Here is a 144,179-nt window from a genome sequence, read left to right on the forward strand (position 1 = left end):
AGACTCAGAGCCATCCTAACTCTGCTGCTACTGCCTGACCAAGCCATTGGTCAACGAAAGTCACATGACTGGACACTAAGTCAAGGGGAAAGAAATACCTTCTGCCCACAGTGAAGCTATTGTCAAGAGTGGGAGGCAGGGAAGTGGGAAGGGTGGCACCAATCATTTAATCTACCACAAGAGTTTAATGTGAGAAACAATTCTCAGAAGATAGTGAGAGACAGGACTACCTGGATTTCCTGGCCGACTAAGAATTCCTAAGCCTAGCTGTGGAAGGTGACCACACCCACTTTTAAACACAGGGCTTGTAACTCAGCTCACACCCGACCCATCAGGTAGTAAAGAGGGCTCACTAAAATACCAATTAGGCTAAAAGCAGGAGGTAAAGAAATAGTCAAATCATCTATCACCTGAGAGCGGGGGGGGGGGGGGGGGGGGGGGGGGGGGGCGGGGGGGGCGGGGGGGGAGGGATGATGATCTGGATACAAACCCAGGAATTCCAGCAGGAAGAGGCAACCAACCCCCTTTGGGTCCCCTCCCGTTGTATGGGAGCTCTGTTTTCACTCTATTAAATCTTGCAACTGCGCACTCTTCTGATCTGTGTTTGTTCCAGCTCCAGCTGAGCTTTCGCTCGCCATCCACCACTGCTGATCGCCATCGTCGCAGACCCACCACTGACTTTTACCCCTCTGGATCTGGCAGGGTGTCCAGTGCGTTTCTGATCCAGTGAGGCACCCATTGCCCCTCCCAACTGGGCTAGTCTTGCCATTGCTCCTGCGCAGCTAAGTGCCCAGGTTCGTCCTAATGGAGCTGAACACTAGTGGCTGGAATCCCATGGTTCTCTTCCATGACCCACAGCTTCTAATAGAGCTGTTAACACTCACCGCGTGGCTCAAGGTTCCATTCCTTAGAATCCATGAGGCCAAGAACCCCAGGTCAGAGAACAAAAGGCTTGCCGCCATCTTGGGAGTGGCCCACCCGATCTTGGGAGCTGTAAGAACAAAGACCCACCGGTAACAATAGGATGTTGGGTAAACAAAGCAATAGGTATCCAATGTACTATTATTACATTTTATACCGAGACATTCAGTTTCCAGGGGCAGGCAGGAGACAGTGGCCTTCCTCTATCTCAACTGCAAGAGGCTTTTCTCTTTTACTAATCCATCTCAGCACAGACTCTTTATGGGTGTCGGGCTGGGGGACGGTCAAGTTTTTCTCATCCCACGAAGCCATATTTCAAACTATCACATGGGGAGAAACCTTGGAAAATACCTGCCTTTCCAAGGCAGAGGTCCCCGTGGCTTTTCGCAGTGCATTGTGCTCCTGGTTTATTGAGACTAGAGAATAGCAGTGACTGTTATCAAGCATACTGTTTGTAAACATTTTGTTAATAAGGCACGTCCTGCACAGCCCTAGATCCCTTAAACCTTGATTCCATACAACACATGCTCTTGTGAGCTCAAAGTTGGGGCAAAGTGGCTGGGGCAAAGGTACAAATTAACAACATCTTAGGGCAAAGCAATTGTTCAGGGTACAGGTCAAAATGAAATTTCTTATGTCTTCCCTTTCTACATAGACACAGTAACAGTCTGATCTCTCTTCTCCCTTCAGAGATGGAGCAAATTTGGGAAGGAATATAAATTAACATGTAGACATGATGAATTTGCAGTGCCTGTGGGACTCCCAGTGGAGATGTTTGGTAGCAATCACAAAATGAAACTGGAGTTTCAGAGATAGATCAGAGTGAGAAACATTAATCCAGGAATTATCAATAAGTAGGTGATAACTTAAATTTTGGATATGGGTGAGATTACATAGGAAAAGAGAATAGGTTGTGGGAAGATGGAAATCTGAAGGGAGAACCCTGGAGAATACCAGCATTTAAGAAGCTAGAAGAAGAAAAGAGCCCACATAGTTACAACCAAATCAGTTGGGGGAAATCAAAGGAATTACAGGAGGACTTTGACAGAATATCAATCATTCTAGAATTAATGAAAATTTATCAATATTTAATTTTACATTTAGTTCAAGATAATAATGGTATTTGACATTAACTTTCAATTAAATTTCGTTTATAGGGTTTTAAAATAAATCATTTTAACTAGCTTAAGAAGACATGTGACTATAGTAGAAGAAGTGAATACAGAAGAATGGTTATAGTTATCAGCATTAATAATCCTTTTTGTCAACATTTGAATTAGGAAAACAGCTCTTCTCTTTAAAAATTTGTTTTTTAAAAAGGATCTTCCTGTTTCTATAAGGAATGCCAATATAAAAGAGACAAATCAGGCCCAGTAGCAGTGAAAAGTAAAGAGATAGACAAAGTAAGAAAGTGGTTTAGGCATTAATTCAAGCGCTTCACTGCTCTGTAGTAATGATTTCGTGAATCTAGAATAGGTGTCAAGAAGGGCAGGATTTGAAGGAGAAGCGACGTGTTGAAAGAATCGTTCTGAAAACCCACAATATAGTAACAGTAGCTTCACCATCAACTGGAAAAGGGCACATTTGGGGAAAGTTGTTTTGCAGCTATTGTCAATATTTGTCATCATATCAAGTAATTATTATTTTTTATTGATTGATTTTTTAGTTTCAAACACCTAAACTTTGGTATGCTGCCATCAAGTGGTAGGAGGGTCTATAACAGTAAGAGAACATAGTTTTCTCTGCATTTTACTCTTTTTGAAACTACTTATGAAATTGCATTTTATTCTACTCAAGCTGCACACACATACACACACAAACACGCATTTACTTATTATTGATCCCTGTGGCATATTCTGCTGATATCCTGCCTAGATTCCCTCAGTCCATTCTCAAGGTCACCTACAGCTTCGCAGAAAATTTTTTTTATACGCAGTGGCATCTTACTTCAAGCCCCTGTGTCTCTCCACCTAAGGACGGTTTCAGGTCTCAGGAGTGTGCTCAGCTACTTGTAGGGCAGGCTGGAAGTGCCAGAGACATAATGTCCCAGAAACAACCATCAATTCATGGTAGATGGGATTTGGTGAACAAAAACACTCCAGCCTCCTCACCCATTGAAAGGGTAATTCTGCACCGTGTTCTACATCAGTTCCGTCAACTCTTAGATGCTACTCAGAGAAATTGAGCCCCGGTCTCCCACAGCAGTGACCCACTGATTAATGCATTGACATTTCATCTTTCCTTGCTTCACTTCATCACACTTTCTGGGATCACCTCCCAGATAAATCCTTATACTAAAAATCCTTGTTTTTGCTTGGTCTGCTTTTGAAAGAGCCAAAAATAAGACAATATTACCCTTTATAATGATATTTATATATTCATTATCATTTCACCTCTAATTTTACTTTTAAAGCAAAAATCCTCCCCAGCACTATATTAAAAGCCATGCTACTCATTTTCAAACAGTCTAAAGATTGTTTTTCTCTTAGCCACTTGTAAAATATATCTTGAGTCACAGACAGGATATTTACCCTAAGTTTTCTTTGGGGAGCACATGCATAGCCTTTGATTTTGTTATGCTGTGAGACAAAGTGGAAAGATCCTGGGCTTTGAAATGAAAAAGAATTAACCTCTTACTATCTAAGAAAGTTGTCAAGTTATTTAATCTCTCTGAGAATCAGTGGTCTTATTTATGAAATGGGCATAGTTATACCTACCTCTTAAAGCTATGGGGAAGATTAAGTAAGGCTATACTCTGAACACAAGGTTCAATTAAAAGTGGTTTATGCTGTAATGAAATTATGTAGACCAGGCCAGATGCAGTGGCTCATGCCTATAATCCCAGCACTTTGGGAGGCCAAGGCGGGTGGATCACCTGACGTCAGAAGTTCGAGACCAGCCTGGCCAATATGGTGAAACCTTGTCTCTATTAAAAATACAAAAAAATTAGCCGGGCGTGCTGGCATACACCCGTGGTCCCAGCTACTCGTGAGGCTGAGGCAGGACAATCGCTTGAACACAGGAGGTGGATCTGAGATCACATCATTGCACTCCAACCTGGGCAACAAGAGTGAAACTCTGTCCCAAAACATAAAAAATAAATACATTTTAAACAGTTATTTCTGTGTTGCTGTATTTATAAAATACCTGTGAGAGCAGGTCAATGGGAGAGGCTTCAGCTCTGCATAACACAAAAGTGTCTCTGCTATTCCTTTAGGTAAAAGTGCCACAAAACTGGAATAAAGAGTAGAGAAGCATTTAAAATGGGATGGCCACAGAATTTTCTTTAATCCACTCTGAGTTTTTCTATTTTCCATTGGTTTATCTTTTACTTTTAAACTCACTAAATTATTGTTTTAGTCTTTAGCTTTATACAATTTGTAAAAATGTTATTTTTAATTTTAAAAAATTAAATTTTTTATCTTTTACTTTTTTGAGACAGGATCTCACTTGGAACAGGAATTAAAAGAAATTTTAAAATGTTTAAGCAAAAACTCAGCTGTATGTAAGAAAAACCAATTTCCCATGAGGAAGAGAAAGAGCTGAAGTCCTTTAAAAATTGACTGCCTGTTTTTCTGTGGCTAGTGAGCCTTATCTCTCCCTTTCCCAGACATTGTGAGGACTGTTCTTCTAGCTGTGCAGCTGCAAGGTCACTAAACAGATAATCTCAAGTCATAAAACATGTTGTTCCTTAAAAAGTAAGAAATAATGTAATGCATGTCTTAATCGAATAACTGTCTTTGTTTCTCACTTCTGTAATATGCTTCCCACTGCACAAATCTCCCCCTGCCCCACAAAATGCTTAAAAGGTGGCTTAACTCTTTGTTCGGGGCTCAGTCGTTTGGATGTTAATCCGACTGGGTCTGTGCACCTAAATAATTAAATAATTCCTCCTCAACCCCTCGATCTCTCTGATTCCTTAATTATCCTGCTGCACACTCTGTCATCTAGGCTGATGTGCAGTGGCGTGATCTCGGCTCACTGCAGCCTCAACCTCTGGGGCTCAAGGGATCCTTCTACCTTAGCCTCCTGAATAGCTGGACTACAGATATGCATCACTACACCCAGGTAATTTTTTTTATTTTTATTTTTAGTAGAGATGGGGTCTTGCTGTGTTGCCCAGGCTGGTCTTGATCTCCTGGCCTCAAATGATCCTACCACCTCGGCTTACCAAAGTGCCGGGATTATAGTCATGAGTCCTGGAATTGACTTGTAAAAACTTTTTTGAGCACCCAATGGAAAGAAATTTCAAAAAAAAATTTTTTTTTTAAGAGGCTTTTGACTTTTCCAGTTTCGCAAGAAGAAAAAAGTCTTTTGGCCATGTTAAAGTGTTTTGATAACTTGTTGGCTGCAAAAATAATACATTAATAGTTTCTACTATGAATTAGTCTGTGCATTAAGAAAATACAAAAGTATACAAAGTAGAAAAATATTTCCAAGATATAACTTTACCACCTTAAGATAACTCTCTTTTGAGGATGCTTAATTACAGATCTTTTTCTTTCAACAGAGACTCATACTTTGTCTTAAAAGAATCATTCTGTAGATGAAGCTTTCTAATCTTATAATTTTTTCAATTAACACATTATCATACACATTTTCCTATGTTATGTATTTCTTCATACTACTTGTAATAGCTGTATCATATATATCATCCTATGGCTAGATAAAAATTTTGACAAGAAAATCTAAAAATAGTAATTCAGATCATAGGCTTTGGAAAAAAATATCACTGGGTTTAAATTCTGAATCTGCCATTTAGTAGATTTATGATCTTGATCAGAATATTTAATATCTCTAAATTCATTTTTTAATTGATAAAATGAAGAATAAATGAGACAATGTATGTGAAAATGCAGTAATTGACACATAATAAACCCAATAAGTGAGAATTCAATACATAGATGATAGATATTATTATCCCACTTTAAAATCTTTTATCATTATAAAAAATATTAAATAAAATCATCGTTACAACTTTTTGTGCATTTCTATGATTAATTTCTAAATATTAATTTTTGGAAGTGAAATTGTTGAGTCAAAGATTAAAACATTTTTGAAGGTTTTTATACAAATTGTAAATTCCCATCCTGACAACGTACAGTTCAACCAGTACAGCATAGATGTGCATCTTTCTCTGTTCCTTTCCCCAGCTTGCCAAGATGATAAAAAAGATTATATTTTATTGGCTTAATGCACATGACTTCGACTATGCCATTGAACATCAAAGATATAATTAACGATCATTTGTAGGTATTCTTTTGTAAAGTGACTATACTCAACATACATTCTTTTTCATTATGGTGTTTGTCCTTAGTGATTTGTAAAATTTTAAGATATTCTTGGTTTATACACATTTCCGAGTTTAACCTATTTTACATTTTTAATGACTTGTTTTGACATACAGAAATTTTAAATATTTATGAAGTCAGATCTAACAATCTTTTACTTTAAATATTTTGCTTTTGCATGTATAGTAAGTGAAGCCTTGCAAGATGCTATCTTAGTCCATTTTCTGTTGCTTGTAGCAGAAAATTTGAATATGGGGAATTTATAAAGACAAGGAATGATTTCTCACAGTTATGGAGGCTGAGAAGTGCAAGGCTGAGGGGACACTTCTGGTGAGGGCCTTCTTGCTGCTGGGAGGTCTCTGCAGAGTCCCACGGTGGCACAGGGCATCACATGGTAAGGGCGTTATGCTTGCTCGCTTAGGTGTCTCTTCGTTTTCTTATAAAACCACCAATCCCACTCTCATGATAATCCATTAATCCGTTAACACATAATTCATTAATCCATTCATAAGGGCTCTGCCCTTATGACCCAAGAACTTTTTAAAGGCCCCACCAAGCTGGGTACAGTGGGTCTTGCCTGTAGGACAGCTACTGGAGAGGCCGAGGTAGAGGATCCCTTGAGTCCGGGAGTTTGAAACTAGCCTGGACAACATAGCAAGACTTTATCTTTATTTAAAAAAAAATAAATTAAGGCCTCACCTCTCAATACTGCCACATTGGGGATTAAAGTTCAACATGAGTTTTGAAGGGGACAAATATTCAAACTATAGCAGATGCTATACAAATGAATATGTTTACAGTTGTGATCTTTAAAAACATAAATAAATATTAAGTTGTGGTCTTTAATAGAAGAAAAAGACTTACGGGGAAAAACCTAGGACTGAAGAAGTCAAATTTTTGTGAATATGAGTTTTCTTAGAACTTATAATCAAGTTCAGGTAGCAGTTTCTGAGCTATGTTGTGTGGCTGTGTGGTGACAGGGAGAGTGCTGGAGGCATAGAAACGTAATGAACGTTCATGTACCTGCTTTTTGCTAGGCACTGTGCTTGGCCTAGCAAAAGTAAATGATTGGTAAATCATTTACTTCTCAGACCAGCCCTCTGAGATAGTTATTCTATCCATTTTATGGTTTCCACTCATTTGACAAATATTTGTTGAGCACATTATCAGTCTCTAGGCTTCTATAGAATATTAAATCAGACTGGTTTATACACAAAGAGAACTTATTGGATCATGTTAGCTGAAGAGGTCTAGAAGTAGCTCTAGGTTCAGTGATAGCTTGATCCTGGGCTCAAATGATACTGCCCAGGTCCAGCTCTCAGTTTGCTTCTCCTGGGGGGACTCCACTCTCAGGCTCTTCATAGTGGCTCCCACAGCATAAGACTCAAATTGTCATAACAGGCAGACTGGAAGAGGAAGTCATCTTCCCTGAAGGCTCAAAGTCCCGGAATCAAATTTTCTGGACCCTAACCGGCCTCCCATTAGTCACCTGCCTCTCCCTGAGCCAGTCACTGTGGTCAGGGTGTTGTGATCTCGTTGGCCTAAAATAGATAACTTTCTCCATCCTTAGAACCAGGGGGCTGCAGAAGTTCTGAAGTCCCTGTGCTGAGGGAATGGCATGAAAAGACACAGATATAAAAAGCCCAAAACTTTGTGAAAGTTCCCATTAGGTTACAAGGTAGTCACTTTCTGTACCATGGGTTGGCTGAGATAAAGCTGGAAAGACAATCAGAACTCAGTTCAACATAGAATGGGCTCAGATGGTAGAAGTTCTAATATTCTATGCTGCACGGTTTTGACTGAATTCTGAAGGGAATGTCAAGCCTATGAAGGAAACAAAGGGAGAAGAAAAAACCCAAAAAACAAACAAGAAAGAATCCCAGGGGACAATGATTATTTACAGCAGGCAGGGGAAGAAAAGTAGGAGAGAGTTGTGTAATTGAAGCCAAAGGAAGGGAATGTTTCAAAGAGCCAGAAGTAAAACATGTCCAATTCAGAAGAGATGTCAAGTAACATAGGACCTGAAAGATATCCATTGGATTCACAAATAGGAAACAGAAGGTCATTAAGTGACCAACGAGCATATTATCTAGAATAAGAGAGGTAATGGGCAAATGGGATAAAATGTAGTGATCAGAGAGGACCTGCTAGAGCTTAATATTTCAGAGTTAGGGGATAATGAAGTAAAGATAGCTTTAATCTGGAAAGGTAAAGAGTTTTGAGGCAGAACTATTGGCTTAACGGATTTAATATGGAAAAGAACATTGAGAAAGTCCCCAAATCTGTAAAAGTGAGAAGTGCCTGGGAATTTGTTAGTAAATACATATGGAGAGATAGTTGTCATGAACCTCAGAAGAGGCAGCTTTTCCTAAGGAAGAAGAAACATAAAGGTGTGGAAGGAACATCAGGAACAGTGAAGAACACTGACACTTCTCCCAGGCTTCATGGTTTGTGTAGGGCAGGGGAAAAAAAATGCTCTTTTCTCAAGAGAGGACAGAAAGCAGGGGTGGGAAATCACAGGATTTTCATATTTGGGATGATTAATCACAAATTTTGATTCTTTCTAAACCTAGTAGTTGTGTAGTAAAGAATTTATAGGAAAGACTCTCTTGCCCAAAGAAAAGAAAATCTGGCCTTTGCCCTTGCCTTCTGAGACATAACCTTTGGGCCCTAGGAATGTTATGCCTGATAGGAAGATCTTTGTTTGCCTGAAGATCTTGAGTCATATTGGATAGTCTAACAATCTGATTTAGGATGGGGAGGTGGCCACACCTGCATAGTCTTAGGGTGGGGACTCCAGAGAGATCAACAGTGTGACTTAGAGCAAGAGCTTTGGGTCACGTGGTATCTGCCAGCTTGGAGATAGAGATTAACCATGTGGGCAATCGACCAATTATGCCTGTCTGATGAAGCCCCACTACAAACTGAACACGACGCTTGGGTGAGCTTCCCTGGGTAGCAAATCTCTATGTGTGCATTGCCATTCAACAATGCTGGGGAGTAACCTGTCCTGACTCCACAGGAAGAGGACAATAAAAGCTCCACATTTGGTATTTCTGGACTGACTCTGCCCTGTGAACTTCTTTCCTTGGCTACTTGTAATCTGTAACCTTTCCCTGTAGTAAACTATAACCCCAAATACAATAGCTTTCAGTGAGGTCTGTGAGTCTTTCTAGCAAATTATCGACCCTGAGGGTTCTATTCAGGGTTTTGACGGCCCCCTGAACTTAGTGTCAGAGTAAGGGCAGTTTTGGGGAACGTGCCTTCTAACTTTGTAGTTGGCCTACTTCAAAGGAAGTAGCAAAAAGTCTGCAGATTTTACTTTCTTTGCTTTCTTACAGAAAACAGTTTATATTTTAAGAAATCTGTATACTTTTAAAATAAAACATTCATTAGGCTCCTTTACCCCATATTTATCTATAATAGGTTCATGAACTCATTCAGTAAATACTGAATTTAACTGAGAGCAATTAAAGTAGTTAGGAAAAAATCCACTTGAATTCTTTTTTGTGTACATTTACGGAGCATTTGTTATTAAAGAGAAAATACTTTGTACTTTGTCTTATATTAATATTTATACTTACTAATTATATGATGTTGGGCAAATCACATAATTTCTTTGAGTTTCAGTCAGGTCTTTTCTAAAATCAAAGATAATACCTTTTTCATAGATACTGATTAAGTTTTAAGAATGCAAAGTAAAGGATGAAATTAGAACCATTTTAAAATTGTAGCCTAGTACCTGGCATACAGAACATGTTCCATAAATATTAGCTGAGATAATGATAATATTCTAAGAATTTCATAAGATTTGTGCTTTATAAATTTTATTGACTGAAGATTAATGAGTAGCTAACATTTCTGAACTCAATTCTTTACTTAAGAAGCTAATTTTCACCTCTGTGCAAATTTTTGAGCTGAAGGTACTATAACAATCCTAGACAAATCACCACTATCAACTAGATTCCAGTTATCAATTCCATACAAATCATTGTTCTTGAATGTATATGGCTTAAAATAATAAAATAGAATCAAACTACCTTGGCCAGCCACAGTGACTACCCACATCTGTAAATTCCAGCACTCTGGGAAAACAAGGCAAGAGGATAACTTGAGCCCAGAAGTTCAAGACCAGCCTGGGCAACAGAGTGAGGCCCCTGTCTCTACAAAAAATAGAAATAAAAAAATTAGCTAGGCATAGTGGCATGCATCTGTAGTCCTGGCTACTAGGGAGGCTGAGGTGGGAGGATCACTTGAGCCCAGGAGGTTGAGGTTGCAGTGGGCTATGATCATGCCACTGTGCTCCAGTCTGTGCAACAGAGCAAGACTTTGCCTTAAAAAGAAAAAAAAAAGAAAAGAATCAAACTACCTTCTACTTTTAATTATTGTATTGTTTGTTTTTCAAATATTTGAAATACATTGATTCCAGTGTTTTCATGCCTTGACTATTAATATCAATTTCTAGCCAAATTTGGATTGCTACATAACTATACTTTTTTTTTTTTTTTTTTTTTTGCAGTTTTACCATTGCCACTAGCACGGACTTGTGATGACTAATGCAGGTGTTTTTTTTCCTCTTCTTTTCACAGATGTTGAAATGCTGTTTTTTAAAGCTTTTTTCCTCCTATTTTGATGCATCAGATAAGGTATATTTTTGGAATGATGACCAACCCCTGACTTAAAATTTAACCAATGTTGTGAAATTCCCCATCATTTTTAATTAAATACAAGCTGTTTTCAAGTCAGTCGTTCTTAGATTATGACTCTAAAAGTAAATGATTCCCATGGCCTTAGTGCAGTTTCTGCTCACACAAGTGAGCATTAAGGACAAATGTTTCCTTAGGATACAGTAAATACAGCAGAATGTATGTCAGAGTGTATCACCATTATGTCTCATAAAAACGCTACATGGTATGTGTGTGCAGCCAAGTTTGCTATACAACTTGAGTAATACAGGGGTGATTTTACTAAGCACATGGGAGGTTTCTTGGTCTTGGAAATAAAATGGTTTTTTGTTTTTATTGTTGTTTTTAAATACCATAAGCCATGAAAGCAATCTGCCATCAAATATTCAAATATAAACTGTTGACTTCCATTCAGATCCGCAAGCTGCATGGTGGACTTTGTAAGCTTCTTTTTGAAATTTGATGTTTCCAGGATAGCACAAAAGGAGAAAGGAGGTACAGTAAGAGGAAACAAAGTCACTGTTCTCCAGTTCTTTTTACTTGATCCTCTTCCTTTACTTGACTCTCCTTCCACTCCTTCAGCATAATCGGTATTAATATCCGTAAGCATCTGGGGAGTCTGGGCTTTTAGTGACAAAAGTCTGTGAGCGAAGCCCCTCTGAGAAGAGAACTCTGCTCTCTAGGCCTTTCGGAAGTGGGCAGAGATCGGAAACCGGTTTCTACGGACGGAGGACGCGTTGCTAAGGTACTGAAGGGTGGGGGCGGGGCGCGTAGCCCTCGGAGCCAGAAGAGGGAGGAAAGGAAGACGAGGTTTGTTTCAGGGTGCGGAAGCGTTGGAAAAGCGGAAAATCAAAATTTGTACGAGGGTGGGGGCGAAATAGGAAAAATATCGTTTTACATAAACGGCTTTTCTGTCCCTGTAGTTGGTGGGACGTTCTCTAGCGGGGCCTCGACAGGGAGAGTGTGGGTCAGGTCAGGCGAGTGTGGGACCGCGGCGGGAGGCGGGCCCGGGGGCCTCTTCCAGGTTCGCTGAAGAACCTTTCCGTCTTCTAAACTAAATATTAATGAGCGTCCTCAATATTGCCCTTAATTTTGCTCTCCCGTGAAACGACCATAGGCATAGAGCGTTTGAGTCGGGTTCCCTACGTTTCCAGCGAGAAGGAGGCGCCTGGGGGAAGGTGACGAGGGGCGCCGGGGCCACTTAATTGATACACTTCCAAATTGACGACTCCCAACCTCCTGGAATGGCTGGTGGGAGCTGATCACCCCTGCGGTAATTGTGCTGCGATTTCGAGCTGGTTAATCAATTCTTCCAATTATTATCAGATTAGTTGCCCACAATAATACTCCACAATACACGTACATCATAGTTTTTAAATTCCTTAATAGTTTTTCTTAGAAACTTCCTTTCCAGGCCGGGCGTGGTGGCTCACGCCTGTAATCCCAGCACTTTGGGAGGCTGAGGCACGCAGATCACTTGAGGTTAGGAGTTCGAAACCAACCTGGCCAAAATGGCGAAACCCCGTCTGTACTAAAAATACAAAACCTAGATGGGCATGGTGGTGTGTGCCTTGTAGTCCCAGCTACTCGGGAGGCTGAGGCAGGAGAATCACTTGAACCTGGGAGGCGGAGGCTGCAGTGAGCTGAACGCAGCCACTGCACTCCAGCCTGGGTGACAGAGTGAGTGAGACCCTGCCTCAAAAATAAGAATAAATAAATAAGGAGCAAGAAAATTCATAATGTAGCGCTAAGCACATGAGTCGGGTTTTTAAATTAGTTCTCAGTGCCTGGGCTGTACTAGCTTGTGGGGACTGCCATGACAAAACATCACAGACGGAGTGGCTAAACAACAGAAATTTGTTTTCTCACAGTTCTAGAGACTGAAAGTTGGAAATGAAGGGGTGGGCAGGGTTGTTTTCTTCAGAGGCCTCACTCCTTGCCTTGGGGTGCTGCCCTGCCTTCTCACTGAATCTTCACAAGGACTTTCCTCTGTGTATCCTGGGTCCTAATCTCCTCTTCTTATAGGACACCAGTCATACTGGCCAGGGGCCTGCCCTAACAACCGCATTTTAACTTTACTCTTTAAAGGATGTACGTTCAAACATAAGCACATTCTGAGATCCTGGGGCCTAGGACGTCAACATATGCATTTGGGGACAACATAATTCAGCCTATAATATGGGCCATTTATCAACATTTTGGATTTAAAGAAAAAAGATTCCCCTAAGTCTGTCCTTGGAATGTGAGGTGAGATGGAGATAACTCAGCCAGTTGCCTACTTATTGAGTCAACATTAATCATTTAACAGATGAAATGAGTCCTTACTGTGGTCTCAATAGTGGGCTATGTCAGATAAAAGTGTAAGAAGTGGCCTTGGGCCGGGCGCGGTGGCTCAAGCCTGTAATCCCAGCACTTTGGGAGGCCGAGACGGGCGGATCACGAGGTCAGGAGATCGAGACCATCCTGGCTAACACGGTGAAACGCCGTCTCTACTAAAAAATACAAAAAACTAGCCGGGCGCAGTGGTGGGCGCCTGTAGTCCCAACTACTCGGGAGGCTGAGGCAGGAGAATGGCGTGAACCCGGGAGGCGGAGCTTGCAGTGAGCTGAGATCCGGCCACTGCACTCCAGCCTGGGCGGCAGAGCGAGACTCCGTCTCAAAAAAAAAAAAAAAAAGAAGTGGCCTTGTCCTCAAGGAGTAAGCGTTTGAACTGATAAAGCCACATAATGGAAGTGAATTTTAATTTAAGCCTCCATTTTCTAGATAATTTCTCAGGCCTTTAGTTTGTGACTTTAGAGATTCTTAGTTTTCCTGAGTTGTTTAAAACTTGCTGAAGAACCTTTCTCAGCTGAGCCTATTATATTGATGACCCTGGGTTTTGTTATTTTTGTTTGTTTTTAGTCCCAAAGGTGCTGTTAAAACAAAATTGTTCTCTTAAAATATTTAAGACATTTTTATTTTAGATATGACTGAGTCTCTGATATGCTAATAATATTGACCTACAATTTTTGTTGTGAACAAGCCTTTGCAGTGAGGCCTGTAGATGATTCACTGTGAGAGTAATTGGGAATTCATTCTGCCCCAATTGGTATGGCCTCTATTTCATTGTGTTCTTTAAAAACAAACAACAACAACAAAAACTGTCACTACTGAGCTAGAAATTAAGAACATAAATCCAAGTTTCCTTTCAAAACACTTTTACCAAGTTTAGATTGGCAAGAACCCCATTTTATAATAATTCACTCAACTTTTTATTTCATATTCCAGTAAATCATTATGAAGTAACATCATTTATTACAGATAAATTAGGATTACTCTTCCTAAAAAGTTATGTTCAGAGACATCTGCAAATTAAATTGTAATTTTCAAATCCCTGTCAGATGTAAAACGCTTTGCCTGAGGCTGAGATTCAGAGGTAAGTAAGTCAATTCTTGCTTTAAATGAGTTTTCAACCTAGTGAAGAAGAGATTTGTCAAAGAGTAAACCTCTTTTTTTTTTTTTTTGAGATGGAGACTCACTCTGTCACCCAGGCTGGAGTGCAGTGCCACAATCACGGCTCACTGCAACCTCTACCACCTAGGTTCAGGTTATTCTCCTGCCTCAGCCTCCAAAGTAGCTGGGATTACAGGCGTGCACTACCATGCCCAGCTAACTTTTTTTGTATTTTTAGTAGACACAGGGTTTCACCATGTTGGCCAGGCTGGTCTTGAACTCCTGACTTCAAGTGATCCGCCTGCCTCAGCTTCCCGAAGTGCTGGGATTACAGATGTGAGCCACCACACCCAGCGAGTAAACCTCTTAAAACCTGGTGTGGTGGTTCTTGCCTGTAATCTCAGCTACTCAGGAGGCTGAGAGGCTGGAGGATTGCTTGAGGCCAGGAGCACACAACAAATAGACTGTCACCCAGACAAGGAATGAGATAATGCCAAGGAAAGTTTCATAGAAGAGGTAGTCTTGGCTGGGCGCTGTGGCTCACGCCTGTAATCCCAGCACTTTGGGAGGCCGAGGCGGGTGGATCACAAGATCAGAAGTTTGAGACCAGCCTGGCCAATATGGTGAAACCCTGTCTCTATTAAAAATACAAAAATTAGCTGGGCATGGTGTCGGGCACCTGTAATCCCAGCTACTCAGGAGGCTGAGGCAGGAGAATCACTTGAACCCAGGAGGCGGAGTTTGCAGTGAGCTGAGATTGCAGCCACTACTCCAGCCTAGACTGCGAGACTCCATCTCAAAAAGAAGAAAAAAAAGAAGAGGTAGTCTTTATATCATATTTGATAAAGAGTAGGCTTTTGACTGGAAGACATGTGGGAGAACATTCTGAGTAGAAGGAAACGCATGAGTAAAGGGTGTGCTTGGGAAAAGGGCAGGACGTGTCCAGGAAGTAAGAATGGTAGAAAATGGTGGAACACAAAGGGGTAGGATGAATAAACTAGAAAGGTGGGCTGAGCCAGATCCTGGACTGTCTTTTCTTCAGTGGTCTCGTGTGTCCTCGGAAGAGTTTGGGCGTTCTTCAGGTTATGAGAGCAAGCCAAGGTTTGTGGGCTGGAGCTGGTCCTGATCAGTGTCCTGTTTAAGAAAGACAGCTCTGATGGCATTTTGTTTGTTTTTGAGAAGGAGTCTCACTGTGTCACTAGGCTGGAGTTCAGTAGTGTGATCTTAGCTCACTGCAACCTCTGCCTCCCGGGTTCATGTGATTCTCCTGCCTCAGCCTCCAGACTAGCTAGGATTACAAACATGCACCACCATGCCCGGCGTATTTTTCTTTTTTTAATAGAGACGGGGTTTCATCATGTTGGCCAGGCTAGTCTCGAACTCCTGACCTCAAGTGATCCGCCTGCCTTGGCCTCCCAAAGTGCTGGGATTACAGGTGTGAGCCACCATGCCCAGCCTGATGGCATTTCAAAGAATCAATATTTGAGGAATGAGGAGGAAGGTTTGGGGCAGGCAAATTAGGGGGGTGTATAGTTTGATAACCCAAAGGAGGGAAAGTAACAACCTGAAGGTTTGAAGAAGGACAATGGCAATGAAAATCAAAGCAAGCTTAAGAAAGGTCTGTCTTCTTGATGTTAATGTTGCCCCACTGTTCAAAGAATTCTGTGAGAGGCCACTGATCCATTCCACCCCTGAGATTCTATGAGTTAGGCTTCTGTGACCACATCAGAACCCTATATTCTAGATGAGAGCACTTCCCTCAACTCTAAGTAGAATGCTTCAGAAGACGAGAGAGATGATAACTAGCAGGGTCCGGAGAAGACATTTTTTTCTGTTTTGCAAATAAATTTGAGCATGCTAAGAGGAATAAATTTGTGAAGGAAATAGATAAAAGTTGCAGGAGAAAGGGGATAACTAATAGAGATAATTCTTTCAGGAGACTGGAGGCAATGGAGTCTAGAGTACATCAGGAGGGTTTAGCTTTGGGTGGGAGAGCCAACGCCTCTGTTAAAATTGAAGTGCAGAAGGGTTGGGAATGAATAATACTTTGGTATGAGAGGTAGGAGCTGAAGAAGCTCTTGCTTGATGGTGCCTGTTTTCTTAGTGAAATAGGAGAGAGCATCTCCCTTGCCTAGGAAGATGGAGATCACAAGGGAAAATGTTTACCAGGTGCCAACTTCCTCAGTAAATTTGATAGAATACCTAGTACAATGTCTGCATGTAATACATTTAGGTAGCCAGTGACCAAATGAACAAATAAATGCTTATCATCAAATAACAATATATGTTCATAGAAAAAGAAGTATAAAGTAGGAACACCAAAGTATATATTAAAATTAAAAAGATATAATAAAGGACATAAACATAGATCACACTGAGGAACACTTTATATATATATTTATAGATATGATATATAAATATATGTGTATATATATGACAGAGTCTTGCTCTGTCACCCAGGCTGGAGTGCAGTGGCGTGATCTCAGCTCCCTGCCACCTCCACCTCCCAAGTTCAAGCAATTCTCCCACCTCAGACTCCTGAGTAGCTGGGACCACAGGCGCTCGCCACCTAGCCTGGCTAACTTTTTGTATTTTTAGTAGAGACAGGGTTTCACCATGTTGGCCAGGCTGATCTCAAACTCCTGACCTCAAGTGATCCACCTGCCTTGGCCTCCCAAAGTGCTGAGATTACAGGTGTGAGCCACTGCACCCTGTCCATTTAATATCATCTTGATTCATCTTGCATTAAAAGATTAGTGGTTAGTTTATGCAAAGTAGTTGGGGAACACCATCATATTAGTACTGATGTTCCTTTGCTCTCAGCATTTATTTGAGGAGACACAAAATAGGCCCTTGATGAGCTTATGAAATATAATGATGAAAACAAGCAAGTTCATGTATAGTGTTTCCTCACTTCCACTTTTTCCCAGGGCCATTTAGCCATTAGGCACCATTGGCACATTGCCAAAGACCAATGGGAGAGAAGAATTTGCAAACTGAAAAAATTGTATTGGTTTCAAGCTATGAAATTAATACTACAAAACTAACATTCAGTCGATTTCATTAACTGTCAAATTTAGTATTCATAAAACTGTTGTTGACCTTTGAAAATAATTGGTTTTTCTCACTTCAAAAAAATTCATGATCTGCACAATGATTTTCCAGAAATCATTCACAGCCAAATAATTTACTCTTAGCAAAATATTTTTAAAGCAAAAACATAAAAATTATTTCATGCTATGGTTAACTGTATATAGAAAAATACAGCTGTGTGTGCATGTGCGTGCGTGTGTGTGTGTGTGTGTGTGTGTACAATGGGATGACCTTTTGCCTCTTAAAATGTCCTATGTGGTGTTGAAGATGGGGTGATTAAAAGTGAGAGGTGTAGGACACCTTACTCTAAAAAGATCTGCTTTCTGTTCTTTCTCACAAGTAAGCAGCATTGTTTCAGCTGGCCCTCATGTAGTTTATACCTTCCCCAAACTGGGAAACTCATTCACTTCAATACATTGATTCTTCCAGTTATTTACCTGTGTCTTGCTGAAAAACAGAAATCTTTGTCTCCAGTAAAATAAACTTAGGTGGGGAATATGAGCACCTTCTCCATCCCCTTGAACTCATATTATGTTTAAGGGAAACAGAAAAGCTAAAACTCCTCGGAGAGTTTTAGTTTAGTTTAGTTTTACAAGAGGAATGGTTCTTGGGTCTGAAAAGAAAATATGTCCACATAATCATAATCTATATTCTCTTTCAAAATCTGTCCCCTATTGTTCTGTAAGAAACCCAGAAAGTCATAAGCATTCACATTGTGCTAATGCCTTTACCCTGTCAATGTCAAATAAAATATAGAGACTAATCTCTAAAATCAAAATGTTTATTTGGGAGGAAATAATTGCAATTAGGGTATACACACAGAGCAGTAGTCTTCAGTATATTCTGAAGAACAAAGAATAGGTTAGAGGTTTTATAAAACCAGGGAATGTTACAAATTGGCACTAGTGAGGTTTTGAGGCACTGACAAGATTGATAAGTGAAGGTTGTGGGCAAAATTGGCTTAGAGTTGCCACAGGTCTTTTCAGTAGCTATTAGATACAACTGGTTTAGGTTCCAGCAGTCAATTTCAGCTGCCAGACTTGCAGATGGACTGCATTTTTGGAGCAATGTTCTGTGCCCTGAGTGTTTTCTCTTACCCTGACTTCTCACTGTGTTTTAGTTAGGAACCACAAGAGTGACCCATTTTGTATGATCAGCTTTCACATTCCTGGATCTCCCCAGCGTGCAACCTGAGGTTGTGTGGTTTGTCACAAGGCATGCTATCTGCTTGTACCCTTATGGCCCAGAATTTCCTCTGTGTCACATTTTTTTAAAGAAATGGGGTCTTGCTCTGTTTGTCACCAAAGCAGGAGTACAGTAGCATGATCATAGGTCACTGCAGCCTGGAACTGCTGGACTCAAATGATCCTTTTGATCCTCCCACCTCAGCCTCCCCAGCAGCTGGGACTATAGATGCGTGCTACTGTGCCCGGCTACTTTTTTTTTTCTCTTTTTGAGATGAGGTCTTGCTATGTTGCCCAGAGTGGTCTCAAATTCCTAGGGTCAAGCAATCCTCTTGCATCAGCCTCCCAAGTAGCTGGGATTATAGGCACGCACCACCACACCCAGGCCGTCTGTGTAATTTCTTTGTCACACTGGACTACATCATGTGATGGAGGGAAAATCTGGATGTAGTGACATGATAGAGGGCATGCTGGAATGGGATGTCACTATCAGTGCATGAAGAATTCATACTCAGGGCAACGTATGGTGAAGGAAAAAAGAGTAAAAAAAAAAAAAAAAGCTGAAAGAAACCAATTACAAAATAATGTAAACTTTTGGCATAGTATCCTGAATCTTTCTCCTTTGATGAACTGTTGTCTCCATGTGGCACTGCTGGAATAATATACAATATAGGAGAAATATCAGATTTTTTTTGAGCTGGAAAGAACCTTAGTATTAACATTAATATTCATTGAAAACATTGATGATTCTGTACTTTCTGTGAACCATATAACTTTTACACTTAAATGCCCCTGGAGCCCATTTAATTCAGTGAGCAAAAATATACTGACTGCATGGTCATCTACACTATCTTTTTTTTTCTTTTTGAGACAGAGTCATACTCTGTCAGCCAGGCTGGAGCACAGTGGCACGCCATCTCGGCTCACTGCAACCTCTGCCTCCTGGGTTCAAGTGATCCTCCTCCTCAGCCTCCCAAGTTGCTGGGATTACAAGCATGTGCCAACATGCCTGGCTAATTTTTGTATTTTTAGTAGAGACAGGGTTTCACTATGTTGGCCAGGCTGGTCTTGACCTCCTGACCTCAAGTGATCTGCCTGCCTCAGCCTCCCAAAGTGCTGGGATTACAGGCATGAGCCACTGTGCCTGGCCCATCTACACAGATTTTTTAAATAAATAAATAAAGGGAGTTTTGGGTTGATATTCCTGGATTCTTGCCTCTACTCTGCCCTAGCTATTTCTACTACACTAATAGGGTACTTTGTGGCCTTCAGTTTTCTCATCTGAAGATGTAATAAATTAGACCAGGTTCTGATGTCTTATACAGCTCCCTAAGCCTAATATGGACTGCTTGACCTCAGATGAGACTGTTAGCAATATTAATTAACTAGGAAATATGAACTATTATGGCAATGGAACCTATCCAGCTTAGTTGTTGCTACTTATGTGTGACTAATTACCTGCTACATGCTGTTAACAGTCTTGGATCACTGACCAATTTAATTTGAAGCAATTAATTATAGAAATATGAGTTCCTTGCATTTACTTTGATTAAAATTATATCACGACAGAAAGAAAATAGATATGTCCAAAGTCCTACTCCTGGCCGGGTACGGTGGCTCACATCTGTAATCCCAGCACTTTGGGAGGCTGAGACAGGCGGATCACTTGAGGTCAGGAGTTTGAGACCAGCCTGGCCAACATGGTGAAACCCTGTCTCTACTAAAAATACAAAAATTAGCTGGGTGTGGTGGTGCACGCCTGTAATCCCAGCTATTCAGGAGACTTACGCAGGAAAATCGCTTGAACCCAGGAGGCGGAGGTTGCAGTGAGCCAAGATCATGCCACTGCACTCCAGCCTGGGTGACAGAGCAAGACTCTGTCTCAACACCACCACCACCACCACCACCAAAATTAAGTCCTACTCCTAGCTTGATATGTTTTTAACTTAAAAAGAAAAAAAAAAAGGAAATAGATATAATTCAAGCCACATGGTCTTGCTTCAAGTATAAGTCACATATGGTTCTCATGGTAATCATGAACTTTCTCCCCCTCACCTTTATCATAAATTTAAAAATTCATGGGGCCTGTACACATCTGGGAGTTCTGATCATATGGCCTTCAACTGAAAAAACTTGGGTACATTTACAATTCTATGATTTACTGTATGATTTAAACAATTCCATTATTTACCTAAAACAGTAATGTAAAAGTGGGTCTTTTGAAAACTTATGCCTAGTTATATGTTTAAATTCGAATTGATTTGTTCTTCTTCCTCCTTATTTTAAAATAGGAATTTAGTGATTGACAATGGCAGAAAAAATCTTAGAGAACTTAGATGTCCTTGATAAGCAAGCAGAGAGAATCTTGGCCAGAAGAACAAAGGTTTGTTAAGTATAAGCTACAATTCAATTTAATCATTAACAGGTTAACATTTCAAATGTGAATAATTTTACTTTTTAACTAATGATACATTAATATGATATAAACTAATTTGTAAAAAGCAACTATCCTGGCTGAAAAGGTAATGTATAAAAATATAAAAATTTTATTGCTGAGTAGTATTCCATTATATAGATGTACAAAGTTTCAAGCAATCATCCAATGAAGGGCTTTTAGATTGTTTTCATGGTTTGACTAGTAAAAATAAAGTTGCTTAAAAAATCAAATAAAGCTGCTATGGACATTTGCATCCAGGTTTTTGTGTGAACATGAGTTTCCATTTCTCTGAAGTAAATGCCTGAGAGTGTGATTGCTGGTGCAAACTTTCTCTTAACTTTAGCAAGCTCAAAGCCACAAGATTTGGTTTGAGTTCCCCCAATACAATGAGTTTCTCCTCCCTGCACCTCAGCTCCGAAACCACCTCCGGGAAGTAAGCTGGGCTATTGGAGGGTGGACCTCAGTTGTTTCCCTTCTCTCAGCGATCTGTCCTACTCTGTTTTCTAATAGCTGAGGGTAGTTGTTTTCATACATTTTGCCTGAGCTCCTAGTTGTTGAAAGCAGGCGATTAATTCCATAGTGCTTCATCTATTGGCAGAAGCAGAAGTCTCCCATATCCTTTGACTTTGCTTTCAGGGCTTTCATCTCTTTATTCCTTTGTGCTATGCTCTGAGAGAATTTTTTAGAGAAAACGTTCGGCTCCTTTATCCACCTTTTAGCTAGATCCTTTTTCTCTTTCAGTCCATTTGTATAAGGATTTTAACAAAGTCCTCTTTTGATTGCTTTCTTCACTCTATTTCTGGCTCCCACGACTAGAGGAAGATCGGTGTGATTCACCGTGTGCATGGCTACAGGAAGAGGAGCTGGCTGGAGAGACATGCCTACTATGGTTCCAAGAACTCTCTGCATCTAAATATCTAGGTCTTTCCTTACATTCTGTATTTTAGAATTAGGAGGGAGCCTTAATAATCCTCTAGTCCTACCCCCACATTTTACAGATGGGAAAAGAATGGCTCAGGTCACACAGCAAAGGCATAAAAACAGTTGGTGCACTAGACCCCCAATTTTCAATCTGTACTATTTTTCCATTATTGCCTGGCACCTAAATTCTCTCTCTCTCTCTCTCTCTCTCTGTGTGTGTGTGTGTGTTTGTGCACGTAAAGTGAGATTATTTTTTTTCTCTCCACCTAAGATTTTCCCCATATAAAAAGTACTCATCTTTTTTTTTTCCACTTTGGCTTTGCTGCAGATAAACAGGCTTCAGAGTGAAGGAAGAAAAACAACTATGGCTCTACCCCTGACATTTGATTTTCAGTTGGAATTTGAAGAGGCTATTGCTACATCTGCATCTAAGGCAATATCAAAGATCAAAGAAGACAAGTCATGCAGCATTACAAAATCAAAAATGTAACTATCATAACCACCTTAAATTTTCAGTTCAGAATTTGTTTCTTTGTTTGTTTTTGAAACAGGGACTCACTTCATTGCCTAGGCTAGAGTGCAGTGGTGCAAACATGGCTCACTGCAGCCTCAACTTCCCACCTTGGCCTCCCGAATAGCTGGGACTACAGTCGTGCACCACCATGCCTGGCTAATTTTTTATATTTTTAATAGAGATGGGGTTTTCCCATGTTGCCCAGGCTGGTCTTAAACTTCTGACCTCAAGAGATCCACCCACTTGGGCTTCCCAAAGTACTGGTATTACAGGCATGAGCCACCACACCTGGCCCAGTTCAGAGTTTTAAAACATTACTTTATATTTGTCTTAGATTATGCAATGTATATTAAATGAAAGTTGTATGGCATATTTTATAAGGGTTATGAGTTAAAATATACTAGATTAGCTTTCTGAATATTCCTAGTTTATAAAATATTTATTATGTATAATATTTTACTAGTGTAGATGGTAATTACAATTCTGAATTTTCTTGAGCTCAATTATGTTGCCCCAAATTAATGTCAGGATTTAATGCAAACTTTAACTGATATGCTTAAGAAAAAGTCTGCCTAGAAAGCCAAGTAAGGCAATTTCTCTGCGCACTTAGAAGGGATAGCCTAAATATGTCATACTTGGTCTTTCACTGGCATTTAGTGCATGCATAATGCTATAAAATTTTTCCAAATACATCAGAATTGTAAAGGAGAGTTCAGAAAAAAGAAATACTAAGATGTGGAATCAATAGAACTACAAATTAATTGGACATTGGTGGTAGCGTGGATACTGTCCTTATCTCATTTATTCTGGGTAACAAGTTTTCCTCACTTGTTCTCTGCCTAAGTACAAAGCACTACAGTGCACCCAGTCACCAAGCCCAAAAGCTCACAGTCATCCTATTGAATGGGGTACAGTAGTGATGAAGAGCACAGGCCCTGAAATCAGACTGCTAAGGTTTAAATCCAGCCTTGCCATTTGTTAGCTATGTGACCTTGATTTTCACACATAGTTTAGTTAGGCAGCAGCTATGACACTATACACTAAGCAGCCTACATGAGCACTGTGACATTTGTGGGCTGGGCACGGTGGCTAACGCCTGTAATCCTAACACATTGGGAGGCCGAGGTGGGTGGATAGCCTGAGATCAGGAGTTTGAGACCAGCCTGGGCAACATGGTGAAACCCCATCCCTACTAAAACACATTTTTAAAAAATTAGCTGGGCTTGGTGGTACATGCCTGTAGTCCCAGCTACTTGGGAGGCTGAGGCACGAGAATTGCTTGAACTCGGGAGGCAGAGGTTGCTGTGAGCTGAGATCACGCCACTGCACTCCAGCTTGGGCAATAGAGCAAGACTATCTCAAAAAACGAATAAACAGACCATGACATTTGCATCTAAGACTACTCCTACTTACTTATATTTTCATGTAAGTGTTCTGATTAAGACCTACCACCTGATTGTCTCCAAGTAGCTTTCCTCATGCAGCAGTTTTGTATTATTGCTCAGAGTGAAACAAACTTTTTTAGCCCGATGTTTTAGTGCAGTTTTACAGATGAAAAAACTAAGTCTGGGTGAGCTTAAACAATTTGCTCAAGGTCACACAGCTAACAAGTTGCAAGGCTGGATTTGAACCTTAGAAGTCTGATTTCAGAGCCTGCGTTCTTCATCACTACTGTACCCCATTCAATAGGATGACTGCAAGCTTTGGGGCTTGATAACTAGGTGCATTGTAGTGCTTTGTACTTAGGCAGAGACCAAGTGAGGAAAAGGAGATTGGGGTGGACAAGAGGATCAAAGTGAGAAGGGCTGGGATTTATTTTGTAGATGTTAAGTTTTAGATGCCCATGGGAAATTCAGGTAGAGATATCTGGAAGAAAGTTGGACAAGCAAGTCTGAATCTAAAGTAAAAAAAACATTATTTGTGTAGCTAATATCTGTCATTTTCATAATCAGAATCAAGTATTCTGATTATGGCACAAAATACAGCTCACTCAGATTTTTGTTATTCTTGATTTACCAGGATATCAGAACATGTTTCCATGTAGAACTCTAAGATAAGACAAAGAAGTTTGTTTCTAGCACAAGTAAATACATATCGGTAGTTTATATAATTCAGCTTTATCACAAACTTCTTACATTACTACTTTATTTTTTATGTAGACACAGCCAATAATTCTGCTCCCAAATAATTTATAGAACTATCCATAGTGAAATGGAATATTTTAGAAATACACAGAAAAACATTGCATAAAATGGAAGCTGAGAATGTGGAGAAGGGAAAATGTATGTCATGATTTTTGCATTTTATATTTACATATTACATATATGCCTTTGTGTAGCAGTATAGTATATGGCTAATGACTCATTAGGCACATTTAAAGGTAACATGCAATGTTTTATGGCAGTATTTCCCAGGATGATATTGTTGCTATCCCTTTCCTGCCTGATAAGATTATTTTCTAAATAGCTTATACAGGCATCATTGATCTTGTGTTAGTGACAATATAACCCATCAATAACTGAGCAACGCTCCTTTTAAGTGTAACCTGGATGACTGGGATGTTTGGGGCTAGCAGCAAAGCCAGAGTCTTAAGTATAAAAAGCAAAGAGGCACATATTTCTAAGATCCAAAGACCAAGTAAATTCGGTTTGATCAATATCCGTATGTCTAACACAAGCAAAAACCATGTGTCCAACACCAGCAAAAAAAAAAAAAAAAAAACAAAAAACATAAAACTTTCAAGAATTTACACAAGAATTAGGATATAACTCTAGGCCGGGCACGGTGGCTCAAGCCTGTAATCCCAGCACTTTGGGAGGCCGAGATGGGCGGATCACGAGGTCAGGAGATCGAGACCATCCTGGCTAACACGGTGAAACCCTGTCTCAATACAAAAAACTAGCCGGGCGTGGTGGCGGACGCCTGTAGTCCCAGCTACTCGGGAGGCTGAGGCAGGAGAATGGCGTGAACCCGGGAGGCGGAGCTTGCAGTGAGCTGAGATCCGGCCACTGCACTCCAGCCTGGGTGACAGAGCAAGACTCCGTCTCAAAAAAAATAAATAAATAAAATAAAATAAAAAAATAAAAATAAATAGGATATAACTCTAGCCAAAGAAAATAAAATTTGTTTGAAATAATTGAGATGATGATCTTGAATATGTATCTAAGTCCAAGCAGCAGCCTATCTGAACTATGGCATCTGCATCTAAGACCACTCCTATCTACTACCTTCCTGTCTCTCAGTAGCTTTCCTTATGCAGCAGTTTTGTACTATTCCTCAGACTGAAACAAACTTCCTTAGATATTGGTGAATTCAACCAAAAGATACAGTTCCTAGTAACACTCATAGTTTTAACACTCCCTGTATAATTTTTGTTTAATAAAATAGAACACTTGGCTGGGCGGCTGTGGCTCATGCCTGTAATCCCAGCACTTTGGGAGGATGAGATGGGAGGATTGCTTGAGCCCAGGAGTTTGAGACAAACTTGGCCAACACAGTAAGATCCTGTCTCTACTGAAAACAATTTTTTTTTAAAAATTAGCCAGACGTGGTGGTGCACACTTATAGTTCCAGCTACTTGTGAGACTAAGGCAGGAGGATTGCTTGAGCCCACGAGTTTGAGGCTACAGAGAGCTATGATCACACCACTGCACTCTAGCCTGGGCAACACAGCAAGACTCTATCTAAAAAAAACAAAAAAACCCCAAATACAACTCTTTAAAATAGCAAAACATATTAATTCCTTGCTATATTTAAAAATATAAGAACTCAATTAATTTATGCAAAAATGAAGAAATATAACAGATGTTGTAAATTGCCGTTTAATTCTCTGGACATACCAAGCATTGCTATTTTATGTAGTCCCCTGTGGGTCTCTGTCTGTTACCTTTTTTTGTTGTTGTTTAGAAGCTTATTGTATTATCTCCTCACATGCCTGGTTATTTTTTATCGAGAATGGGACAATGCCATTGTAAAAGTATAGATATTTGAAGCTCTAGATGGTTTCTTCTCCAGAGAAAATTTGTCCTGGTTTTTGGCAAATGACTAGGCTAGGGGCATTTGCAATCCTAGATTGGGTAGAGATCATTCAACACTAGACTTCTGTTCTTTTGAGGGCTTGTCTATTTATTGCTCTCCATTAAATAGGTTACGAACTATAAAGCTTTGGGGTCCCAACCCAAGTCCGAAGGGTATTCTGGGGCCTTTCTTCTGTGGGTCCTGAATTTCAGTTTTGTTTCCATAGCCCTATAAGTTTGCTAAAAGCAACACAGGGCTTTTTGAACTCTCCTGCTGATTTGGAATTGACAAACATGCAAGTCCAAATGCCATTCTTACCTGAGCTTCACTCTTCTTACAGCTCTTGGCCCCCTAAATCCTTACTGCTTTGGGAGCTCTCAGGTATACTCAAATATTTTGATATTTTGTCCAGCTTTTCTAGTTGTTCTTAGAGGGATAACTAGTCCAAACCACCAGCTTCTATTTCCAGAAGTGAACCCAAATTGCTATTTAATGTAATATAGTTGACCTTTGAACAACACGGGTTTGAACTACTTGGTTCCGTTTATATGTGGGTTTTTTCAATAAATGCATTCAGGCCTCCGTATCGGTAGGTTCTGCATCTACAACCAAACACAGATTAAAAATACAGTATTTGCAGGATAAGAAACCACGTATATGTGGAGGGCCAAATTTTTGTATTCAGGGGTTCCACAGGGCTGACTATAGGATGAGTATGCTGAATTTTGGTCTGGGTGCAGACGTTTTTCCAAAGCACTCCATGTGATTCTGACACACAGCTAGCAGTTTAAGAAGCACTACTACAGGCCTCTTTATTTCACACTCCCTCAATCGAGAGATCCCAATAGGACAGCCTATTTGCCACTCATTCATTACAAATGGATCGTCTCTGTCACTGTCTGATATTACCTGAGACCGAAATAGCCTGAGCTTCTGAGGTGTGGAAGGAACCTACACTTGCCATGAAGAGTAGTCAAAGAGAAATCACGGATCATTGAAAGGGACTCTTACTTGAAGGAGGGAGATGAAGCCAAACAATTAGAACGTGTGGCTCCTAATGAGTCTAACTTAATGGAAAGAACAGAAGAAAACTTTAGACAATATGTCTCTTAAGGATAGAAATAATCAGGGGGAAAAAGACATTAAAAATAAGCATTTCTGAACCAACAGCTACAAAGAAAAATTAAAAATAGAATACAAGCTGAGTCTGGTGGCTCACACCTGTAATCCCAGCTACTCAGGAGGCTGAGTCAGGAGGACTGCTTGAGACCAGCATTTAAAGGCTGCAGTGAGCTATGACTACACCACTGCACCCCAGCCTGGGTGACAGGGTAAGACCCTGTCTCAAAAAAAAAAAAAAAAAAAAAACCCTTAAAAAAAATAGAATATTGGTGAAAACTGGGTCAATAATAGAGGCACAATCTAGCAAATATAAAAAAAAAAATGGAAGTCATATTGACAAGAAACATTTAGTATGGTTTGGGATACTCAATATGTAAATATGTGCTTAATACATAAATTAGAAGAGAGAGACAGATGTTTAGGAAATAATCAAAGTAATATTAGAAAAAAAATGCCCATGGTTTGAAGATAGACTTGAAGTTTCAGATCAAAAAGGTCACCAAGTGCTCAACTTACGGTAAAATTACTTAATTCAAAAGGCAGAAAAAACAAGTTAATTACAAAGGAAAGGAAACAAAATCAGTTTTATAGATCTCTCTGCATCTCTGAGGCTAGAAAACAGTAAATTATTTCCAACTTTTGAACAGCATGGCAATTGAGGAATCCTCTATTTATATGAAACATCATTTATGTATGAGAACAAAAGAGTTTTTTTTGGAAATGAAAGGTTTTAGAAAGTAATCTACCTATGTATTTTTTTTTCTGTGAAAATTACAGGGAAGAGTATTTTCCCAAATTAAAATTAAATATGAATAAAATAAAGATCCCAAGCTGGGTATCTTATTACAGAAAAAATATTTTAAAAATTATTCTGTGATGCCACAATGTTCTGGGATTCTTTCTCAAAGCTGCCTTCCTATAAAAACATAAAACATTCCAAAGAATTTCCATAAGCAATTTCCAGTTGGGAAGGGGGAGCTTTCAGAGCAACCCCATGCTTCCATCTGAGCTTTACCCTTCCCATGGGTTTCTTTCCTTTTCATGAAAGTACCATTTCAATGACCTGTCCCAGTGATAAGCAGTCACCTTCCTATAATTCTAGCCTATGCAACTCAAAATCAAGGCCTTAATCTGTACTTCCCTTAGTTCAACTAAGACAGGGTATAATTTCACAGGACTTTTTTTAAATGTAAGAGCAAAAACAGGCAGAGGGAAGAGGGGATCAATTTTTTTAATGCAAAAGGACAAACCGATAAAATTTACAAAAAACAGATTTATGATCTTGTACTGGTGAGCCCACCACATTTATAATTCCAAATTCTACTTCTCATTTTCTATGAGAACCTAGAGCTAGGAACATTTTTTTTTCATAGGTTATTGGGGTACAGGTGGCATTTGGTTACAAGAGTAAGTTCTTCAGTGGTTGTTTCTGAGATTTTGGTGCACCCATCACCAGAGCAGTGTACACTGCACCCTATTTGTAGTCTTTTATCCGTCATCCCCCTCCCACCCTTTCCTACAAGTCCCCAAAGTCCATTGCATCATTCTTATGCCTTTGCATCCTCATAGCTTAGCTTCCACATATCAGTGAGAACATATGATGTTTGGTTTTAGGAACACAATTTTTATTCCTAGCTCAGAGAACTGGTGCAGAAGATGATAATCTGGCTACTCCTTTTTTTCTTTTCTTTTTTTTTTTTTTTTTTTTTTTTTTTTGAGACAGAGTCTTGCTCTTTCGCCCAGGCTGGAGTGCAGTGGCACAATCTCGGCTCACTGCAACCTCCCTCTCCTGGGTTCAAGAGATTATCCTGCTTCAACCTCCCGAGTAGCTGGGATTACAGGTGTGTACCCCTGCACCTGGATAATTTTTTGTATTTTTCGTAGGTACGGGGTTTCGCCATGTTGGCCAGGCTGATCTTGAACTCCTGTCCTTAAGTGGTACACTCTCCTTAGCCTCCCAAAGTGCTGGGATTATAGGCATGAGCCACCATGCCTGGTCAATATGGACACTCTTATTGTTGAGTAATCAATCATCCTTTGTCTCTGATCCAAGAGTCTCATATCTTCTGCCAGCATTGATGAAACTGCCAGGTGAACTTGTTAGCTGGTAAGTAGGGTCAATCCCAGACTCAGTGGTTTTTAACACCTACTTCTAGGGAAGCATAGGAGTAGAATAACTCATACTTGGATCCTCCTTAAAAACTGGTAAAAGTAATTGTAGCTCAGTCCTCAGTGAGGGTGTTATAGAACACCCTTATCCAGGTCTCTGTCAGCCTAGAAGAAAACTATATATCCATTTTATCTATCCTACAATTCTATCTGCTTCTAGATAGCAGAATTTATAATTTAGTTACACCTCAGCCAAATCAAAAAACTTAATCTATGTAATAAAATGGAAACTTTAAAAAATATGACAAGAGACTATATAAACCAGAAAAGAAAGTCAAGATCAGTTGAGGACAGGATTTATAAATAATTAATCTTATAAATCAAATGTATAACACTTAGTTTTTAATTCAATACATTTATTATAAACCATGTTAAGTATACATTTGTTGGAGGACTAAAAAAAAGAAAAGCTGTCAGTCTCCCAGTACATTCACCAAACTTTGGCTTTCCCCTCCTAAGCACACTGAACTTTTTTTTGAGACAGAGTCTTGCTCTGTTGCCGCCCAGGCTGGAGTGCAGTGGCATAATCTCGGCTCACTGTAACCTCCCTCTCCCAGGTTCAAGCGATTCTCCTGCTTCAGCCTCCCGAGTAGCTGGGATTACAGCCATGAGCCCCGACACCCAGCTAATTTTTTGTATTTTTAGTAGAGACAAGGTTTCACCATGTTGGCCAGGCTGGTCTCGAACTCCTGACCTTAGGTGATCCACCCACCTTGGCCTCCCAAAGTGCTAGAATTACAGACATGAGCCACTGCACCCGGCCTAGCACACTGAACTTTTAAGAGTACTTGGGAAACTTAGTATGTTTAACATCTCCAAAAAAAATGTTAAAATGACCACAGTTTGGAAAATTGAAGAGAAAACAATGGCAACATAAAGGCACAATATTGGTAATGAAGAAGAAGTTATAGCCATGGATATGGAAGACATTAAAATAATTATAATGAACGCTTTGTGTAACTACATTGCTTGACACATGTGTGTAATAATGGATGAACTTTTGGGAAAATATGAAAGGGAAAAATCTCAACAAAAAAGAAAACATAAATAGATCAATAACTGTAGAAAAATTTGAGGAAGCAGTCAAAGAATTCTTTTACAAAAGTACCACTTTGAAGCTGTGTCAAGGGTGAGTTTCTTTGTAGTTTCAAAGAACTATTTAAATAGTTTTGGAACACAGACAAAGGTGAAACAGTTCTCAGTTCTTTTTTGCAAAGGTAGATTTGATCCTTAAGTCTGACCACAAGAATAGAAAGCAAATATAGATTTTTTTTTTTTTTTTTTTTTTTTTGAGACGGAGTCTCGCTCTGCCGCCCAGGCTGGAGTGCAGTGGCGGGATCTCAGCTCACTGCAAGCTCCGCCTCCCGGGTTCACGCCATTCTCCTGCCTCAGCCTCCCGAGTACCTGGGACTACAGGCGCCCGCCACTGCGCCCGGCTAGTTTTTTGTATTTTTTAGTAGAGACGGGGTTTCACCGTGTTAGCCAGGATGGTCTCGATCTCCTGACCTCGTGATCCGCCCGTCTCGGCCTCCCAAAGCAAATATAGATTTTTAAAGAAACATAAAATAAAATATTAGTTTTAACTATTTCATTGCTTATTCTTGATTCAGTGACATAAAAACATAAAGCAGGGCATAGTGGCTCACACTTGTAATCACAGCACTTTGGGAGGCCAAGGTGGCCTGATCACCTGAGGTCAGGAGTTCAAGACCAGCCTGGCCAACATGGTAAAACCCCGTCTCTATTAAAAAGACAAAAATTAGCTGGGCGTGGTGGCGCATACCTGTAATCCCAGCTACTCAGGAGGCTGAGACAGGAGAATAGCTTAAACCCTGGAGGTGGAAGTTGCAGTGAGCTGAGATCGCGCCATTGCACTCCAGCTTGGGCACCAAGAGTGAAACTCCATCCCAAAAATAATAATAATAACAAAGCAGTTTTATATTTCTCTAATTTCGCCCTGATCACTTTGGTTATTAAAAGTCTGTCCAACTTAGTATTTTAATCTTACCCCTCGTCATGGCTTTCCCTTCCCTATACAAGCCAGTCTAGTGACACTGGAGGAGCTGAAATGGAGAGGGGTATGGTCAGTAATTTGATTCTTCTTGTTCCCTCATCTGAAAGTAGCAGGCTGATATGGTCCTCTTGCAGCACACCTCCTCACTCTTCTAATTTCTTTTTCCTCTGATATGGGTACAGTGGTGTGCTAAAGCCAACTCCTACCAACTTATTAGAGCTGCTGGTTGAATTTTCAGCAATTTTGTGAGATGTTTATTAAACACTTACCATTAAAAATTAAATTATATAAACTTAAAATTCAATGGCATACTAAAAATAAAGATAATACTCAGAACTCATCACTTCCTAATTATTGTACATTTTACTATTATCCATGGTTTTGAAGTTATTTACATCTATTATATCCATATGGTAGAAATTTGTATAAAAGTATGCTACTACACATCTCTTCCAAATTTCACATTTAATTATATCACCTTGGTAGAAATTGACAATGGGAGTATTTACACCACAGCAACTGGCAAACACTACAAATCAAGGCTTGAGTTGTTGTCTGTCTAGATTTAAGAAAGTGAGGAAGAAAATGTTAATGATGAAGATTAAACTTAAAAGTAAGTGTTGCCAAAAAAAGTATGCCTTACCTATAGCCATTATGCTTTGAATAGCACAAAAAAATAAGGAAATGCTCAAAAACTATTATTTGGTTCAACAAAGAGGTAGCTTACGCTATTGATGAATGAGTAAAATTCCACATTAGAACTACACCCAAACTCAAGGTTATTAAAAATTTACCAGCACACCCCCTGTATGGGAGTAAAGGAGGAGGGTGAGAGAAGACAAAATTTCTTATTAACTTTTCCAACTTTTTCCTTAGTCATCAATCATTTTCTGGCCAACTTTAGTCATAAAGAGCACATGTGAGAGATCCTCAGAGGAACCCATTCTCCAACCAAGGAGAGCTTCCTTCAGCTACAACTCTTCAAATTCTTCATCAACTCATATACTCTCCAATATATGCCACAATTTCTTCTGCAAAGGATCCCCAAGCTTGCAGTCAGCAATCTGGGTGGAGTATCAGCAAAATGACCCAAACACAGTTACTATCTCAGTATCCATTTGACCTCCTATATTAGTCAGTTCAAGCTGCTATAAAGAATACCTTACTCTGCGTGGTTTAAATAACAGAAATTTATTTGTCATAGTTCTAAAGGCTAGGAAGTCCAAGATCAGTGTCTGGTGAGGACACTCTTCCTGCTTTGCAGACAGCTGTCTTCTTATTGTATCTTCATATGGCAGCAAGAAAGAGAGGGAGAGAGAGCACCTCTCTCATGTCTTGTAAGGGCACTAATCCCATTCATGAGGCTACACCCTCATGACCTAATTACCTCTTAAAGGCCGCACCTCCCAAAAACCATAACTTTGGGGATTTAGACTTTAATATATGAATTTGAAGGGGATACAGATATTCAGTCTGTAGAATTCCACCCCTGTCCCCTCCAAATTTATATCTTTCTCACAAGAAAAATACATTCATCCCATCCCAATAGACCCAAAAGTCTTAACTGGTTCACCATCAACTCTTAAGTCCAAACTCTCATCTAAGTATCATCTAAATCAGATATGGATGAGACCTGAGGTAACAGTATCCTGAGGCAAAATTTCTCTTCAATTGTGAACCTGTGAAAGCAAACAAGTTGGATGTTTCCAAGCTACATTGATGGGATGGGTGTAGGATAGACATTCTCATTCCAAAAGGGAGAGATAAGAAAGAAGGGAGAAATGACAGGTTCCAAGTAATTCTAAAACCATGCAAGGCAAACTCTATGAGATCCTAAGGTTTGAGAATAATCCTCTTTGGCTTAAAGCTCTGCCTTCTAGATTCAGTAGACTAGTAGTGCTGCCTCCAGAACCCACTCAGGCAGTGGTCTCGCCTCTGAAGCTCTGTTTGGTGGGAGTTGCACACCCATGGCCCCACTGGGCAGGGATCTTACCCTTTGAAACAGAAATGGAGGCAGCCCTGTCCCCTGAGTGCATGCCCTCTGGGCCTGTTGTGGGAGTGGCAACCCTGATCATCTTTGAATTGCTTTTGAGGTCCTTCTTCCCTTGTCTTGAAAAACAGTGTACATTTATAGCTGAACAGCTGCATACAATAGCTGTATGGTCTGGTCCTGTAGAATCTTAAGAAGTGCAACAGTCTTCTTTCATTTTGTCCCACTTTCTCTGTTTCCCTTAGTCCCAGCTGGCAGTGTTTCTGCTGGTATAATCCTATCTCTATTCCTGGCTTCTGTTGAGATGGCTGATTTGGTCCCTGGTACACATCCACACTGACCTACCTAGCAAATGGTCAACTTACCATACCTTTAGTGTTCTCTCCCAAGCATACTTTTTCATTTTTTGTAATATGGGCAGACTGAAAATTTTTCAAATCTTTAATTTCTGGTTCCTTTTTCCTTAACAATTTCATCTTCAATTAATTTCTCTCCTCTTGCATTTTACTATAAATATCAGTAGGAACCAAGTCACTCCTCAACACTTTGCTTAGAACTAACCTCAGCTAACTATCCAATTTCATTGCCTGCAATTTCTACATTCTGCAAAATACTAAAACACAAACACAAGCCAAGTTATTTGCCATTTTATAACAAGGACCACCTTTCCTCAAGTTTCCAATAACATGTTCTTTACTTCCGTCTGAGATCTCATCAGAATGGCCCTTACCATCCATATTTCTACCAACATTTTATTCATAATTACTTATGTATTCTCTAAGAAAATGGAAGTTTTTCTCTTTTCTTTTTGAGCCCTCACCAAAGTCACCTTTAATATCTCCTTCTTGGCAATGTCAGCATTTTCTAGCATGTACTTCCAAACTCTTCCAGCCTCTACCCATTAACCAATTCCAAAGCCACTGCCACGTTTTCAAGTATTTGTTACAACAGCACCCCACTGCTCATTACTAATTTCTGTCTTAGTATGGGCTGCTACAATAGCACACCATAGCCTGGGTGGCTTAAACAACAGAAATTTATTTCTCACAGTTCTTGAGACCAGGAAGTCCAGATCAAAGTTCCAGCAGATTGGGTGTCTGGTGAGGGTATTCTTCCTGGTTTGCAGACGGCTGTTTCTTTGTATGTTCACGTCATGAGGAGATAGACAGAAAGGCAGATAGAGAGAGAGAGGGAGAAGGAGTTAGACCAACTCTTCTTAGAAGAACACAAATCCTTTTCATGAGGCTATACTCTCATAACCTAATTATCTCCCAAAGCTCCCACTTCCAAATACCATAACATTAGAGATTTAAGCTTCAGCATTTGAATTTGAGGGGGACACAAACATTCAGTCCATAGCATTTCCTCAGAAACTCAAATATCCTGGCCATGCCAAACAGTGTAGTGCAGGGTGCCTGCTTTACCTGCTTGATTTCACCTGCTCCAAATTTGACCTGGGGCAAATCAGCAAGTGTGGTGTCTAACAGATGTGCAGAGAAAAGAGGAAAAAGCCACAGCAGACCCTAACAGGTCAATGACTTACAATTCTGATATTTTTCTTTTTTCCCTCACCAGTTTTCTTTTATTTGAAGGCCTAAAAGAATCTCTTGCTCCAAGTATTCGTGGATCTTTGTAGAATATAGAGTATGTATTGCTCCTTTTTACTCAGCTATGGAGTAAAAAGTCACCTGGTCACCAATTCTAAGGCAACGGAATAATTGCCACTCAACAACTTATTTTAACAACATGAAATCCAAAACTATGTTAAATAAATATTACTCCACTATGACTAAGTGGAGTAAATTTCAGGAATAAGAATCAGTATCCTCATTTATCTCTATGACATTTTGTTGATCACTTTCTAAACTTTATTTTACATAATTCTTACAACAATCCCTTGAGGTAACTATTAGCCTTATTTGACATATGAAGGACTGAGATTCATAGTATTCAATATTCTATGGAAGTTCACATAGAGTCAAGATGCAAAGTAAGGTCTAACTTCAAAGCCTATGCTCTTTGGTTTACCACAAGGAAATTCATATGTGAATATCTTTATATACTTTGCAAATGAGTTTGAAAAAAATACTTTAGCAACATAAGTATTTTAAGATAAAGATAAAATATTACCTCCTTAACAAGACTGTATAGCCAGCATCATCCTTAGAAACCCTTGACTCATTCTCATTCAAGTTAGAAACAGAACAATGCCCATTCTCACTAGTATACTACCCTCTTCTAGAAGTCCTCCCCAATGATATTAAATAAGAACATAAGATACATTTTTTTGAAGGAACACATAAATTATTTTATGAAGATTACATAATTATTTATTAAAAGAGAGAATAAACTGAAAACCCATTGGAAAGTATAAGATGATAAGAAAGTTCAATAAAAATTTACCAAAAATCCTATGCATTCAATAATTATTTTTTTTCTTTTGAGACAAAATCTCTCTCTGTCACCCAGGCTGGAGTGCAGTGGCACTATCTCAGCTCACTGCAGCCTCTGCCTTCTGCATTCAAGCAATTCTCCTGCCTCAGCCTCCTCAGTAGCTGGAACTACAGGCACATGCCACCACACCCGGCTAATTTTTGTATTTTTACTAGAGATGGGGTTTTGCCATGTTAGCCAGGCTGGTCTCGAACTCCTGACCTCAGTTGATCCACCTGCCTCAGCCTCTCAAAGTGTTGGAATTATAGGCATTAGCCACTGCACCCGGCCTATTAGGCATTCAATGAATATTAAACATGTGCTATGTACCAGTCATGTTATAGGTGCTAAAATACCACAGTGAATAAAACACATAAGTAGTCTGCCCTCAGAGTTTACAATCTAGGATAAGGTGGGGAGACAGATAATAAATTAAATAAACAAATGAATATATAATGTAAATTCACCAGTGATGAATGCTGTAGAGGAACAGGGGTTACTATTTTAGATGGGGGAAGTGGGATGGGCTGGAAAGATCTTTCTGAGGTGGAAATGTGAGTAGAGACTGAAATGAAGGAGTAGGCCACGTCAACCCCTTGTGGAGAGAATACTACAGGCAGAGGAAAGAGCAAAGTCCTTAAGTGGAGCCTAAATTCCTTTCCCTGAACCAAACAGCTAGAAAACTTGCTCAGCGTTCATGTGGAGGTGAGAGGTGAAGGGGTATGCAGAGAGGGGCCTGGAGTGGCAATCAGTGGAAATTCTGCTACTCAGAAATGAGAACTGGGGGAAAAGTTTCTGTCTGTTAGGGAGCATTTTGAATTTTACTCAAGTTTGATAGGAAACAGTTGAAGGAAATGATAGTCACATTTATATTTTACAAGTCTTGCTATGGCTGTATTGCGAAGAGAATGTTGAGGACAAGCATAATAGCAGGGAAAGCAAACAGAAGAAGGCTAGAGACATATATGGAAGCGGTTCAGATGAAAAAGGGGTCTTGGACTTGGATGGGAGCAATGAGGAAAGAGGTGTTTGGATTTGGAATCTATTTCAAAGAAAGACACAGTAATATTTGCTGATAGGTTGGGAGTGGAAAAAGAAAAGGAAATAAAAGATGTCTGCAGACTTTTTGGCCTAAGCCTCTGGTTGACCGGAGATGGGGAAACCTGGGTGAGGAGAAGATCAGGAAGGGGGTGGAATCAAGAATTTGGTTTTGAATATGTTAAGTTCGAGATACTTACAATTAAGCTAAGTGCAGGAGTCATGTGGGCAGTTGGATATGTAAATCTGTAGTTCAGAGAAGAGGTTAGAGTCCGGACTGTAAATCTGGGACGTCGGCCTACAGACAACAGTTACAGTGTGGGACTGGATTATATCCCCCTCTACTTTAAATGACTAAAACTAATATTTTCAGCTCCTATTTAAGCAGTCCAATGTTTTGCACTTTGTACTATGATAACATTAACATAACATCCAAGTCTGTGTAACTAGGACTTCACCACATTTCTCCAAATTTATTTATTAGATTTATTTTGTAAATTTTCTCATTAATTTAAATTAATTTTTATTTCTTCCAGGCGTGCGTCTTTCAAATGTGAGCCTGAACCTAGAAAGAGTAATTTTGAAAAGTCAAATTTAAGACCATTCTTTGTTCAAACAAATATAAAAAATAAAGAAAGTGAGTCAACAGGTAATGCTTTGTGTAACATATTTACTTCTTTGATTTATTAATGGGTGCTTTATTTACTTTATTGATGTGTGTCTTAAAAGTTCTTGATAATTTGATGTCTCTGTCAAAAGCATTTCCATGAACTATAAAAAAGAATTTAGTAAGAAGAGATGTTAAATATCAGAATGGACAATTTATACAATTCACAAAATAGGAATATATTTTTATGTTTATAGGGTTATGTGTTTTTTTCTTCTAGAAACAAAATCTCTGAGTTTCCTTTCAGCTCAATACTGAGAATTTCCTTGTTATTGTTTTTTAAAAGTCAAGTATGACCAGCTTGCTTAATAGAAACTTACTTTCAGGTTAGAAATTTTAGGAATCTGGCCGAGTGGACGCAGTGGCTCACGCCTGTAATCCCAGCACTTTGGGAGGCAGAGGCGGGTAGATCACCTGAGGTCAGGAGTTCGAGACCAGCCTGGCCAACATGGCAAAACCCCATCTCTACCAAAAGTAAAAAAATTAGCCTGGTGTGGTGGCACATACCTGTAATCCCAGCTACTCAGGAGGCTGAGGCAGAAGAATCGCTTGAACCCCAGGAGGCAGAGGTTGCAGTGAGCTATCATGCCACTGCACTCCAGCCTAGGTGACAAGAGCGAGACTCTGTCTCAAAAAAAAAAAAAATTTTAGGAACCTGTGAGCTAGGAATCAGCATTATCAGTTCTCAGAGAAGTTGAACATTTCGTGTTGCCTTAGTTTTTGTCTTTCTCTGGCATTATCAATCATTCCATTGCATGATTCTCATCAACCTTCTTAACTGAGGTTTGTTGACTCCACATCACCCCATATTGCTTAATTTTTCTATTGTGCTTCATAACCTGATTTCTCAAAGAATTTGTTATACACACTGTTATTTTACTTCTCATGATTCACTTTCATGATGTCATATTTCCTTATGTGTCTCATTATCTTTGAATGTGTGCTGGACACTATTTGGAAAATTATCTATAGGAGCAATTTGAGAACTAGGGTGATGGTACCTTACTCCAGAAAAGATTTTTTTTTCTTTTTTCTTTTTCTTTTTTTTTTTTACTGTTTATGCCAGGTATCTGGAGGCAGTACTTGTCAGAACATACCAAAGCATTCAAGGCGTTACTTTCCCTAAAACATCCAGGTGGCAAGCTTAACTATTCTAGTTCACCCTAAGGATGTAACCCTTTTGGATCCCAGGTAAAATGAATAGGTGTGGAGTTTTTTTTGTGGAGGAAGGAAAGTGGAGAACATATTAAATATCAAAACTTTGGACCTTTGGCCAGCTTTTTGTTTTTTTCTATCTCAAGCCATGAAGCTTCCAAAACTTGATCTTACTTTCACATCACAAATACCCTCAGGGAAAAAGTGGCTTGGCATGTTGGGCTTACCTATCTGAGTTCTTATCTTCTCCTAGATTTAAGACAAGAGGTCCCTTATCATCTTTGAAGTCTATGATTCTCTTTAGACTTTAAAAAATAGTCCATCTAGCCTTTTAAGATGTTGCAGCAGGAGGGCTGGTACTAATTACCTGGCCTTCCATAATGGTAGCAGAAATCTCTAATCCATTTTCTTTCCTTAAATCATATAGAGATCTTTTAAAAGTAGGCTGATCCTGATTAAAGCCTCTTCAGTGGCTTCTCACTGTACTTAGTATGAAACTTGTACTCCTTACAAAGGCCTGGCTGAGCACAGTGGCTCATGGCTGTAATCCCAGCACTTTGGGAGGCCAAGGCAAGTGGATCACTTGAGGTCAAGAATTTGAGACCAGCCTGACCAACATGGCAAAACCCTGTTTCTACTAAAAATACAAAATTAGCTGGGCATGATCGTACATGCCTGTCATCCCAGCTACTTGAGAGGCTGAGGTAGGAGAATCCCTTGAACCAGGGAGGCAGAGGTTGCAGTGAGCTGAGATTGCACCATTGCACTCTAGCCTGGGCAACAAGAGTGAAACTCCATCTAAAAAAAAAAAAAAAGAACAAAGACCTGTCTATTGTGACTTTTGTGTGTGTATTCAACCTCATTCCTTACCTCCCTGGCCTTCATTTAAATTGCATCTTCAACCAGGTGGGATGGTTCACACCTGTAGTCCCAGACCTTTGGGAGGTCAAGATAGGCAGATCACTTGAGGTCAGGAGTTTGAGACCAGCCTGGCCAACATGGTGAAACCCCATCTCTACTAAAAATACAAAAATTAGCCAGGTGTGGTGGTGCACGCTTGTAATCCCAGCTACTTGGGAGGCTGAGGCATGAGAATCACTAGAAGCCAGGAGGTGGAGGCTGCAGTGAACCGAGATGGTGCCACTGCACTCCAGCTGGGTGACAGAGCAAGACTCCATCTCAAAATAAATAAATTGCAACTTAATTAGCCTCTTTTCAGTACAACTGCCAGATTTCCTGAGAGGAATATATATTTTCCCCTCTGCCTAAACACTCTGATACTCTATTCATGCTGCTTACAGCTCATTTGCATATTTTGGTTAAATGTCATCTGTTCAGAGAGGCCTCCTCTGACTACCCTATCAACAATATACCTTTTTTATGGTGCTCCCTCACCAAAATGTGTTTATTTTTGTTACGGAATAAATTTCAATTATTCACCCTTTGGTTTTTTTGTTGGTTTTCTTTTCCTGACAGGGTCTCACTCTGTTGCCGAGACTGGAATGCAGCGGTGTGATCACGGCTCACTGCAGCTTCAACCTCCCTGGGCTCAGTAATCCTTCCACCTCAGCCTCTTGAGTAGCTGAGACTACAGGCACACCACCACACTCAGCTAATTTTTGTACTTTTTTTTTAGAGACAGGGTTTCACCATGTTGCCCAGGCTAGTCTCGAACTCCTGCGCTCCAGTGATGCACCTGGCCTGGCCTCCCAAAATGCTGGGGTTATAGGTGTAAGTCACTTCACCAGTCCAACGTCTTGTTTTTTTTTTTTTTTTTTTAATCTTCCATATTACCCACTAAAAATCTCCCAAGATATATATTACAACATAACATCACAGTCAGGTTACTCATCATAATACATTTACTAGCATCATTGGGCAGGAGTCACAATTCCAGAGTCCATCAGTGCCTAGCTTATAGTAGTTGATCAACAAATAACTATTGATTGAATGACTACCAGACTCCGTATTAAATTTGTTACATCGATTATCTCATTTAACTCTGAAAGTATTTCTATAAGTGCTATTGTTTCCAGTTAACAAATGAGGAAAGTAAGACTCATAGATGTTAAGTAACTTTCCTATGGCTATGGCTATGTAACTCACACAAAAAGGTGTAATTTGGACCCAGGCTATCTAAGTCCAAAGTCTGTATGACTGACCCCTGCACCATACTTACTTTAAGGATATTCATTGGATGATAATTCAGATCAACAAAACTCATAACTGAATATGAGAGAAATGCAGGTAGAAGAGACTATTTCTATTTCTCTTTTCAAAGGAATTAGCCAAAATATTTTTTGAATAACACATATGATTCTGTTTTATTTAGAAATCCATCATTTTCCAATAGAATATAGCTTTATTGTATAAACAGTTAATAGTTGTAAAAATAGTAAATAATTGAAAGTTATAGTCTGTTAATAGAAATTCACTTTTAGGGCAAATTATTCTAAAATAGAGTTAGCTCTAACCATGTACAAGCAATGCATATGTAAGCAAATAAAATTACTCATTTACATTTCTTAAAAGTTTACTGCAGTGGAGACAATGGTTGATTGGGTTTAATTAGAAGTAACAATAGCATGGAAATACTTATGTTTGAGTTTGTTTCTTTAGAGCCAGTAGAAGAACATCTAAAATCAAGATCTATTAGACCCTATCTTTATCTTAAGGATACAACTGAGGTAGGTGTAATTTGTATACTCCATAAATACTTAATAGAAATTCAAATTAGTCCTAATAATTTTATATATGCTCCTACAAATCCCAAATTCAAGTGAATTTTAGGATTCAAAATGATCAAATGTTAAACTGATTTCATCTTTGATATTACGTAAAACTTTATGTATGGAGACATTAGAGAAGATAATATATTCTTTGTTGGAGATATTTCAATACAGTAGAGATTATTGAATATGATTAGGACTAGCACTTATAAAGTCAGTTAAGACAGAGCATCATAAAAATCATACATGTATAACTTAAACATTCAAATTTATCAAATAAAAATATATGTCATTTGTTAATCTTTTAATGTATAACCAAAACCTTGTTTTGCTTGTTTTGAGCATGCTATGCAAATTACATAATTGCAACAGCAACTACCACAAACAGATTTGGAACCAACACTACTGACTCTTGATAATCACTGAGCAGAAGTTCATGGGCATGCTGGAGTGACTAGCTTTGAGCATTGAGAGTGCCTTGGACATCATTCAGTAGTTTTTATCTAGGAAACTAGAGAGATAAATTAAACCAGAGAATTAGCAAGGGAAAGTCACTTTAGAGAGTCTCTTAGGTATTAATTTTTGTATTTTATATATACATATATATAATGTATAAAGAAATATGGAGAAATACAGACTTAGGGACATAATTAATAACAAATTTTGTTGCATATTCCTACATTTTATATTTTAACAAATATTAAAAGGATTATCAGTTTTATCTTCGTCTACAGGGTTTATTTAATTTCATGTTTTATTTAGGTTCATGGTTAATAAAAGTCTCCCAAGATACATATTACAACATAACATCACAGTCAGGTTACTCATCATAATACATTTACTAGCATCTTATGTAAAAATTGTAAAATTTTAATTTTTTAAAAATAAAAATATCTATGTGATATTTTAGAAGCAAATAGTAGAGAAACACTAATAAGAACACACAGCCCTTTCATTCTCTGCTTCCTTTTCTAATTTCCTTTTTTCAGAGGCAACCACGTTTAACGTTTTTGGGTTTCAGTACCTTATAAGATTAACTCCATATTTCTAAAGAATGAGTTTCTACTGCTGATTTTGATTTATCAACTTTAAACATTATCTACTGAAAATCAGTAACAAAGATTGTTTATACCACTCTACAAACTGCCTCTCTCCACTTTCCTCTTCTGATCTTTTATAGTTACTTTTTTTGTTTCTTCTGTTGTTAATTTTTGCAACTTGAAATAATATATCTAACTTTTTTCCCCATCATTTTTAATCACTAACTCCTGATTCCCCTTTATATACGATGAAGATCTTAACAGTTTTATCCTGTCTTCCAACTCTCTTCCACACTTCTTCTCTAGGTCAAGTATATATTTACTTTTACATTTTTTAGGTGAACTATTATATTCAGCTTTGACTGCTGATTAAGCCTTTATGTTTTGTTTGTAGGTTAATTCTAAAACTCAAAATACTATTAACAGCATTTATATTATTATGATAATATAAATAATCATTTCATTTACATTATAGTAATGTCTCTGTAATAATCATTACAGAACAAAGTAATGTGCTTGGATTACCTTTCTTCTCAGTGGGTACAATTTAACAACAATGGACTCTTTTTTCACTATTACTAAAACAATGCCATGTTTTAGTTTCCCTCATATTTAGACCTTAACTGTCTAGTACACTTTTATGGGTTTTTTTGGAATTTGTGATGGCCTTTCTTTTTTCTTGTGGGAAATGATGATAATAATAGCAAACATGTAATTGCATATGTGCCTCAAGCACTGTTCAAAGAAAGATTACATCCTCAACAACCCAATGACGTAAATACTATTATCCCTGAGAAAAAAGAGGCACAAGGAAGATAAGCAAATTGCCTGAGATCAATGTATAAGAACCAGGAAGAACCCAGCAGTTTGATTCATGCTTATTGTCACTGAGATCTGCAGCCTCCAAAAAAGAAGCATGTAACTTTCTTATCATATGTGAAAATGATCAAGATTTTTACTCATGCTGTCTTCCATTGCAGTCTTCTTGGAGGAACTGTTCATGAAACCCAGTGACTTTTTGTTCTAAATTTGACCTGTTACTATAAGTCTCCTTTTATGTTGTTATTCCATTCCTTGGCTCAGTTCCTCAGATTCTAGTATCCGATGTCTTCTTCTTTCTTTCTTTCTTTTTTTTTTTTTTTGAGACGGAGTCCTCCTCTGTTGCCCAGCCTGGAGTGCAGTGGCGCAATCTCGGTTCACTGCAAGCTCAGCCTCAAGGGTTCACACCATTCTTCTGGGACTACGGGCATCCGCCACCAAGCCCGGCTAAATTTTTTTGGTATTTTTAGTAGAGATGGGGTTTCACCGTGTTAGCCAGGATGGTCTCGATCTGCTGACCTGGTGATCCGCCCACCTCTGCCTTCCAAAATGCTGGGATTACAGGCGTGAACCACCACACCCAGCCTTCTTATTTCTTTTTGGATTTCATCTTTATTTTCCTAGAATATATTTTATTTATTTTTAAAATTTTATGTCCATAGTTTTGGGGTAACAGGTGGTTTTGGTTACATGAATAAGTTCTTTAGTGGTGATTTCTGAGATTTTGGTGCACTGATCACCTGAGCTGTGTACATTGTACCCAGTGTGTAGTCTTTTGTCCCTCATCCCTGCTCCCACCTTTCCCCAGAGTCCCCAAAGTCCATTGTATCATTCTTGTGCCTTTGCATCTTCATAGCTTAGCTCCCACTTGTAAGTGAGAACATATGATATTTGGTTTTCTATTCCTGAGTTACTTCACTTAGAATAATGGTCTCTAACTCCATCCAGGTTGCTGCAAATGCCGTTATTTCATTCTTTGTTATGACTGAGTAGCATTCCATGGTATATAAATATATCGCATGTTCTTTATCCACTTGTTGGTTGACAGGCATTTAAGCTGGTTCCATATTTTTGCAGTTGCATATTGTGCTGCTATAAACATGCGTGTGCAAGTGTCTTTTTCATATAATGACTTCTTTTTCTCTAGGTATATACCCAGTAGTGGGATTGCTGGATGAAATAGTAGCTTTACTTTTAATTCTTGAAGGTATTTTCATACTGTTTTCCATAGTGGCTATACTAGTTTACATTCCCACCAACAGTGTAAACGTGTTGCCTTTTTACCACATCCATGCCAAGGTCTATTTTTTTTTTAAATTTTTAAATTATGACCATTCTTTCAGGAATAAGGCAGTATCTCATTGTGGTTTTAATTTACATTTCCCTGCTAATTAGTGATGTTGAGCATTTTTTCATTTGTATATCTTATTTTGAAAATTATTCATATCCTTTGCCCACTTTTTGATGGGATTGTTTGTTGTTTTTTGTTGTTTGTTTTTTTGAGACAAGAGTCTTGTTCTGTCACCAGGCTGGAGTGAAGTGGCGTGATCTTGGCTCACTGCAACCTCTACCTCCTGCGTTCAAGTGATTCTCCTGCCTCAGCTTCCTGAGTAGCTGGGATTACAGGCATGCACCACCATGCCCAGCTAATTTTTGTATTTTTAGTAGAGACAAGGTTTCACCACATTGGCCAGGCCGTCTTGAACTCCTGACCTCAGGTGATCTGCCCACCTCAGCCTCCCAAAGTGCTGGGATTACAAGCATGAGCCACTATGCCCAGCCTGGAATTGTATTTTCTTGCTGATATGTTTGAGTTCCTTGTAATTTCTGGATAGTATTGTTGGATGTATAGATTGCAAAGATTTTCTCCCAATCTATGGGTTGTCTGTTTGCTGAATATTTCTGTCACTGGAAGCTTTTTAGTTTAATTAGGTCCCATCTATTTTCATTTCTGTTGCATTTGCTTTTGGATTTTTGGTCATTAACTCTGCTTAAGCCAATGTCTAGAAGAGTTTTTCAGATGTTGTCTTCTAAAATTTTTATGGTTTCAGGTCTTATATTTAAGTCTTCGAGCCGGCATGATGGCTTATGCCTATAAACCCAGCGCTCTGGGAGGCCGAGGCAGGCAGATCACTTGAGGCAGGGAGTTTGAGATCAGCCTGGCCAACATGGCAAAAACCCCCATCTCTACTAAAAATACAAAAATTAGTCAGGCATGGTGGTGTGTGCCTGTAATCCCAACTATTTAAGTGGCTGAGGCACAAGAATTGCTTGAATCCAGGAGGCAGAGCTTGCAGTGAACCAAGATTGCGTCATTGCATTCCAGCCTAGGCAACACAGCAAGACTCTGTCTCAAGAAAAAGAAAAAGATTTAAGCCTTTGATTTATCTTGAGTTGATTTTTTTATAAGGTGAGAGGTGAGGATCCAGTTTCATTTTTCTACATGTGGCTTGCCAATTATCCCTGCACCATTTGTTGAATAGGGCGTCCTTTCCCCACCTTATGTTTTTGTTTGATTTGTCAAAGATCAGTTGGCTGTAAGTATTTGGCTTTATTTCTGGGTTCTTTATTCTGTTCCATTGGTTTACATGCGTATTTTTATACCAGTACCATGCTGTTTTGGTAACTATAGCCTTGTAGCAGAGTTTGAAGTCAGATAACGTTCTTTTTGCTTAGTCTTTCTTTGGCTAAAGAGGCTCTTTTTTGTTTCCATATGAATTTTAGGATTGTTTCTTCTAGTTCTGTGAAGAATGATGGTGGTATTTTTATGGGAATTGCATTGAATCTGTAGATTGCTTTTGGCAGTATGGTCATTTTCACGATATTGATTCTACCCATTCCTGAGTATGGGATGTGTTTCTATTTGTGTTATCTGTGATTTATTTCAGCACTGTTTGGTAGTTTTCCTTGTAGAGATCTTTTATCTCCTTCGTTAGGTATATTCCTATGATTTTTATTTTATTTATTTGAAACTCTTACAGAAGGGATTGCATTCTTGATCTGATTCTCAGCTTGGTTGTTGTTGGTGTACAGCAGTGCTACTGATTTGTGTACATTGATTGTGTATCTTGAAACTTTACTGAATTCATTTATCAAATCTAGGAGATTTTTGGATGAGTCTTTAGGGTTTTCTAGGTATACAATCATATCAGCAAACAGTGACAGTTTGACTTCCTCCTTACTGATTTCTTTTCTTTTTTTTTTTTTTTTTTTTTTTTTTTTTTTTTTTTTTGAGACGTAGTCTTGCTCTGTTGCCCAGGCTGGAGTGCAGTGGCGTGATCTCCGCTCACTGCAAGCTCTACCTCCCAGATTCACACCATTCTCCTGCCTCAGTTTCCTGAGTAGCTGGGATTACAGGTGCCCGCCACCACACCCGGCTAATTTTTTGTATTTTTAGTAGAGATGGGGTTTCACTGTGTTAGCCAGGATGGTCTTGATCTCCTGACCTCGTGATCCACCTGCCTCGGCCTCCTAAAGTGCTGGGATTACAGGGGTGAGCCACCGTACCTGGCCCCTACTTTTTTTTTCTTTTTTTCAGACACGGTCTCGCTCTGTCACCCAGGCTGGAGTGCAGTGGCGTGATCTCCGCTCACTGCAAGCTCTGCCTCCCAGATTCACACCATTCTCCTGCCTCAGTTTCCTGAGTAGCTGGGATTACAGGTGCCCGCCACCACACCCGGCTAATTTTTTGTATTTTTAGTAGAGATGGGGTTTCACTGTGTTAGCCAGGATGGTCTTGATCTCCTGACCTCGTGATCCACCTGCCTCGGCCTCCTAAAGTGCTGGGATTACAGGGGTGAGCCACCGTACCTGGCCCCTACTTTTTTTTTCTTTTTTTCAGACACGGTCTCGCTCTGTCACCCAGGCTGGAGTGCAGTGGTGTGATCTCAGCTCACTGCAACCTCCGCCTCCCAGGTTCAAGTGATTCTCCTGCCTCAGCCTCCCGAGTAGCTGAGATTACAGGCATGAGCCACCACACCTGGCTAATTTTTGTATTTTTAGTAGAGAAACAGGGTTTCAGGATGTTGGCCAGGCTGATCTCGAACTCCCGACCTCAGGTTTTCTGCCTGCCTCAGCCTCCCAAAGTGCTGGGAGCTTTGAGGGGCACTGATAGGGTCTGATTTCCACAAGATTAGAAGTTAGGATAATCCATGTTACACTGTTAACTTTTAGCAAGCTTTGCTTTTGTTGAAAACCTTGTACATTTGGGATTTTAATTATTCTTTGCTATTAATAAGACCTCCTTCAGTCCATATTAACTTAGAATTGGTATAGATGGCTCCTTCCTGATTCTGTAAGTACTTTAAGGTTTGGCAGAGTGCAAACAGCTCCCACGTTTGAGCAGATCAATTATTAGGCAATTTTCCTAACTCTGTTTCTACAAGAGTTTCCTTATCACTTACTGAATACCCATTGTGTCTTTTTCCTTAATCACCCGGGAGGAACAATCTCCCTGTGCTGAAGGGAGTTCCTCCTAGATCTGGTCAGACCTTTGTATGGTAATTAATTAAGATTTAGATCCCCTGTTAGGAAACCTGCAGGGTTAAGGATTTTTGATAGGAAGGCTATGGATGTCAGTGGCCTCAGTGCTTTTGGGCTATGCCTTGTTTACACTGACAACAGGGTGGTATTGGAGTGTTACAGGATCACAGAGAAGACCTTCAATTATCAATTATAGGTTTTAAATTTACCCTGGCTTTTAAAGGAATAGGGTACACTCTTTTTTTCTTTACCAGTTCTTTCTTTCTCTCTTTCTTTCTTTTTCTTTCTTTCTTTCTTTTTCTTTCTTTCTTTCTTTTTCTTTCTTTCTCTTTCTTTCTTTCTCTCTTTCTTTCTTTCTTCTTTCTTTCTCTCTTTTTCTTTCTTTCTCTTTCTTTCTTTTTCTTTCTTTTCTTTCTTTCTTTGACTTTTTCTCTCTTTCTTTCTCTTTGATTTTCTGTCTCTTTCTCTCTTTCTTTCTCTGCTGGTCTCTCTCAGCCTCTGCCAGCCACTTTTTGATGGCTTCAGCAGTGTAAGACTGCCGCCTCCTTGGGTTTTTGCACTGCATGCAATAACTGCATGGTTTCCTTGTGGTATTTAATGGGAGTCCCCCAGAAGTTAGGAACTCCCTTTCTTTCCATATTGTAGTGTGGGCATGTAGGATTAGATAAGCATACTTGCTATCTGTATACACATTTATTCATTTTCTCTTTGCCATTTCTAAGGCTTGGGTAAGTGCCACTAGTTCTGCTAACTGGGCGCTGGGGGAAAGAGGCTTACTTTCTGGTACTGTTACATCACAAACTGTTGCATAACCTGCCCTTTGTATCCCATTCTCTGTTGGAACCGAACTGTCGATTCCCTCCTGGGCAGGGGTCGCCGCGAAGGATCACCGAAACGAGATTCACAGCAGAGAGTTATTTATTATTAGCGCGCTAGGGTCCCAAGCTCTAAGTTGGCCCTGGGACCCCGACTGCTTGTTACAGGCTGTTTATATAGGCAAACACAAGTTCAAACACAGCTTAGGGCGCGAAATTCAAACAAAGCTTTAGGCGCGTGGTAATTGGGTCTGTCTATGGCCTGAGCAAGGTGTCTTGTTCTAATTGGTTAGAGCAGGACCTTATGAGGTTTTTTTCCTGGAGTTGTTGATTCCAGGAACTTCGAGGCAGGGTGGGACCCCCGGAATTGGCAGGGTGGGACCTCATGAGGTTGTTTCCCGGAATTGGCAGGGTGGGACCCTATCAGGGTGGGACCTTATCGAGGCAGGGTGGGACCCTATCCAGAGCCACCTGGTGTTAATTTTTTTAAATTCTTTTTTTTATGAGGCCTAGTTTCTAAGTTTTATGCGGCCTAGTTTCATCTCCACAAATGAACTTCCATCCGTATATAGATTAAGGTCAGGATTAGCTAAGGGGATGTCTAAGAGATCATCTCGGGTAGCATAAGTCTGGACTATAATTTGTTGGCAGTCATGCTGAATTGGTTCCCCGTCCTCTGGGAGAAAAGTGGCAGGGTTGAGGGTTGCACATGTACGTATTTGAAGCACTGGTCCCTCAAGGAGTAGTGCCTGGTATCTAAGCAGGGGATTGTCTGATAGCCATAAACTTCCTTTGGCACCTAGTATGCCATTTACATCATGAGTGGTCCAGACAGTGAGATCCTTTCCTTGTATTATTTTGATAGCCTCTGATACTAAGATGGCCACTGCTGCAACTACCCGTAAACAGTAGCCAGCCTTTTGCTACTACGTCAATTTCCTTGCTTAGGTATGCCACTGGTTGTGGGGCTGTCCCACGAGTCTAAGTAAGGACTCCAAGAGCTATTCCTGCTCTCTCCATGATGTATAAAGAGACATTTTGTCCTGTGGGAAGGCTTAAAGCTGGAGTTTGTACTAGGGCCTCTTTTAAGGTTCTGAAGGCTGTTTCTGCCTCTGGCTCCCATTCTACTAGATGAGTGTTTGCCCTCTGGGTCTCCTTGATTAGAGTATAGAGGGGCCTGGCTATCTCTCTGTGTCTGGGGATCCATAGTTGGCAAAAGCCGGTGATTCCAAGGAACTCCTACAACTGTTTAAATGTCTTAGGGTGAGGAAAAACCAGTATAGGCTGTATTCCTTCCTTGCTGGGGTCCTGGTTCCTTTGACTAAGATTAGGCCTAGATATTTGACTTATTGTAGGCAGAACTGGGCCTTCAATGTAGATGCCTTGTACCCTTGATTAGCTAGGAAGTTCAGGAGATCTAGAGTAGCCTGCTGGCACGAGACTTCCAAACTGGTAGCCAAAAGTAAATCATCCACATACTGAAGGACCAGAGTTCCTGGACTTGAGAAGTGGCCTAGATCTTGGGTCAGTGACTGACCAAACAAATGAGGGCTATCCCTAAACCCTTGGGGCAAGACTGTCCAAATAAGTTGGGATATGTGGTCTGTGGGATCCTCAAAGGCAAAGAGAAACTGGGAGTCAGAGTGCAGGGGACTACAGAAGAAGGCATCCTTGAGGTCCAGAACAGTGAACCATTCTACTTCCTCTGGTATTTGAGAGAACAGGGTATAGGAGTTGGGTACAACTGGATATAGAGGAATTACTGCCTCATTGATGAGTCTAAGATCTTGCACTAGTCTCCACTGACCATTCAGTTTTTGTACTCCTAGAATTGGGGTGTTGCAGGGACTGCTGCATTTTCTTACTAAGTCTTGAGCTTTTAAATGTCTAACAATATCCTGTAAACCTTTATGAGCTTCAGGCCTTAAGGGATATTGCCTTTGATAAGGAAAAGTAGTGGGGTCTTTTAGCCTAATTTGCACTGGGCAGGTATTTTTTGCCCTTCCGAATTGTCCTACCAATGCCCATACTTCAGGGTTATTCCCTTCTCAAGCAGAGGACAACAAATGGGTAACTTGTTCCCCATATTCATGTAGATAATAGCTCCAACTTTGACTAACATGTCCTTCCCTACTAAGGGTGTGGGACTTTCAGGCATAACAAGAAAGGTATGTGAAAAGAGCAAAGTCTTCCAATTACAATGAGGAGGTGGGAGAAATACCTGGTTACAGGCTGTCCCAGGATTGGACCTTAAAGACAGCTGTCCAGGACAGGAGATTAACACTGAGAAAGCTGCGCCAGTGTCTAGGAGGAAGTCAATTTCTTGGCCCTCAATGGTTAACCATAGCCGGGCCTCAGTGAGGGTGATGACATGAGCTGGCGCTTGCCCCGGGCACCCTCAGTCCTGTTGTTGGATCATCTGGTTGGGGGCTTATGGCCCAGAGAATATTTGTCCTCTGGGGCAGTGCACCTTCCAGTGATTGCCTCGGCATAGTGGACATGGGTGAGGGGGCAGCTTGTTTCTTGTTGGATAATCTTTTTTAAGGTGTCCTTGCAAACCACACTGGTAACAAGCCTTACCAAGTGGTTGGCCTGCTCCATTTTCTGTCTGCTCTGAACCACCAACGTTTGTTTGTCTGAGGGCCATGACTAAGGCTGTGGCCTTTCTCTGATCTCACTTTTCCTTTTCGGCCTGTTCCTCTTGGTCCCTATTATAGAACACTGAGGTTGCCAGGTTTAATAATGCCTCCAGATTTTGTTCAGGACCCAGGGCTCACTTTTGGAGCTTTCTCCTGATATCTGCAGCTGATTGGTTAGTAAACTTATCTTTTAGGATCAATTGACCCTCGAGTGAGTTGGGTAATAGGGGAGTATATTTTCTTAAGGCCTCTCGTAGCCACTTGAGGAAGGTAGAAGGATTTTCTTCCTTTCCCTGAGTTATGGTGGACATCATTTAATAATTCATGGTCTTTTTCCTAATTGTCCTTAGTCCTTCTAGAACACAGGTCAACAGATGTTTGAGACTCCAGTCCCCATGATCTGAGTCGAGGTTCCAATGGGGATCCATACTGGGCATGACTGGTAGGAAATTTGTCCCTTTCTTCGGCTGTCATTCTATCATTTACTTGACTAAGATACCAGGTAGCTCCAAACTCTCAGGCTGCAGCTAAAGCCGCATTCTTCTCATTAAAGGCCAGGGTTTGATCTAACAATAGCATAATATCTCTCCAAGTGAGATAGAAGGCTTGCCCTAGACCCTGTAGGGCATCTATATACCTATCAGGATCATCTGAAAAGTTCCCCAGGTCTGCCTTGATCTGCTTTAAATCAGAGAGGGAGAAGGGGACATGTACCCGGGTTGGGCCAAATTCCCCTCTCCCTACAGCTTGAAGGGGACATAACCGATAGCACAGGAGTTTCTGTGGTCCTTTGGAGATTTCTTTGCTTGTTTCCTTCTGGGCAGGGGCGATTAGAGGAGGCTTATCATTAACAGGAATGGGAGCTATAGGAAGGCTAGGATATGGGGGTAAACTGAGAGGTCCTCTTGTGGGATGTAAATTGCAAGCTTTGCATAGTTGTAGATTCTTCTTCAATGAAAAGAAAGCTTGGACATAAGGTATTTCACTCCATTTGCCTTTCCTCTTACAGAAAAGGTCAAGCTGCAGGATAGTATTGTAATTTCTACTTCCCTCAGGTGGCCATTTTTCACCATCAGAGAGAGAATATTGGGGTCAGGTCATAGTGCAGAAAAAAAATAAGCCACTTCTTTTTCAGGGTTTGTTGATCAAATTGGTCCCAATGGCTTAGGATACATTTCAGGGGTGAGCCTGTTGATGCCTGAGTGTTTCTCATCTGAAAGAAAAAACCGCCCACTGTTTTGGTTTGTTTATTCCCCACCATTCCCCGCCCCACCCGCCCCCACCAAAGAACCCAAAATGGTCCCTGGACCCTGCTGATCGGAATAGTCGTGCTCACCAACGCAGCAGCAGAAACCCTAATTTTCCTCTTAGACCACAAAGAGGACCGAGGAAGGTCCGATTTAGTGGCCCTTACCAATGCATTCTCAAAAACCGGTTAGAGTCCTAAGCATTCTCTTGTTAGTATTGGGAGCTTACCCCTGTCCTGTAAGGATGTTATGCCCCAAAAATGAAGTGGAGGGCCATACCCTGAGGGAGGGAAGGGATGTCAAGGAAGAGTGATGCCTTTGGTCCTCACTTCTCATCATATGAATAGGAAAGATATCATTTCTGAGGCGCTCCATATCCTAGCTTCAGGAATAGCTTTTGTTAGGCCTGCTAGTCTGAGGAGGGATCCTAAAATTCCAGATAGTCCCCCCCAACAACAGGGCTTCAGGCAAAAATTATGTCTTTCTGACTGGTGAGCCCAAGTGCCTAAAGAAGGGAACAGAGTCCTGAAGTTTATACTAGAAATCATTCTCATAGAAGAAACTAGAAAAGCACTAGAGACAGGGAGTGATTTTTAAAAGCTGGACTAGCCTAAGAGAAGAGAGGTGAGAGGAAGTTTTTCTAACAGGCATTAGGACCCAGGAGGCAAGGGTCAGGATAGATAGGATAGATGGGCGAGTCTTGCTTGGGTGACGTGACTTTGAGAGTTCCTCTCATGGCTACAGGCTCAACCAACTTTTTGTCAGGACACTGGAGCTGAATGGCTTTCCTCTCTGTTGACCCTCGGCTCAGCCCAGAAATACAGGAAAAGCGGAAACTGGTTCCAGGCAAACCAACAACCCCAAACTCCGAAGAGTCGGGGGTTGTTAGAGAGCCCTTTCCCAGAAAGTCTGACACCCGTGTCTTTAGTCTGGCGTCCACGCTAGTCGCTTTTAACTGGTCAACAGGTGCCTGGTGTTTAGCACCCGAATTCTAAGGAAAAATAGGACAGAATAGCAAACAAAAGCGGTCTGATGGTACTCACAACTTGGCAATAGTCCCTTTGTGGTCGCCAAGATGTGTACAGAGTTTGTTCCTTCTGGTGGGTTCTTGGTCTCATTGACTTTAAGAATGAAGCTGCAGACCTTCGCGGTGAGTGTTACAGCTCTTAAAGGTGGCACGGACCCAAAGAGTGAGCAGCAGCAAGATTTATTGTGAAGGGTCAACGAACAAACTTCCACAGCATGGAAGGGGACCTGAGCGAGTTGCCACTGCTGGCTGGGATGGTCAGCTTTTATTCCCTTATTTGTCCCCACCCACATCCTGCTGATTGGTCCATTTTACAGAGTGCTGATGGGTGCATTTACAATCCTTTAGCTAGACAAAGAGTGCTGACTGGTGCATTTACAATCCTCTAGCTAGACAGAAAAGTCCTCCAAGTCCCCACTCAACCCAATTAAGTCCAGCTGACTTCACCTCTCAGTGGTTCTTGAAGCAAAAGTGGGTGGTGTGTCTCCACATGCTGTTCTGTCCATCCCAATGGAAGCTGCACATTAACCCTGTCTCCTATCTGCCATCTTCTCAATTTTCTTCCTAGAATATATCTTCAAGAAACTTCTCTAGAAATGTTGCATGGATATTTGAGAGTGTGTTTATTTTTCCAATATACTTGATTGATAATTTGACTGTGTAGACTTAGAGGTTCAAAATCATTTTTTTCCTAGCCTTTGAAGACATTGTTCTACTGTCCTATATAGTTTTGTGTTGCTATGAAAAGTTCTCGAACTTCATGACATTATTTTTTTCTGGAAACTTTTTAGAAACTTTATCAACATTGTGCTGAAATGTCTCAAGGCAGCCTGGCCAACATGGCAAAATCTCATCTCTACTAAAATACAAAAATTAGCTGGGTGTGGTGGCACACACCTGTAATCTCAGCTACTCAGGAGGCTGAGACAGGAGAATCTCTTGAACCCAGGAGGTGGGGGTTGCAGTGAGCTGAGATCACACCACTGTGCTCTAGGAACAGAGTGAGACTCCATCTCAAAAAAAAAAAAAAAAAGAAAGAAAGAAAAAGAAAGAAATGTCTCAAGGATGTGCCTGGGTGTGGTAGTTTTACTTTATTCCGTTCAGTGCTCAGTGAACTCCACTCTAAAGCTAAAGGTCTTTCTTTAGTTCTAAAAAATGTATTTTATTTCTTTGCCAATTTCATCTCTACTATTTTCTCTGCTTTCTAACCATCAGATATTAGTCCCTTTGGATTGATTTTCTACATTGCTTTTCTTTATTTTATCTTTTTGACACTTTGCCCCTTTTTTTGAGATAGGGTCTGTCTCTGTTGCCCAGGCTGGAGTACAGTGGCACGATCACACCTCACTGCGGCCTCTACCGCCTGCTGGGCTCAAGCAATCCTCTCACTTCAGCCTCCTAAGTAGCTGGGACCACAGGTGTGTGCTACCATGCTTGGCTAATTTTTGTATTTTTTGTAAAGATGGGGTTTTGCCATGTTGCCCAAACTGGTCTCGAACTCCTGAGCTCAAGCTATCCACCTGCCTCTGCCTCCCAAAGTGCTGGGATTACAGGTATGAGCCACTATGCCCAGCTAAAATGTTGCTCTTTATTATGGGAAATTTCCTTGACTTTTTCTTCCAGCCCTTTTATTGCATTTTTGTTTAGTAATCATATTTTACATTTCCAATGTTTCTTTTTCTTGGTAGTGGCCCTTCTTTCCCCCCATTGAATCCTGTCCCATTTGTTCTCAAAGTTTTCTGAAGATATTAGAGTTAGTTTTCTTAGGTTCTTTTCTGTTTCTTAAATTACATTTCCTTTAAGATTGTTATATGTATCTTTGATATTGCTGATTTTTATCATATGTGGTTGCTATGGTCTGAATGTATACCCCCAAAATTCATATGTTGAAACTTAATAGCCAATGTGATGGTATTAAGGAGTGATGGCTTTAGGAGGTGATTAGGTCATGGGGCAGAGCCCTCACGAATGGGATTAGTGACCCTATAAAAGAGATTCCAGGGAGCTGTTTGCCCCTTCTACCATGTGAGGACACAGAATAAGGCACCACCTATGAATCCGAGAGTGAGCCCTTACTAAACACCAAATTTGCTGATGACTTGATCTTGGACTTCCCAGCCTAAGAATTGTGAGAAGTAAATTTCTATTATTTCTATTACCCCGTTTAAGGTATTTTTTATAGCAGCTTAAATAGAATAAGACATTGGTACATTTTTATTTGTGATATTTTAGAATGAAGATGGGGTTAATTTTTCCAGGAAGCTGCCATTAATTTTACAAGTAAGTCTATCCCCAGAATGAAAACCTAACTGTTCTGTGTATATGGCAGAGTTCTCACCCACCTTACTTTAGGATTTGAGGGCAGGGAGTAGGCAGTTGGCCTGGTAGCCTTTTTTGCAGACGCTACCATAAAGAGAATTTTGCTCTGGGGAGCCAAAACCCACACTAGCAGGAAGTTTATTAAGAGAAGGGCACTCTTTGTTTTAGCCTGGGATTAATTAAATACCATTTCCTGTAAATTGCCTGTGGGACAGGACAACTGGGAGATGGGAAAAGTGGTAACTGGTTCAGAAATTTCATTCAGCATTTCAGTTAACGTCTCTTTACAACTTTTGTTCTCATTCCCACCCTCAATACCTGCCTCCTCTAAGCCTGGAGTTTCTCCAGGTTTCATCAAATAGATAACGTATTAGTGACTCCTCTACTGGAAAGCTTCGATTATCTTTCTTTCAGAAATCTGTTGAAATCTCTCCCAGGCACTGATCTGTCTTCCCATCATTCTCTCACAAACACATATGCACACATTCCTGTTCTCTTTCTTTTACAAGTTGATTCTTTGTGGTATTTCCTTGCCATAATCGTAAAGAGATCTTAGTAGGGCATGGCTATAAATAGCATGGCTTGTCATATTGACTCAGAAGGACCTCTCCCATTTAAAACTTATGCCTCTACTAGTTCCCCTAATCTACATTCATACTGACTCCTGAAAGGCCTTGATCCTTCAATAATTTCTTGTTTGACTTGTGTTGAAATATTTCTGAGACATATCTTCAGTGTAAGAAATGGTGAGAGACTGAGCCAAAGCAGTAGAAATGGGAATGTAGTGGAGGACACTGATTAGGAAGAAATTAAATAGTCTGGCTTGATGGAGTTTGCAAGTGATTGTAGTTAGTGCTTAGAATGATAATCCCCCAATTTCTTGTTTGGAAAACTGAAATTCCATGAAATTTGATGTGTTACATTTTCACTATCATTCAGTTTGAAAAAGTTTTCTAGTTTCTTCTTTGAAATATGGATTCTTCAGAAGTATGTTATAGAATTTCAAAATATTTGGAGTTTTTCCAGCTATCTTACTGTTATTGATATCTAATTTAATTACGTTGTGGTCAAATAATACATTATGTAGGGTTCCAATCCAGTTAAACTTCTATTTAGACTTGTTTCAGGGCTCAGGATATGGTCTGTCTTATTGAAAGTACTAAGTGCACTTAAAAGAATGTGTATTTAGCAGTTATATGGCATAGTGTTCTATAAGTACACAAGTATATGAGTATATTTATAAATATATATCTCTATTATAGATATAAAATATGAAAGTATATGTATAAATTAGGTCAAGATGGTTGTTAGTTTCATTCAGGTCATCTGTGTCTTTACAGACCTTTAAAAATCTAATTATTCTGTCAATTGCTAGGAGATGTTAAAATCTTCATGATTATAAAATAGCCCATTTCTCTGACTCTGTAAATTTCCGCTTCATATATATATATATATATATATATATATATATATATATATATATGTTTTTTTTTTTTCAAGATCTTGACACCATCTTGGCTCCCTGCAGCCTCCACCTCCCAAATTCAAGTAATTCTCCTCCTTCAGCCTCCTGAGTAGCTGGGATTACAAGCACCCACCACCATACCTGGCTTTTTTTTTTTTTTTGGTAGAGATGTGGTTTCGCCATGTTGGCCAGGTTGGTCTCGAACTCCTGACCTCAGGTCATCTGCCCACCTCAGCCTCCCAAAGCGCTGAGATTACAGGCATGAGCCACTGTGGCCAGCCTGCTTCATGTATTTTGTAACCCTATTATTAGGTGTATATGTATTTATGATTTTTATGTCTCCCTGATGAATTGATCTTTTTGTTATAGTGAAATGTCTGTCTCTGTCTCTGGTAATACTATTTTTCTTGATATCTATCTTTCTTTTCTTTTTTTTTTTTTTTTTTTCTTGAGACGGAGTTTCGCTCTTGTTGCCCAGGCTGGAGTGCAGTGGTGCAATCTCAGCTCACTGCAACCTCCACCTCCTGGGTTCAAGTGATTCTCCTGCCTCAGCCTCCTGAGTAGCTGGGATTACAGGCATGCGCCACCATGCCCAGCTAATTGTTTGAATTTTTAGTAGAGACAGGGTTTCTCCAAGCTGGTCCGGCTGGTCTTGAACTCCCAACCTCAGGTGATCCACCCACCTCAGCCTCCCAGAGTGCTGGGATTATTGGTGTGAGCCACTGCGCCTGGCCAGATGTCTATCTTACCTGATATTTATAGAACCACTGCAGCCTTCTTATGCATCCTGTTTACATAGTATGTATTTTTCCATCAGTTTACTTTCAACTTATATTTATAGTACATTTTTTACACATAGCATATACTTGAGTCTTGCTTTTTAAAAAATCTATTCTGACAATGTCTTTTAGTTGAAATTCTTATTTCATTAATGTTTAATGCAATTGTTGATATGGGTGAAATTAAGTCTATCATTTTATTCTGTTTTGTTTGTTTGTCCCTGTGCTTTTTGTTCCTCTGTTCCTTCTTTTCTGCCTTTCTTTGGATTATTTGAATATTTATCAATATTTCACTTTAATGTATCCGTTGGCTTTTAGTTATGTCTCTTTTTATTTGTTTGGGATTTTTAGCGGTTTTGGTATAGATTAAAGTATACATCATCAACTTGTCACAGTCTACTTAGAGTAAAATTGTACTACTTCACATAAAGATGTAGAAATCTTTAAATTGTATAGTTCCATTTACTTCCCCAAACCTTTGTACTATAGTTTCTGTATGTAATACTATAAACCCTGCAGGACGGTATTATAATTTTTGCTTTCAGAAATTCGATGTGTTTTAAAGAAAGTAAAGGGGATAAGAGTCTCCCTCTGAGGTTCTTATTAAACATGTCAGACTTTTCATTATTGTCCTACAGGTTCCTGAATTTCTATTTTTTCATATTAAATAATTTCTATTGATCTATCTTTAAGTTCTCAGATTATTCCCTCAGATATTTTCTCTATTTTAAGCTCAACAGATATTACATGTTTTAATTCTATAATTTCCATTTTAAAAAGTAGTTTCTGTTTCTCTGATAAGATTCCCTATGTTTTTCCTTTACTTTGAACATATTTTACTTTTTTCATGAAGCATGGTTTTTTGTTAGTTTGTTTGTTTGGTTTTGTTTTTGTTTTTTAGGTGAAGTCTTGCTCTGTCACCCAGGCCGGAGTGCAGTGGCGCAATCTCAGTTGCTGCAACCTCTGCCTCCCAGATTCAAGTGATTCTCCTGTCTCAACCTCCTGAGTAGCTGGGACTACAGATGTGTGCAACCAACCCCAGCTATTTTGTATGTGTGTGTGTATGTGGATTTTTAGTAGAGACAGGGTTTCACCATGTTGGTCAGGCTGGTCTCGAACTCCTGACCTCAAGTGATGCACCTGCCTCGGCCTCTTAAAGTGTTAGGATTACAGGCGTGAGCCACCGTGCCCGACCCATCAAGCATAGTTATAATAGCTGCTATAAAATCTGTTAATTCCAATGTCTGGGTCATTCAATATCTGGTCTTGTTGGATTGTCTTTTATGTTAACACTAGGTCTCACTTCCTCGGTTCTTTTAGATCAAGTTGGGTTGATCTTGGACATTGTGACTATTGTATTGTGAAGACTCTGCACGCTCCTGTTGTCCTACAAAATTTATTGATGTTTTTGTTCTAGCAGTCAATTATCTTGATTGTACTCAAAATACAAATGACTCGTGAACAGCAGTTCAAATTTTAGTTCAATTGTTTTATCCTTAGCAGGCTGCTTGCAGGAGTTTCTAAACATGCATGGTTTAGGGGTTAACCAGAGACTTGAACAGGTAGTCTCTTACACATAGAAGTCTCTCATGCAGGAAATGGAGCTGCCATCTTTGGCTCTCTTCTTTGCATCATTCCTTTCTCACTTTCCAGCAGCTTTGTTTGCCCAAACTTTGTCTTCTGGTTCTTCTGGCCAGAAATAACATGGTTTTTCTAGCAGAATTTTAGATGCTCCATGCGATGCCAACTTCAGTCTGCCTTCAAGCTAAAAGCTATACAAATAGCAACTCCACTCCATGCAAATCAGTGATACCAAGTGTCAATACTTTCTCTTTGCCACCTGCTTTTGTTTATTCTCCAGGACCTTAAGGTCATGTGTGTGCATGCATGTGTGTGTGTATTTTATCTAGAGCATTTTGTCTAGAGTCTATGGTTTTTATCTGTGGGTAGGTAGGTCTGATAGAGGATTACTCAGCTATGTTGAATCAGAATTCCCCAGTCTTTACTACTTTTATTATCTTTTCCTGTTGCATTACTGGGCACTCCCTAAAAATTTATAAATAACTGTGGTGATAGATGTTACTGTCGCCATGTCATAGACTAATATATTACCATTAACGATGATGTTGACTGTTACTTTTACATATATATAATTTTTAAAATTATCTTTAAATATTCTTTTTTTTTTTTTTTTTTTTTTTGAGACAGAGTCTCACTCTGTCCCTCAGGCTTGAGTGCAGTGGCATGATCTCAGTGCACTGCCACCTTTGCCTCCCAGATTCCAGCAATTCTCCCGCCGCAGCTTCCCGAGTAGCTGGGACTACAGGTGTGCACCACCATGCCCGGCTTATTTTGGATTTTTAGTAGAGACGGGTTTCACAGTGTTGGCCATGCTGGTCTTAAACTCCTGACCTCAGGTGATCCACCTGCCTCGGCCTCCCAAAATGCTGGGATTACAGGCATGAGCCACCGCACCTGGCCAATATTCTTTCTCACATTAAGAAAGTATTATCTCTATGTAGTTTTATTACAGTTCTTATCAATAATAGTTGTTAAATTTATCAGATTTATCAGTATTGCAGCTATTAAAATAATTACATCATTTTAATCCTTTTGACCTATGGGTAATGAGTTATAATAACATATAGAAACCTTTAATTTCTTGATGGTTTTATTTGGCTGTTGTAAACTTGTACTAGTATAGTGTTGATCGGTATTTTATTTTAAATTTGTGAAAAATCCTGAAGTCAGAGGTAAGATTAACTTGTAGCCTTCTTTATTTTTCCAGACTTTGGCTTTTAAGACTATACCAGCTTATAAAAAGAAATGAAAAGTTGTTTACTTTTTAATTTAATGATATTATATTGCATGAGAACAATTTTTTCCATGAAAGCTTAAAACAACTTATCTGTAAATCTATCTGGGGCTGGTTACTCTTTTAAACTATGTTTTAAAGGTAGTTATTTGAAACTCCCTTACATTCCTTTTAAGAATTATTGATGGGCTCCAATTTCCAATTCCTCGTGACAATGTTGGTAATTTTTCTTTAGGATAAAGTTGCTTTGACTGTCTTTCAAGACATCTGTGGTCTATCCCCCTCACAACTCATCTTCTTACCTATTTGAACTTATCTTTTAATCCCAATAAATAATAAATGCCTTCCTGATATAACTATACTGTTTTTCTGCCTGTCTTATGAACATTCCAGGCTTATGCTGTTGATCTTGCCTGAAATACCCTTGTCTTTTAAATCTTAGCATTTTCTTCTCCCTCTATGAAATCTTTCCTATTTTAGTCTTCATGGATATCCCTCCCTTTTTAAACTCTTCCTCATTTATATATTGTATTGATTGGTTTGCTTTTTAGTGATATTACTCTATTTTATTTACTACTGTTTTGTGTATGCAAATCCTATACCATAAAAATGTGAGGTCTTTGTGGCCTAGACTTTTGTCATATACCTTATTTTTATTTCATATTATCCAGAACGAAATATATTCTGTGCCTAGTGTGAAAAAAAATGGGTTCTAAACAGTTAGTTGTTTAGTTTGTTAACAGAGAACCACAAAGTATTCCATTTATATTAACATGTGCATATGTATATTTTGAATGCCTAGATATGTGCATTTTAATAAAAAATATATGGACCCAATCTGATCCTCTAGTCTAGGAAAAGCCGAATCATTGTTTTTCAGTTTCTTCTCTACTCAGAACTGATCTGCTGTACCAACTCTATGTTAGAGTAATCGTTTGTTAAAACAGAGAAGGCTTTATTTCTCAGTATTTGAACTTCAGACTTCCCCTGAACTTGGAGAGAGAAATTTTTTTTTTTTTTTGAGACGGAGTCTCGCTCTGTCGCCCAGGCTGGAGTGCAGTGGCCCGATCTCCGCTCACTGCAAGCTCCGCCTCCCGGATTCACGCCATTCTCCTGCCTCAGCCTCCCGAGTAGCTGGGACTACAGGCGCCCGCCGCCTCGCCCGGCTAGTTTTTTTGTACTTTTTAGTAGAGACGGGGTTTCACCGTGTTCGCCAGGATGGTCTCGATCTCCTGACCTCGTGATCCGCCCGTCTCGGCTTCCCAAAGTGCTGGGATTACAGGCTTGAGCCACCGCACCCGGCCTGGAGAGAGAAATTTTATGTGAATATAAAGGTTAAGTTTCATAGACAAAGGAAAAATAAATTAGTAAAAAGTGTGAGCATAAGCAGATCTTTTAACTTCTGAAGGTTTGTTTTCTTATTGATAATGCTCATCTCATAGTAGGTTTTTCTGATAATTAAATCACATTTGAAAATATTTAAAGAACCAGACAGCTGTTAGTTATCATAATTCAATATTGCAAATGTGAATACTCAAACACAAATTATTTATTAATATACACGGAAAGAAATCATTTCTAAGATAATTTTCCATTTTTCCTGATGTTTAGATGGAAAATGCAAGGCCTCTGAATGTTCTACATTCACAGCATAGACAAGCATGTAGAAGATCCCTGGGTTCTACAGACTTTTCTCCTATGTTCAACATTCAGTCTAATGCTCATAAAAAGGAAAAAGACTCTACTTTATTTACAGGTATAGAAATTGCATGTTTACATTGAAATAATTGAAAGTTACCTGCATCTAAACTTAGGGTGTAAGCATTAAGAAAATCTTTAACCAAGGAATATTAGTCTTTGATCACACTACAATAACGATCTTTCTCCAGCCTTCTTTTCTTTCTCGTAAACCTATCCACACCACACTGATTCTAGTTATATTTAACAGGCTGTTTTACTTAGTTAACCAAATTACTGTGTGATTTGATTCATTGTATGTTGCCTATGCTTCAAACATATGTTTTCACCTGATGGATTCCTGTTCGACTTTCATAGTTAAGAGATTTTAGCCTCAAATAAAAGAAAATCCAACCGCCTGTAGCTTAAACTGTAAAGATATTTATTATCTAAAAAAACAAGAAGTCCATCAGAAAGGCATTTGCAGGGTTGGCTCGTTCAGGGGCTTTATAATGTCATTAGATATTCAGTTCCATGCATCTATTTGACAGACCTGGAGTAGTTACTGTCTGCTGCTAAGGTTTCCACCACAGATGCAAGAAAAAAAATATTCTCGTGCTTTCTGTCTGTCTGATTGTGGCTGCTGAGATTGAATAGAGGAATACAGTGGTGGAAAAAATGTCCAGTTCCTCTGTCTTTCCTCAATGGTCTTAGCAGGTAGCTTGTCCTCCTATCCTTGCTGTACAGTATGATGACAACTATTCAATATAGCTTGTGTGACTAGAAATGCTTTTTATGCCTTGGTAAGAATGAAAAAAATGTTTTTCCCAAAGCCAACTCCCCCTTATGTTTCTTTGGCTCAAAGAGCCTCATGCATCCACATCTAAACCAATAAATCATCATTGGCTTAGATCACTTTTTCCAACTTTCAACATGGCCACAGTAGGAAATACTTTTTATATTACACACACACACACACACACACACACGGAGCAGAAGATTCAGCTTCCTAGAGTCCTAATTATCTCTCTTTCTCTCTGTCAGTTGAATTTGATTGTAGTATTTCTGTATTTTGTAAAGTAATTACTAAGGATCCAGATGATACATTCTGTTATAGTCTACTTCATTTTCTTAAATGCTGTTCAGGATACACTAAATTGATTTCACAACACAGGAATGGTTTGTAGCTCACATTTTGAAAAACACAGCTTAGATTACTCAAGATTTACTCCATTGAGCCGGGAAAGATACCAGCCTTCTTTGTAGGACATGGTTGCTTGGAAGGAGATAAGACTGGAGTGCTGTTAGTAAAGAAGGGTAAAAAATGACTGTGAAGTAGGCAACCTCCATTTGCTACATTATCCTTGAAGGTTCCATTCAGATGCCACATCTTCTCTGAAGTGTTCCCTGAAAGCAGTGACAGGATGTTCTATTAGTTCAGCAAAGCAATCTCCCTTTAGAAAAGTTCTTAAGTCTCTCTAAGGAAGCATTTTATACTTTTTATCAAAGTCCCAAAGTAAGACTTCTGGGAAAGTTGTCAACATAAATACAAGTTCATCCTGGCCAGAATGAATAACACAAAAAGAAAATAGAGAAGAAAAACTTATTAAATTGAAACTGGGACATTTTATCCCTAACTCAAAGAAAATCTGTCACATATTACATTATGAAGCAGTTTGAAAGAATCTTCCAGAAGTCAGCGCACAATTCCATTTCTTAGGAGAAAAGAATAACCGTTGAAAGAGCCAATAGAGAATATTCTGAAAAAAATCCCCTATTATAACCACCGACTCCACTACACACACACACACACATACACACACACACACACACAGACACACACACACACACTCTCTCACATTCAACTTAAAGAAATAGAGTTTGTTATCAATGATAGGTCCGAGAAAGATGCGAAATTCTCCCCTTGGGATTCCTTTCCTCATTGTAAGTCAGCAGCATTCAAAGTCTGTGCTAGCAATATTTGGAGAGAAATATAATGATCATAACTTGTCACTTTTTTCTCTGGCTTCCTCGTATTGCTTTAGATGTACTCAGAGCTAGGGTAAAAACCTCCTAACTTGAAGGAGCAGGGACTTGAAAGGAGGGTTGATAACAGAAGAGACAAAATACAGTTTTCTAGGAACGATTTTTGGATTGTGACCAACGATAACTGCAAAGAAAAAACACAATTCCTTCAAATAGCCTGTGAGCCATGAGGCCCTTACTTGACTAAGTTCCTCCCTCAACTACCAAACTAACTTGCTTACCCCAAGAGAGAGATAAAAAAATGAAACCCAAGTGACACCTCACACATAAACAGAGTACTCACCACCACCACCACCCTGGGGTCATGAAAAGGTTTCACAAAATATACAGTGCCCAGAAACAAACTTCTCCACCATCTTCCAGGGCTACAGCTTCCTTATCAGCCTACTCAGTAGCTGAGTGCCTGAACTCATAATAAAAGGTAACGACATCTGGATTTACATGTTAATTTCTAAGGGGAGAGTTTAACAGTGCATAAGTAAACAGGGAGAACATAAAAAAATTTACATCTGTTGTTTTTGGACAAATAAATAAGCCCACATTTAAGTGATCTGATTCAAAGTTGAGCAGAAAGAAAAATAAGAACAAAGCATGGGACCTATGGAAAAATTCCATAGCGAAGAGAGGTCATAATTTAAAAAATAGCTGATGGTCACATTTTGGCAGAATTTGTTCCCCATGAACCAGGAATAAACTTAAACAATAATTGTTCTATATGCTGAAGGAGTTAAAGAAAATCAGAATTCTATGAAGTAAGATTTGGAAATGTAAAACATAATCATCAAGAATGAAATGATGCTACCAGAATTAAAAAATATTTTTAAAGAAATAGGTAATGCTAATAGGTAACTTAAAATTATGTTAAAAGCCTCAAAGAGTAAAATAAACATTGAAGTAAACCAAACTGAAATCCGAAAAGCAGTTTTGGAATATATACAGTGTGCAGTGTAAGGGGACAAAAATATGACCACATTAGACAAGATAGTATATTGAGGGAAGAAACCAGGTATCCAACACTGAGATAAACAGTGAGTTTGAAGGAAAGAACAGAACAAATCAAATGAATTGACTAAAAGGGGGTGGGGGGAAACTATCGGAGAATAATGGAAATACTCTATATCTTGATTTTACTTACATGAGTGCATATATTTATCAATGTTTATCAAACTGTTCATTACGTTAAAATACGTGTATTTTATTGTATGTAAATTATACCTCAATAAAGCAAAGTTAAAGAAAAAAACAAAAGGCTGACATGACAGAAGTCTAAAACACCAAAAATACGGTAGATTAAAATAACTCCAAAAAGCTTACACAAGTGCAGCAAATATTAACAATATTTCATTTAAAATGCAAAATACTATTAGTTTTTAAAGACAATGCTGATTAAATACATAGCAGTTCATCAAATTCTGTGCTCATCATTGACTCCTGTATCCTACCATTTGTGTTTGTTTATTTTTTTTGAGACAGAGTTTCACTCTTGTTGCCTAGGCTGGAGTGCAATGGCGCGACCCTGTCTTACTGCAACCTCCCAAGTAGCTGGGATTATAGGTATGCACCACCACGCCCAGCTATTTTTGTATTTTTGGTAGAGATGGGGTTTCACCATACTGGTCAGGCTGCTCTCAAACTCCTGTCCTCAGGTGATCCACCTGCCTCAGCCTCCCAGAGTGCTGGGATTACAGGTGTGAGCTACCACACTCAGCCCCATCTGTGTTCTATTACATTTTTCATGAAGAGCATATGTTAGTCATTCTTTCGATGGTGACCTGTTGGCTGTTAACTCTTTGGATCCTTATATATCTGAAGTGCCTTTATTTTGCTGTCACTCTGGAATGACTGTTGAGTTTATGTAAATTTCTACACTGTAAATTACTTTTTCTCAGCACTTTACAGATAACTTTATTATCTTCTTGAATCATTCATAGATTAGAATTCTGTTCATAGTCCAATTGTCATTCTTCTATAGAATAACTGTTTTTAACTTTCTGGTAGTTTTAGGACTTTTCTCTTTATTCTTTATGATTCGCATTTTTAGTACAAAGTGTCTGGATATAGATGTATTCTGTCTGTCATCTTCAATCCTTGAGATACATGTCTGTCAGTTAGAATTATTGGTTATTATCTCTTCAAATATAGATTCTTTACCATTTCTGCTATTTTCTTCTTCCAAAGCTATTGGATAAATGTCCAAGACTTGCAGTGGGTTTTTCATGATTTTGAACTGTTCTTTCAGGTTTTTTATTTATCTTTCTATGCATTCTTGGTGAATTCCTCAACATTTTCTTTCAATTCATTAATTTTCCCTTTGCCCATGTAATCTAGATTTATATTTCTTACTTCCAAGATTTCCAGTTTTTAAAATATTGACCTGTTTTTATTTTTACCTTAGTCTGTTTTTATTGAATAATAGCTTATTCTCTAATGTATTTTTTTATTTATACCTTTGAAATTTCTAAACATATTTTATCAAATCTAAGATGTCATCAATTGACACTGTTAATTTAAGTATGACACTTGCTACTATACCTCTTAAAATTGAGGTATGTATCTTAAGACGGCAAGGGTTTTCAGTTTATTTTTAGATTCTTCTATTTAATTGTATTGCTGACCCCCTTGTAGATTTTGTTTGCTGCCTTTCTTAGATTTATATTTTTCATATGTTTTATTATTATAATTTTTTTTTGAAACTGAGTCTCATCCTGTCACCTAGCCTGGAGTGCAGTGGCATGATCTCTGCTCACTGCCACCTCCAACTCCTGGGTTCAAGCAACTCCTGCCTCAGCCTCCCAAGTAGCTGGGATTACAGGCGTTCGCGACCATGCCCAGCTGATTTTTGTACTTTTAGTAGAGGCGGGGTTTCACCATGTTGGCCAGGCTGGTCTCGAACTCCTGACCTCATGTGATCCACCCACTTCAGCCTCTCAAAGTGCTGGGATTATAGGTGTGAGCCACTGCACCTGGCAATATTTTTCATATGTTTTAGAATTTCAGAAGGTTCTCTCTCTCTTATTCACCACTCACTATATGTCACTCTTTCCTTTCCAGAAGTTTTGCAGTTGCCATTACTCAGACCTCATGGCCCTCAGGCCAGACCAGATTTTAGAGTTGTGAATGGGATTCCTCTGCCAGGGTAATAATTGGGGATATGGCAGATTCAGTCATCCATCTCTGATGTGGTTTGACTTAGTTCCAGGTTAGCCAATTGGCAATGGAAAGAACTGATTTTTACTCTCCTTTCAAAAGTCAGGGATTCTTAACCCAGCACCTTGTTTCAGTCAGTGGGCCTGTTTTTCTCCTATCTATCCCATTCCTGCAAATGGGAAAAAGTTGGATCTCCCTCTAAGTAGAAACTGAAGCCAACCATTTCTCACCACTTACACTGCTACAATCCTTATCGAGTCAACCAACAAGTTTATCTAGATAATAGCAACAGCCTCCTAACTGGTTACTCCATTGCTACTCTTGCCACCCACATTCCCCCTTCTCCCCACAGACCATCCATCTCTGAGCGAGCAGAGTGATCTTTCTAAAGTATAAATGAAACTACATTATTGTTCTGTTGAAAACCCTCCTAAGGATCTCTGTTGTAACCAGAATAATATCTTAACTCTTCACCATGGCTTATGTGACCCTAGATGACTTTGCCCTGCTACATGTTTCAACCCATCTTACTCTGCTCTCCTCCTAATTCACCGCACCCGAGCAACACTGGCCTCTTTGTTCTTTCAGCATTCCACACTGACCTCACACTGAGACCTCCATCCACACTTGCTGTTTCCTCTGCCTCTTTCTCTTTACTCAGATTTCAGCTCAAATATCCCTTCTTAAAAGAGGACATCTATAGCCACCCTAGGTGAAGTACTATGTTTATATTCTTCCATAATACTTGAATGCTTCAAATACTTCCAAAGTATTCGAAATTATATTATATATTTATTTGTTGGTTGGTTTACTTGTTTTTGTTGTTGTCGGAGTTTTTTTTTTGTTTGTGTTTGTTTTTGTTTTTTGAGATGGGGGTCTTACTATACTGCCCCAGCTGGCCCCAAACTCCTGGCCTCAAGCAGTCCTCCCACTTCAGCCTCCTGAATAGCTGGGATTACAAAGGCACATCACCATGCCCAGCTGGTTTACTTGTTTATTGACCATTTCCTCCCTCTAGAACAGAGCTTCCCAAATAGTACTGTGGTAAACTGTTGTGCTTGGAGGGGGTTATAGGTGTGCTGAAATATTGATTCCTTGGCCATCAAGGTTGCTCAGTTGACCCTATGGTAGCCTACCCAGACTCAAGCATTTATTCCAGTATACTGTACAAATAATATAAATTAGTATGCTTGCAATTAAATGGGAAAGACTGGGAAGTACTGCACTAAAATATAAACTACTTGAGGACGAGGAAAAAGCTGAAACTGTTGCTAATAGCATGTGTGTGTAGAAAAATGCTGGAGTGGCCACCAGACATGTTTGGAAGAGATCAACCTTGGATGCTGACTTCATGCCACATGGCAAGATCTGTTTGATATCTGCAAGCTGTCTTCCCTCCCTACCAAGTGATAACCGTCTGAAGCTTCCTACTGGTTAATAGTGACGCCACATAACGGAGAGATTTGAAAATTTAGGGATGCCTTTCTTCCACAAAAAATCTCCAAGACCACTTTTATGTTTGATCTGTTTTAGCCAAATACTGGAGCTTTGATCTCAGTCTTTTCCAGTTCTATCTAGTTCATTCAAGAAATATTTACTGAGTAGCTGCTACAGACCAGGCACTATACTAGGTGCTTTCCATATGTTATTTTAAATTGTAAAATATTTTGTGCAAGATATTTTCCTAAATGTCAGAATATCTATGTGTCTTTTATGAAAATCTTTTAAAATTTCAGGTCAAATTGAAAAAAAACCTAGAAAACCATTGGATTCTGTTGGTCACTTAGAAGGTGATAGAAATAAAAGGTAATTTATTTCAAAATACTTAGTATTTTGTTCTGTTTAATGATGTTTCTAATAGGACATATTTTATAATTGACCAGAATAAATTTATTCTACCTTATTGTTATCATTTAGTTCCATAGTACAATCGAACAGAGAGAAAGGCATGGAAAAATGAATAGAGGGAATACAATTTTTTTTTTTTTTTTAGTAAATGCACACATTTACTTACACTACAACACGGATGTGAAAAAGTAGCTTTTCTTTGGATAAAGTTCTCATTTTTCTCATGAACCCTTCAAACTTTATGTAGTGAAAAAATCATTAATCCAGTGTGTTTCAAACTTTGTTTGAATCAATAATGAACAACCACTTTAGGTTTAATTCAGTTTAAAAACTATATCCTGGCCGGGCGCAGTGGCTCACGCCTGTAATCCCAGCACTTTGGGAGGCCGAGGCAGGCGGATCACGAGGTCAGGAGATCAAGACCATCCTGGCTAACACGGTGAAACCCCATCTCTACTAAAAATGCAAAAAAATTAGTCGGGCCTGGTGGTGGGCGCCTGTAGTCTCAGCTACTCGGGAGGCTGAGGCAGGAGAATGGTGTGAACCCGGGAGGCAGAGCTTGCAGTAAGCCAAGATCGCGCCACTGCACTCCAGCCTGGGCGACAGAGCGAGACTCCGTTTCCAAAACAACAACAACAACAACAACAACTATATCCTGTCTCTGCCTGACCATACTACTCTATCCTCTTAACAAATGTGGGGCCACCCTGTGTTGGCATGAAGCTGCCCTGTGAAGCTTCTTTCAGAATCTCAACATAGGACGTTGCAAAGACCTCTCTACCTTTGGTGTTCTCCTCAACCTACGTAATCATACAACTCGTCCCCACTCAAAATCCAAAGAGGTATATATATGACTCTCTTGCTTCCACTCCTGCTCTTGCTGTGTTCTCCCACAAACCAGGCAGGAAGGGATGATCTTGTCAGTTTGAAAGTCTGTGGGAGAGAGGTTGGTGCAGAAGTTGGCAGTGACTTCCAGGGATAAAAGGAGGCAGACAAGAACTAACAAGCTGCAATCAGCCCTATGAACATTGCCCTGAACTGTGTTTATTTTCAGAAAAAAATCTCCACAGATGAATGATTTTAATATAAAAGAAAACAAATCTGTCAGAAATTATCAATTAAGTAAGTATCATTCAGTAAGAAAGAAAAGCTTGCTCCCGTTGTGCTTTGAGGATGAATTGAAAAATCCACATGCCAAGATAATCAGCGTTAGTCCAACAAAGACAGTAACTTCTCACATGGTAATAAGCATATCATCTATCGTTAAGTAAACATGTGTAGTTATACAACTTACGGGAATCACCCATATATTTTAGTGACCAGAATCTTTGATAAATCCTTCTTACCTCTTGGTTTCATATTCCAAAGTGATAACAGCACTTAAGTTCTTAATGCTCTTTGCATAACCCCCAAACCATGCATTCCTTTACACTAGCTGAAAATTCAGTGTTTTTCTTTATGAAGAAGGCTTTATCAAATTTGCTTGGTTATAATAGAACTATAAAATAAAAAGGATTTTTTAAAAAATGACTGTAGCAATCTAGCAGAATGCAGTGGTGTGCACCTGTAATCCCTGCTACTCTGGAGTCTAAGGCAGGGGAATTGCTTGAACCCAGGCATTTGAATCCAGCCTGTACAATATAACAAGATCCCAGTTCTAAAATAATGGGACTATGACTATGTGTCCATTTTTCTAATAATCTGTTTTGGCTTTTTCAACCAGAAAGTGCATTTATTAAAGGCTATTTAGTAACTCATGCTCTCTAGAGAGGCAGTCTGGCTCGAAAGCTGTCTAGCCAGGAATCACCTAATTATATAGCCCCAGACTGCTCCACTGAGGCCCATGCTATTGTCACAGATAACAGTTTATAACTCCGATGCTGAGCAGGGAATACTCTAAGACATTTGCTACTGCTGTTGTTCAAAGCTAGATATAACTCCTACCACCCTCACTAGAATAGTTTTCCCAATACTTTTTCACAGTGCTTGCTTTCTCTGAACTGAAGACTTCATAGGTGTATCTGAATGGCAGAGCCTAGAGCAAATGCCTATGTCCTAACCGCAAAGAAGCTGACAAACATGGTTCTTGCCTCTACCTAAGAGTACATAGACTTATCAAGCAGAAAATGTCCTAAGGCGTTGGACAGACCAAAAACATTACAAACATCCATTATGATGGCTAAATAGGTAATATTGGCATCACCAGTGGATTGCAAAACTAGATCTTTGTCATCTTTTCAGTAATGATAGCAGACTTGGCTATTACTGTGATAAAAATGATCTATTCTCGAGTCAGTCTATTACTTTGGCTATTTTATTCCACAAATATTTATTGAGCACTTTTTAGGTGTCAGGTGTTAGGTGCTAAGTATTAGGGTACAATAATATCAGTTGTAGAGATAATTTTTAATTTTTTGAATTATTTACTAAATATCCAGATTTGTAATTTTGGCCTGTAATCAGTTATGTCTCTTCTGAACTTTGACTCAATCCATTTTTTGGTATGCTTTTTAATTTCTAGAATATGGAAACCTAAGAAATGCCAGTACAACTACCCTATTTCTCAATGGCAGTACCTCAGATATTTAACAAATATATTTATTTTTTCATATTCCAATTTATTTCAGAAAACATTTAAGGTCAAAAGTTCAAGTTTCATGACTAACATCTCTATAGAATATTAAGATAAGAAGGATGTATGTTATATACAAGTACAGTATTTTCATATATTTGAATAATGCTACTGTTCATATTAAATATTTGTATGTAGTCATTTTTAGAATATTTTACAATTTTATTTACATGTTTTAAAATATATGGAGCTTTCTTGACTCAATGAACTTACGACTAATTACTCTTTTCTTTAATCCACAGGAACAAAAGGACACAAATCCCATAATTTTCCATGACTCAGAATATGTACGAATGTTACTTTTGACAAAAAATAGATTTTCTTCTCATCCATTGAAAAATGAAAACAATTACCCACATAAAAGAACAAATTTTGTTTTAGAAAGAAATTGTGAAATCCTCAAATCTATAATTGGTGATCAATCTATTTCTCTTTTCAAACCCCAAAAAACAATGCCTACAGCACAAAGAAAAGATATACAGATCCCCATGTCTTTTAAAGTAGGCCACACAACTGTCTATGATAAACCAAAGAGGAAAACTAATAAGCAGACACCAGAAAACAGATCTTGGAATACACTCTATAATTTCTCACAGCACTTTTCTAGCCTAACAGAACAATTTGTGGGTTACCTTGATAAAGCTGTTATTCATGAAATTAGTGCCCAAACCGGAAAATTTGAAAGAATGTTTTCTATAGAAAAACCAACGAGCATACCCACATCCAGTGCCTCACCTGTCAAATGTTATTCAAAGCCTTTTAAATATATATATAAACTAAATAATGTAACACCACTGGATAATTTATTAGACTCGTCAAGTGAAATTTTAAATGCCTCATAAAATATCATGTATGCAACAATATTGGAGCAACAAGAAGCAAATATCCAAGTTCCAAAATTATAAAAGAAATTCTTATCCAAATAGTAATGTTCGAATTGATCATATAAGAAAGCAAAGCATAGACATTGGAATTACAAGTCAGCAGTCATCTGTTCAAGAACAATCAACATTTGTAGTAAATAATAGGACAAAATTAGGAAATAATTATCACCAAGAGGATCTAGTTCATGACTTTCTATAATCTCAATTAGATTGCTCAATCATCAGCCTTTCTATACTAAACTCTGATTCAGGACCAAGAACAGTATAGTCTGACTCTGGAAATGCGCTGTTGGAAGCCAAATAACATCAATACTCTTTTTCTATAATTGAATATCAAATAAGACAAATTATCATTAATTTAATGAACGTGGAGTTAATTGTATATCAGCATTTCAGCAAATCATCATCAATAGTATTACATTAACAATTTGTGCAATTAAAAAGGCTTTGTAAAACTTTGAATAGTTTTTTATTATTGTTAGTAGATGTTGGAACTTCATTATTATATAATGTTTTTGCAAACTTTAACTTTTTTCTGAATTGTTAAATAAAAGAATAACTATCCTTAATCTAAAAATTTTTGGTAGCAAATCCTATAAGGTATTAAACATTTTAAATTATATTATTACATTGTTATTTTACTTTCTCATTAACTTGAACAGTATAAAGGCAAAATTCAATTTAGAAACAAGTTGCATTTTGAAAGTTTATTGGTAATCCATTTGTTTGGAATTCAGAAATGCATTTCACATAAAAATAATCTTGTAAGTAATAAATTCCAAAATTAAATAACAGAAACTTACTTAAAATTTAATCCCATAGAGCTTATATGAAAATGGTAAAAAGCAATAATTTTGTAATTCCAATAACTAAAAGAGAAAACTGAGTAAGGAAATAATTTTTCAATCTTGACTGTTACTACTTGAAGAAAAACAGATTGAATTAAATGCATTTAAGTTAAGAAAAGGCTTTCGGGGTCTTTTGGAACATTTTAGGGTGAGGAGGTAAACTGGTTTAGGTTCCTCTGCTTCTACTTCAGACTGGAGATTTTCTTTATTATGCATCATCATCAATACTACTCAGGAGCATCTTCACAACTAGAGGGAGGTTTGGACTCTCAAAAAGAATGACAAGGAGAGAAAAATGGAGGTGAGGCCGGGCGCGGTGGCTCAAGCCTGTAATCCCAGCACTTTGGGAGACCGAGACGGGCGGATCACGAGGTCAGGAGATCGAGACCATCCTGGCTAACACAGTAAAACCCCATCTCTACTAAAAAATACAAAAAACTAGCCGGGCGAGGTGGCGGGCGCCTGTAGTCCCAGCTACTCGGGAGGCTGAGGCAGGAGAATGGCGTAAACACGGGAGGCGGAGCTTGCAGTGAGCCGAGATCCGGTCACTGCACTCCAGCCTGGGTGACAGAGCGAGACTCCGTCTCAAAAAAAAAAAAAGAAAAATGGACGTGGAGGAGGAGAGATGTACCTGGAGATTGTGTGAATGAGAGAAGAGAGAGAGAAAAGCTTCAAGATAAGGTGTTGGGCTCAGGTCTGTAGGAGGTAGGGGAGGGGCATACTTACTTCCAGTTGCTGGCTGGGAAAAGGAGACGCTGCTGCAGCTCCAAGTAATGAAGTTGTCTTTTTCTTTTCCCTTTCATTCTTCTCTGGTTGCTTTTATATGTTCTCCCCCTGTTTTCCCTCATCCAAACTTACTGCAAAGCAAAACAGCTTCCCTAACTACACTGCCAACTCAGAACATAAAACAAACTCTTTTTAAGCACTAATGATCAGAGTAACAAGAATTAGAAAATATACCTAATATTAGTACAAGTCATGACGGTAGTTTCTCTTGATACTCAGTATAAGAGAAACAATAGGAATAGGGCAGATAGGAGCAAATTGGGGCAAATAATGTAAATTATCTGAGCTTCAGTTTATTGTATCTCCACCTTAAAATGGAGACAACAATAATTTATTACACTGCTATTCTCAGGATTACATAAAATAGCATCTAGTACTTTGAGCTTTGTAGCATTCAATAGAAATTTCCTTTCTACTCCCTCCTTTTCTCTGTAAGCCTGCTCTTAATGTAAGTGTGATCTCTTCTCTTCTTTTCTTTTTTTTTTTTTTTTATTATACTTTAAATTCTAGGATGCATGTGCACAACGTGCAGGTTTGTTACATATGTATACATGTGCCATGTTGGTGTGCTGCACCCATTAATTTGTCATTTACATTAGGTATATCTCCTAATGCTATCCCTCCCCCCACTCCCTCCCCACAATAGGCCCTGGTGTGTGATGTTCCCCTTCCTATGTCCAAGTGATCTCATTGTTCAATTCCCACCTATGAGTGAGAACACGCGGTGTTTGATTTTCTGTTCTTGCTTTTCTTTTCTTTCTTGAGACGGAGTCTCGCCTGTCACCCAGGCTGGAGTGTAGCAGTAGCGCAATCTCGGCTCACTGCAACCTCTGCATCCCGGGTTCAAGCCATTCTCCTGCCTCAGCCTCCCAAGTTAGCTGGGATTACAGGTGTGTGGCACCACACCTGGCTAATTTTTGCATTTTTAGTTGAGACGCAGATTTTACCATGTTGGCCTCAAGTGATCTGCCCACCTCGGTCTCCCAAAGAGCTGGGATTACAGGAGTGAGCCACCATGCCCAGCCAGTGTAATTTCTAAAAAGATACTCCCAAAAGTTTCTCACTCCAAACTTTTCTAAATTAAATGCTAAAAACTACAGTATTCAGATTTTAACCCAAGGTGGGCTGAAATTACTACTGAGAATTTCTGTATTGGTTATTTTTGGGAGTTTCTGCGGGAACTTGTGAGCTTTATCCTTTAAGAAGGCACTAAATTAACTTTAAAATTACACTTGGCTGAGGATTCTCCATTAAAGCAGCTCAAGAACAAGAAGCAGTGGATTCTGAGAAGATGACAACCTAAGCTCTACTCCAGCTTTAATTTATCATCTTCTAAACTAAACAGCTACTAGGGTCTTCAAGCAGCAGAGTGCAAGGCCAGACTTGGCTTCTATTCTGATACTGAGATCTGAGTATGGCCTTGGAAGCCAGTCTGTGTTCCAGGGAGAGGATTGAGTTTGTGCTGTTTCCTGGACTAGCCGGCCAGTTGGGATCTGTGGATTACTCTAGGTAAAGGTTGCCTTTGTCCCTCTGTAAATGCTCCTGGTCTTATTGGCCCCTAGGAGGCCAAAAAGGAGCCACTATATCTATAAGACAACTTGGAAACCAGAGATCCATGAATTTTCTTTCAAATATCTCATCAGGGGACTGTGGTCTGCTTACTTCTGTTAAATTAAATAAGCATTTAATTTAATTTACTTCTGTTAAATTAAATAAGCATTTGCCTGAGGTTGTCTCTGTACTTTGAGTTTTATATAACAAACTGCAACCTAACTTCATACATAAGCAAACTGAAACTTAGGAGTATAATAAATAGTTGAATTTCATCTGATCACAACCAGCCAGATTTCAGTCAGGTTTCTGCCAATCACAGGCAGTCAGCTCATCACACCAAGCCCAAATAAGGCAGACACTTAGCTGTAGCCAATCAGGTGATTTTTCTATTTTGCTTCTGTGTCAGCCTATAAAAGCTTCCTACTAACAATGCTAAGCAGAATCCTTCGTACCTCTTCTGGTTCTGAGTGCTGCCCAATTCATGAGTTGTTCTTTGTTCAGATAAACTGTGAAATTTAATTTGTCTAAAGTTTTCCTTTAACATTTTTATAGTACCAGCCCACAGTGGACAAGGCATTTACCTTCCACCCCTTACAGAACTATGGTCACTAAGGTACTACAATAAACAGAGCTGAGCTTCCCTGAGCCAACTAGAAAAAATAATAACCCATGTAAAGGGCCTAGCAGCCAAATGTTTCTATCTTGACAAATAATGGTCTTGGAGTTAATTAATATGATGATTTAAATGTATTTATCTGAAATAAGAACCTCTGGCTACAAAAATAACACTCTTCACCAACACTCCTAGGAGAAGCCAAAAAGGCACAGTACTGAAGCAATCTCAAAAGGTGGGAGCAAGACTTCCCTCGTAGCTGCTCATCTCCTTTCCAAGGGATGATAGATAGACCCTGATTGACCATAAACGTAATGATTAAGATCAAAAGGTAGGGGAAAATGACAATGAACATTTATTTCCCCACTCTTCTTGTTTCCCATTGGAAGAAAGTTTTATCTGTAGGAACACTCATAACCTCCACCCCATCCATTACTTACTTTTCCCCACTGATTAGCATGAAACCTGATTTGGGGTGACAGCAATTAGCCCATTTCGGAACTGGGTAAGACTAATCTATTAAAAGATTGTAAGTGCTAGAGAATTGATTACTTTCTTCCCTTTTTGTCCCAGTTTAGAGACAGCAGCATTCTGGTTGATGTGTGTATTTGGTAGACTGAAATGGTCTACTGAATCTCTAACTGGATGAGCAATGCCATACTTGGAGATGGGGAGGCAGAACAGTGTCCTAAACAAGTCCATTCATCTTTGAACCTAAGCCATGCTGTGCAAACATATAACTATATTATAATTACCATCAACCTACCTGCTGCATCTATCAATTGCTTTCAAATTTGGGTGGTGAAGATGGGCATTATTTTTTAGTCCCCTCAAGCCCCAACACATACCTTCCAATGTGCTTTCCCAAAAGGCCTCTTGTCAAAGATACTGATTTCATTATCTAATATTTAAGATTTAAAAGATCACTCGGTTGATACTGTCAGAGATGGGAAAGTCTTGTAGGGCGGATCTATGTCTTACTAGTGATTTTTGGATCCCCAGTGTCTGACACAGGTACTAGCCCACAGTGAGTGTGGATGGGGTGGCAGGGAGAGCCACTAGAGCAATTCAAACTATTTACAAGTCATCAATCTTCCCTTCCTTGCTGAGCCACACTTTCCCAGAACTGAGATTCTGGTAGCCTGGGCCAGCCTCACCCATTTCCCTACCTACACCAGCTCTTAAAGTACCAGCCAGCATGATGGCTCACACCTGTAATCCCAGCACTTTGGGAGGCAGAGGCAGGTAGATCACTTGAGGTCAGGAGTTCAAGACCAGCCTGGCCAACATGGTGAAACCCCATCTCTACTAAAAATACAAAAATCAGCTGGGCATGGTGGCACATGCGTGTTGTCCCAGCTGCTCGGGAGGCTGAGGCAGGAGAATCGCTTGAACCCAGGAGGTGGAGGTTGCAGTGAGCTGAGATCGTGCCACCATGCTCCAGCCTGGGTGACAGAGCAGGCTGTCTCAAAAAAAAAAAAAAAAAAAAAATTAAAAATTAAGAAAAAAAAACCAGCCAGGGCTGAGCATAGACCTCTACTTGTTCTAGCATGGGGACTGAAATTTAACATGGGTTCTTTACCACAAAGAAGGCCTTTTATTAGAATATTGCACAGATAAATCTGAGATGACATTTCACCATCTTGATCATACTATAGGCAGCGCATCTGGAAACTTTTTTCTGTTACATAGAGTACTAAGTTCTTAGCATATCCAAGTTAAATCTATACCTGAACACAAGACTGGTATACTCTTACTCAGAGCCCACAGTTAGTTAGTCACAATTTTTTAAAGCAGATCTAAATATTCACCAATTTTGACACATTTTGTTACCCGCAGATCTTTGTTCTTAGAACTCCCAAGATGGTGGCAGGCTGCTCCCAAGATGGCGGCAAGCCTTTTGTTCTCTGACCTGGGGTTCTTGGCCTCACAGATTCCAAAGAATGGAACCTTGGGCCATGCGGTGAGTGTTACAGCTCTATTAGAAGTGAAGGGTCACGGAAGAGAACTGTGGAACCCAGTGACTAGTGTTCAGCTCTATTAGGATGAACCCAGGCACTTAGCTGCACATGAACAATGGCGAGCCTCTAGCCCAAACGGGAGCAGCAATGGGCGCCTCACTGGATCAGAAACACAGCGGACACCCTGCCAGATCTGGAGGGGTGGAAGTCAATGGTGGGTCTGTGATGGCGGCGAACAACAATGGTGGAAAGTGAGCAAAAGCTCAGCTCGAACCAGAACAAACACAGACCAGAAGAGTGTGCAGTTGCAAGATTTAATAGAGTGAAAACAGAGCTCCCGTACAACAGGAGGGGACCCAAAGGGGGTTGCCCACTCCCAGCTTGAATGCCTGGGTTTATATCCCAATTATTGCCTCTCCCCCTGTGCTCTCAGGTGATATATGATTTGACTATTTCTTTACCTCCTGCTTTAGCCTAATTTGTATTTTAGTGAGCCCTCTTTACTACCTGATGGGTCGGATGTGAGCTGAGTTACAAGCCCCATTTTAAAGGTGGGTGCAGTCACCTTCCTCAGCTAGGCTTAGGAATTCTTAGTCGGCCAGGAAATCCAGCTAGTCCTGTCTCTCAATTTAATCCAGCAAAATCTCTCCCTCAATTTCAGCACTCTCTTTTACTAACCTAGATGTCCCTTCCAGACCATCAGCAAACCTCCCTTGGCTACATATATGGTAACATTGCAATATGTTTCTCCTTTCTGACATTTCTCTTTCCCAATCCCCATCACTCCTGCATACAACACACACACATACACACACACACACACACACACACACACACACACACACAAGATAGCTTTTTGTAGACCTATGCAGCCTCCATGTTTAGAAGTCATAGTTGCACAGTTTTGCCTTCTCCCAAAGCAGAGAACTCCTTCATGGCACTAGTGTCTTCTGGTCATCTAACCTTGGCTTGAACACCCCTGGAATGGAGTGGAGTCACTTTTCTAAAAGCAGCCCATTCTATTTGCAGGTCTTGCAACAGAAATCGGATGGTACAAAAGTGGATACTTTGAGTGGAATTTAATAAGGGCCATTATGTGGGGAAACCACAGAGATAATGTGGTGCCCCAGAGCTAGCACCCACCCCAGGCTTACCGAACTGAAGAAAAGAAGAGATTACAGGAATCCCAAAATAGACAGCAGCATGTTGCCCGTCCAAGGCAAAATCCCATGGAGGAATCTGGAATAATGAGTACTAGAACCTCACTCTCCCCTTGCCCTCTTGAACCTGTACTACCTCCCATTGGCTAAAATCGACCAAAAGTTGGGGGTTAAGACAAGGCTGGGACTACTGTGAGGCTAGGGAGGTGAGAGGCACCTGGGGCACAATTAAGGAGCACTTGATCCAGGAGCAATACGTGACCAAGTTAGATTTCTTCTAAGTATACTTTCCAAAAAGTTAAAAAGCATGACTCTCATAGAAATATAACGTGAATGTGTCAAAGATTTTATTCCACCCATTAGTGAATAAAGAGTAAGATGTTAAAACAGTTTGAAGGAAAATATAATAACAGATTTATGTAGTCGACGCAGTCAATACTAAAGTGAATATGCTAATACATGCAAAACTGGTTAATACCCTATAAGGCGATAAACTGAAAACTTTAAAATTATCTTTTCTACTAGGGGAAAATCAGTTATATCTCTATAGATAAATTCCATTTGCATTGCTATGGGCAAGAATCATTTGCACCGCTATTGGTTTTCCACCAGTTAACCTCTTCCAAATAGAGAGTCAAAGGTGCACAACCTTACAGACTTAATTCATCAAGTGTCCATCGAACAATTGCCCAGCATTCCACTGAAAGGAACTTAAGTAATCACCTCTTTTATTTCTAAGTACTGGATAATTTTTAAAAACATTTCTGTTCTGCCTGGAAGCTATTCAGATATTTTAAAATATCAGAGACATCTCATTTTTCTCCAGAAATCAGGTGCCCAGGATTGAATGCAGGTGTGCTATGAGCAGGAAGGTGTTTTATTTCAGCACTCAAAGGGAGAATTAAAACCAGTCATTATTAAAGCTGAGGGGATAATAGTAAGTGTAAATCCTATTTACTCTCTATTGCACTCTGAAGTGTCTGCCGAGAAAAGAGGTAGGACTACACATTTATAGCTATAACAGTAGGATAACAAGAAAGAAGCGTAGGATTAGTCAGACAAGTAATGCACAACAGATTACAAAGCAGCATCTAGTTTGTCAGCGTGCCCACAGAGAGACAATAGTTCATTTGATCCAAATACCACACTTTTGTATGAACAATAAATGCAGAATCAAAATATGAGCTTTCTATTTCAGTTAAGAGCTATGCAGGTTTAAGGGCTCTAATCGGAAATTAATGACTCAAAGGCAGTTCCATTTTATTTTTTTGCTTATTTTTTTTCATTGTATTTTTTGTCTAGTAAGGATAGTAAGATCGATCCTTACTATCTTGCTGTTTTTATTGTTTCTTTCACTGTTTTTTGCTTAGGACCTCAGAGGTAAAAAGAGTCTTGAAAATCTTCTAGACTAGAATTGTCTGATAGAATGATGATTAGAAGTGTTCTATTATCAGGGCTGTTAATAGCTACTAGTCACAAGTGACTACTAAACACTTAAAATTTTTCTAGGGCAGGATTTCTCAAACTCAGCATTTTTTAAAGTTGGGACCAGATAATTATTTATTAAAATTCCTCTACTGGCTGGGTCTGGTAGTTCACGCCTGTAATTCCACACTTTGAGAGGCCAAGAGTTCAAAAGCACCCTGGGCAACATAGCAAGAGCCCTCCCCTGAAAAACAAAACAAAACAAACAAACAAAACAAACACCAAAAAGCCAGCTGGTCACGGTAGTGCATGCCTGTCACCTGTCATCCCAGCTATTCAGGAGGCTGAGGTGGGAGTATCACTTTGAGCCCAGGAGGTCAAGGCTGAAGTAAGCCAAGATGCCACTGCACTCCAGCCTAGGTGACAAAGCAAGACTGTCAAATAAATAAATAAATAAATCTACCATGCTGAGTAACTGGTCCATGGGCAGTCATCCTATTCAACTTCTTCCTCATTCTTCCAGTCTTCAACAATCTTCATATTCAACTCCTATTGTCTTCCCCTCACACATTCTACAGTGACTGTTCCAAACTTTCCCACTCTGCTCAAACTCTTGACCTCACCCTGCCCACCAGTTCCAAGAATAGGAGCAAAGCAAAACAGTCGCAGCTGTTATATGAGATTACTTCCTTGTGTAATTCTGACATTCACTTAAAATTTTCTGTTCCCACAGAGTGATAGAGAATTGTGTTCATCTCTGAATTTCTCCATGCTGTGAGAAATTCGTACTAGGGTTACCTGTCTCCTTGGATCTGAGGGGAGACACCCAGTATAGGGGAAAAAAAAAAAAAAAACAAAAAACACTGAATGAAGATACAAGAGGCCAGGGTTCTGCAACGGATCCTGTTAATAACTCATGGTTTCTGGGCAAGACCCTCAATCTTTCAGGCCTCAGATTCCCTACTGCATAACAGAGAAATTTTTTAAATAATTTTTTTTCTAAGATTTTAGATGATCTTTTCAGGTATAGACCTTTAAAGTTCTACCTTCTTCTTTGCTGTTCAACTTTTAAACAAAAAATATTTGTGTTTACTATGTTCCATCATTGGGCTAGCTGCTAAAAATGCAACAGTGACTAGAAGAGATTTGTTTTCTGCCCTCATGTAGTGTTGTGGGAAAGCTGACTACCTGTCCAATGCTCCACCCTAGGAAAGCCCAACCTTAGAGAGCCATCAGTCTAAGCAAACGGTTGTATTGCTGTATTCCTAGGCTAACACACAGGGTACCAAAGAGTGAGACTAGGCCTCCCCTTAGTTCATGGTTTCTTCCATACAGCTATGTTAACTGCTTAGTAGAACCAGAGAATATATGCACATGACTCAACAATGAGCACAGTAAAGGTGTCAGCCTATCACAACAAACTTATGGCTGAAGCAGGATTTTACCCCAGACTTACTCTTTTAGTTGCTGGGGATCTGGGGAATTCCAGATTAGGGGCTAGGGTGACCATGGCAGTAGGTCAAGTCTTGAAGGACCTGGGGAAATTACTCTTTCTTAGCAATTATGGAAATATTTAAATATTCCAACTACAGGGTGGCCATACTGGTATCTTGCTGCTGAATATCAACCCTAAGTAGAATTGATGAGCCAATATAGACACACAGCTATGTGATTTATCAATAACACTTGCCTTTCCAGAGTCACCAGGAGAAGATTTCAAGAACCCCAACATTTCTTAGAGGTGCCTTCTTGGATTTATGTGTGTATATAAACCTTGAATCATAACTTTAGCTTCTTCTTTTGACTCTACCCAAATTTCTTCTGAGTCCAAAGTAGGCTCATCCATTACCTCCTTGTATTGACTTGTTTTCTTAAAATGTGGAACAGCTTAGGGTCCTAGACTACCTCATGTGTCCCAGTGTAATGTTCTTCCTTGGAAATAAGTGTAGCACTAGTTATTTTCTGCCAAGTATGGGAAAATCATGTTATGCTTCCATAACACAAATTATGCAAACTACTATTCCACATCTTCCCTTTCTCTTTCCCTTCCTCTCTTACCTCCCTTCCTTCCTCCTTTATGTCCTTCCTTCCTCCTCCCACTCCTTTGTAATTTATTCATTTAAAATACGTTTATTGGCCGGGCGCGGTGGCTCACGCCTGTAATCCCAGCACTTTGGGAGGCCGAGGCGGGCGGATCACAAGGTCAGGAGATCGAGACCACGGTGAAACCCCGTCTCTACTAAAAATACAAAAAATTAGCCGGGCGCGGTTGTGGGCGCCTGTAGTCCCAGCTACTCGGGAGGCTGAGGCAGGAGAATGGCGTGAACCTGGGAGGCGGAGCTTGCAGTGAGCCGAGATCGCGCCACTGCACTCCAGCCTGGGCGACAGAGCGAGACTCCGTCTCAAAAAAAAAAAAAATACGTTTATTGTATACCTACTTCATGTAAAGCACTATTCTAAGTACTGAGATGTAACCAAAAACAAAGTCTTCTACTCTTAGGGACATGGATGAAAAACTAAAGAAGTTTAAGCTTCAGGGTTCTTCACCTGCACCAGATTTTTCTTAGGCCCCATGAGGGGCCCTAGAAACATGTTCAACTGGTTTATATTTATTTTTTTAAATTATGAAATCTGCAGAAGATATTTTAGTTGCAATAGGTTAACAATGCTGTCTCCACTCCAATTTTGTCACCATTACACTTCTTTTTATATCAGATAATATTTGAGTGGCAGAAGATATTTTTGGACTCCATCTAAGGAGAAGTCGAGTTAGAAACAGATCTAATGTAGGCTTAATAGGATGTATATGGGTGGTATGAAGTCACTTCTGTATGAAGTTATTTAGTTGTTCTAATGTAGGGATGTCTTCCAAGGATACTACCACTGCCTATTATGCTAATTTACCAGTACGTTGTGTACTGTGTGACACAATGGTACAGACCCCAAAAATATACCATGAAATTAAATTGTCCTACAGAAACAAGTTCTAAAAGTTTGTGACCAGAGTAGGAGAAGCAAGATTGAAACAAGATTTAAGTCAGAAGCTAGTTGTGAAACACTCTTCCAGTCATTAGACAAATACAATTATTAGAGGGGATTTGAGTTACATTAATTCTTACTCAAAAAAATTATCTCTTGTTGGCAATATACTCAATAAAGTATACAGTTATAAATGCACTATACATTTCTTAATAGGAATTGTACAAAATAGAATTCATTAGAATTCTTGTGTTTGTAGGGCACAGATTTGTAGCAATGCTTCAGTAGGTTTGTCTGGGTATTAGGATGCATGTTTTGTAAATTCCATTTATCAATAATAAAAACAAACTAGCCAGCTGGGTGCAGTGGCTCATGCCTGTAATCCTGGCACTTTGGGAGGCCTATGCGAGTGGATCACCTGAGGTCGGGAGTTTGAGCCCAACATGGGCAACATGGTGAAACCCTGTCTCCACTAAAAATACAAAATAAAATAAAATAAAATAAAATTAGCCCAGCACGGTGGCTCACACCTGTAGTCTCAGCTACTCAAGAGGCTGAGGCATGAGAATCGCTTGAACCCAGGAGGTAGAGGTTGCAGTGAGCTGAGATCATGCCACTGCGCTCCAGCCTGGGCAACAGAGTGAGACTCAGTCTCAAAAAACAAAACAAAACAAAAAACTATCCAAGCCCTAGAAGAAAGACTGAATTATTTTTCTTTCATTAGAAATATATTGCAAAATTATTTTCACATGCAGAGACAGTCAAATGAATATGTAGCAAACAGAAAAAAATAGAGAAGCATGACAGGTGCTTAATTAATAAAAATATTGTATTAATTTTTTGCTACCTAGACTTTTAAAAAGTATTTGTTCTGATTTCTTATTTTAATTAGACATATATTTTGTACCTCATTTAACATTCTTTACTTTTCTTATATAGGGCTCACAAAATCTTCATGTTTGTGAATCATAAAACTTGGATCCACCCCTTCTCATAGAGCTGATACTTTGTTGGGAGAAGACAAACAATAAACAAATATAACATAGTTGGGAAATGGCAAAGCTAAAAAGAAAGATAAGTTTAAGGGACAGGAAGCCCAGGAAGTATGGCATTTTAGATAGATTGGCCAACGAAGAGCACTAAAAAAACAAAAACAAAACAACAAAAAAATCAACATTTTATTTGAATCACACCAGTTTTTCTACAATGTCCTTTTGCTGTTCCGGGGTCCAATTCAGGATATCCCACTGACTCCCATCGTGTCTCCAAACTGTTCTCCAATCTGTGATAATTGTTCAGTCCTTTCTTGTTTTTTATGACCTTGGGAGTTTTAAAGAATATTGGCCAAATAGTTTGTAGAAGGTCTATCTGATGTTTTCTTATGATTAGACTGGGGTTATGAGTTCTGGAGAACAGTACTATAGAAGTGAAGTGTTCTTCTTATCACATCATATCCATTAGTACATGTCAACAGCGTAACTTTACTGGTGATATTAAACTTGATCACTTGATTAAGATGGTGTCTTCCATGTTTTTCTATTGCAAAGCTATTATTTTTCCTTTTCCTCACTCTTATTTGTTAGAATATTTGCTAGAGTCACTAAAGGTCAGCATGCATTCAAGGGTAGAAGAAATAAGCTCTACCTCCTGAAGGAAGAAATATCAAGTATTTGTGGACACATATTGTAATAGGTGTGTAGTGGTATTTCACTGTGGTTTTAATTTACATTTTTCTAAAGAAAAATGATGTCAAGCATCTTTTCACACACCTATTTGCTAACTATATATCTTCCTTGGCAAAGTGTCTGTTCAGATGTTTCTCATTTTTAATTACTTATTTGTTTCTTATTAATGAGTTGTAAGAGCTCCTGCATTCTGGATAGAAGTCTTATAAAATACATAATTTACAAGTATTTTCCCTTTGTCTGTGGCTTGCCTTATCATTCTATTAGCATTGTCTTTGGCAAAATAAAAGTTTTTAATTTTCATAAAGTCCAACTTATCAGTTTTTTAATATTATAGAATGTGATTTTGGTGTTGTATCTTAAAACTCATCACAAGAGGATGGTGTCAGCACTATGGCACAATAGGAAGCCAGAGAGCTTCCTTGCCCTGACAAAGACACCAACTTGCAGCAACAATGCATGGATCAATTTCCCTTATGAGAAATCAAGAAACCCCTTAAGATGCCTCTGCACTCCAGAAGAGCATGAAACCAGCTGTGTCAAAGTCAGTATGAAAATTTGTGCCACTCACTGACCATAATCCTCTCCCTGGATCAGTGTGGTAGGATCTGGATAAAATTCCCAGCTTCTGCCTTTTCCCTGTAGAGAGAAGGTGAAGATTGAAGCATACATTGATTTTTGGGGGTGGTTGCTCAAGGGACTGGTTGCTGTCTTGCCTAAATCTAGGTGCTAACAGGAAAGTCTGTGAAGATGGGGACCACTAAAGGTGACATTGTGAAGTAGCATGCACTTGTTCATCATAATTCCTCCTGTTGGCTCAGTGCAGAACAAGTGGAAGAAAACCCTCAACTCAAACTTCTTCCCGGGAAGGGAAAGACTTGGAACATGTATCCAGTGTTCTGGCTTTTCAGGGGACTGATTTCTGTCTCTCCTGCCTCAGAGAATGGACAAAATGTAGTATGTTATAGATACTTTGCTGTCAGGGCCACTGACAACAAAAGATAGCTAGACCTAGGTTTGCTACTGCTCCAGAGGATTTGTGAAACAGCAGACAAAAGTCTGCTCAGCAACCTCTCCTTTAAAGACAGAAGGAAACAGTGGAATATGCATCCAATGCTCTGGCTTTTCAGGGAGCTGCCCAAAGAACTGGTTTCTGCCTTACCTGACTTGGATTGCTGATAGGATTCAACATACTCTAGAAGCCTAGGGGGCACAGCGAAAAACAAAGTGCTGAGTGGCTTGCTATTGGCTCTAGAGAACCAATAGCACTACAGACAGACACCAAAGAGAGCAAGAGATTAGGGCTCCTGAAAAGAAGAAAACGGTGAATCCTTCTATTTGGGAATTTATATGCACAACTCCAGAGAAAATACATTCACAGAAAAGGTTTGAGAAACCCTTACAGTCTTTAGCTGGGCTGCTTGATGAAGGTCTTTCTCTGTATGAAGACAGTCCACGAAGACTGGAAGGGGTGGTGGTTGTTTTTTTCAGTGTATAAATGTCAGCACAAAGTTGTAACACATAAAGAAACAGGGAAACATGGTCCAATTAAAAGACCAAAATATCTCCTAAATTAACTCTAAAGAATGTAATTACCTAAAAAACTCAAAATAAAGGTGTCCAACAAGCTCAGGAAAGTGATTTATCAACAAAATGAAAATATCAACAGAGATTGAAAATGTTGAAAGGAACCACACAGAAATTTTGGAGCTGATGAATACAATAACTGAATTGAAAAATTCACTAGAGAGATTCAACTGTCAACTTAATCAAGCAGAAGAAAGAATCAGCAAAGACAAAGACATTTGAAATTTTCCATCCAGAGCAACAACAACAAAGTAGGATGGGTTAAGAAAATCTAAGGGACTAATGTGACAATAGCAAGTGGGCCAAGTTATGCATATGGGAGAAGAGAAGAGAGAGAGAGAGAGGGAGAGAGAAAGAGGCAGAAAGTTTATTTGCAGAAACAAAGGCCAAATATTTCACAAATCTGGAAAATGAAATGAACATCCAGATTCTGCAAGTACAACACACTCCAACTAGATGATTAGAAAGAAGTGTACACTGCTAAAGCAAACTAAATATGGCCTGAGAAGGACTCCATACTTCTATGTTTGAGTCCTTGTGGATGAACTGTAATGTAGCTTAATAGTCAGACAAGATTTAAAACCTATCTTAGGAGTATGTGCCTGTAACAACAACTGAGTCTTGGCCAATCCCAGTGGCCATACTTTAACCACTCATAAACTGTTAATTGTTCAAACTGTGTTCAAATAAGGCAAGCACCAACCTGTAACCAATCCAGCTGTTTCTGTACCTCACTGCTGATTTCTATATATCATTTCCTTTTTTTTTTTTTTTTTTTTGGTCTATAAATCTTCCACTGCGCTGCAATGAAGACTCTGTGAATCTACTGTGATTCTGGGGGCTGTCCAACGTGTGAATTATTCATTGCTCAATTAAACTCCTTTAAATTTAATTCGGATGAAGTTTTTCCTTTATCAATACCAATATATATTATAATCAAATGTCAAATGGCAAAAAAAAAAAAAAAAAGAATTTTGAAGACAGCAAGAGAAAAGCTACTCATCACTTATGAGGCTATGAGTGAATTTCTCAGCAGAAACATTGCAAGCCAGAAGCGGGGTGGATGAATATTCAAAGTGCTGAAAGAAAAAATAATTGCCAGCCAAGAACAGTGTAACTGACAAAACTGCCCTTCAGAAATTAAGAGAGCTGGGGACAGTGTTGTGCACCTGTAGCCTCAGCCATTCAGGAGGCAGAGTTGGGAGAGTCATTTGAGCCCAAGAGTTTGAGGCTGCATAGTGCACTAGGATATCACCTGTGAATAGCCACTGCAGAGCCACTGCATTTCAGCCTCAGTGACATAGCGAAATCCCTTTCTAATTAAAACAAACAATAACAAAAAAGGAGAAATAGAAACTTTCCCAGGTAAACAGAAGCCGAAGGAATTCATCGCTTTACAAAAAGCGTGAAAGGGAATTCTTTAAGTTGAAAAGAAGAACGCTAAACAGCAACATGAAAACACATGAAAGTAGAAAACTCACTTATAAATATAGGATACTGTAATACTGAAATGGTAGTGCATAACATATTTTAATTTTGGTATAGAAGTTACAAGACAAAAGTATAAAAATAAGTGTCACTATAAAATATGCTAATGGTACATATTATAAAAATATGTAATTCGTGACATTAATAACATAAAGTGTGTGAGGGGAGTAAAAGAGTAGAGATTTTGTATGCAATTGAAGTTAAATTGTTAGCAACTTAAGATACATGGTTATAAGATTTTTTATGTAAGATCCATGGTAGCTACAAAGAAAATACCTATAGAAAATACACAAAAGAAAATGAGACAGAGTCACAACATGTCACTAAAAAATCACTGAAACAAAAAGGAAGACAATAAGAGAGGAAAACAGGGACAAAAAAAAGTTATAGGACAGACAGAATACAATTAATTATGCTCCTGTCACCCATGCTAGAGTGTAATGGCACAATCACGATGCACTGCAATCTCTGCCTCTCAGGTTCAAGTCATTATCTTGCCTCACATCCCAAGTAGCTGGGGTTACAGGTGTCCACCACCATGCCAAAAATTTTTGTATTTTTAGTAGAGATGGGGTTTCACCATGTTGGCAAGGCTGTTCTCAAACTCCTGACCTCAGGTGATATGCCCACCTTTACCTCCCAAAGTGCTGGGAACAGCATCCAGTCAGTAATTACTTTTAATGTAAGTGGATTAAACTTCCCAATCAAAAAACAGAGTAGCACTGAATGGATTTAAAAAACAAGTCAACTATATGCTGTCTACAGGAAACTCACGTTAGATTTAAGGACACATATAGGCTGAAAGTAACAAAGATGAGAAAACATATTCCATGCAAATGGTAACAAAAAAGAGCAGAAGTAGTCATACTTACATCAGAAAAAAAGAGACACTAAGTTTAAAAAGTCACAGGGGACAAAGCACGTTATATAATGGTACAATGGCCAATTCATCAAGATATATACAATGATAAATACATATGTGCCAATGATCAGAGCACCCAAATATCAGACTCAAACATTGACAGAATTGAATAGAGAAATAGACAGCCACACAATCATAGTAGGATAATTTGATTATACACTTTAAATTTAGTGGATAAGACATCCATATAGAAAACCAATAAGGAAATGATACTTGAACAACACTAAAAGAAACATAGGGGAAAATCTCCATGACATTGGTCTTGACAATAATTTCTTGGATCTGACACCAAAAATACAGGCAACAAAAGCACAAATAGACCAATAGGACTTTAAAAAACTTCTGTGTAACAAATAGAATAATCAAACAATGGAAAGACAAAATACAGAATGGGAAGTAATATTTGCAATTCATATGTCTGATAGGGGTTAATATTTTTAAAAAAGGAACTTGAATGACTCAATAGCAAAAACAAACAAACACAAATCCTAGATAACCCAATTTTATAAATCGGTAAAGGACTTGGATAGACATTCCTCCATAGAAGACATACAAATTGCCAACAGGTATGTAAAAAGATGCTCAATCTCACAAATCATCCGGGAAATGCAAATTGATTCCTCTGCAAAGAGATATCACCTCACACCTGTTAGGATGGCCATTAGCAACAAAATAGAAAATAGGCTGGGCATGGTGGCTCACACCTGTAACCCCAGCATTTTGGGAGGCTGAGGCAGGTGGAACATGAGGTCAGGAGATCGAGATCATCCTGGTTAACACGGTGAAAACCCATCTCTACTAAAAATACAAAAACTTAGCCAGGCGTGGTGGCACACACCTATAGTCCTAGCTACTTGGGAGGATGAGGCAGGAGAATCACTTGAACCCGACAGGTGGAGGTTGCAGTGAGCCAAGATCGTGCCACTGCACTCCGCCTGTGTGACAGAGTGAGATTCTGTCTCAAAAAAAAAAAAAAAAAAGAAAGAAAGAAAGAAAGAAAATAACAAATGTCGGTAAGGATGTGGAAACTTTGGCATTCTTGTGCACTGAATGTGGTAACATAAAATGGTGCAGTCACTATAGAAAACCGCATAATGTACTGTATTAGTCTGTTCTCACACCGATAATAAAGACAAACCCAAGACTGCATAATTTATAAAGGAAAGAGGTCTAATTGACTCACAGTTCCACAGAGGCTGGGTAAGCCTCAGGAACCTTACAATCATGGCAGAAGCAAATGGGGAAGCAAATACATCCTTCTTCATGTGGCAGCAAAAAGGAGAAGCTCCAAACAAAAGGGGGAAAAGTCCCTTATAAATCAGATCTTGTGAGAACTCACTCACTATCATGGGAGCAGCATGGAAGTAACCACCCCCATGATTCCACTACTTCCCACTGGGTCTCTCCTACAACATGTAGGACTTATGGGAACTATAGTTCAAGAGGAGATTTGGGTGGGATACAGCCAAATCATATCAGCATGTTTTTTAATGAAAAAAACCCACAAAATTGATCATCAAATTCATAGAGATTTTCTCCTGTTTTCTTCTAGAAGTTTTATGGTTTTAGGTTTTACATTTAGACCTATGATCTATTTTTAGTTAATTTTTATATAAGCTATGAAGTATATGCTGAGGTTCCTTTTTGGCATACGAACATCCAATTATTCCATCACTATTTATGGAAATGACTATTCTCTTTCCATTGAAATTGTGTGCCTTTGTTAAAAATCAGGCAACCATATTTGTGTATTTATTTCTGGGCTCTCTATTCCATTCCACTTATCTATATGTATATCCTTATGCTAGTACCACAGTCTTAATTACTGTAGCTTTATAGTGACTCATGAAATTGGATAGTGTGGGTTCTACAAGTTTTTTCTTCTTATTTATAATTTTTTGATCATTCTATTTTCTTTGTCTTTTCATGTACATTTTAGAATCATCTTGTCATTATCTATAAAAAATATTGCTGGAATTTTGATAGGAATTACATTAAAACTGTAGATAAATTTGGAGAGAATTAATATCCTAACAATATTGAGCGTTTCTATCTATGAACAGAGCATAGCTCTTCATTTATTTAGTTCTTCATTCAATTCTTTTTTCAGTTTTGAGAAGACCATTTTGATAAGGAGACATTTGAGTTAAGACCTGAATTAAGTGAGGAAGTGAACCATCTGTAGAAAGAGTGTTTCAGGCAGGCAGTATAATAATAAGTGCAAAGAGTGTTTCAGGCAGGCAGTATAATAATAAGTGCAAAGGCCCTGAAGTAAAGTATGGTCGAAGTAGTCTAAGAACAGTAAGGAGGCTAGAGGAGAAGGTGGAAAATTCTTCTTGTTTGATTCCTGGTAGCATTACTTCAACAATTATTTCTTCACCCCAGCAGCAGCAGGGTCTTCCTATAGTAGTAGCTGAATGGAGTTTGTAATTCTTGAATTTGCAGAATTAGCCTCATTACCACGTCACCCCGCCACCTCCCCTACCACCCTCATTAGTGAACAGCACCAACCAGTGGAGTGGAGTGAAGTGGTGTGAAGAGGAGTAGAGGATCATATTACAAAAGTAACAAGAGGCCAGATTATATAAAGTCTTACAGTATAAGACTGTAAGGCATTGAATTTTATTCAGAGAAAGAACAGAAGTGATTGAATGTTTTTGAGCAGAGGAGTGATGTCTGACTTATCTTTAAAAAGATCATTCTGAGTGCTGTGTGCAGAAAGGATTGATGGGAAAAGATGAGTCCAAGATAGAAGCAGGGAAACCAATGATGAGACAATTACAGTATTTCAGCAAGAGCAGATGGTGGCTTGGACTAAGGCATGAGTACAGGAAGTAATAAATGTTGGAATATAGATCTATTTTAAAGATAGCGATGCGAGTTGCTGAAGGTTAGATGTGGGCTGTGAGAGAAAGAGAGGAATTAAAGGTTTTTGTTCTAAGCAACTGGAAGGATAGCATGTCCATCAACTAAGTTGGGGAAGACTGTGAGAGTAGAGGTTTCAAAATTGTTTATCTAGTTTAGAATGAATAGGCAGGGGAAAAAAGATTCTAAAATATTTATGCACCATTAAATTTTAAGTACGGAATCTAAGAACCTGCATCATACATCTGAGTACACTCCAATAGCAACCATCAGGGATAAACAGCAGCCTATGCATTATGGCTCGAATGTGAATGGTGAGGGTAAGGCAATAGGCAGAGGGGAGGAAAATAATATTTTAATTAGTAACTCAAATTATTATGCCTCTAAAGGAGCATGTAGGAATGATATCTGGGGCTCAGGAAGACCTCACTGAATATTATATACTTTACTTGAGACTCAAAGGAGTTAGCCAGAGGAGGAAGCTGGAGTTTGTAGGAATGGGAGGTTAATCCATAAGCCAAGTGATGAACAGATGCAAAGGTCAAAGAATGAGAAGATGTGTTTGACAAAGTAAAAGAACAAAAGCATAAATACAGAAGGGAGAGCCAAATTGAGAGTATTGTGAAATAAAGCAGGAGATATATTTTATTCTAATAACCAGATCTGCATTTTTTTTTTTTTTTTTTTTTTTTTTTTTTTTTTTTTGAGATAGAGTCTCACCCTGTTGCCTAGGCTGGAGTGCAGTGGTGTGATCTCGGCTCACTGCAACCCCCACCTCCAGAGTTCAAGCAATTTTCCTGCCTCAGCCTCCAAAGTAGCTGGGATTACAAGCGTCCGCCACTATGCCCAGCTAATTTTTGTATTTTTAGTTTGATGGGGTTTCAGCATGTTGATCAGGCTGGTCCCAAACTCCTGACCTTGTGATCCACCAGCCTTGGCCCCACAAAGTACTAGGATTACAGGTGCGAACCACCGTGCCTGGCCCAGATCTGTATTTTTACAGAATGAATTGGAGGGGGAGAGTCATCTAGCCTGAAGACTAGTTAGGATGTCATTGCAGACGTCTTGATGATGATGGTTATGGCAGTGGATTCAGACTTGAGAGATATTTAGCAGCTTATATATGGCAAGTTAGAAGAGACAGGCTCTGAGAATGACTACTAGACTTCTAAGGTGGCAACTTGGCAGATGGCGACACCTTTACTAAAATGGGTGTGCCACGTATTAATTGTCTCTCAGCTCCAAACCTACTCTTTTATATTCTACTTTGTGAAGCTGATGGTTGTATTCTGCAAAACACATTTCTGCTTTGCTGGATGGTTCTTTTTTTTTTTTTTTTTTGAGGCGGAGTCTCGCTCTGTCACCCAGGCTGGAGTGCAGTGGCCGGATCTCAGCTCACTGCAACCTCTGCCTCCCGGATTTACGCCATTCTCCTGCCTCAGCCTCCCGAGTAGATGGGACTACGGGCGCCCGCCACCTCGCCCGGCTACTTTTTTGTATTTTTTAGTAGAGACGGGGTTTCACTGTGTTAGCCAGGATGGTCTCGATCTCCTGACCTCGTGATCCGCCCGTCTCGGCCTCCCAAAGTGCTGGGATTACAGGCTTGAGCCACCGCGCCCGGCTGCTGGCTGGTTCTATGTAAACTCTTCCATACGTGGCACTAGAGGGATACTGGGTAGCTGGAGGAGAAGAAAGGAAATGTTTCTTCCCATGTGCTTCCTGGTGGCATCAGTCTAGCAATGATTCTTCCTCTCAGAAGTAGCAAGTTCTTCCCATAGCAGTAGCTGAATGCAGTTTGCAGTTTTCCCTAAATTTAGAGAACAGCCTATATCACAGCATTGTGTTCCCATTCCACTTCCCCTCCTACCCCTCCCTCCCCTACTCCCCTCCCACCTCCATGTCCACACTGAGCCAACAGCACTAACCAGATAGTGTTCTCTCTTCAAGGGTCTGAATTTCAGGCTTATGGAGATCCTCTTTTGAACCCAAAGACCCTAGAATCACTTGAGCAGCATTTCTTCCTCAGAAGTCTGAGTTTTAGCTATTGGAGTTCCTCCTCTAAGTTTCTAAGTTTTGATAATTCTAGCCTCTTTCCTTTGTTCCCTCAGCCCTTCCTGCAGTTGCTACCTCCATGATACCTTATGGTTTGGGAGACTTCTGAAGTGTTTCTTTTTAAGCTTTCATTTACCTAGTTAACATTTTTTAATGTAAAATTACCTCAAATCAAATAATGTGTGTGGTTTCTGTCTCTTGACTGGACCTTGATTGATATAGAAACTGGTACTAGAAAAGACTTAGAAGTTGGGATTTGGGATTTGTTTGGTTTCGTCCTTGAGCTTGAATGAAGTGCTGAGCTCCCCACTAATGTGAAATAAATTCTGGTAATCCATGTCATGCAGAAGTATCATGATTCATTAAATTGTCACCTGCAGTTAATTGTGATGACATTCCTACTGAACCAAGTGCCTTAGGAGCATGTGCCTGCTGCGTCTAACTGTTAGCAGTAGTAATGCCTGTGAGGACTATGGTGTGGGATAGATTCTTTTTTTTTTTTTTTTTTTTTTTTTTGAGACGGAGTCTCGCTCTGTCGCCCAGGCTGGAGTGCAGTGGCCGGATCTCAGCTCACTGCAAGCTCCGCCTCCCGGGTTTACGCCATTCTCCTACCTCAGCCTCCCGAGTAGCTGGGACTACAGGCGCCCGCCACCTCGCCCGGCTAGTTTTTTTGTATTTTTTAGTAGAGACGGGGTTTCACCGGGTTAGCCAGGATGGTCTCGATCTCCTGACCTCGTGATCCGCCCGTCTCGGCCTCCCAAAGTGCTGGGATTACAGGCTTGAGCCACCGCGCCCGGCCGGATAGATTCTTGAGTTTAATAAAACACATACAGAAAGAATAACAAACTTGGGTCTTTACATTCTTTATAAAGTCTCATTAGAGTGCCAAAATGATTCGATAGCAGTCCTAAAAGAATCTCTCTTTTCTTGCAGCCACAGGGCTGATATTGTTAAAAATAAAAAAAAGACTTAATCGGCCAGTTACAATTTTTACAACATCAGTTGAATTTACAACCTTGCTAGGTCTTTCATGTATAAGTATAAAAAATGGAAAGAAAATGACCCTAAAACTTGGAATGAGTACACATTTGTTTGGGCTTAAATGGGGTTAAGAATTTTGAATTGTCAAGTCCTTTTGAGCCTCTTCTGACAGTGGGAGAGCACTGGCCAACGGATACTAATTCCTGGGCACTCACAACCCTGCAGTCTACCAGTTACACTGGGGGCTTATGTAGTGTCTTAGTCAGTTCAAGCTGTTTTAATGAAATATTATTCTTTGGGTAGCTTATAAACAACAGAAATTGATTTCTCCCAGTTGAAGGCTGCGAAATCCAAGATCAAGATGCCGGCTGATTTGGTGTCTGGTGAGTGCCTGCTTTCTGGTTCGTAGGTGGTGTCTTCTAGCTGTGTCCTCACATGATGGAAGGGATGAGGGGTCTCTCTCAGGGCTCTTTTGTAAGGCTACCAATTCTATTCATGAAGGCTTCACCCTCATGACCAAATGACCTCCTAAAGGCCTCACCTCCTAAAACTATCACCTTAGAGGTTAGGATTTTGTAAACATTGTCAGATTCAAAATGTAGTCACTTCTGTCAAACCCTAGCAAAATGGAGCTAGGGAAGGCCATGCTGGTAGGGCTCTCACACACAACTTGCCTGATAACACAAACTATCACAAGACATTTTTCCAAAACAGTTTACTACGTGAGTCACACAAAGACAGCTGGCAGCACAAGGACAGCTAGCCACTTACACAAGAACACATGCCTGACACACTGACTCACAAACCCAATTCTAAATGTAAAGGCCTAACTGAAACTCCAAGATGACAAGTCCTCCCTAAGGACTACTGACATTCACATATCAGAACTCTCCAGCTCTTGTAAGATGCTGCCAGCACCAAAAAACTTTCTTTTAAAACAAGTTGCATAAATCTCCTCTTTCTCCAATAAAATCCTAACCTTTTGCTCTGTTCTCCATACATACTGGAGGCCATCCTGGTTTGTATATAGGTCCCAAATTACAATCCTACTTCTTGTATACTATTCTCAAATAAAACCTTTCTACTTAGAGATTCGTCTCTATTTTTACATGATAATTTCAATATATGAATTTGTTGGGGGGGGACACACACATTTAGACTATAGAAGTGGGTCAGGTGATAATTGGAGACCTAGCCCAACTTTGAAACACAATGTGCTCAGTAGGTCTACAAATCCACTGTGTGTTTTTGTCTCCAGCTCTTTAATTGGAAGAGATATATGTTTAGGCATAATAGATATGCTTGGCAGCTGGTAAAATCCTTACAGTGTCTCTGTGGTCAATGGAATAAGGACCATGATAGTAGAAAGAGGAAGCCTCTGGAGCTTTCCTTCCCTTTCAGGACAGTACAAAAAAAGATATACCACATATTTAGAGGAACTGCAGAGATTAGTGCCATCATCAAAGACTTGAAAGATGGATGAATCCTATCACATCTCCATTTAAATAATCTGTTTGTCTGCTGCAGAAGGAAAATCTTATCAAATAACTGAGTGTGATTATAAACTTAATTATAAACTTAATCAATGTTAGTTGATGCTCCAGATGTAGTGTTTGTACTAGGGCGAATCAACATGACATTTCCTGACACCTAGTGTGTAGCTACTAACATGGCAAATGTTTTGTCTCTATATTAATTTATAGGGTTCAACTAAAACAGTTTACCTCTTACATGTCAGGGCCAGCAGTGTAGCATCATTGGATTGACATCCAATCTTTTACTCTTTGCCACAGTATAGTTCACAGAGATCTCGATCATCTTAATATTCTCATACAAAATATACTGGTTCAACACATTGATTAAATTATGTTGTTCTGATCTGATAAATGCAAAGTAGTAACTATTTGGATGGCAAAATAAGACAGCTAGGATCTCAACTGTCAGGATTCATTACCTGATACAGTAAAGTATAATAGAGAAGCAGAATGTTGGAGTTAAAGGGATAATGACGAGATTAGTTTCAGGCATGTTGAGCAGCATACCAGAGAGTTATCCAAGTGAAGATATTCAGGAGGCAGTCAGACACATTAATTTTGGAGTTAGAGAGAACATAAGTAATGTAGATTTGGTAAGCATTGGCAAACAATAAATCATAATTGAAACTATGGAATGGAATGAGATTTAGTAAGAATACACAGAATAAAGAAAGAAGACCCAAGACTGAGCCCTGAGGAATGTAAAACTTTAAAGCTCTGTGAGAAGAGGAGGAACCAGCAAAACAGGATGAGAAGGAGCAGCCAGAGTGCCAGGAGAGGTTTCAGAGAGTATGGGGCTCCAGAAGTCAAGGGAAGAGAGTATAGCTAAAAGAAGGGAGAATATCAGCAATGTAAATGCTGTAGAGTGGTCAAGCAGGAGGACTAAGAGTGTCCATTGGGTTTAGTCCCATGGAGGTCATGGGTAACTTTGCAGTGAACAGCTTCAGTGTAGTGGAGGGGGTAAAACTAGTTTGGTGGGGGTTAAAGAGTGCTTGCAGGGTGATTATAGAGAGAGTCATGACTGACTATGACTTCAACACATTACTGCTCCTTTACCCTGCTTATGCTTCTTCATAGGGTTGATAAACACTAAACTTGGTCATTGAAGAAAGCATTGACATTGTCAGAACATCTTGCAAAAGTAGGTCTTGTCCATCTGCCCCAAAGGAGGCAGGAGTGTCCAGTGGAGGAACACAGATTAAACGCTAAACAGACCTAGGACCAAATCTGTACACAGTCAGTTAGAGCTGTGGGATGCAGTGTATGTCTAATACTCCCTCTCAGCCCTTGTTTTCCTGTTTATATGTTGTTTCACCACACCTGCTTCTCAGAGTGGTTAGGGTGAAATGAGATAATGAATTACAAGAGTAGCACATTGCCAGGCTCATCATCAGTGGTCAATAAGTTCATTCCTTGCAGCCCAATATAGAAAAGTACAAGACACTGCAGAGAAGCTCCATGCTCTCTGGTTCTCAGAATTTTTAGAGTATTGTTCAAATAGGAAACATGTATGACTTTTGCTCCTTGGCTGTAAAGTAACCAGCTGTGCAACACAGCAGGTCACCGGGTATGATCTAGGCTGGCAGTGAAATAGGAAACTGGTGAATGCAGGTGGAAAACAAAAGAGGCCTATCTACATTCCACTATGAGAGGAGCAAGTGGGTCAAGGGAAAGGGAGAAGTGTGGGGAAAAGAAGTAATATAAGTTATGTTTTAAAAAACTGTGTACAGAATCAACATTCCCTCATGGAAAAACAGGATAGCTAAAGGCAATGTTTTGATAAAAAGACATGATTTAATACAAAGAAGAGTTTTTGCTAGTAATTCTACCCAGTAAGATGTAAAATTTATCAACCCACAAAGTTGACTTTTCCAAATACCTAAGTGTACCTAAGTGAGAACATTTAATTCAGTCTTTCTTATCTTGAACAACCTTTTAAGATATATTTCAGTATTTACTGTTTCACCCAATGATGCGTAAATACTCCATTTATAATTCTGTGATTAATATTACTGAGGTTAGGAAACAGATCTGAGGACCTAAAATACCAAAATTTACCCAAAAGTCTAAGTACCTATAACATGGGAAAGAGATAAAAATCCTCCTAGAGATGGCACCTATCTTATCTTTGTGGGTACCTAATAAGAATGCTTGACTCCACTAAACTCCACAGCATTTTACTGAGGGTCCACAGCAACCAAATCATTACTGGGGTTGAGAAAATCCAATGCAGTTGTTGGCCTGTGATAGGTCTTAAATATTTGTTAATTAATAAAGTAATTATGCTGAGAAAAACAGTAGTTGCCTGGATCAGCACTCTTATTTTTATTCTGTGTAATCACAACTTATGATTTTGAAAATTTATACCTGGCATTTAATATTTCCACGGGGTAGAACTTAAAATATTATCTCACCTCTACCATTGTTCTCCATTGCTGCCCTCTTTATAAAAGAGGGTTTCATTTTCATACAGGGTTAGCAGGAATAAAAAATGAGTATAAACTCTTTGGAGGTTGTTAATTTGGAATTTTCTCAATTCTAGTAATTTTCTATTAAAAAGTAGTCTTAACTAACCAATTCTACTTCTAGAAATTTATACTCACACAAAGTTGAATGGACAAGGATTGTTTGTAAACTGAAAAATGGCAATAACTTAAATGTCTATAGGGTTACATGATGATGCATCCAACTAATGGAATACTCTGAAGCCTTTGAAAAGAATGAGGTAGAGTTTAAGTGTTGCCACAGAAAGACCATCAAGGAATAGTAAGTGAAAAGAGAAAGATTGCATAATAATACTAGTGACAATAATTATAATAAACACTCATATTTACTATGTTCTAAGCACTTCATATTCATTAACTCATTTAATTCTCATCGTAACTCTATGAGGTGGGTACTATTGTCATCCTCATTTTACAGGTGCGGAAATTGAAGCACAGTGATGTCTAGTAATTTGCCCAAGGTCACAAAACTAAGTGTCAGTGGCAGTGTGTGGCTTGACAATTAGTGTTCTTTTCTGGTTCTATTCCAGATAGGTTTTTTAAAATGTGTAAAAATGTGTATATATGTATATATTTGCTTTTTATTATGAGGGGCATTGTTACTTCTAAAATAATAATTTTTTCTACAAGGATGTTTCTTAAAATACTGTTTTAGTTATTTTTCCTTTTGAAGTTAACAGTCGAGGAAGAGATTTAATCATTTTCCTTGTTTCCACTGATTCAATCGACTAAAATATCTAAACTGTGTTAGGCATCCTTGCCTGCCTCTGTCCTCAAGAAGCAACTGTCTAGTGGAAGAGAGTGATATGTAAACAAGTAATGCAAAGCCCCTTTGCTATGGTCTGTATGTGTCCTCCAAAATTCATATGTCGAAACTTAATCACCAATGTGATATTATTAAGAGGCAGGGCCTTTAGGAAGTGACTAAGTCATGAGGGCTCTGCTTTTGTGAGTAGGATTCATGCCTTATGTAAGAGGCTTCACACAGTGTTTGTCCCTTTCTGATCTTCTGTCCCTTCTGCCATGTGAGGACATGGTGTTCTTCCCCTTCAGAGGATGCAGTGGTTAAGGTGGCACCTTGATCTTGGACTTCTGTCTGCAGAAGTGTGAGAAAACAAATTTCTATTTTTTATATGTTATCCAGTCTCAGGTATTTTGTTATAGCAGCAGGAGCAGATGGATATTCTATAAAGGGGGTATATAAAGATGCGGTAGGAGAAGTGCAAAGGAGAGAGATCAATTATGTAGAGGGAAGCGGGGGGGCAGTGTGAAGGAAGGCTGCCCAGAGAAGAGGTAATGTTCTGCCAAAATACGGAAGGAAATGTAAGACTTTTTCAGGAGCCGGGTGAGAGGAGGAAGAGAAAAAGCAGTCCAGATGGAGGGAATAATGAGAGTAAAGACACAGAAGCCTGAACCCACGTTGCTGATTTATCTGCACCTTAAGGGAGGGAAATGTGAATAGTGCCTCTGGAGATGTGGGTAGGAACCACATTATCTAGCACCTTAGGCTACGTTAAGAACCTCATCCTGTGTGCCAGTTTTTTAAGAAACATTTGAAGAACATAGGTGTTCTCAAGTAACTCAAAAGATATAAACCAATTATACACATATAATTGAATATTATTCAGCCTTAAAAAGGGAGGACATTCTAACATATGCTACATTGTGGCTGAACGTTGAAGAAGCTATGTTAATGAAGTAAGTTCATCACAAAAGGACAAATACATGAGTCCACTCATATGAGGTACCTAGAGTAGTCAAATTCACAGAGACAGAAAGTAGAACACTCATTAATAGCAGAGAGGGAAGGAAGTAGGGAAACAGGGAGTGATTGTTTAAAGGGGAAAGAGTTTCACTTTGGGATGGTGAAAAAGTTCTAAAGATGGATTAGTGATGATGGTTGTAAAACGATGTGAATGCAGTTAATGCCATTCAATTGTATACTCGAAAAGGGTTAAAATGATTAATGTTATATCATGTATATTTTGCCACAATTTATTTATTGATTTCTTTAAGATGGTCTTGTGCTGTTGCCCAGGTTGGAGTGCAGTAGCATGATCATAGCTCACTGCAGCCTCGACTTCCTGGGCTCAAGCCATCCTCCCACCTCAGCCTCCTGAGTAGCTGCGACCACAGGGGTGCACCACCACATCTGGCTAATTTTTTTATTTTCTTGTAGAGACAGGGTCTCACTATGTTGCCCAGGAAGGTCTCAAACTCCTGGGCTCAGGCATTCCACCTGCTTTGACCTCCCAAAGTGCTGGTATTACAGGTGTGAACCACTATACCTGGTTTACCAAACTGTAAAAATAAAAAAAAATAAAAAAAAGAAGAAATTTAAAAAGATACAGACCAAGCATTTAGAAAAATAATTCAAAGTTCTTCTTTCTTAATCTATTAAAGTTCAATATGTAATTTCTTTGCTTAAACTGATCATAATGATTTGCTTCTGTTATACAATAATGACTACCATTTACCGAAAACTAGCTCTTTGCTAGCAATACATCCACAGAGATCAGGTTCAAGGAGGTCATCTAATTGGTCCAAGACACACAATAAGGAGTGTGTGTTTGGGGGTCGTCATTTCTAGGACTCCTACAATTGGAAATCAAGTCTTTTAGGCTCCAAACACCTTGTGCTTTCACCAATCCCCAAGCTGCTTATCTTGCTACTTTTTGGGATATGTCAACATTTTTCTTAAAACAACAAACAAACAAAACTTCCCGATCTGAAAAGAAAGTATTGTTTGGTGTTTTCTGGGTTCAGAAAATGTATGAAGCCAGAGGCACTGCAGAATGAAATTTTCGTTGAGTGTTTACTATTGATCCACATCTGATACTTTTGAAGGGTTTTGGCCCCCTGCAAGAGAGACTAAAAGAGCATTCAAAATTAGTCTAGACACAATGTACTGTAACTACTCGGCCGGCCACCTGTAACAGAGGGGAGGAAGGTCTGCACTTATGTTGCGGCGGTTATCCGAAGAATACGGCCTTCCAGCTCCTCGGCCACCAGACTCCCCCCGCCCCAGGTACTCATCCCGCGGGGAGACCCGGCGCGTGCTCTTGCGCAGGCGCAGAGCGACTGTCACCCAGCGTCTGTGGTTTGCCGCCCGGCGCTCTGGTGTCCCGATGTAGTTCCCCCGGGTTCTCTTTGTCCGCCTCGGGCAGGGGGGTCGCCGCTGCCCCTTCTCCAGGCCCTCTCTAACCCCTGCCCAGGCTAAGCCCGGCGCGGCCCTACCCTCTGACCCCGCGTTGCACAATGCCCGAGCAAAGTCTCCAGGGGTGTGAACCCCGGCGTCCCTGCCCCTGGGCGGGGACCGGCGGCAGCCAAGCGGGGAGTCGAGGCGGCGAGCGTGCAGCTGGCCTAGTCTGCGGTCTCCGACTCCTCGGGTCACCTGGGAACCGCAGCTGCAAGCCCCCGCGCCGCTAGGCCCAGCAGCCAGGCCCACGCCGCTGCGGCAGCCATGGCGGAAGTTCATAGACGTCAGCATGCTCGGGTTAAAGGAGAAGCCCCCGCGAAATCCTCCACACTCCGAGATGAGGAGGAGCTGGGGATGGCGTCGGCCGAAACGCTGACCGTGTTTCTGAAGCTGCTGGCCGCCGGCTTTTACGGCGTGAGCTCCTTCTTGATCGTGGTGGTGAATAAGAGCGTGCTCACCAATTACAGGTAGGGCCGAGGCGGCGGCGGCGGAGGCCGCGGAGGAGGAGCGGGCGGCGGCGGCGGCGGCGGCGGCGGGGCGCCGACTCCCTGGACTTTGACTGCCAAAGTTAAAGCCGAACAAAGTTGGGCGGGAGCTGGGGAGGGCGGGCGGCTGACGCGCGCGGCCCAGGCGGCGGAGCGGCTCGGCGCGCGGGCCTGGGGCAGGGGTCCGCTCTCTGCGCGGAGCTCTGGCCGGCCCGGCACGTTTGGGGCTCGCCTGCCATGCCCTCGGTGCACCGCCCCGAAAACCCTGCCCTTCAGAGAGATGGAGCAAAGTGACTCTTTTGGTGACTTTTGAGCCCTTATGTCTGTCGATCAGGGAGGAGAGCGAGGGAAGCCTCCCTCCTCAGCAGCCTGGACAGGGAGCCGGGGCTTCAGTGTCCCCTGCTCCCTCTGACAGCCTCTGGGGACGTGCGCATCCTCACCCTGGCGGACAGTTATTCCTTTGCTAACACTGGGACCCCGAGGCAGAAGTTGGTTTTTTTTTTTTTTTAAAGGTATGTGAAACCGTTGGAGAGATCTATATCTTCACTGCCTTGAGAAATCCTTTGCAGGCAGCGGGCTGAAATGGTAGACTCGGACAAGATGAGACAAGCGGCCGCCCGAGGCTACATCAGCGGGGTGGCCTGACAACCCACAGGCAGGGAGTTTTCTCCCAAGATTTTTGTTTGATTTAGGGGCGGACGTTGGTGTGGCTTGTATCGGAATGCCACATTAACGTTGCCGATGTGCAAATTGAATTCACGGAGCTAAGTCAGGTTTGTTCTGACCTTGTTTTTCCTTTGCCCTTTTTTGTAGATTTCCCTCCTCACTATGTGTTGGACTTGGCCAGGTTAGTTAGAATCCTCACCATTACGTGGTTTATGTTGTTAGAACTTCTGTGTGTCTTTATGTGTAGAACAGTGAATCTGTGTTCTCTGTTTACAGATGGTGGCCACAGTGGCAGTTCTCTGGGTGGGAAAGGCGCTCAGAGTAGTCAAGTTTCCTGACCTTGACAGAAATGTACCTCGAAAGGTAAAAGAAGAAAAGCAATACTTTATTTTGTGAAATGAAGTCGCTATGTATTAATATATTTTATCAGTGCCTTGCGTATTTTAAAAACTGCAGCCTCAAAAATGCCCAGTCTAGAGTAGTTATAATGAATGTAAAGAATAAATGTAGTAGGCCTACAATCTCTTTAAACTTAAGAGAAAAAATAACCTAGGAATATTCTTTTGTTTTTAATTAATGCACACTTGTTGAGAGTACAACAGTTTTTTGTAGTTTCTGTATCCATCTAATCTAGCCCAGGTATCCTGCATTCATTATTCTTTGGGTTTATTTTATATTCTTCTGTCTGCCTCTGCTTGACTCCAAATGACGATGAATTGCCTTTACTTTTTCTGCTGACTTTAGAGCCATGGGCTCTAATACATGATCATATTTTACAGCAAATAATGTTTCTGTCTCACATTGATCATATTCATATTTCTGTCTTTTCTCCCTGCCTTCCTCCCTTTCTTTCCGCCATAGTAATGTTGTTTATCCAAGGAGAAGTGTTGTTTGGGTGTTTGGGGGTCAAAATTGTATATGAGAACTAATCTTATGTTTTAAGTGGAAAAAATTTTGATCAAATAAAATTGTTTCTGTTTGAAAGGACCTTGTTTTAGCTATCTTTATTATTGAGTTTTGTTATCCCTTTTTAAATTTTCTAGACGTTTCCACTACCTCTACTATATTTTGGGAACCAAATCACGGGACTGTTCAGCACAAAGAAACTGAAGTATGGATAACTTTATTTTACTAGTGAGGTTAATATAATGTATTCTTAAAATTGTACTTGAATGTCAAATATTTAACACATTGTTATTGATTCTGGAAAAAAAATGAAAGGACCAGAAAGCTTCTATTACTACTAAATAATGAAGGTGGTGCCAAAGGTTTTAGTTGATGCTGTTTTCTTTGGAGAGAAAAGGAGTTTTTTGTTTTTGTTTTTTTACCCCTCATTTTGATGTCAGAAGTCTTAAAATGTTATACAATGCTGTGATAGGAGATTTTTATTATTTTTCTAGAGCCACAATAGTGAAGATAATATACTAGGCTTCCGGGATTTCAGTTCTTTAATATAGCTCTTAAATATTTTAGGCAACTTCCACACAGCAGTATTAGAGGGTAGGCACAAGAACTTTTGCAGTCTTTCTTCTAACGTGAAGTAAAGTAACATCAGATAGAACCCTGATAAAAATATTATTAATATCTTACCCATGGCATATAACTGTAGAGGCAACATACTTACTTTCAGAAAGAAGCAATAGCTCTCCTCTCCGTGGTAACACTATTTTTCCCTCTAACCTCCCAGTTTCTGGCTTCTGCTCTTATTGTAGTGTACATATCGGGTGTGTGTGGTATTAAAACAACACAAATAGAGAAACCATTGAACAGAAACCAGTGGCTTCACCACTACCACACAAGCTAAAACCCTGGCATTATAAAATAGAATGGACAGATTTCTGAGGATCAGGGACAAGGTGTTTTTCATTTCTTCCTTTAAAACCTAAGAAACCTGACAGAATGACCAGGATGATATCTCTGAAGAGGGTGCCAAGGAAGTCACATTTATCATGGGTGGGACATTCTTTTCCATTTCATTACCCACTGGGAAAGAAATGCAGGCCTTCTGCAAAGTGCTGCTTGTATAGAGTGTGCTTTTTTTCATCCATCTCATCCAACCATTCATTCACACCTATCTTTGATTGCCAGCTAAGTATAATTCACTTTGGAGTGAGATAAGATATATTCAGAAATAACTATATTGCAAGAGGCTATATGTTTGATTAGTACAAGCAAAATGCTCTGGGAATTTAGATGAAGACAAAATTAGATCCACAAAAGGACAGTCAAGACATTTCATGGAATAAGATTTTCATAGATGGTTTCTGGGAGGTCTAGTGGGTGGGAAGGGAGGTCAGACTAGTGAAAAAATGAGAAGGAAGCCTTTTTCTATTAAAAACTAACATGTTTACAGCTTAGAGTATTTGCGTAATTAGCAGAATAAAGTTTTGTAGTTAATGTTTCTCACTTCTAGTAGTTTTTTTAAAAGCAACTCTTTTAGGCTTTCAAGTAGGAATTGTTTCTAGAGAAAAGCAAGGGTTTAACCATAAATTAATCAGTATGGAATTTCCATAATGGAAGAATATAGCATTATTTTAACTACCAGTTTGGAAAATCTTAGTTTAAAAAAAATGTTAAATTCTATTTTACCTAATTATCTTTTTTTTTTCAGCTTGCCAATGTTTACAGTTCTGAGAAGGTTCTCCATCCTGTTTACAATGTTTGCTGAAGGAGTTTTACTCAAGTGAGCTAAGTTTTTAATATATCTGTTCTTTAAATCACCTTGAAAAGGTGCCTAGCATATGTGAGATACTAAATTATTTGTCTTATTCCTACCTTACCTTTTGAGAAGTTGAAGAAACCCTCTCTCTTGGCTGCTGGAATTGATAGTTTGTGGGAGTGGTAGTTGGGAAGGTCATGAATTGGAGTTGAAAATCTATCTGAACATGAGATTTACTTTCTAGAATTTCTGTGCTACTGCCACTGGGAGAAACTGGATCAGAAGCATAGGTATAGGTTTTAAATAGCATTCATATCTTAGCTCCTTTTACTACAAATGAATGTGACATTTTTCTGTTAAAGAAATTCTGCTTTACAAAAATTCAAACTCACTAATAATTGGTGAAAATTTTTAAAATGGGTATAATAACTTATATAACAATGAATTTTTGCTTCATCAAAGGGGTTCTTTTAAATATCCAGTTTCTCAGAAATGTTTAAAATATAATTGTTTATAGCTTTTGAGAAAGCATATCACACTTTTTGCTTCTGTTGTAAAATGAGTGTGTGAATAAAGTCGTGTGTATTTTAAAATTTTTTTATTTTGTAGGAAGACTTTTTCTTGGGGTATTAAAATGACTGTATTTGCAATGATTATTGGAGCCTTTGTAGCTGCCAGGTAAGATGTGGGCCTATGAATAGCACATTATAAAATATCAATAATTTTTGATAATAAATGATTACTTATGAATAACAATTTTTTATAGCCTATATAAGAATTGTATCTTTGAAAAGCGTATCAGTCTCTTGAAAAGGTTAAGTCTTTTTGGCTGTATTAGGATAAAGGTTGACAAAAATAAGATTCTTGGGATTGTTAAAAGTTAAATTGATGTAATTTAGAATTTGTTACTGTCGTTTTGCTGAGCACATAGCATGTGCCACACAATATGTTTGACATTTTACACATCTTATTATGTATTCTTCACAACACCTCAGACAGGTATGGGTATAATTTTCCTATTTTATAGTTGAAGAAACTAAAAAGTTCAGTAACTTGCTTAAGGTCACAGAGCTAATGGCAGAGCTGAAATTTGAATCTGTGGCTTTCTTCAGAGCCTGTGTGTTTTTATAAACCATGTGGCATTTCTTAATTTTGCATGCTGCTAAAATTTTGCATGCTGCTAAAGAAAAGCATGTCTCCTCTTCTGTGAGGTGAGGAAAATGACTATGAAACATTTGCTTGCCTTTTCAAATAATGAATAATAACATTGTTTTAATTGGCCTCACGTAAGCTACAACACAAATGCCATAACTTAGATATTCTATTAGGTTGTTAAAGCTTTTTCCATTTTTCTTAAGTTTTAGTTTTTTTTTTTTTTTTTGAGACGGAGTCTCACTCTGTCACCCAGGCTGGAGTGCAGTGGCTGGATCTCAGCTTACTGCAAGCTCCACCTCCCGGGTTCACGCCATTCTCCTGCCTCAGCCTCCCAAGTAGCTGGGACTACAGGCGCCCGCCGCCTCGCCCGGCTAGTTTTTTGAATTTTTTAGTAGAGACGGGGTTTCACCGGGTTAGCCAGGATGGTCTCTATCTCCTGACCTCGTGATCCGCCCGTCTTGGCCTCCCAAAGTGCTGGGATTACAGGCTTGAGCCACCACGCCCGGCCAAGTTTTAGTTTTAAAATACATTAGGAAAATGTATACCCACAGACCGAGAAAATTATAATGATTGCTAGAAGTCTTCTACAACATTTTAATCAGCCCAGGGCGTGCATGTATGTATTTGCTAATGCCACACATTCTGCCAGATGTATGTTTTCCATCAAAGAGTTCCAGTGTACTTCATGGATTGACTCGTTTACCTTCATCACATTCCCGTAGTATAGGAAGAAAATATTATCAGTCCGGTCCTATTTTACAAGTTCAATCTCCAAGTAAAATTTCATTCTAAAAAAAGGAGGGTGGCATAATTGGTTACTGGAAATTGGCTATATAGCTAACTGCTTTTCCTTCTATGTCCTATTCCCTCCTTGGAGAAAAAGTCTATACTAGCCTCCTACCTTTCGTTTTAGAGATGCCCTGCTGGTCTTGGAAACATTTCCTTGAAGCTGATGGGATCCAAAATTGTACCAAACAACAGGGGTTCCTTGGGGCTTTCTTGGGTCTCATTAGAAGTCTTGGTTCCTATGCAGTATCTCTGCAAAATCATAGTCTGTGGAGCCACTCTTTTAGCTAGGGTGCTGAAGTATGCTGAAGGCATACCTTTCTCAGATTTTCATTTATTCTGTTTAATTTACTGAATTCTTATCTGGTGCCTGGTACTCTTAAGTTCCAGAAATTTTTGGTTTCCCTAAACCCCCAAGTTATACTTCACAGGTTCATTGAGCAATTATTTAAGTATTTGAGTTCCTGCTATGTGCTTAGACATTGTTCTAGCTTGATCTCAGAGCTAACCATGATCCACACTTCAGAAATTCCACCCAGGGACCCAACTACCTATGCAAGATTGTCCTGCCTTTTGTGTGGACCTTCAGAAAATGACTTGTTAACGGCCTGTCCTTTTGGTTTTCTTGTCTATGAAATTGAGCTCTACCTGCTTCTGCCTGCTTCACAGATGTACTTAATGGTAATTTGGTGCTTGTCATCTGTCTTTGAATGCCGAGCAGTGTGCTATTAAATGACATGATTGATTGTTGCTAACTATGTGTTTAAATGTTAGTGCCTCTTATTTCTGAGGAATCCCTTATTGAGGAGAAATTGCAAACTGTGACCAGAAATCAAGAAATACCAGTAGCTGATAAAATGCCTAATATTCACTTCCCTAGATGAGAATATGTTCTTGTAAATGTTTTAGCTCATATCTATTTAAAATTAAATGTGTGTTCTTTAAAGTAAGTTGTTCTTAAAGTGTTGCTTATGTTTTGCAGCTCTGACTTGGCATTTGATCTGGAAGGATATGTTTTTATTCTGATAAACGATGTCCTGACAGCAGCAAATGGTGCATATGTAAAACAAAAATTAGATTCAAAAGTAAGTAGCAATCTAAAGCTTCTTTAACAGATGTGTACTGATGTTGGGAATGTCAGTTCATCGGAGAAAAAATGTACTTTTCTCCTGGTAAGTGTACTTTTCTCCTGGTAAGAAAGTACTTACCAGGGATGAGAAAGACATAGTGGCTCTGTGAGGGTAAAATTCCTGTACTTTGGTGTTCATAGAAGAAACTTTATTTTTTAATTAATTAGCAATTAGCTTTTAGTCCAGGCTTTTCTGGGATTGTGTGAATTTTGACTTCGTGTGGGGTAGGAAAGGTAAAGCGTGTTCACTGAAGTGTCTTTAAATGTTCATGGCTGTATTCTAGAGGACTTTCCGGGGATCTGGGAGGCAGAAAGAGAACTACCTGGAAACCTTTGGGCAGACTTGAAGGGAAATGAGTGTTGGAAGGGGCTGCAAAACAAAAATGGCCTTTATGTATTTGCCCTATAAATAATGGGAAATTTTAGGGAGCATTTGGATCTCTGTCTCTCTCAGGGGCAACACTGTGTTTCTTGGCCTTGGCTTTACCAGATATTGTTTGTTGTTTACTATATACTTTAAAAATGTTATTTTTAGATCAAGCCAGATTATTAGAAAGCTGAGTATTTGAATCATATTGTTTTTGCAACATTATGTTATGAGATTATATTACTGTAAGAAATAACTAAATGGACCTCAACTTTATATATCCTAGGGTTGCTAATTGAAGGAATTGTCTTTGATATCATAATGTATCCTATATGAGGACCCATATGAAATGCTTATCTTAGATGTCACCATAGTTTTTCCTGAGCAGCTGGTACATTTTTATCTCATAATTACTTCTTGTAACTGACCATGACTTTATCTTATTTTCCTATCCATGTTTTCTCTTTAACGGCTTAGTTTTTAGTCTTTCCTATTATATGTACAGTATTTCTGAAACTACTTAAGCTCCTTTTTGGGAGCTTAGATAATAAATAAATACAAGTGTCCTACCTGCTTGATAGTACTATTAGTACTTTGAATTGACCTTGCCTTGGCCAGGGACTTTGCCTGCTCCTCTAGAAAAGAAGTATAGATTGAATGTCTATCCCAGTAGTTTTCATTATTTTGCAGATAGATAGTTTTTTTTTTTTTTTGGAATAGCCTCAAAGAACCAAGGACAGTGTTGATTTGTTTCCAATGCATTTTCTTTAAATATGCATGTCTTGGCCTCCATTTATTTGCTTTGATGAATCTATATGATGGTTGCATTTTAATGGAAGCTACTAGTGAGAATTTTTATCTTTTTAAAATAGCTGGAGAAAAGGTAGCAGTTAGTGATTGGTCTTACTCTTTTCTTCAGCCCATTTGCTACTTTGGAAAATAGATACTATTAATGACATTTTATTTGTCCAGTAGCTTCAGTTGTCTAAAACAGCACTGTTCAATAGAATTTTCTGTGACATCGGAAATTTGTATTTCTGTGTTCCATTAACTGGTCATTAGCCATGCATGGCCCTTGAGCACTTGAAAATAACTGAGAAACTGAAATCAGTAGTTTTATGTGATTGTAATTAAACTGAAATAGCTACTTGTGGCCAGTGGCTACCATATTAGTACAATCTATAGTACATCCTAGAACCTAGAAAAAAAAACCAAGAACGTTTCTGAGTATTTTATTCCTAGGAGAGCCCTTCAGTTTCTCACTTAGAAATGACTATGACTTATTTGTAGTAGAACTTTTAAGTTCATTGATTACTTCTCGTAGCTCATATCTTACAAGCAACAAACTAGAAGGTAGAATTCTATTTAGAGGCAGAGAGGTTTACCAGCAGTATAAAAGGTCAGCCAACAAGAGAAACAGTCGAATTATAAAAGACAGAAATACTGAAGAAGAAAAAAAGATGTAGGGTCTATTAAACAGCCGTAAGGGCAACACTGAATAAGAACATACTACATAAACATAATAATACAGATTTTTGATGCATAACAGTGTGTCATAAGACATAATAATACATGTTTATGATGATGCCCTAAATCTAGTTTTAGTCAGTGTACTTTATTTAAGGAGGCAGGGAGAAAGACATTCAAAACAGTTAAAATGCATAAAGAAAAACAGAAGTTTTGGCATTTAGGTTTTTGCTGTTTGTCAGTTACTGGATGGTGTGTATCTGTGTGTACATGTGTGTCTCCATGCACATCCTGTACTTCCTGGATAACACTCAGGCCTCTGGCTGACTGGGCACCTTTCTTAAAGGTTGTTCCAGTATGACTTTCTTTTTGCTGCTGTACACATGAGGCACACCTTTACACTGATACTTGTGGTGACCATAAGCAGTCAGTTACTTGGTTTATCCCAGAGGCAGTAAGGCAGTACGGCCATGCTGAGGTGCTTTTTTAAACATCAGGAGTTTTCTTGTTTTGTTTTGTTTTTAGGAGTAAAGAAACAAAAGAATGGCTACTCCATAGGCAGGGCAGCCAATCAGGAGTTTTGTTACTGATAATATCAGGACTGCTTACAATCATAGTCCATTGAGTATTAGTCATATGGCGTAAAGATTTTGTGCTGCATTTTAGACCTGAATGTAGCTATCGAATTTAAAACTTAACTTTATAATACTACTTAAAATAATGCATGTTTATGATAGAAGTAGTAGAAAACGTGGATAAACAAAAGGAAGAAAACATAAATCTCCCTTAATACTATCATCGAGTGAGAAGCACTGTTTTGGTGGATATCCTTTATTTTGTGTGTATGTGTGTGCACATTTATCTGTATGTTAAAATTTTAAGCAAAGGAGGGATGATACATTTTCTAACTTGTATTTTTCACTTAGTACCATTTCTTAAACACCTTTCTATGGCAGTCAGCATCATTAAACATGTTTAGTGGCTGTGTAATGTTTTATTGTACAGCTGTGTTATAGTCTAGTCATCTAATCAGCTAGTTTTCCTTTTTTTTTTTTTTGAGATGGAGTCTCACTCTGTCGCCCAGCCTGGAGTGCAGTGGTACAGTCTCAGCTGAATGCAACCTCTGTCTCCTGGGTTCAAGTGATTCTTGTGCCTCAGCCTCTTGAATACCTGGGATTACAGGTGTCCACCACCAGACCAGTCTTAAGTTTTGTATTTTTAGTAGAGACGGGGTTTCTCTATGTTGGCCAGGCTGGTCTCAAATTCCTGACCTCAGGTGATCGCCTGTCTCGGCCTCCCCAAATGCTGGGATGACAGGCATGAGCCACTGCACCCAGCCTAATCAGCTAGTTTTCTGTTGTTGGGTATTTATTTCCAATTTTTCAGTGTTGCTTTTGAGAAGGCAGTTCAGCTTTTCTCATCAGTCAGTAATCTTTCAATCACAGGAGTTAGGCAAGTACTATGCCCCCATCCTTACCACTCCCTCACTGTCCCCCCTTCCCACCTCTCAAACCCTGGTCCGCATTTTCAGGAGACTGCTTCATGCTAAATGTTCCATAAGTGTGTGAATCAAAGGTGGACTCAGAGTTCTTATAGGCTCCCTGTGTTTGAAGATGTGTGTTGTCCTTTGTTGCTCCCTAGTAGTTAAGAACCCAATGAGTCATACTGTGTTCTGGGAGTTGTAGTTATAGTAATCTTAATCTTCATTGTACTTCATGTGCACATTTTCAGAAATACTTCACTGAGAAGTGCTGTCCGTTATTACTGGTCTAGGCCTGAGTCTGTGTGTCTGAATCTGGCCATCTTTTTTTGTTTGCTTGCTTTGTGCTTTTTGTTTGTTTGTTTTTTTGAGCTAGGGTCTTGCTCTGTTGCACAAGTTGGAATGCAGTGGCATAATCAGAGCTCACTGTAGCCTCCCTCGGATTCCTGGGTTCAAGGAGCCCTCCCACCTCAGTCTCCTGAGTAGCTGGGACTACAGGTGCATACCACCATTCCTGGCTAATTTTTTTTTTTTTTTTTAATTTAAGATAGGTTTTTGCTCTGTTAACCAGGCTGGAGTATAGTGGTACGATCTCAATCTTGGCTCACTGCAGCCTTGAACTCCCAGGCTTAAGTAATCCACCCACATCAGCCTCCTCAGTAGCTGGGATTTAACAGGCATGTGCCACCATGCTCTGCTAGGTTTTTTTTTTTTTTTTTTTTTTTTTTTGAGATGGAATCTCACTCTGTCATCCAGGCTGAAGTGCAATGGTGCGATCTTGGCTCACTGCACCTCCACCTCACAGGTTCAAGCGATTCTCCTGCCTCAGCCTCCCTAGTAGCTGGGACTACAGGCACCCGCCATCATGCCCGGCTAATTTTTGTATTTTTGTAGAGATGGTTTCACTGTGTTTGCCAGGCTGGTCTTGAACTCTGACCTCAAGTGATCTCCCTGCCTCAGTCTCCCAAAGTGCTGGGATTACAGGCGTGAGCCACTGTGCCCGGCCGTTTTTGTATTTTTTGTAGAGACAGTGTTTCACCATGTTGCCCATGTTGGTCTTGAACTCCTGGGCTCAAGCAGTCTATCCGCCTCAGCCTCCCAAACTGCTGAGTGTACAGGTGTGATGAGCCACCATGTCCAGCTTCATCCATCTTTCTTATATGACACTGCTAGGCTTCTAAAAAGCCCAAGACATACTCAGTGGCTCTTGATTCAGTTCTGGAAAGAGAATGGATTCAGAGGGATGTTTCGATATTGGTGTGTGTGTGTCTGTGTGTGTGTGTGTGTTCAGAATAACCTCTTTTCTCCTAGCGATTTTGAGGCAGTCAGTTGTCATTTTTTATTTCTCTGACCTTAAGCACTTGAGGAATTTATTTCAAGTAAGTATAAAATTTTGTAAGGTGCTTTTTTTGGTCTTGAAAGTTTAGGTTATTCCTTAATGTTTGCAAAACTTCTAACTTAATTCATTTGCTGTGTATGTTGTAGGGGAGGGTGTGTGTGTTTGTGTATGTATGTGTAGTTTGAGTGGTATTTTGTACAGTGTTGTATCTGCTAGAACCAAATGCAGATGAAACACCTAATTATTTACTGTCCTAGGAGCTGGGAAAATATGGACTGCTCTATTACAATGCATTGTTCATGATTCTGCCCACCCTGGCCATTGCGTATTTCACAGGAGATGCACAAAAGGTAGGATTTTCTAATTATGGTTTAATGGTTTATGCTGATGAACTGCATTATTATTTATGATAAAAAGATAGACTTTGTTGTTCAAAAGAAATATGCTTATTAAGTGACCGAAAACTGAGCATTTACTCTTTAAATTGCTGATGTCATGCTAACCTCTTTTCTTGGCGTAAACATTGGATAGTACTAAGATGACTCAAAATAGCCCTGCTGTCAACATAAAAATAGTGCTTGCCAGCTAGTGTCCTTTTCTTACATGCCAGAAGGATAGAGGAAGGGAATTTTTACATTTCTGCTAAACTGTAAAATAGGAATAGTAGTAAACTATCCTTAAGAAACAAAAACCTTGAAATAGTAAAATTCTCCAAATCCTAAACAAAATGCTAGGCGTTGCTAGAGGTTTTCAGTTTTAGTGTACAATTGTCATCCTGGTTTAACTCCCAACTTGTTTTTTTTTCCTTCAGGAGATATTTAGCATTGTTTCGCAACTTAACCATATAAAGAACAACTAATATAGTAGTTTACCAATTTTCTACAAATGTCTAGCTAAATAAATACAGAATAGAGTAGTAAAATAAATCTGGAGAAGAATTTTTCTCTAAAACAAGCCTATATAGGAGACAAATTGATAACATATTGTTAGAATTCACAACTTTCTGCAAACTAAATGGGAATCTAGAATTATGGCAAAGATTCTGTACCAAGATTCCTTCTAATGATTCCTCTGGCTAGTAACTTCTTCAGAATAAGTATGTTGGTCATTTACTCTAAAGACAGTGATGATTTTTACAAATTTGTGGGAGCTAAAATAAAAGAGATTTTTAAAAGCAGTTGGACTGTTAAATTGTTCTTGAACCAAAGGCAGGAGACTGACAGCTTATGAAGCTGTTCCCCTCCGCCCCCGCCGTCATACCTCTTTCTTTTAAAGAACTGATACAGGTCATCTTGAATGTATGTGTAAACGTTTTAATGAACTGTGACCTACCTGTCAGCAGGCCTAAAAATGACACCAAAGTAGGAAACAGTTATTTCTCTAATAAAGAGTATTGAGTAAGTATTTTGTGGCTGTGAAAAAAAGTGGTACAAGAAACTAACATTTATTGAATCCCTATTATGTGTTAGTCACTTTATATATTTAATATAATGTAGTTTTTATAACAGTCAAGAAAATTTTAATTATACCTATTTTACTAATGTGGAAGGACAGGTTCAGAGAGACTAAGAAACTTGTCCAGTGTCATACTATTGGGAAATAGGGGAGTCAAGATTTAAACCCAAGCCTGACTCCAAAGGCTGTGGGCTTTGGAGCAAGACTAGTGACTAATAGAAGCACCCCTCACTCTCCAGCTTTGGGACGAGAATATGGTGTGATATATGGTTCTAAATCTTGAGGCCAATCTGAGAAAGCTGGAAGAATTAATTTGCTTAGGGAACGTATACAGTTTCTTTTAGCAGACATTGAACCAAATGGACTAAGAGAGCAATTTGTATGGCCCTTTGGAGGGAGAGTAATCTAGGTCAAGGAAGAGCAGGTTCCAAGTCCTGAAGTGAGAGTGCTTAGCATTTTTTAAATGGGCAAATACCAGGAAAAGTCAAAGTGGGCCTTGAAAAATGTGGAGGAAGAGAAACAAAATGTACATTCCGGGTAGAAGTAACAGCATGAGCACAGGCACAACTGCAAAGACCAGACTCTTCAAATTAGAAGGTAGAAGTCAAAGATCTTGGAAACATTAGCAGAGACCTTAGAGAATGTCTGGTTTGAGCCTCTTATTTCGTAGATGGGGAAACTGGACCCCAGAGAGGACTAGAACCTAGATTGTTTAATTCTAAGCAGGTGCTATTACTATTCCCACCATACCACACCCTGATTCCTTCTAAATTAGGACCAGTGCTAGACACAAGAATTTGACATTTACTTTGCAGGTAGTGACAAGTCCTTAAAAGTTTGTGACAAAGGACTGGGTGTGGTGGCTCCCACCTATAATCCTAGCCCTTGTGGAGGTGGGCAGATTGCTTGAGCCCAGGAGTTCAAGACCAACCTGGGCAACATGGCAAAACTCCATCTCTACAAAAAGTTCCAAAAAAATTAGCACGCATGGTTGGGCGTGTCTGTAGTCCCAGCTACTGGGGAGGCTGAGGTGGGAGGATCACTTGAGCCCAGGAGGTCGAGGCTGCAGTGAGCCATGATTGTGCCACTGCACTCCAGCCTGGGTGACAAAGCAAGGACGTGTCTCAAAAAAAAAAAAAAAAATTTGTGATATAAGTGGTACAGTGGGGAGAATTTAGGACTTTCAGAATGCAGAAAACTAGCTACCTCCAGTTCTATGCCTGACCACCATCTGACTTTGGATAAGTCCCTTCTGCTCTCCCATTTAGCTTTATCATGTGTAAAATGAGTCTCTAGGTACAGCCCTTTCTGGGGTTGAGACAGAGTTTCTGAGGAGTAAAAGCCATGGCGTTGTGGAAACAGGCAGCTATTCTCACAGCTGGCATGAGCCTAGTACTCCCCGATAATCAGTGCTGATAAACTGCTCTCATTTGTTGGACTGCAGATTTTCCTGACCAACTTTGAATGGGGGCCATTTTGAATGGAAACTTTCTATGTATTGAATGAAAAGATTTCTAAGATGAATGGTTAAATGAAAAAGCACAGTGCAAAATGGTGCATATGGTATCCTACCTTTTGGGTAAAATAAAAAGGAAAATAAGAATACCTGTCCCCCCCCCACACACACACAATTTTTTTCACTTATTTAAATAAAGAAACTCTGGAAAGATATACATGAAACTGATAAATAATTTTTGTGCATATTGTAGGAACAGGGTAAGTAGAACAGGAATAGGAGGGAGACTTCTCAAACTATTCATCTTTCTATATTTTTTTGATTATAGGACCATGTAAATGTATTTAAAAACTATATCAAAGGAACAATAAGGAAAAGATAGTTTTTCTATAAATGACTACTATCCTGTGATGAACCTTAAATTTGAAAATAACTGGGGACAGGGCACAAGTCAGTTTGTTATCATCCGAAGTTGCAGACTCTTGACCCATATTGCAAATTGAAGCAAAATTGATGCAAATTATTCTGAAAGTCTCACTGTTAAATTTAGTAGGCAGAATTTAACTTTGTTAGGACAAGAATCCAACAAAGGGGCTCTGAAAGATCAGCTCCCCAGAGAGCTAGGAGTTGATACAGCATTTGATGAGTTGATACAGCCTTTAAGCAAGAATTGGAGGCCAAGGATGAAAAAAATGAAATTATAATACCATAAAAATTTAAAGGAAAGTTCCAGTTGAAAAACTCATCCCAGTGAGCACATAATGCAAGGTCTTACAAAGCATTTTGAGAAACCTAACTTGTGTGTGTGTGTGTGTGTGTGTGTGTGTGTGTGTGTGTATGTATGTATATACATATTTAAAGTGTATTCAAGGTTCTCAAAGTTCTGGGTTTACCAGAAACCAAGGAACAAATAAATATATTCAGCACTTAGTTTTTAAAACATGTATCTTCTAACTTTAAAACATTTTTTAAAACTATGCCTCATGCAAAAACGAGCTTACTGTTAATAAAAGATACTAGTTAACATAGATAAAGGCAGAGTAGACATCACTTGACCAATGACTTTCCAAAGCATCAGTACAGATTGTGTTTAAACTTACTAATTGCTTCCTCCAGATGGGAATTTTTTTTAGTACAAAGCCAGTGATTCAGTCACAGGAGTTGGAGCTTGACTTTCTGGCAGCACACCCCGATAGGTGTTCTCACATAGGGATGGAAGAACAGACCCCCTTGCTGTAGATCTCACAAGGCTAGTTCTGTGGTATGCTGTATAATGTCTCCATTATATCACTGGCTGAATTACATGGTTAAGGGGAGTTATAGGAAAAGTTGCTGCACAAATTGTCTGCCTGGAGGTGTCTCATACTAAGCATTGCTGACTAAATAATGAAGTAATTTTAGGCTGTTGAGTTAGCCTGTTTAGAATTATTCATCTTTTCTGGATTGCTCTGTGGAGCATACAGATTGATTTTCAGATTCTGAATTATTCTCACCACATACAGACAGATTTCTTCTGTTTTCTGGGCCTTGGTGTTCCCATATGTAAAACAGGTGGGTTGGATCAATTATTCTTTAGTTATGAATGAGTAGATCTTTCTTTTTGCCTGTATATTATTTGACTGATACTGTTTTGTTTTTAACCATTCTTACCTCTGAGATATCTCTTTTTAAATAAGAGCATGTGACCTACTTGGCAAGCTGGAATATGTAGTTTTGACATGACATGTAGGTTTTATTTTATATAGGTGGCACCACTGACATTATCTTCTTTCTGCCTTAGCAAGTTTCCTAACAGTTTACTTTCAGATAAGGATTCAATTTTTTTCTCAGTAATTTTTCAGGGAAAGAATTTTCAGAATAGAATATCATTTATTAATCTTTTTTCTTTACCATGACGTGCAAACTCAGTGGTTTATTTTTAGACTTAATAGTAAACAGAGATGTATTAAAACACTAAGAAAATATCTGTCACACTTTGGATTTTAGTTCAGATTTCAGATGAGTTGATGACTCTGCTTAGCAAATTTCCGGGACGTGGGGATTGGTCGCCTCAAGTGGACCTTGAAACTTTTCCATACTTCTAAGTAGACTAGGGTTGGTAAGTTATAAATTGGTGCTAAGTTATCCTGTGCTCATTGTAGATATTACCAACTAGTCACAGCACTTTCTTGCTATGCTTACACATAGCCTAAGACTGTTTACCAAGACAAGAGTCTAGACAGCCAGAATCAATTGATCAGAGCTGGTACAAAAGACAAAATCTGATTGCATCCCTGGACTAGAGTTTAGCCTTTGTACTGATTGTGTAGTTTTTGTGCTAATCTTACTCAGATACTCCCTTTCTCTCTTAATTTCCTTAACCTGGGCAACAAAAAAAACAAATTTTTTAAATTAAAAATTTTTTCAAATATTTTTATTTAGCTAAAAGTTTTAAACAAAATGTCTAGTTATACACTGTAACTGTGGTATGTAAACTACTCTTATTTTACACATAAAGACAAAAAGATGAACCAATAAAAAATAATACCTACAACAACTTTTCAACACATTGACAGTACAGTAAGGTATCAAGAGAAACAATAGAAAATTAAAAAGTGAGGGGATGAAATTAAGGTGTAGAGTTTTTATTAGTTTTCTTTTTGCTTATTTGTTTATGCACACAGTATTAAGTTGTTGTCAGCTTAAAATACTGGGTTATTAGGTTGTGTTTGCAAGCCTCATGGTAATGTCAAATGAAAAAGTATACAACAGATACATAAAAAATGAAAGGCAAGAAATGAAATTATGCCACCACAGAAAATCACCTTCACTGAAAGGAAGACAGGAAGGAAGGAAAGAAGAAAGAGAAGACCACAGAACTACCAGAACAAAATGGCAGAAGCAAGTCCTTACTTACCAGTAATAATATTGAATGTAAATGGACTAAACTCTCCAATCAAAAGACAGGGTAGCTGAATGGATAAAAAAAGAAGAAGAAGAAGAAGAAGAAAAAGACCTAGTGATATGTTGCTTACAAGCTTACAAGACACACACTTCACCTGTAAAGATGCACATGGACTGAAAATAAAGGGATGGAAAAATATATTCCATGCCAGTGGAAACCAGAAAAGAGCAGACATAGCTATACTTACGTCAGACAGTATAAATTTTAAGACAAAAACTGTAAGAGACAAAGAAGGTCACTATATAATGATAAAGGGGTAAATTCAGCAAGAGGATATAACAGTTGTAAATATATATGCACGCAACACTGGAACACCCGAATATATTTTAAGTTAAAATACATTAACTTAAATTAACCAAATAAATGAAAGATCTCTACAGTGAAAACTATAAAACACTGATGCAAGAATGCACTGATATATAAAACAAATACTACTAGATCTAAAGAGAGAGAGAGAGAGATCCCAATACAGTAATAGCTGGAAACTACAACACCCCAGTTTCAGCATTGGACAGATCTTTCAGACAGAAAATCAACAAAGAAACATTGGATTTAATCTGCACTGTAGACCAAATTGGCCTAATAGATATTTACGGAACATTTCATCCAGTGGTTGCAGGATACACATTCTTTTTCCCAGCACACGGATCCTTCTCAAGGATAGACCATATGTTAGATCACAAGACAAGTTTTAAAACATTCAAAAAATTGAAATAATATTCAGCATCTTCTCTGACTACAATAGAATAAAACTAGAAGTTAATAATGAGGGATTTTGGAATATATGGAAATTAAACAGTATGTTCCTGAATGACAAATGGGTTAATGAAGAAATGAAGATGGAAATTAAAAAATTTCTTGAAACAAATGATAATGGAAAACCAAAACTTATGGTATACAGCAAAAACAGTACTAAGAGGATAAGTTTACAGCTGTAAATGCCTACATCAAAAAAAAAAAAAAAAAAAAAGGAAAAATAAACCTTCAAATAAACAACCTAATGATACATCTTAAAGAACTAGAAAAGCAAGTTATTTTGGGTTCCACACCCAAAAAGATTTTTTGGTTTTCTGAAAAGAAAAAATTGACAAACCTTTAGCCAGACTAAGAAAAAAAGAGAGAAGACCCAAGTAAATAATATCAGAGCTAAAAAAGGAGACGTTACAATGGATACCACAGAAATTCAAAAGATCATTATTGGCTACTATGAGCAACTATATGCCAATAGATTGGAAAAGCTGAAACAAATGGATAAATTGCTGGACACATACAACCTACAAAGATTCAATCATGTAGAAATCCAAAACCTGAACAGACCAGTAACAAGGAATGAGATCAAAGCTGTGATAAAAAGTCTCCAAGCAAAGGAAAGCCTGGATATGGCTTCACTGCTGAATTCTACGAAACATTTAAAGAAGAACAAATGCCAATCTTACTGAAACTATTCCGAAAAATAGAGGAGGAGGGCATACTTCCAGAGTTATTCTGCAAGGCCAGTATTACCTTGATACCAAAGTCAGACAAAGATGCATTAAACACACACACACACACACACACACACACACACACACAACACAGAACTGTAGGCCAGTATCACTGATGAATAGTAATGGAGTAATCCTCAACAAAAATACTAGCAAACCCAATTCAACAACACATTAAAAAGATCATTCATCATGACCAAGTGGGATTTATCCCAGGGATGCAAGGATGGTTCAGGATACACAAATCAGTGAATGTAATACATCATATCAGCAGAATGAAGGACAAAAACCAAACGGTCATTTCAGTTGATTGATGGTGGAAAAATCATTTGATAAAATTCAAAATCCCTTCATGATAAAAATCCTCAAAAAACTGGGTATAGAAGGAACATATCTCAGCGTAATTAGAAACAATATATGACAGATGAATGGGCAATATCATACTGAATAGGGAAAAATGGAAAGCCTTTTTTCTAAGATCAGAACACAACAAGGATGCCCACTTTCACCACTGTTACTCAACATAATATTGGAAGTCCTTAGCTAAGTCAATCAGACAAGAGAAAGAAAGGGCATCCAGATTGAAAAAGGAGTCAAATTATCCTGGTTTGCAAATGATAGGATCATGTACTTAGAAAAACCTAAAGACTCCATCAAAAAACTATTAGAACTGATAAACAAATTCACTACAATTGCAGGATAAAAAAATCAACATACAAAAATCAGTGGCATTTCCATATGGCAATAGCAAACAATCTGAAAAGGAAGTCAAGAAAGTAATTCCATTTATAATAGCTACAAATGAAATAAAATACTTTAACTTAAAATTAACCAAAGTAGTGAAAAGTCTCTACAGTGAAAACTGTAAAACACTGATGCAAGAAATTGAAGAGGACACAAGAAATGGAAAGTTATTCCATGTTCATGGATTGGAAAAATCAGTGTTGTTAAAATGTTCATACTACCTGAAGCAATCTACAGATTTAATGCAACCCCTGTCAAAATACCAGTGAAATTCTTCACAGAAATAGGAAAAACGATCCTAAAATTTATGTGGAACCACAAAAGACCCAGAATAGCCAAAGCTATCCCAAGCAAAGGGAACAAAACTGGAGGAATCACATTACCTGACTTCAAATTATACTACAGAGCTATAGTAACCAAAACAGTGTGGTAATGTTATAAAAACAGACACATAGATCAGTGGAATCTATGTGTCTGAATAGAACACAGAACTAAATCCATACATCTACAGTAAACTAATTTTTGACAGTGGTGCCAAGAACATACACTGGGGAAAGGACAGTCTCTTCAATGTATGGTTCAGGGAAAACCGGGTTTACATATGCAAAAGAATGAAGCTAGATCCCTATCTTCTGCCTTGGACAAAAATCAAATCAAAATGGATTAAAGACTTATCTAAAACTTCAAAGTATGAAACTAGTAGAACAAAATATTGAGGAAACTCTCCCCGATATTGGACTGGACAAGGATTTCTTAGTAATACCCCATAAGCACAGACAACCAAAGTAAAAATGGACAAATGGAATCACATCAAGTTAAAAAGCTTCTGCACAGTGAAGAAAACAATTAACAGTGAAGAGACAACCCACAGAATGGGAGAAAATATTTGCAAATATTTGAAAAACAACTCTATAGGAAAAAATTTAGTAACTGATTAAAATAATTGACAAAAGATCTGAGTAGACATTTCTCAAAAGAAGACAGATGGCAAACAGTCATATACAAAAGGTGCTAAACATTGTTGATGATCAGAGAAATGCAAACTAAAACTACAATGAGATATCATCTCACCTTAGTTAAAAAGGCTTTTATCCAAAAGTCAGGCAATAACAAATAGGGTGTGGATAAAAGGGAACCCTCATACACTCTTGGTAGGAATGTAAATTAGTACAAACACTATGGAGAACAGTTTGGAGGTTCCTCAAAAAACTAAAAATGCAGCTATCATATAGTCTAGCAATACCACTGCTGGGTAAAACCCAAAAGAAAGGAAATCAGTATATCGAGGAGATACCCCCATTTTATTGTAGCACTGTTCACAGTAGCCAAGATATGCAAGCAACTCAAGTGTCCATCAGCAGATGAATGGATAAAGAAAATGTGGTACATATAAACAATGGAGTACTATTCAGCCATAAAAAAGGAGATGCTGACATTCACAACAACATGGATGGAACTGGAGGTCATTACGTTAAGCAAAATAAGGCAGGCACAGAAAGACAAGCTTCACATGTTCTCACTTATTTGTGGGAACTAAATATTAGAACAATTGATCTGGTGGAGATAGAGAGTACGTGGTTTACCAGAGGCAGGCAAGGGTAGTTGGAAGGGGGTGGGTGGTGTGGGAGGAAAGCTGGAAGTGTTAAGAGGTACAAAAAATGGTTAGAAAAAATAAGACTTAGTATTTGGTAGCACAACAAAATAATTGTACATTTCAAAATATAACTAAAAGAGTATAATTGGATTGTTTGTAATACAAAGGATAAATGCTTGAGGGGATGGATACCCCATTTACCCTGATGTGATTTATTATTATTATTTTGAGACGGAGTTTCCCTCTTGTTGCCCAGGCTGGAGTGCAATGGTGTGATCTTGGCTCACTGCAACCTCTGCCTCCTGGGTTCAAGTGATTGTCCTGCCTCAGCTTCCTGAGTAGCTGGGATTACAGGTGCATGCCACCATGTCCAGCTAATTTTTGTATTTTTAGTAGAGACAGGGTTTCTCCATGTTGGTCAGGCTGGTCTTGAACGCCTGACCTCAGGTGATTCGACTGCCTCAGCCTCCCAAAGTGCCGGGATTACAGGTGTGAGCCACCGAGCCCAACCCCTGATGTGATTATTACACATTGCATACCTGTATCAAAATAGCCTCTACCCATAAATATATACACCTACCATGTACCCACAAAAATTAACAATTAAAAAAATTTTTTTTTAAAAAGCATAGTTATAGGTAGTGGTAGGTCCATATAACATTTGCTGTCTCCCTTTGATTATGGGATATTGTTTTCACTCCTGGGGTATTTACATTATACTCCTGGCACCTGTAGCACTAAAGACTTTATTCAAAACAGAAGGAAAGCCTAAGAAAGCATCTTTGTATATTAAATCTGTAATCACAGTTACCAGTCAGCTAAGACTGAAGATTCCAGGCCTTGTGGCGGAGAGACTCTTTAGTTCTGTGTCACACACAGAATGACCAGGTAGGTCATTCTCTTCACAGTGGCTCTTTATCAGAGCTTTCTCTAGAAGCAGAAGTTTTGTTTTGTTTTAAATGTTTTTTTTTTTTCCTGATTAACAAAATATATGTTCACCGTGCCTTCTGTTTCCTATCTTAGGGAGAATAAAAAATCCACTTACAAATCTACCACCAAGAGATAACAGTGGTGGAAGTTTAAGTGAATAATCTCTTCTGTATGTAAATTCTGTATACATTTAAAGTGTCTGCACTTCAGTCTCTCTGTTGATCCTCACAGGAGGCAGATATAGAGCAGACTGTTTTCTACATTGGTAATACAGGTAGAGTCTCACTGATGTTAAATAACTATCATGGCCACACAGAAAGTTAATGGCGGTTAGAATTAGAACTCCTGCTATTTGACTCACTGATTGGTAACCATGTGGAGCCATAAAGGAAAAAAAAAAAAAAATTGAGAACATGTTGTTGCCTTGCCTTTGTTTTTTTCCAGCAGTACAGATGGAAAGACTATAGGCTATGGAGCTGAACAGGTACTTACTAGGTAGATATTTTGGACATGTTACTGAATGTTTCTGAGCCTGGTACATAATAGGCACTTAATAAGCAGTAGTTTTTATTTTTTATTTTTAATGCTATCTTTATGGCAGTGAGAATGGGCTCGTTTGCACTGTAGAGACTGCCAGCGTTCTGTTTTTCCTACAGCTGTACTTTCAAATGGCTGCTGCTGCTTTCGTTGCAGCCAAAGATCTATTCCTGTGGCAAAGCAGAGGAATGCAACAGTGTGCTTGTGCCATAGACTGACTTTCTCCAGAGACAGGCCAAATACTTAGAGAAATAAAAAAAAAATCCCATGAGAATTATTTTTCTGTTTTTGAATTTTATCTGAATGGAATCATATCCATGAGATTTAATATCCATGAGATTTTAATATCCTGAAGATGTCATTATTATGTCCCCAAAGGAGACTGTGCAGTATATATTTGGTGCATTTTTCTGAATCAAATGTAACATTCAGTGTAGAGAGCCTTGGGGCTTAGCATATGTAGACTCATGTTCACCGTATACAACCTGTGTGACCTAAAGTAAGTCACCTGTCTTCTGGGTATAATAAGATCTGGCCTTTCTCTCCCACAGGATTGTCATGGCAATTAAATGACATGATATATGCAGAAGCACTTGGTAAACCATAAAGCACTCCAAAAATGTATGGCAGCACTTTTTTGTTTTTAATTTTTTTATTTTATCATTTGCTCCTTGATTATCAGGAAACCTGATAATCCAACTCTAAGTTATCTTCCTTTCCTGGCTAAGTTATTCTTTTACCCCGAAGTCATTAAGAATAGAGAATATTCTTCTTTAGCGTAGTGCCCCAAAGCCTGCCTGGGGCCTGGCACGCGGGACTTAATAGATGTCAGAATCATACACCGAAAGCAGAGGAGATATTTAGAGCTAAAGGAGAGAAGAAACTTAGGTTTATGAGAGGTTTATTTGAGGTCTTTGCCAAATAATTCTGATTACTGACCACTGATTAAGTCACTGATAAAAAAAATTAAAAGTAATGATTATATATAGTAGCCGACATCATTTATTGAGCCAGATTCCCTCCATGTCAGCAATTGTATCCATATTTTTTTGTAATTCTGATCACTCTGTAGGTGAGGCCTTATTATTCATCTTTTTACGTATGTAGAAACTAAGGTTCAGAGAATTATCTTTGTCCCTTACAACAACTTATTCTCTATTCTTAATGACTTCAGGGTAAAAGAATAGCTTAGCCAGGAAAGAAAGATAACTTAGAGTTGGAGGAAAGGTTTTAGGGCTGAGATTTCTTTTATGTGTTTTAGCTTGGGTAAATAAAGTCTCTGCTTTTCAAGCTGATCTAATACTCTTGTCACAACTGGAAGAAGCCTTAATACCCGTGCAGTTCTCCCTTACAGAAGCTCAGTCTAGCATAATGAAGCAGTGGTGAGGTGGTAAAAGACACCAGGCTTCTGAATCCCGGTCCTCCTACCTTTCTAGGTACAGTGGCTTTTCCTGCAGGGTATACATAACCTTTCCATTGCCTAAGTGTTCGTTTACTGGGTTATGCCTTCTCTGTTCAAAGAAAAAACAAAAACAAACAAAACAAACAGTGCAAATTTAATGAGTTATATGCAGTTCAGATGACCTTTAATTATTAGAAGAAAAGTTAAAATTATATATTTTGTTAACTATACCTTAATAAACCCGGGGGGGTGGGGGCAGGAAACAGGGCAAACTGATAGTATAAGAAACAGTTAAAATGTGAACAATTAAAATGTAAACATACTTGAGATTCTGGTCAAGTTTCAGATAAATGTGAAATAAAATGGGTTTTTAAAAAACAAATTATGTAGATTTAACATTCAACTTAAATACAGTTAGCATGTACAAGCAGGTGTGTGGGTGTATTAAAAAGCAAAGTTCAGAGGGGTCAGATACTGGAAAACAAAAAAAGCAAAGTTCACCTCATCTGTATGTAGAAAATGATGCTGGGCCACAGATCATGGATGTTTAATCCACTACCGCTAGTATATGTGCTTAGCGCTTCTAAGTGCATGGAACTTTGCAGAAATGACATATGACACATTTCCTGCTCCCAAGGAAATAGTCTTGCTAGCAGAAGCTGGTCTCCTGAGTCCTAGGTGAGTTTATTGTGCTTTACTGATTTTTCATCAGAGAGGAGGTTGTATTTACAGGTATGAAAGAGCGTAGCATGAGATTGTATGCATGAGTTCTCATATCTTCCATTCATCCAGCAAACAGTTATTAAACACCTACTGTTTTCTGATCACTTTGTTAAATACCATGGATACAAAGATAAATCATCAAGGTATTTGCAGTGTCTGTCTGGAGAGACAGTCATGTACATAAAGATGTCCATATATGTACACATACTTAGTAAGGAACCTGATAAAAGTAGCATTTAGTCTTCTGTTGAGTTTGGCAGGAAAGATGCTAATGTGCAACTTGGGTTTTTGGCTAAAGCTTGCTAGTAGAAGCATCATTTGGTACAGGGTTATAATTCAAATCAGGAACTGAATGTGGTCTTTCATTTCCTAGCCATGATGGAATAACACGGACAGGGTTTACCTTCCTGCATTAAGGTACTAGAAAATCAAACATTTATCAAACAACATTTTTCAGTCTTTGGATGACAGGCTGTAAAGGATTGTTAAGAAAGGATGAGAAGAAAAAAGAAAGCTATAAAAAAGACTCAATTGGAACTTTTAGGGTTGAAAAATATCTGAATTGAAAAATAAAGTGGAAGGAATTAACAGATTAGAAGAAAAGATCAGTGCATTAAAGAAATAATAGAAACTGTCCAAATGAAGTGTATAGAGGAAAAAACATGGTAAAGCAAATGAACACAGTATTAGTGACCTGTGGGGCAATATCAAAAAGTCTATAAAGAGTGGGGGCAGACATTTTTTTTCCCCAAAATTTAATGAAAACTTTAAAGGCACACATACAAGGAGCTCAATAAACATAGACTGTAAAGGAAACTGTACAATAAAGAGGAACATTTCTTAATGATAAAATGGATTAACTCCTCAAAAGGACATAATGGCCCTAAGTGTGTATATTCTTGATGAGAGAGCTCCAAAAATATGTGAAGTGAAAACTGATAGAACAGAAAGGAGAAATAGACCAACCCACAATTACAATTGGGATCTTAATATTTTTAACTCAGTAATTGATAAAACAGTGAAACTGAAAGTCAGTAAAGTATGGAAGACTTGGATAATACTGTCAGCAAGCTTAATCTACTTGACATTAAAGAACATTCCATTCAACAACAGCAGAGTATACGTTCTTTTCAAGTGCACATTGGGTATATACCAAGATAAACTATATTCTAGGCCATAAAAGCAGTCTTAATAGTTTAAAAGAATTGAAACCATACAAAGCATATTCCCTGACCAGAACAATATTAAGGTAGAAATTAATGGCATAAAGATATTTGGAAAATCCCCAAATATTTGCAAATTAGCACACCTCTAAATAATTCATAGATGAAGAGAAATCACAAAGAAAATTAGAAAATATTTTGAACTGAATGAAAATCAAAGCACAACATAGTGGCTGGGCGTGGTGGCTCACTCCTGTAATTGCAGCACTTTGAGAGACCGAGGCAGGTGGATCACTTGATGTCAGGAGTTTGAGACCAGCCAGGTCAACATGGCAAAACCTTGTGTCTACTAAAAATACAAAAATTAGCCAGGTGTGGTGGCACACACCTGTAATCCTAGCTACTTGGGAAGCAATAGAATCACTCGAATTCAGGAGGCAGAGGTTGCAGTGAGCCAAGATAGCACCACTGCACTCCAGCCTGGGCAACAGACCCTGGCTGTTTTTGTGCCTGTCTCAAAAAACAACAAAAAAATACAACATAGGAAAATTTCTGGAATGCAGCCAAAGCAGTATATAGAGGGAAATCTGTAAAATTAATTCTATGAATTAAATCCCTAAATGCTTATTTTAGAAAAGAAGAAAGGTCTTAAATGAGTGATCTAAGCCTCTGTCTTAAGAAAGTAGCTGGGGCGAGGTGGCTCATGCCTGTAATTCCAATGCTTTGGGAGCCTGAGGTAGGGAGATTACTTGAGGTCAGGAGTTCACAGCCAGCTTGGGCAATACAGAGAGACCTGTCTTTTAAAAAGGAAAAAAAGAAAAAGGAAACTAGAAAATTAAATCCAAAATAAACATAAGAAATGTAAGATTGTAAGATAAGAATAGAAATCATGCAATGAAAACCAATGAAACTAAAAGCTGGGATTTTTTTTATAAAAAAAAAGATTAATAAAATTGCTAATTCATAACCAATTGATCAGACCAAAAAGTGAGTTTACATAAATTAGCAATATCAGAAATGAAAGAAGGACCTCATTACAGAGCAGGTATATTTTAGAAGAGTAGTAAGGGAATATTTTGAACAATATTATGCCAATAAACTTGACAACTGAGATAAAATAGATTCTTGGAAAAGACAAACTGTGTACCTAAAGCTCACTCAAGAAGAAATAGGTAGCATATGAATAGCTCTACTCTAGTAAGGAATTGATACGGTTTGGTTGTGTTCCCACCCAAATCTCATCTTGAATTGTAGTTTCCATAATCCCCATGTGTCATGGGAGGGACCAGGTGGAGATAATTGAATCATGGGGGGGCAGTTTCCCCCATCCTGTTCTCAAGATAGTGGGTTAGCTCTTACAAGATCTGATGATTTTATGAGGATCTTCCCCCTTTGCTGGGCACTCATTCTTGCCACCCTGTGAAGAGGTGCCTTCCACCATGATTGTAAGTTTCCGGAGGCCTCCCCAGCCATGCGGAGCTGAGTCAATTAAACCTCTTTCCTTTACAAATTACCCAGTCTCAGGTATTCCTTTATAGCAGCATGAGAAGAGACTAATACAGTCATTAAATAGTTCTGTTTAATTGAAATTAGTCATAAGTTTTAATTAATAATAGGGCTATTATAGCTCTACTTATGTTAAAGAAATTGAATTTGTAGTTAAAAACTTTCCTCTACATAAAATTTCAGGCCCTGATTGCTTCACTGGAGAATTTGACAAAAAATTTAAGGAAGAAATAATAATAATTCTACATAAATTCTTCCAGAAAACAGAAGATAGAACACTTCCTTGTTGATTTTATATGGCTAGGATTACCTTCTGCCAAAATCTGACAAAAACATTACAAGGGGGGAGAAAGTACAGTACAAAAAATTCCAGCAATATATTAAAAGGGCAGTATATCATGACCATATTGTGTTTATCTCAGGAATTAAGGTTAGTTTAACATTTGAAAATCAGTCAGTGCGGCTTACCATATTAACAAGAATATAGTAGAACTATAATAGATGCAGAAAACCTGTTTGACAAAATGTGACATCCACTCGTGAGTGTGAAATTCTCAATAAACTAGGAATAGTAGGGAACTTTCTCAGTGTAATAAAGGACATCTACCAAAGAATCTATTGCTAACATATTTAATGGTGAAAGAAAGACTGAATACTTTTCACTGAGATTTGAGAACAAGGCGAGGATGTCTGCGCTCATATAGTGTTCTATTCAGTGTTATGTTGTAGAACTTCATCTGTATAATACAGGTTTGAAAGGAAGAACCAAAACTGTGTGTATTAAAAACATGATATATGTAGAAAATCTTAAAGAATCTAGAAAAAAGTGATTGAAACTAATTACCAAGTTTGCACAGTACAAGGTCAATATGCAAAAATTAACTGTAGCTCCATACAATAGCAGTGAACACTGGGAAGCTAAGTAAAAAATACCATTTGTAATACCTTCAGATTATAAAGTAGTTGGGGATTAATTTAGCACAGTATGTTTCCTGTATGCTGAAAACTACAAAACACTAGTGAGATAAATTTTAAAAGACCTAAATAAGTGATTTTTATGTTTATTAATTAGGTGTTTTGATAGTAATTTGTCAGTTTTTACCAAATTCATCTATAGATTCAACACCACCCCAACTCTGTTGGAAGATTTTTGTAGAAATTGACAAGCAGATTTTAAAATTTATGTGGAATGGCAAAGGACTTAGTATAGTCAAATCAGTTTTCAAAAATAACAGTTTTAGAGGATTTATCCTACTTGATTTCAACACTTCTTATAAAGCTTCAGTAATCAAGACACTGTGATATTGGATTAAGAGTAGACAGACCGGTGAAATAGAACAGAGAATCTAGAAATAGAAATATATCATGTGGGCAATCATTTTTGTCAAAGGTGTGAAAATAAATCAATGAGGAAAAGATAATGTCTTTAACAAATGTTGGTAGAACAATTTGACGTCTGTATGCAAAATAGTGAACCTTGACTATGACCTTGTGGAATATACAAACATTTATCAGGAAAAGTGTTATAGGTTAAATTGTGTCCCTCCCCTTCCAGATTCATATATTGAAGTCCTAACCCCTAGTACCTCACAATATAATCGTATTTTGAAATGGGATGATTGAAGTGTAATTAGTTAGGATCAGGTAATACTGGAGTAGGGTGGGTCTCTAATTCAATATGACTGGTGTTCTTACTAAAAAGGGAAATCAAGGGCCAGCAGGGTGGCTCACACCTATAATTCTAGTGCTTTGAGAGGCCACGGTGGAAGGATCACTTGAGGCCAGAAGTTTGAGACCAACCTGGTCAACAAAGCAAGACCCTGTCTCTACAAAAGAATTTAAAAAATAGTAGCCAAGTACAGTGGTATACCCCTGTAGTCCTCGCTATTCAGGAGGCTGAGGTGGAAGGATTATTTGAGTCCCGGAGTTCAAGGATGCTGTGAGCCATGATCATGCCACTATACTCCAGACTGGTTGACAAAGCAAGATCTTGCCTAAAAAAAAAAGGGCAGTGGTGGGGGGGCGGGTTGGGAAATTAAGACACAGGTATGCACAGAGGGAGAACACCATGTGAACATGAAGTTAGACATCAGGGTGACACCTCTACAAGCTAAAAAATACCAAAGATTGCCAACAAACCACTAGAAGCTAGGGGAGAGGCAAGAAAAAGATTCTCTCAGTTCTTAGAAGGAGCCAACCCTGTAGACACTTCGATCTTGGACTTCTAGCCTGCAGAACTGTGAGGCAACAAATTTCTGCCATTTAAGCTACTCAGTTTTGTGGTGCTTTGTTATGGCAGCTGTAGCAAACTAATATTAAAAGGATCATAGACCTAACTGTAAAAGCTAAAACCATAAAACTAGAAGAAAAGATAGGAGAAAATCTTTGACTTTTGGTTACACCCACGTCTCATTAAAAAGTTATAAGCAAGAATTATAAAAGATAATATTGATCTTAAGACTACATCAACATTAACATTTTTTGCTCTTCAAAAGACACTATTAAGAAAATGCAAGGTGAGGCCAGGTGCAGTGGCTCACGCCTGTAATCCTAGCACTTTGGGAGGCTGAGGCGGGCAGATCACTTGAGGTCAGGAGTTCAGGACTAGCCTAGCCAACATGGCAAAACCCCATCTCTACTAAAAAATACAAAAATTAGCTGGGTATGGTGGCATGCGCCTTAATCCCAGCTACTGGGAAGGCTGAGGCAGGAGAATCACTTGAACCAGGAGGCGGAGGTTGCAGTGACCCGAGATCGTGCCATTGCACTCCAGCCTGGGCGACATAGTGAGAATCTGTCTTAAAGAAATAAAAAAGAAAATGGAAGGTGAGTCACAGACTGGGAAAAAAATATTTGTATTTGATGTATGTGTGTATGTGTAGCATAACATATATATGATTAAGGAGTTTTATCCAGAATATATTTTTCAAAACTTGTGCAACTCAATCATAAGAAGACAAATAATGTGAATAAAAATTTGGCAAGAGAGGCCAGGGTGGTGGCTCACCTCTGTAATCCTGCACTTTTGGGAGGCTAGGGCAAGGGGATCACTTGAAGTCAGGAGTTCATGACCAGCCTGGCCAACATAGTGAAACCCTGCCTCTACTAAAAATACAAAAATTAGCTGGGTGTGGTGGCACGTGCCTGTGATCCCAGCTCCTTGAGAGGCGGAGGCAGGAGAATTGCTTGAATCTGGGAGGCGGAGGTTGCAGTGAACTGAGATCGCACCACTGTACTCCAGCCTGGGAGACAGGGCGAGACTCTGTCTCAAAAAAAAAAAGTTGGCAAAAGGTTTAGATACTTCACTGAAGAAGAAATGCTGATGTCAAAGAACCACATTAAAAGATACTCAACTTGATAGTCTTTAGGGAAATGCAAATTAAAATTACAAAATACCATTTACCCACTTGTTAGAATGGCCTCTAACAGTTCCAAGTGTTGGTGAGAATATAGGGCAGTGGGAACTCTCTTATACTGCTAGTGAGAATACAAAGTTGTGTAGCTACTTTGGAAAACAGTTTGACAGTTTTTTACGAAGTTAAAGATACACCTAACCAAATGAACCAGCAATCCCATTTTCTAGCTATTTACCCAAGATAAAGAAAAACATGTCAATTGGGAGACTTGTAACCGAAGGTTCAAAGGTTCATAATAACTTGTGGAAATAACTCAAATAAATGTCCATTACCTGGTGTTTGGATAAACAAATTGTGGTATACCCACAAGATAGAATATAGAATACTAATTGGCAATAAAAGTGAATGAATTACTGATACATACATAGGATGAATGAGTCCTAGGAGCATAATGCCAAGTGAAAGAGAAGGAAGACACAAGAGTACATGGTATACAATTCCACTTGTAGGAAATTGTTGAACAGTGAAGTTATAGTAACAGAAAGTAGATCAGAGGTTGCCAGGGGCTTGAAATGGAGGGGAGATTGACTGTCAATGGGGAGGAGGGAACTTTGGAAGGAGTTGATTTCTTTATCATGATTGCAATGATGGTTACATGATTATACATTTGTGACTACTCATTGAATTGAACACATAAAATTAGTTTATTTTTCATGTATTCTACCTCAACAAAGAACTATAAACAAACTGTCTATGTCTGTCAAGCCCTGTTAGGAATGTGATTAGATAAATGTGATGTGGGTCCTCCAGGGAGCTCAATCTGTGGACATGGTATGGAAAGATTTACAGGTCAAAGGGACAAGAACTCTAGGGAGGAGTGCTGAGGCACAAAGGAAGGAGTATTTGATCAGGGAAGGCCCCACAAGGGAGCCTTGAGTTTTAATTTGATGGATGAACAGGAGTCAGACGAATGTTGAGGGGAAGGACATTCCAGGCAAGGCATGCAAGTAGGAAAGTGTATGTTATGTTTTATAAGCCACAGGGAGCCTGGTATTGTTGGAGCCCTGGTGTCATGAGGTTTATGTGGAAGTAGCAAACGTTGAAGCTGGACAGGTTGGCAGAGATAAAAGGTGGAATGTTTCTCACATTTGCTTATCAAACTCCTATTGCAAAAACAACTAGGTACTTGAGAATCCATTCCTCTTGGACAAGAGATGAGATTATCAGTGTGCCCTTTCATTTCCGTTTTTTCCTTTCCTTTTGGCTTAACACAGACACCACCACCACTACCACCACAAAATACCTTGTTTTTAGAATTAACAGTTTTAAAACTTTAATTCTCCTTGAATAGACCTCAGCTGAATTTGTATAAGTAAGGCCGTATTTAAGCTTTCACCTGTTACAGAAAGGAAACATGTTTTGATGTTTGAGAAAGCCTTTAGTACTAGCACATTAATAGCCATCTGAAAGAACTAAGATTAGCCAGATATGGCTTGTGCCTTCACGGAAATGTCAGTTTCTTTGCACCAATAGTGAGAAGTATAAAATCCCCACATTACATTTTGGATGAGAGAAAATCTTATGAAAGGACTTACTAGTTCAACTCTGTATACATGAAATCTTTGAACATCACTCTCTATCCTTGCAGTAATTCAGGGAAACGTATACCTGTGTGTGTGTGTGTGTGTCTGTGTGTGTGTGTGTGTGTGTCTGTGTCTGTGTCTGTGTCTGTGTCTGTGTTGGAGGCAGACTCATAGAAGGATTTACATTAAAACGGGATAGCTGATTTTGAAGGCCTGGTCTAAAATTTAATGCTTTCTTGTGTGTTGCAGGCTGTGGAGTTTGAAGGCTGGGCCGACACCCTCTTTCTTCTGCAGTTCACCCTCTCCTGTGTGATGGGGTAAGCCTTTGCTACCTTGTTAGCAGATAGTTTTCCTAAAGAAATAGGTTAGAGAAATTTGCGTGCCTCATTTCTCAGTATCTTTTTAGGTCTCCTGAGTGTGTCAGCCTAGGATAATTAAGCCTCCAGATTCAGGTGGTTTCATAGCCCTTGGGAATGTGCTCTTAGGGCTACTGAATTGATACCTTAGAAGGATGAAGAAAAGAAACAGTTTACCTGATAACCTGCTGTTTAGTAAGCACCATCATATTTCAACATGCATTATATAGTTTTATCTCTATACTGACCATTTGACAGATAGAACTTTAGTAAATTGTCTAAATTTGCACAGTTTGTAGGTGGCAGTGGCAGCATTTGAATTTGGGGCAGTTTGACCCCTCTTTACTATGTTTTCTTCTTCATAGAAGAGAATATGTAGAGGATGAGAGGATACCTGCAAACATGCCTCTTCTCCTCACCTCCATGTTTCTCTAATGTGTTTTTTTTTCCTCAGCTAGTCAGTTTAGTTGCTATTTGTGACTGGATCTGGCACACAGTGAGCAGGTGCTTCAAAATAAAGTTGACCTGATGCCTTGGTACTAAGTCAGGCTCAGAAGCCTCAGTGTAAATCAGAGGCTTTGTATCTCCTCTTAAAGTAGTTTTAATTTGGTTTTCTTCAATATTTAAGGATCTCTCTTGCCTCCATCTGGCCCAGAGGACATGTTGTCCTTATGGAAGGTGCACAACTGCGTTTTAGGGTCTGTGAGCTCTGAGCTTTCTGTCTGGCTTAGGCGTATTAGTAGGAAGCATGATCTATAAAAAGTCATGATTGTAAGAGATGGTGCAGGGTTTTGATGAGGGCAGCAAGGAAAAATACTTGGTAAGGAGATGAATGTGTTTCTCTTTAGTGAAATTTTAAAAATTCTGAAGCTGCAGTATAACAAGCAGTGAGGTGGGGAAAATTCATAGCTGGTCAGTGACTAGGATGTGCTGGCCTGGCCAACACTGATTGTTTATCTTAGCTAGAGATTACTATAAAGTAAGAAACTGGATTTTATACCTCTTCCTTCATTCTAGGTTTATCTTAATGTACGCCACAGTACTCTGCACGCAGTATAATTCTGCTCTTACAACTACAATAGTTGGCTGTATTAAGGTAAGTAGAAAAACTACTGTTATCTTTTTGGTACCTGCGTTATTTGAAAATTGTTCCTTTAAGATAAGAGTCTGGCGATGGCCTTAAGACCCAAATCGTTATTTCCTCACATAACTGTCTTAGTTTGACAAATTGTGGTGATAGTTTCTGAAACAGTCTTTAAGAATGCAGGGAGGGCATAGTCTCTACTTGGAGGCAGCTTAGCTCCGAAGAGCATGGGAAAAGGAAAATGTACTATCTGAATAGAGGAAGGAATAGAATTAGGTCTGTTTCTGACAGGGCAGGTTAATAGCTTGGTAATGATAAGCCTGTCCGTTTAACCCCCAGTGAGAACTACTGTGTTCTCTGCCTCACTGAGATCTGGCTGTTTTGTAGGGAAAGGATGCTGGCCAGAAACTAATCGGGAGAGTTTTCCTATGCCTGAGCCAAACCTTAAATGGCTCACTTTTGAAAGCTGCGTCTGACATTTCCAGTGATCTCATTTCCTCCTGATCCATTTTATTTGAGGGAGACTAATTTGTCTTCAGCCAGGAGAACCAAGTTGACTCGAATATTGAGCTAAAGTTGGTAGCTTGAAGCCTGAGGCCTCTTCCATCTGACTCTGTGATTCCAGTGCTTTATGATTCAAGAGGCCGCAGCTTGTCTGAATTCCAAATGAATTAGCCAAGTGGGCCTGCTTCCTTAAAAAGGCAAGACCGAGAGATGTAGATCCTTAATGTTTGGGGAAAAGAGGGCCATTACCCTTGTGCCTTCCTTTCTGATGCCCCAGTACTCAGTGAGGGAAGGGGTTTCAGAGGTCAAGTTTTTACTGCTCTGCTGTTTATCTTTGTAGTTTCAATAGAGTGGTGCCCACCTGATCTCATTTTAGAAACTAGATTGGGTTAAAACTCCAGAAAGTCTGTGGTTTCAAATCATGAAATTGGACTGTTTGTTGTGAATAGAATTCCAAATTATATAACAGGTCAACAGTGTGAATTTGTTTCGAAAGCTAGAGACATTCCATATGCCAGGCTGACTGAGACAGCTTTAGGCCCCTCCCCGAAATTGGCTCTGGCTGTGTTTTGGTTTTGTAAAGTGAATGCTTCAAAGGCAAAGTGGATGGCTTGCCTCTTCAGTATAAGAGCAGTGAGAATGTGAGAAATAGGCCATGTTTTTAGCTAAGGAGAGGGATGATGCAGGAAAGCCTATGTTTAATTTTAATAAGTAAACCTATTTGCCTGGAATTTCTTAGTGTACTTTATCGTTATCAACATGGGATACAAATAGTCATTCTTGCTTACATAAAGTTTATACTTTCCTTTTAATACATGTTTCTCCTCACAGTAGTCCAAGAACTCCATGGATTTACTCATTCCAGGGTGTTTAATTTTACTTACAAACTCCACAGGGAGGCAAAAACTGAATTGTCTGATTAGTTTACTACTCCTCTTGCTTCCTACTGGTGCAGGGTATCACTGTTGAAGGATGGCTTGCACATGCGGACAGATGGGAATCGCTGATACCCTTGCAGGGTCGAAGTCTCACAGGACACAGTGGAGCTTCTGTCATTAGCGTCCCAGTCGTAACCCATTTAGCTCAGCCATTCCTCCTACAAGAGGCTTTAAGCTTCCTTCTGTGCTTGAGAATCCCCTGCAAATCCTTAGGGTCAGCATTCCTTTTTCTCTTCAGGATGGTGGGAAAATCACTTAGGATAACTCGTTAAAAGTAGAAATTCCAAGGCCTACCCAGATAGACTCAGTCAGAATCTCTAGAGTAAAGCTTAGAAATGTTTATGTTTAACAAGGTTGCCAGGCAGTTGTCAGGTATACTAAAGTTTGAGAATTGCAGTCTTAGTTTTGACCTATTGTGACTCTTCTCTGCTTCCTGATAATTTCTTTTTTGAAGACGTTGGTGTCTTTTCTTGATAGCCAGCCTTGCTTAGGATACCCTAATATATACCTACAGGTTTTCCAACTTCTGATTTCGAGCGGCATGGGTTGGATTCTGTCCCCTTCATTTCTGAAGTTCCTTGGGCAACTTACATAATTAATCCCTGGATCTCTGTATTCAAATGAGGTCCTATTATACACTTTCCTAAGTTGGTCTGCTAGCCTTGTTTATTGTTACATGATACTTAATTTTATTATGTCCCTTCAAATAATAGGAAAATCCTTTCTAAGGCAACCTCCTGTCTTCGAGGCTGACATAATTTTGAAGGTTCTCTCAAAGGGTGTTTTATTAGAAAAATAATTTTGAAGTTTCTTTTTGGCCTTTTTCACTGTGTCATTTTACTTTGTGTCTCATAGGCCTAATCTAGAGGCCTGTGAGAAATAGAGAAATATATTTTGGGGTAAAATATTTTAATTTCCTTCAGTCCTCACTTTAAAACTTCCAAAAGTTTTATATATTAAAAGCCATTTGGGCCAGAGGTCATTTGAGATAGACAAAGAAGTGAGAAAACAAATTTAGGTAAGCAGAAAAGAGTAAATTTAAATACATTGTCCCATATCTTTTTTTGGTCATAGTCCTAAGAATGGATTAGTTTAAACATTTGTGTCCCGTTTTAGGAGGTGGCATTGTAGATACACTAGGCCTCTATGTATGATGAAGGCAAACAGATCTTTAATAGGAGGTGTTTTTATGGAAACAGAAGAAAAAAACTAAGGTTAATGTCTGGAGTAGTATATAGAGTTTTGTAGAATCCTTGAAGTATCTTCAGATTGCAGTGGCAATCTGACAGACTTTACTGGATTATAGTTCAAATAACTATTGAAATAGTGAACTTTCTGAGTAGTGTATACATCAGTAGGCATGAAGGCTGTTTGTGTGTAACTTGTGATTTTTCCTGAAGTTTAAGTTGTCTAGTTTCAGTTTATAGGGCTTTAAGAAAAGTACAGTTTTAACTTGCAGTGACTTAAAGTCAAAAATGGAAGAAAAATTTGAAAATGTTAGTTTGGAAACCTGTATCCAGGAAAGAATTTAGGTTTTAGTCTAAATATTAGAGAAGTAATAAAAACAACAGTGAATGAGGCTAGAATCTAATTTAAACAGGTGTGCTATAGTTTTATTTGAAACATATTTTTTTCTCTAGTCTCCCATTTTTACCAAAGATAAATCATACAGGATCAATTTATTTGTAAAATAAGTTTAAGTCTTATTATACTTCGCCTGCTTATTTGTATAAAGTGTAGTAAGAATAGCGATTGGCCATATAGGCTCTTTTTAGATTAGTTTTGTTGGAACTTTTAAATAAGGAATCTTAGATTATTAGACCTTTAAAAGCCTCAAGGCCAGGAAGCTAAGCCAAGGATTTGCCACCAGACTCTAATACCTGTAACAAATTGGGTGAATCTTTCTCCTTTTGATATCATAAAATAACTTGAGGTCCCTTGGCCTGTCAGAAAGTTACATTTTTTGTTTATCACAGGTCAGGAAGCTTGTAAAGGAACTCTGTAGACAAGGGTCTTTTTATTGACTTTATAAAGTCAACTTTAATTTCTTAAAGTGGTCTGGTTGCATCTGAAAATATGTTATTTTAGTCACAGCCTTGGTAAAATAACCAGTGTCTCTAACTGTGTCCTGTTACAAAGAAAACAGATGTGTATTGAACTTACCTAAACAATTATGTTCTGATAAGTTAAGAATATTTATAAATAGTTTTTAAATTTGGAGAAATTAGAAAGATACATGTTTTAAATTTGTTCACAAAGTATATTTTACTCAATTGTTGTAAATTATAAGTAGTTTAAAAGAAAAAAAAGTTTTTTGACTCTGGCAAACACAGCATTTTTTTTAAAGTCATAAAAATTACTTTAGTCTTTTACTAATGTAATTCCATGTAATTAATTCTTATTCTGCTGGATGTTAGGTTAGCAATCCTCATGAATACATCAGTTTTTTAACTAGAGTACTGAAAGTTTTCACCTAGTCTAATGGTCTGATCAATAAAGTTACCAGAAACCTGTATTTACAACTACTTATCAGGGTCTTTTTTATTAATTTCTCTGAAGAAAAAGCAAATTTTGGACTCTACCCGATTGTAAACTGCATTTTGAGAAGAATCAAAGTAAAACAATAATTGTCAATGGACAACAAAAGTCTTAGAATAGTTATACAATTGACAAGGAAATTTGGTTATTTCACTGGCATATACCAATTTAACATAATCATAATTATTACTGATAATATATGTGAAGACATTTCAAATCTTTAGGAATCTCATAGAGATTCAGAACATATGTTAATAACACATTTATATAAATATAACGCAGAGAAAGTTAAGCACCATTTTTTAAATGATTTCCATTTGATTTTAACATACTGAATAAGGCTAATATGTTTCTCTTGGACTTCTAGGGGCCCTATTATCTAAAAAGTTAGTTTGAGGTAAAAAAAAACTGAATTTGAAATTTTGATTTGGGGAAATATGTCAGATATCAAAGGTTTAAAACAAGATTATAGGCCACTAAAATATATCATTTATTTAGTCAATGTGATAATTTAAAGATTTTAAAAAGCAAAACCTTTTACTCTTGGTGGAGACTTATAAGACATAATAAAGACACCATGAGTTACACTGAATCTGTTTTTCCCTCTCCCCCTCTTTGTTTTTTGTAGTTTATTTAGAAGGTAAATAAAATTTTAAAAATTATTTTTTATTAATACTACATGAAAAATTTGTTTAAAAGAGAAAACTGCCCGGCCTTGGTGGCCCACGTCTTTAATTCCAGCACTTTGGGAGGCCAAGGTAGGGGGATCACTTGAGGCCAGGAATTTTAGACCAGCCTGGCCAACACAGTGAAGTGCTGTTTCTACCAAAAAATATAAAAATTAGCTGAGCATGGTGGCGTGCACCTGTAGTCCCAGCTACTTGGGAGGCTGAGGCAGGAGAATCACTTGAACCCATGTGGCAGAGGTTGCAGTTAGCTGAGATCGCACCAGTGCACCCCAGCCTGGGCAACACAGTGAGATCCTGTCTCAAAAAAAAACCAGAGAAAATTAGATTTTATTTTTGTATTAGTGTATTATTAATGTTAATTTTAATAAAACCTTGTAAATAAATCTATTTAATTTTAATTAGTTTAACCACAAGATTTTTATGTTTTTAAATAGCCTCTTAAATTTAAACATTTTTAAAAATATTTATTTTTACTTTTTTAATTAAAAACTTTTTAAATGTTTATACTAGGCAATATCTTTTTATTTTTACAAAAACATATTTTTATGTTTTTTTATAACCTTTATGAAAAACACATTTTCCTTTTTGAATATACTTTGCATATTGAATTGTTTATTTTAATATCTAGTTTATGTATTTTAATTATGATAGTATCTCTTAGTAATTCTTATTTTTAGTGAAAAAACCTAGGAAATAAGTAATTTTAACTATATGTAGAGTGCAAAACAAAGAATAGAGCTGTGAACACAATGCCTGGAAGAGTTAATCCTTAGTATGGCCAAGAGACATGGTTGGGCTAGGGAGGACAGGGCCTGGGTGTTGTCCCTAGACCTCACCATGGTTGTTTGCCTAGACATTAGAATCTAAAGTCTCAAATTTACAGACATAAGCTCACAGATAAATTAAGCAAACATTAAAAATATTATAGAAGTAACAGTTCTGTGACTTTAAAACATTTAGTAGAGCCAGTATAAACCTGTCTGATCAATCCAACCAGGACAAAATAAAAAAATTTTACTTAAAATTTGAAGACATTTTAATTTTATTTTACTAATAATTTTTAAACTTTTAATTTATTAAGGATTACTAAAATCATGTGAACTTGAAAATTATTTGTGCTTATTTAATTTATGAGTACTAACTTATAAGTTAATTTGATATGTAGACAGCATATATACACATAGACATGTATATATAAAAATATAGATGGACACAAATAAAGAGTTTATAGCTTTGGTTTTAAAATTTTAGCCATAAGACCAGTAAAACTCACTAGTTTAAAGGAAAGTTGGATTTAAACTTTGTCTTTGTAAGTGAAAAAGATTGAAGTGCATCTGTCTCACATGGCCCAAGCCCTTATTGTGTTTTAGAGAAAATAGGGTAGTAAATTATGTTTTATAGTATGGAGAGAGAATTTATATTTTTTAAAAGGAGTTTGAATGGTTAGTGGAAGATTAAAAATGGATGTCAAGGTAACAGAATTATAGGAACTTACAGGATTTTATAAGGGCACTAATTTTATTTAGAGGGGCATTGTAAAATTTAATCTGTTTTTTAACTGGATCACTGAGCTCAGGCAGAGCCCATTAAGGAACAGGGTCAACGAAGTATCTGTACTTTTTAGGGCCTAATAATTAAAATATGCGGAAAGTAGGCACTGTTGAAAGGCAGAACATACAGAGCTTTAAAACTTTAGAATTTAACTTTTACATTGAATCCCACATCCCCAGAAAGAAAAATGCCATGAAACCAGGTTATGCAATGCCTGTATAGTGTACTTTGATACAAAGACATTTTTTAAAGTATTTAAACTACATCTTTTAAATCTAAACTCACAAAGAAACAAGTAGTCTCTTGTAGTAATAATCGTTTACTGTAAACAGCTGTTACCAGTCACCTCTAAAACTGTAGCTCTTATGGTGGTGATGACTCACCACTCATCACACACACAAAGGTCACTTTCTCCCACAGTACAAGAAAGGGGGTAGATGGCATCCTTTTTTGTGTTTCTTAAGGGATCTCA

At 38.8% G+C, this 144,179-nt stretch overlaps 2 protein-coding genes and 1 non-coding gene across 3 annotated transcripts in view; all 3 read left to right on the top strand.

Annotated features, from left to right (window-relative positions):
- The first annotated feature begins 4,622 nt into the window (after window positions 1-4,622).
- Window positions 4,623-74,116, top strand: C1H1orf141 (chromosome 1 C1orf141 homolog). The gene is made up of 11 exons (XM_077954430.1): window positions 4,623-4,989; window positions 10,802-10,858; window positions 11,313-11,392; window positions 11,581-12,170; window positions 20,898-20,989; window positions 22,293-22,450; window positions 37,798-37,910; window positions 41,703-41,770; window positions 62,871-63,015; window positions 69,866-69,935; window positions 72,852-74,116. Exons 5-11 carry the CDS (start codon window positions 20,915-20,917, stop codon window positions 72,874-72,876), a joined length of 654 nt encoding a protein of 217 aa, XP_077810556.1. The 5' UTR covers window positions 4,623-4,989; window positions 10,802-10,858; window positions 11,313-11,392; window positions 11,581-12,170; window positions 20,898-20,914; the 3' UTR covers window positions 72,877-74,116.
- On the top strand, window positions 63,471-63,605 carry LOC114675088 (small nucleolar RNA SNORA31). The gene has a single exon (XR_013413320.1). It is a non-coding gene; the product is annotated as a small nucleolar RNA SNORA31 (small nucleolar RNA).
- A 29,398-nt stretch (window positions 74,117-103,514) lies between the features above and the next one.
- The window catches only part of SLC35D1 (solute carrier family 35 member D1), a 56,395-nt gene continuing 15,730 nt past the window's right edge, over window positions 103,515-144,179 (top strand). The window contains 10 exon segments of the mRNA NM_001258070.1: window positions 103,515-104,104; window positions 104,936-104,969; window positions 105,065-105,151; window positions 105,832-105,899; window positions 107,400-107,471; window positions 108,057-108,125; window positions 110,371-110,473; window positions 115,428-115,520; window positions 136,297-136,364; window positions 137,421-137,499. Coding sequence (NP_001244999.1) covers window positions 103,902-104,104; window positions 104,936-104,969; window positions 105,065-105,151; window positions 105,832-105,899; window positions 107,400-107,471; window positions 108,057-108,125; window positions 110,371-110,473; window positions 115,428-115,520; window positions 136,297-136,364; window positions 137,421-137,499 — 876 coding nt within the window. The 5' untranslated portion in view covers window positions 103,515-103,901.

The sequence above is a fragment of the Macaca mulatta genome, chromosome 1, assembly GCF_049350105.2.
Source record: "Macaca mulatta isolate MMU2019108-1 chromosome 1, T2T-MMU8v2.0, whole genome shotgun sequence".
Taxonomy (NCBI): domain Eukaryota; kingdom Metazoa; phylum Chordata; class Mammalia; order Primates; family Cercopithecidae; genus Macaca; species Macaca mulatta.

Bases quoted from the DNA above. Each gene is read 5' to 3' on its own strand.
- C1H1orf141 (XM_077954430.1), top strand. From the start codon at position 20,915: ATGGCAGAAAAAATCTTAGAGAACTTAGATGTCCTTGATAAGCAAGCA. The intron at 37,911-41,702 runs GTAATGCTTTGT...TTGTTTCTTTAG, and splicing joins TAAAGAAAGTGAGTCAACAG to AGCCAGTAGAAGAACATCTA. The intron at 41,771-62,870 runs GTAGGTGTAATT...CCTGATGTTTAG, and splicing joins ATCTTAAGGATACAACTGAG to ATGGAAAATGCAAGGCCTCT.